Here is a 144,179-nt window from a genome sequence, read left to right on the forward strand (position 1 = left end):
TCATGTGTGTTGCCCATAGTCACCACGCTGGGCAGGCGGGTTGGTGACCGCAGTACTGGCTTTGTCGCACCGAAGACGCTGATGCCCGTCTTCGGCCTGTGTATTTCAAAGCCAGCAGTTGGATTTGGCAGCCAGCAGCAGTTACATTGGTGTTAATTTTTTTTTTGTTTTGTAATATTACAGGCAGATTAACCGGGATAATTTAAGTGCAAAAGAACTAGAATTTTATTGAAATTCATTAATATAAAATAGTTCTAGTACGGTAATATTCGATGCACAAATAAGAACTAAATTTTACGGAATTTATTTTTATTTTTTAATCTGATAAAAATAGCTTTCCCTATGTTATTTTATGTTGGTATATGTTTAAAAATATGTTTAAAATGTTCACATGCAGACTGCAAGTAGCAGGAAGACGAGGAAACGGAAGTTCACCCGCAGACAACATGGCCGCCGGCCACTTCCGCCCGCGGAATTTCCTGTTTCAGTGCCGTGGACAGTTTAAAAAGGCAAAGTGAATCTATTTCTGAACGGTCTATTTAGAACTATTTTCAACTACTTTTGTTATACTAAATATAGTACAAAGTAAAGGATAAGTATTTTATTAAAATTTAAGGAAAGGTTTTGTTTTTTTTTTTTTTTTTCGATATGCACATGTATAATTTTTAATTGCGTTAAAAATAATTGTAAAACAAATTCTAATTAAAATATAAATATTTACAATTCACAACTTAGAGTAGTTATGGTACAAGTCATGTCCGCGTAGAATGTTGCCAAGAAGCATTTCTCCGTTGAATCGCTATGCCGAATCTCTGGGCAAAAAATGCACCAGACCTGTCACCAGTGGAGGAAATAAGGGGAGGTGTTATATCTTTAAAAAAAATTAGTACTGCTACTCCAAGGTACAAGTGTTTCGACTGCAAATGGCACAAAGATAGAAAGACGTCAATAATTTGGAATTAGTGACGAATATTTGTGCCTTTTAGTCGTTTCAGCGTTTTCCGCTGCGGCTCCTGCTCTTAAGGCTGGGTCCCTAACATGAGACGAAGCAAGTCTGTCAACACAGGTTGCTTCCCACAAAAGAAAGGTATTATACAGGTATGTTTTTTCTAATAAAAAAATACACATAGTAACTTTTTTATATATAACTAAGTCGGCAAACAAGCGCACGGCGTAGCGGTTACCTAATGGTAAGCGGTTACCGTAGCCTTTGACGTCTAGACGTCTGCAACACCAGAAGCATCGCTAGCGCGTTGCAGACCCTATCCCCATTTCCCTCCAGTGGCTCTGGTCACCTTACTTACCAACAGGAACACAACACTGCTTGCAAACAGTATTATTTAGCTGTGATCTTCTGTAAGGTCGAGGTAATACTCCAGTCGGGCTGTTCCATATTTTGAGCTGGAAATTTCCTGCTATGCCCTACCTTAACTAACTTTAATATACTATTTAAAATCTCAGACAGTTTATCTGATGACGCCGACGCATAAAAACAGTAACGTTTCATAAATCTAAGTAAGAACAAGATAATAAATGTACCCCGGTACACTACACAGTCAGCTGAGCCAAATTTATGTGCATATTTTAGTACGCGAACTGCAAGGTAAACTTCAATGCATCATAACATGATGTAGAGGCGATTATTTATATTAACTACTTCTGATAATAAGAACGTTTGCATCGACTTTACGGTAAGCTGTTTGCAAATTTATAAGATAACTTAACTTTGTTGCTTTTATCGTAACTAAAATATACTGTAAATGTACTTTTTTTTGTCTTTTATGAAATTAAGTTAATTTTTGAGCTTCTGAAGTAATATTTTACTCTCCTGGACAACAAGGGTATAATCTTTTTGAACAATAAAGGGAATACTGAATCATTTATACCTATATTATACTTACATATTATTCAGAATTTTAACACCAAAGCTGACGTTAATAGTTACTTTTCCGGTACTATAAGTAGCTTAACAGTATCCAGAAAAAATCAATGTAACTTAATAGTTTGTTTACCAGCTAAAACTATTTTTAGATATTGTTTTATACAATGATAGGCTTGAGTTTGACCACTATTTCACCTGATTATAAGTAAAAATGCCGTCTAAGATGGAGCACGCTTACCTAGATGTAACCTATTCACTCGCGACTTAAAGATCCACACGTTATAGTTTTCCGGAAACACAGACGCTGGTAGAGAGTTCCATTCTTTGGCCGTACGCATTAAGAATGTACTAGCGATTAACTTATTATTATTATTTACTAGATTAACTTCATTAGTTTAAAGTTTACACACAAGTTCATCATGTATCATATTTGCTAATTGTAATATTAGTATAGTAATAGCATTGTAGCAGTAAACAACAATTCAATATCTAGAAACATGATTTCAATCGTATCGCAGCGCGAAGCGTAGTTCCGAAGGAAGCCAGTGGAACATGGCCAAACATCCGGCTTAGTTTCTGTCCATATGCTATGAATTATGTACAGTAAACGATCTCGTTTATAGTGATAACTGTTTATATAAAACATATTATAATTGATTATAACTGTACTTGTTTTGTATATACAGAAAATAACCTGTCAGTTGTGCAACTCGATTGTGATACTAATCTTTATTATTAAGCAAAACAATCAAATTTAATAACGAATTGTATAATAATATTGAATCGTTACTGAACTAGTCTCCTCAGTATCTTTGAGAACAAAAAAAGGAAACCCACAAAGTACATGTAAATTACAAGTAATATAAAAACAAGTTAAAAGAAACAAGAGCCTTACTGACATAAAATTCAGCTATGGCCTTTTAATTTTAAAAATGTATTGTGAAAACTACGGGTTACTTAATCTAATTAATCATATACTTACATCATCTGTCTATTTCGAATCTATTTCGAAATTTGTTACAGTTGTTATCGAATAAAAAATAAAACAAACTTTAATATCTAATGATAAATATTTTATTTCCATAACCCTTTACGTGGCGGCAACACAGCTTCTATGCTACAACATTAAATTCCATAAGTACATTACAGGTAACATTCACTACTATATTATATCACTTACCTAAGAAGCCTCTTAATCATAAATTTAAAAAATAAAATATTTTACAAAAAACGCCATCACTCACCGGAGTTTTGATATAAACAGTATTTTTATGGTATTCTAATATTTTATAAGATATTCATAAGCCTCTTTTGAGTATTCTACGCCTATATTTATCAATGCTTGTACAATTGACAGTATATATAAATGATGGAAAACTACATTATATATAATTCTTACGTATACTATCATTAATACTACCTTTTAAAGCCTATTAATGTTTGTTGTCTGAAATTTAAGCATTTTTTAATATATTTTTAAGGCTAAGTATATAATTATTTTGCGTTAAATACATTCCAATTTGTGGACGAATTACGATATTAATCATCTATATGTTACATTTATATACACTTCATATTATATTTATATCCAATTTTAGCGAAGGTTTCGTTACAAATACAATAAGCTTTTTATATATTAGGACAAAAGTTATCCTTTTTAAATCAAGGAATCAGTTAGCATATAAAGTATGTTCATACTATTGATGGTATTGTCTATACAATTGACTGTTTATGTCTACTCGAAGCGATCTACTGTTAGGTAATACAGTCCTTTCATATATATTTCTAAATCATTTTATTAACTACGATAATTTTTTAATTTACATTTAAATTAGTTTATAATATCTTCAATATGAACAAATATCTAAATATTTTAAGGTTGGTTACAAGTTAACCTAATTCGTTTTTTAACGTTTTATAAAGAAAGATAATTACTAAACTAAAGTATAGACTTGTTCTTACAATGTGTATTTTAGTTAACGAGACCAAGTTTCGAGTTAATTGTTTAGTTCAGCGAAAGCATAGCCAAGTCTTCAGCGCTTCTGTACCGCATACTATGTTCTCTCGGCCATTGAGTTGCTGTGGGTTTAAATATTAATTAAATTAACATATATCATTCCCACGATTGCTGATAACGTAAATATATTAATGCAACTAAAAGAAAATTAAAGCGTTTTCCAAGTCTTACTTATAATAAGGTCATACTATCCCTATCTTGTGTGAATTTTCCATAAGATCAGCAATGCAGCCTTAAAACTTGTATTGTTCACTTCATGTTAAGATAGTTTTTTTTTTTCAAATATTAATCAATTAGTTACATGTGAGAGATATTGACCTAAGTAGAAATTGACTTTGTAAAAATAATTATATCACTTATTTTTCTTTAATTAGATAGAACGCACTTTTGCAAAATTTAAGCAATTAATGAATATTTTTTATTTATATAAATTTTATATGTTAATATTTTAAAAGTTTTGATAGCAACATAAAAATAAAACAGATAGATGTTGTGGTGATGAACAAACTGCTACAGGAACTTACTGCTAGATTCATGTCTAATTTAGATTTTAAAATTAGTGGCAAGTTAGCAATTATAATATTATTCTTATTAATAACTTCAGGCGTAAATATCTAATTTTATAATGCATTAATTATATAAAAAAAAACAGTTTTTGTCTTTCTTCTTGAAATATTTTAATGTTTAATTTTAATTAATGTTAAAATACGTTTGTGTTATAAATTTCTATTAAAATGCTTACTTAAAATTTTATTTATATTCTTTTTTTTAAGTAAAGAATATTTAAGCCAAAGGAAGTTTAACATTTGAACCAAAAATGACATACTAATTGTACTCCATACATAATACCATACTCGTGGGTACATGTCATTAAATCTCTTCTTCACATCGACATGACAATCACAGTATCTGAAAATTTGTTTAAATAATATAATTACAAAATTTTCGAAACGTGTAAATAATCCAGGCTCACGGCGTGATTAATAATATTTTGACAGCCAAAACTAATTTGCGAAAACAACGACGTCCACGAACGATATTAAATTTTTAGATAATAATTTAACGGAAAATTATATAAAACAAAGCGATTGATTTTACAATAATTAACGATGGGAAATGTGGTATTAATTTTGCAGATATATAATAATATTTTTTAAATTAAGAAGCAGCTTTTATGAAACAAAAATTCGACATAAATATGAAATTTAACCACGTGGAATGAACTATTGAAGCAACAATCAGGTTCCACTACTGAGCAAAGGTCTCTTTTCATGTACAAGTACAGTATCGGAGCTCAATCTCCCATTTTGTTTCATTGCAAAGTGGTGGGTATTCATAGCGATAATTTAATTGAATATATTTCTTTATTTTTATATATACGTATATTAATTCCATATCCATGTAAAATGTCAGTTTCATTACAGCTAAATATATATATATATATATATATATATATATATATTAATTAATAAAACATTACGTAAGTAAATCGATACAAACAATAAAATACATTCAGTATTGGGAAACAAATGTGCTGTGGTCAAAAAAACGTCTAAACGAATATTTGATGCTATGATAGAAATTATATTAGAAAAAATACAAAAAAAATACTACGAAATATTGTAGTTACAAAAAATCTGTAACAAAATACCTGTTACCTTTTTATTGATATCATGGAATGATTTGTTCATAAATATCAGGGACTATAAAGACTTTGTAATTTACTTCACATTTATTACTGTTTCTATAGTATAATCCGTTTTGCGCAGTAAAACGTAAACTCGTGATAATTTTATAGTATTACCGCGCAAAATGGAAACTGCAAAGTACGCGCAAACGCGCTTCAATGAGCAAACGTCTAATAAAAAGGATGAATGTGTAGATGCTTATAAGGTACCTATTTTTTGTGACATGCTTTCTTTGGTGTGCCCTTTCGTTTGCATGCAAGGCTTTTTTTCGATCGTGCTTTGCGAGAATAACGTGCTGAAATTGAAAATTATATTTAACACATATTTATTCTACAAAATAATACGTTTAATAATGGTAACAATAAGCATGCAAATGTGAGTTAATTTTATATATTGTTACCATTACAACACATACCAACATAACATGGGCGAAACACATGAGTTCACGCCATTTTTGGCGCGAACTTGTTGTTGGTGGCCTATGTCCAGCAGTGGACTGCGATAGGCTGTGTGTGTGTGTGTGCTAATAAAATATTATGAAAAACTAGATTTTTTCAGTTTTTTCGTCTTAAAGAGGACCGGACCTGTCGATATTTTTAAAATTTAAAAAAAATATATCAAATGTGAAACCAATTTAATGATTCTTTTTAAGAAGAGTACTTACGAAAGGAGTCATATTTTTACTATATGTATATTCATGAAGCCAAAATAACTTATTGTGTAGGATTTAATGATAATTTTATACGTTACAAGAAATTATTTAAAAATTAGAAAGAAAAAGTTATTATTCACACTTGTAAAAGTTCATACAATTAAAAAAAAGAGTATTTATTATACTTTCATGCGACAAAAAAGTATTATAAATAAAGTGATAGTATAACTTTGAAACCGGCTAACGATGTGCTTTCCACATTCCATTATGCTATAACAATCAGATTTATATTCATGCTGAAATAAACGTGCATTTTAAAATAAGATATTTTTTTTGAATTAGTTTCAAAAACTACCTGTGTAGTGCATGTTGCGGTACATGTCGGGGCAATTGCTCGATACCTGCAACAAAAATGTGAAATCACATACTAGTAAAACATTATCTAATACTATTAAACGAGCAATTCTTGTATATATATATGTATATATATAATCTGAATCTCGGAAACGGCTCCAACGATTTTCATAATATTTAGTATACAGCAGGTTTCGGGGGAGATAAATCCATCTAGCTAGGATTCATTTTTAAAAAATGTCGTTTTATCCCTGTTTTTAGGGAGTGAAAAAAATATCGTTAGAATGCGAAAGTAAATTTCGCATTTGTCAACTTAGTTGCAATAGCTCGGTGGGAAATCGGTCGGTCGGGACCAACCGAGAAGATCATGGTTCAAATCCCCATGTCCCTGGTCAATTTTTTTTCTTTTTCTTTTTCTAATTGCACATTTTTTATTTAAATAGGCTGTTCCTACTTTTTTATTTATTATGTCGGTAAAATCGAAAAATATTATTCATATTTTATCATTATTATTTTTTAATTATTTTTCATTTTTGATTTTTTATATTTATTTATATTTGTTATTATTGTCGGTAAAAAAATATGATTCATATTTTATAAATATGTAATTCGTATTTAAATATGATTTTCAAAACAAACACGATTTGTTGGAGCGCCTATCAGTTTTGAGAAGCAATTACTCTCAATTTTGTAATTGTGTATTTTATATCAATTTTTAATTTATCGTTATTTTTTATTTTTATTTTGCTTTAATTCATTATTAATAATTGTGACGCGGCGTTGGCGCAACGGTTACAGACATGGATTGTACCTGTTGCGCTGGCGGTTGCGGGTTCGATCCCCGCACATGACAAACATTTGTATTGGCCATACAGGTGTTGTCGTGGTCTGGGTGTTTGTGCAGTCCTTGTGGGTCTCCCTACCGGAGAGCATTTTAAGCCGTCGGCCCCGGTTGTTATCATGTATACCTGATAGCGATCGTTACTCATAGTAGGGAATATATCCGCCAACCCGCATTGGAGCAGCGTGGTGGATTAAGCTCTGATCCTTCTCCTACATGGGGAAAGATGCCTATGCCCAGTAGTGGGATATTACAGGCTGAAGCGTAGACAAATATTTGCTTAGACATTATTAAATTGTGTTTGCAGGCAAACGAAAAAAAATCGACTTCAATTACATCGACAAGTAATACAATGTAGGTGCATGGAAAAATAGTCAAGAAATACGCATTATCAAAGATTACTCCAAAAGTTGTAATCAGATCTCGATGAAATATAACCACATGATAAATATCGGCTTTCGATTAAGTTAAAAATCATCAGAATCGGTACACCCAGCAAAACGTTATGCGGATTTTCCAGAGTTTCCCTCGATTTCTCTGGGACCCCATCATCAGATCCTGGTTTCCTTATCATATTACCACACCAGGGATATCTCCATTCCAACAAAAAAAGAATTATCAAAATCTTTTCATAAACGACGAAGTTATCCCCGAACATACATTTAAAAATATATATACATATATGTATATACTAGCTGTGCCCGCGGCTTCGCCCGCGTTGAAATCAGTTTGTCACAAAGTTTTCCCGGCAAACTTCCAGTGAAACTCTCATCAAAATCGGCTTTGCCGTTCCGTAAACCTTCCTCTTGAAGCCCTGTCTCCATTTGTGAAACCGCATGAAAATCCGTTAAGTTGATTTTGACGGAATCGATCACATACGCTTTTGGGAACGTTGTTTTATAATACACTAACTGTTGCCCGCGACTACGTCCGCGTGGTTATGAAGATATGCATTACTATTAAGATGCTTAACGCAAATTATTTTTTTATTTCAGTCACTTGAAATGCTTATCACTCTGAGTAACTTTTTCAAAGGCACAATTAAGTATAGTTTAATAGTTATTTTTATAAAACCTCTCTATATACCACATTTTTAGTTTTATTTTCAGGCTGCAGTATGAATAACCTATCAGGCGAACTTATTGCTGCTGTATATGTTTCATACAAACTATCAACCCCAATTAAACCCCCTTAGCGATGGAATATCGCAAAATCCGTTTTTAGCGTACGTCTACTAACTATAATCTACCTTCCTGCCAAATTTTATCTTTGTCCATCTTGGATGATGGACCATCCAGCGGTTTTTGAGTTCTCGTGATGTCAGTCAGTGAACTTTCTCTTTTATATATAGATTACGATGTATTATTTGGACACTTCCTCGCCATCTATAGAGCTTGCATTTGAAATGTCAAGTCTCTTACTTCAAAAACATAGGACTTTCATACAAACTTCCAACCCCCGTTTTACCCCTTTAGGGGTCGTTTTTCATAAAATCCGTTCTTAGCGGTTGCTTACGTCTTATAAGGAGCCTACCTACCAAATTTCAAGTTTTTAGGTGTTATAGTTTTGGAGATTATTACCGAGCGGAGCTCGGTCACCCAGGTACCTGGGTGACCGAGCTCCGCTCGGTATTTTTAGTAAATCGTGAAGAATTAGTAGTAGAAAAGAGTTAAAATGATTCGCTGCCAGTTTGGATGAAGTCTTTTTTAACCGACTTCAAAAAAAGGAGGAGGTTTCTCAATTCGGCTGAAGGAAACTCAATATATATATATCGCACCTTCGGTGCAACAAAGTCACAATTCAGGACACTTTTTTTGTTATGTCTTTTATTAGGACTTTTTGATAATTTAATATAAGATTTTTAAACTATAGCAAAGAAAGTAAACTATTAATTTTATAAAGATTTCAAACCTACCATAAATAATAATCCAGAAAAGAGGAAGTAAAAGCGAAAAAAAAAAATTAAAAGTCCTCTCCTGTAAAATTAAGAAATAAGCTGTTGTGTTGCACCGAAGTTGCGATATATATATCACTACATAGCATAAAACAAAGTCGCTTTGTCTGTCCCTATGTCCCTATGTATGCTTAAATCTTTAAAACTTCGCAACGAATTTTGATGAGGTTTTTTTTAATAGATAGAGTGATTGAAGAGGAAGGTTTATATCTATAATAACATCCATTAAATAGTGGAGATATACTGTTATTTTTGAGGTTTCTATTGTGATGTCGTAAATAATTACAATTTTACCGCTTACATTGCAAACGCAGCCTGAACCCTACGAGATTTATAAAAATAATGTACTAAGTATCATACACATTGAAAAGTTCTACAGAAAACTCCGCTATGGTATATATGTCTATCTCTTATGAATATCCCACAATAAAAATTTTTTGTCATTTACTTTTTACGACAAATAATGGCTAATTTTCAAAGCGATTTTAATCAATACAGCATTAATCCTTATCTAATTAAATACCTTAAATACATTGTTGATTTAATATAGATCTATATGGCCCTTTACAGTATATGATTTAAATAAATATTTTTGAAGATATTGTAGATTTAAAAATTGCGGTACGTAGCGTTTGCGGCAGCTCCTGCCGGCTTTTACTCTAAAGTTAACGCGTGCGGACCACAGGCAGTAATGAATAAATCAAAACTACTGGATCGATATTAATCGTTTTTTTTCAGTGAATGACATAGGCTATAATTATATTTTATACCCGTGCGAAGCCGGAGCGGGTCGCTAGTATATATATTAATGTACGTTCAGGGATAACTTCGTCGTTTATGAAAAGATTTTGATAATTCTTTTTTTGGTGGAAAGAAGATATCCCTGGTGTGGTAGCATGATAATGAAACCAGGATCTGATGATGGGCTCCTAGAGAAATCGAGGGAAACTCTCGAAAATCCACATAACTTTACATTAACTACATAATACTTAACATACTACTGGGTGTACTGAATTTGATGATTTTTAACTTAATCGAAAGCCGATATTTATCATGTGGTCATATTTCATCGAGATCTGATTACAACTTTTGGAGTAATCTTTGATAATGCGTATTTCTCGACTATTTTTCCGTGTACCTACATTGTATTACCTGTCGATGTAATTGAAGTCGATTTTTTTTTCGTTTGCCTGCAAACACAATTACTAATAATTAATTAACACAAAATAAAAATAAAAAATAACGATGAATTAAAAATTGATATAAAATACACAATTACAAGATTGAGAGTAATTGCTTCTCAAAACTGATAGGCGCTCCAACAAATCGTTTTTTTTTTGAAAATCATATTTACGAATTACATATTTATAAAATATGAATAATATTTTTTTTTACCGACAATAATAAAAACTATAAATAAAAATAAAAAATCAAAAGTCAAAAATAAAAAATAATTAAAAAATAATAATGATAAAATATGAATAATATTTTTCGATTTTACCGACATAATAAATAAATAAAAAGGAACAGCCTATTTAAATAAAAAATAACCAGTGCAATTAGAAAAAGAAAAAGAAAAAATAATTGACCAGGGACATGGGGATTTGAACCATGATCTTCTCGGTTGGTCCCGACCGACCGATTTCCCACCGAGCTATTGCAACTAAGTTGACAAATGCGAAATTTACTTTCGCATTCTAACGATATTTTTTTCGCTCCCTAAAAACAGGGATAAAACGACATTTTCTGAAAATGAATCCTAGCTAGATAGATTTATCTCCCCCGAAACCCCCTATATACTAAATTTTATGAAAATCGTTGGAGCCGTTTCCGAGATCCAGATTCTATATATATATATATATATACAAGAATTGCTCGTTTAATAGTATAAGAAATAGATATAGATATTTCTTGACGAGGCACTTTGTAAAATCGGTTTTATCATTCAAAATTGACAAGATGACTAGTAAAATGTACATTAAAACAAAAATGCTTTTAGCGTCTAAGTAAGTAAGTTTTAAGTCTAAATAAGGATCTAGGTCGTGACTCATAGAAAAATGTAAAATTTAAGGCTTGTGGAAATTATTACTATTAACTTTGCACGTCTCAAAATTTCTCTTCTTGAAGTTCAAAAAAGTAATTAAAATTAATGAATTTAAAATAATACCTATAGGTTGAAATCTTGTTTAATCACTAGTTTTTTTTATTGATAAAAAATGACATTAAATATGGAAATTTTATTAAGTTGGAACTGTTAATATTAGACCTAATTTAAATTAAATCATCGGTATTTTTATTTTGTTTATATTATGTAATTTAAATAAAGGTATATTAATATGTACATAATATTTTGACGTTAATAATTGTTTAAATTTAATTAATTGTAAATAATGACTTTATACATATAAGTTTGAAGGCTGTGGGTGACCAGGAATGCGCGTCCGCTTCATGCTGGTGGTCAGGATACCTATAGTAGCCGTAAATGCTGGCTGGCTGAAGCCGTAGATGCTGGATGCTACTCGCTGCTCGAAAGCTTGAGGAAGTGATGATGACGATGAAGGTTGCGCTGATGTTCATGCTCGGGGTCAAGTGATGATGACGTGGCTTGCGAAGGCTGCGCTGATGTTCATCTGCTGAGGATCCTCCACCAGACGGATGTTGTGTCTGGCGGGCTACTGCGCCCCGACGGTTGTTGTCGGGATCTTTTTTTTTTTTTTCTTTTTTTGTTTTTTTTTTTTTTTTTACTGTGATTTATCAGCGCTTTGGTGAGAAACTTTTTGAATGACGTTACGAATTGCGTATGCATGAGCGTACTATTTTAGTTTTTAAATAGAATTTTAAGTTCACTGTTTATAACATTTAGAAAGTTAGTAATTAAAAAGTTAATCTAAGTTTATGATAAATCAGTAATAGTATCAATTTTGCGCATCGAAGATATTTTTAAAATTTCTTTTGTATAACAATCTACAGTTGACTGAGGTTGGGTACAGTAGGTAATTTCCTGCTCTAAATCTGGAGCAGCCCGACTGGGGAAGTACCTTGACCTTACGGAAGTTACACAGTTAAATAGCACTGTTTTCTAGCAGTGTTGTGTTCCTGTTGGTGATTAAGGTGACCAGAGCTCCTGGGGGAACTGGGGATGAGGTCAGCAACACGCTTGTGATAATTTTGATGTGGCAGACGTCTTAAGCTACGGTAATCGCTTAGCATCAGTTGAACCGTACGCTTGTTTGCCGATCTAAACAAAGTTTCTTTTTTCTTGAGCAGGAAATTTTTTCACTGTGCCCTACCTCAGTTAAGTACCTAATTAAAGTAAGAACTGTATACGAAATTCAGGCTTTGGTATAAATGTCTTTATAAATAAACAAACAACCGTGTCTCTCACGACAGACGGTCGGAACCGCAGAGCGCCGTGTTAAATTAATTAATTGAGTCTCTTAAATTATATTTTGCGTCGCGTCTGAACGACAATACTAAGCCTCAAGCTGCCTGTGATTTACAACGAGAGAACGTCGGAGGCGATCAATTTGTTAAATTTTAAAGTTATTCATTAACAAAATACACCAGTTATTGTAATAATTATTAGCTATAGTAAAGATTTTTTTATCTTTTATCAGGATTTGATTGTATTTAAGGGATATATTCAATAGCCTTCAATGAAAATTCCTTTTAATGAAAATATGGCTTAGCCTGTAAAAATTACTTTTTCTTTCTCGTTTCTATTTATAGCGATTTAGTATATATTTTCTAGCGCTTCTTGAGAAATACAATAGTTTAGTATGTACCACAATATACTAGATAACGCTAATTAATGGATTATATAAAATACATTAGTAAATTAAATAAAGAAGAACAATTAAAAACAAAAACTTTAAAAATTGGGGTCTTAAATTTAACTAGCCACCTTACTAAACATTAGAACTGAACTGTACCATATTTAATATCCCATTACTAGACAAAAGCCTCTTCTACACATATGTATATCTATCAAACCTTAACAAATAAAACGTAACGTAATTCAGTGATAATACGTTATATATAAACTTGAACATTTAATAACAACGATAGCATTCCGTATCGTTTCATATAATTTCACAAAACCACGCTCTTATCTAGAACTAAATGAATGGGTGTTACTAAACACAAATACAATGCGGGGTTAGATCCAAACTCCTATTCAACTCACTGATAACAGGTTAGAAGTTTTTATGGTCCATCAATCTTATAAACAAGTGAAGGAACTAGTTGTTTTCTTTGGACATAATGGCCATAGAATTGGTGTTTATATTGGCTCCAATTTGGAACAAATGTGTTGTATGGTAAAAAAATCGATTTTGAAATATCTAATTGAATGTTAATATTTCTGATTGAAAGGATTCTGTTCTGTATTCACTTATTTCAGTCTAGGTAATTTTACAAAAGTGTTTGCTTAAATTAATGTAATAAAATTGGAAATGTTTTTTATCAATCATAGTAGATATTTAGTCCGAATTTTCACCAGAATTTTAAGCTTTAGCAAACTTATTGAGGAATAATAGAATCATCACGCTTTAGATTAGAAGTAGAGCAGCAATTATAAATAATCTGAAAATTAAAAAGATTTAATACAGGAAAAATATCTTAAAAATTAGATGTCAGTAGTTTGTTTATACTTTAAATAAGTTTCATCATTGAGTATTATTGTCATAGATACTATGAATACCAAAACAATAAATACACAAAACAATAACAAAACAACATTTTTTTTAAACACAAAATTTTAAAATACATTTAAAAATAACATATTTTATATTTTATAAGAAGTAAAACGGAAAACAATGTTACAATTATTTTCCTGTGTCTTGATACGTTTGTACTGGGTACGTTATGCCATTACCAATCCGCTTTCAGAATATTCGAATATAAAATACATGCGATTCCTAGCGTTTATCAAATATTTGCAAAGTATTTTCTGTATAAACTTCGGTTGCTATAATGTAGTTGTTACAATTATTGTCATATAAGTTTTTAAGCTTAGGATTACTAAAACTTGATTTATATGTAAAACGGGATATTAACAATGTTTTTTTGTTGGTAATTTTAAGTTCCCTATATTTTCATGCATTCGATGTGCCCCCATGCTCATAGCGCTTGCAGTAATATTTTGACTCTTATATATCTTACATAAAGACTGATAGATAAAAAAAATTACCACATTCAGCAATATACATAAATTAATTTCGATTCATATAAAGACAGTGTTTCATCTAACACATTGTAGGACGTCTCGCTGGATCGACGATTTACAAAAGATTACTTAAAAATTGCAGAGGATTTATAATTATTTGGCATGATCTTAGCCATATCCTGCAATGGACTTTGTTGGGCTGATATTGTTTCTATCGAAGTAGTAACCAAAATAAACTAAGATACAAACCGGCAATCCTTGTTTGCTGAAGTTGATGTTAGTACGAACAGTGCGATGGTGGAGCGGTTGGACTGGTCTCGCGTTGTTACCGAGCGGTGCCTTCGGGGTTAACTGGGATCCTTGCATCAGGCGACGTATTGCGTACATCTGGACCATATTTACGGAAGTGTTATAAAAAATTACGTTAAAATTTCAATTTTGGTACTATATTCCACTGTCATTTGACTTAGAATTAGAGGTCATAAGATATATACGTTTGCTTATGTTTTTTAAATGAAATATGTTAGCACTTGTAAATGTAATTGACTTGAGATTATTTTTTCATAGGACAAACATGTATTGAAAATGTTAGACAACTAAATATGAAAGTATATTTAAATGATCATTATTGTTACTTGAACAAAATTATGTATCTTTCAAACTTAATATTTTTGACTGATTCTGCGTTACTTTTTATTTGCTATTTAAATAATTTATTTGATAAAACTGACCTCTTGTTTGGATATGTAGATGGGCTTATTGAAAATGATCCAAACGGCTGTTTCCCAGCATCCAGGATGAGTAGTGGAACCCTCATATGTCAAGTATTGCATAGTATTGGGCAGTAAGGAACTAAGAGGAAGGTGCTTGATTGGGTATGAACTACCTGTAATCAATTAATGGTGTTATTTTTAAGTTCCAAATTAAATATCGCTGTCTTAATTGTAAAGTAATAAAAAATGTCTGTGTTACATATTTTATGATATAAAAATACACACAAATATTACCTCTATACGTAACTTTGCTGAAAGCACTTGTTATAAGCCTCAATTCTTTGTTTGTTGGTTCTCCGATCTGTAAGAAATCCACACAGGGGTTAAAGGCGGTAATATTTATATAAATAACTAGCTGTACACTGCGCGCGTTGCTATGCTTTTTTTTTGGTCGTACCAACTTAGAAACTTTGTGGGCTCATGCACAACACTTTGCTGAAGATCGTGACATGGTCAAATGCATATTTTACGATTCTATAAAGGGCATACAGATAAACATTCATTTTTAACCGACTTCAAAAAAAGGAGGAGGTTACTCAATTCGACCGTATATATATAGTTTTATGTATGTTCGGGGATAACTCCGTCGTTTATGAATCGATTTTGATATTTTCTTTTACGTTGAAAAGGAGATATCCATAATTTGGTACCATGATAAGGAAACCAGGATCTGATGATGGGTTCCCAGAGAAATCGAGGGAAACTCTCGAAAATTCGCATAACTTTTTACTGGGTGTACCAATTTTGATGATTTTTAATTTAATCGGAAGCCGATGTTTGTCATGTGGTCACATTTAAATTTCATCGATATCTGATTACAACTTTTGGAGTAATCTTTGATGATGTGTATTTACTTGACTATTTTTTCGTCTACCTAATTTCTATTACTTGTCGATATTTATACTAGATCGTTCAATAAGTCCCGAGACTAACCTGGAAATGGCGCATATATTAAAAACTCTTTTGATTTTTAAAAAGTACTGGCTATCAATACAAGAATATGTGTCAAATTTTTAAAAACGGAACAATAAAATTATTGATTTTGAAACATTTAAGTGACGCTACGGTTGTAATTTCGATACAATGGAAAAAAACGAGTTTCACGTGTTGATAAAACATTGTTTCTTAATGGGAAAAAATACCGTTGAAGCACAGCAATGGCTTATAAAATGTTATGCAGAATCAGTTCCCTCTAATGCAACCATTTGTCGGTGGTATGCCGACTTCAAACGCGGTCGCATGGACACCAATGATGGGGAACGCTCAGGTCGTCCAAATGAAGCAGTGACTCAACAAAATATTAACCAAGTCCTCAAAATCGTATTGGAAGATCGAAAGGTAAAAGTGCGAGAGATAGCCGAGATAGTGAAGATTTCAGCTGGTAGTGTTTTCACTATTTTACATAAAAATTTGGCCATGAAAAAGTTTTTTTCTAACTGGGTGCCGCGTTTGCTTACAACTAATCAAAAGGAACAACGTATCAATGATTCAGAGCGATGTTTGGCGCTGATGAATCATAATAAAAAGGATTTTTTACGTCGGTATGTAACAATGGATGAAACCTGGATATACCATTTCACTCCGGAATCCAATCGGCAGGCAGCGGAGTGGAGAGCGGCTGGCGAAAGCCGCCCGAAGCGTCCAAAGACTCAGAAATCGGCCGGTAAGGTTATGGCGTCTATATTTTGGGATGCGTATGGAATACTTTTCATCGACTACCTTGAAAAGGGGCAAAATATAAATAGTGACTATTACATGTGCTTATTGGAGCGATTGAAGTACGAAATTGCGGATAAACGGCCTCATATGAACAAAAAGAAAGTGGTGTTTCACCAGGACAACGCGCCTTGTCAGAAGTCCGTGAGAACGATGGCCAAAATTAACGAATTGGGCTTCGAATTGCTTCCTCATACCCCTTATTCGCCAGACTTGGCCCCCAGCGATTACTGGCTGTTTGCAGACCTCAAAAAAATGCTTCAGGGTAAGAAATTTGACTCAAATAGTGAAGTTATCGCAGCAACGGAGGCTTATTTCGAAGCCAAAGACAAATCGTTCTACACACATGGGATAGAAAAGTTAGAAAAGCGTTGGAGGGACTGTATCGCTCTTGGAGGAGACTATGTTGATGAATAAAAATTAATTTTATAAAAAATACCTTTTTTTAGTACTTAGTCTCGGGACTTATTGAACCACGTGTTATACTCGTATATAGATTAGAGGTGGATTGTATCTTTAAACCTACACCTTAGCAGTAACTTGTTTTTAATGTTGTAGGATTTTTTCACTGCTACCTAAAAGTGTCTCCTGGTAATTAGTAAAACTTTGGGTGATGTTAGATGTCCCTTTCACCATCGAGTACGGGACAATTTTTTAATCATAAAAGCACTTCAAAACTCTACGGTTCAAACCAGATTAACCAATAAACGTAGCCAAAATTTCATACGTTCATCGTGTCATAATGTGGGATCGATTACTATTAATATATAGAAACATATTTAGATATTCATGAACTTTTTTTATTTAACTTAGGTTTATTCTTTAAAGGTCGGTTTAAATACTCACTTGAACCATTAATGAAATGCCCACGACTCCTTGTGACTTGTGCTGTGCCTCCGACATGTTGTGGTACAGTTCTTTGTTGAAACCATAGAGTTGAATCTGCATCAAAAGTATGTTGTGTTGATAACGTTTTTGTTGTGTTTATATGTAAAGGCTAGACGTCTGCCTTTTTTTAAATTCTTAATAAATGATAATGTTACATTTTTGTAGTGTTTGTGTTGATTATTAAGTTATTAAATTAGTTAAATATTTATTATTTATTTCAAAGAATTATATTGTAATGATAGCATTACGATAAAAATAGTAAAATGACATTTAAAAACATTGTGCGGAGATATCTTCAGAAGTAAAACTTTTTAATTGTGGATGGTTAATATAAGCACACACAAGCACAATCTTAGATTTCATACATAGTTTTAAGAATAACATATGCATTATTCTGTAATTCTAGTCACGCATGTAGAAAGGTTTTACCCCAATCTGTTTAGTGGTGTTTGCGTTAAAGTATAACAAATATCTGTTTGTCCAGTCATTCATCCTGACGAACTTTTCCATTTATATTAGTTGGATTAGACTTCTCGAGAACAATCGTGTCGAAACAAGTTGGTTTAAATAGAGTTTAGTTAGCAAGTTTGTCTCTCCTGGGACCAATAACGACTGTAACGACAGCTACTTTGAAGTGGTAATTTGCGATGAAACTGATTCCGAAACTTGATATTAGCTTCATTTATAAAATAACGATGACTTTCTTTACAAAAATCGTTTAAAATTTTTAGCTTGGTTTTAGGAAAGTTTGTTTCAATTTAATATTGAAACTATTCACTTAATATTTTAACTTTTAATTATATTAATTGTAAAGACTCGTTCTATAATAGTTGTTATTGCTACGATTAGTCTCATTGAGATATTTTATAGCCTATTTCACTTCGATGTGACGTATGAACGAAAAAAAAAATCAAACTCACAAATAATGCACTCTCAAGATAATATTTAGTAATTATATAAACGTTTAAACGTTAAACGTCAATGTATAATAATAAAAATATTAAACATGTAAAATATTATTATACCATAAAATAATTACCTTTTACTGTCAATACAAATCCAAAATTAAATTTACGGTAACAAGTTACAAGTAAGCCAACAATTAACTAAGAAGTTATGTAACTTGTAGCGCTAAACAACAAGCTAACAAGCTTTTAATTTTATGATAAAATAATTATTCAAATATATAAATAATGTAAAAAGTTTTGGTCGTTCTCTACGAAATTTATACCTATTTTATCGCTTATTTAATTTACTTTGTGTGTAACAATAACAATCTCAAACGATATGTATTTATAAAAAAGAGAAAATGCATTATAAAAAAACCTATAAATGAACCTGCCTCTGTACGTACATCATAAACTACTAAAAAGCAGAAAAATTTTTCTACTTATGGTTGCTTGTCCGAATTCACTTTAAGTGATAAGACGCGATTTCACATTTGATGCAAATCTGGTAAGATGTTACTCGTATATTTCTAAATATATGTTTAAGTATATAATTAATAAATAACAATAAAAATCTGCACTCACTTCTCCAGGAAAGGTATGGTGATCGATCTGGTGTTCCGATCCTCTGTTATCATCCAAACCATAGTGAAAGTAAATCTCTTCGAACTGGTATCTGTAGGACAAAGGGCCTCCACTGATGTTGACCTGATGCTTGCTGTCCTTTTCGACCCTGAACACGAGGGACTGACCAGTGTTTTGAAGAACACCACTGACCTGTTTAGAAAGGTTAACAATTTATTATGATTGATATTAATTATGATTGAATATGATTGATATTAATTATGATTGAATATGATTGATATTAATTATGATTGAAAGTTATATTTAGAAACTAAGATTGCGGGAGTAAATGTTTTGGTGAAAAACATTTCTGACGACGCGTCAGCGCAACATTTTATAGTCCATACAGATGTTTGCCGTAGTCTGGGCGTTATGCTTGTGTAATGTGTGTGTTTCCGGACCCAAGACCGAATCCTAGTGAGTGTGAAAAGTTTGTTCGTTTATTAATTTACTTATTTCGAAGCAATAAGAGTCAGGAGGATTTTTAAATAAACTAACAATCGTCTTAAAAGAAGTGTCCTGTTAATTTATATATACGAGTATATAAAACGAAACAACGTCCATTTTTAAATTGATCGATCCATTTAGAAGCTTCATAACCACTTCCATAAGCATCATAAGCGTCCACAGATCAATTAATATTGTCCAGGAACAGCTCTTTAAGTATACATCGTAGCAAGATACAACACAATACAATATCACAATTTTTTATTTTGTATACGAAATTGTATATTTTCAGCAACACGAATTAGAATTGATATCGAGGGCGCGTTACAATGATCGCGGGGAAGGTGGCAGATCCTATCAATCAATGGGCACACCTTGATTAAAACCTAGTAACTTTTGCGCTTTGAGTCGAGATGACATATTGCTTGATAACACGCAAGCGTTGGCACAACTGATGTAAGTATTAGCTAGAAGTGGCATTTTACAAATAATGTGCTATTCATATTTAATGTATACATATGATGAAAACGACGACGCGTTGGTGCTACAACAGTACAGTCACAAACCAGTGCTGTGAACATTGCGCTGGCAATTGCGGGTTCGATCCCCGCACATGACAAATGTTTGCATTGGCCATATAGATATTTGCCGTGGTCTGGGTGTTTGTGCAGTCTTTGTGGGTCTCCCCACTGTGCCTTGGAGAGCACGTTAAGCCATCGGTCCCGGTTGTTATTATGTAGACCTGATAGCGATCGTTACTGATATTAGGGAATATATCCGCCAACCTGCATCGGAGCAGCGTGGTGGATTAAGCTTTGATCCTTCTCCTACATGGAGAAAGAGGTCTATATCCAGCCCTGAGGTATTAAAGGCTGAAGCGTGGATATGATGAAAAAATGTTAAGTTTGTAGAAAGATTGGTAATGAATCATAAGTAGTATACTTATGCTTTTTTGTATGTCATAGACATAGTTATTTCTTTTTTATTCGTATCGTACTAATCATATTCTAAAACGAAGTTTTAATTACGTTTTTAAATGAATGCTTTACTTTGTTAATTAAAAAATTTGAATTAATTCTGCAATTTTTCGTTAAATGCTTAAAAAACTGTAAAAAATCAAATATGAAGTATATTTTGATAACAAAGTAACCATAATAAAATTAAAGTATTATTGTTTATATAAAATTCGTACATTTTTTTTATACAACTAGGTCAGCAACAAGCGTACGGCTCACCTGGTGGTAAGCGATTACCGTAGCTTATAGATGCCTGCAATACCAGAAGCATCGCAAGCGCGTTGCCGAGCCTATCCTCAATCCACCCGAGCAGCTCTGATCACCTTACAGACACATACAGAAACATAATACTGCTTGAAAACAATATTATTTAGCTGTGGTCTTCTCGAGGTACTACCCTAGCTGGGCTACTCCATATTTTGAGCAGAAAAGTTTCTACTGTGCCCTACCTCAGAAAATAGATTCAATTATGTCCTAATCGTTTATAGTCTTAAAATATATATTGGATATTCTTTTATGATGAATATGTATTTTCGAATGCGATCGATACTCAAAGAAATAAAAAAGAAACGGCGAGAGAGGTATATGGACCCCGGTCGGAACGAATTTCCTTTCGCTTTTTGGTAGGCATTTGCTGTACAGTTATAATTTATAGGGTAATAAAATTTATTTATATATAAAAAGCACAAAGATTTACATGGAATATATATATACATATATATATATATATTTTGTATATATATGTTGTTTTAGTATATATATATATATATATATATATATATATACAAAAACAAAAAAAAAATATGTACGCTTACGCAAAAAGTATCAAGTAAATGTTTTCTTATGCTTTTTTCGATCTCGCACCCATCCCACTCAGTGCACGTACCACGTGATTAAAAACTTCTTTCCAAAAAAAATATATAAATATCAAAACATATTTAAATTTAACGTGCCACATCCATAATGCCGTTATATAGATGTTTGTAAGGGCGGAGTGCCCTTGTGTAATGTTGAATCTGTTTATGTTAGAAGTTGTTGATAAAATTATACGGTTGTATATTAACTAGATACAAATTGTTTTCTTCAGCTGCTTATTATAAAAACAGAATATGAAAAAGTGATTTTTTATCGGATCGAATTATAAAAAAAAAAAAATAATACAAACAAATATAAGCTTCTATTCGGCGCTTTATTATACTTTAACTTAAGTATTCGTCTAAATGATAATCAAATAACCTATAAAGATTTATTTATTAAATTTTTAGCGGTGATCGAATTTTATTTATATTAAATTATATAAGTGCAGATCTTTAGATATTTGTGTGGTGTTATTAATTAATTTTTTTTTTTTTGTAATTTAAAACTAATATTTTAAACGTGTTTATGTAACCTTCGTAATAAAAATAACTAATGAAATGATGTGATGATAAAACTTTAATCAACTGATAACAGATCTAGTTTAAAATAGAAAATAGGGTTGTAATTTTAACATTTTATGCTTGTAGCAGTAGTAAGTGAGTGTTTTGCTCTTTGTATAACATTTTTTATCAATACTTTTTGTGTATTGCTTAACTTTAGTAAAGGACCCTCTTCAGCCTCCTGTTCCTCCAAACTAGACAAGTTGAGCATGAGAAGAATATGAGTTTGTGAACTACCAGATATAAATTATTCTATTCATGTTGGCTAATGTTTGCATGTGTACGTGTATACGTAATTTGTAATTTCGTAAATATTAAATCGAGATTTGGGCAACATTAACACGACAGTCGTCAACGGAGCTACACGTGTTCTTATCTGTTTATCTTGTACAATATAGTTTAAAATCCATACTGATATTGATGTAGATGTTTTCGTTATTTTTTTTATTACTTTGAAAAACCAAGAAGAATATTATTAACATTAAAATTTTATACATAAAAATATTTTGACAATATGCTACTATCTTGAAAATAAGCTGTTTTTACACAAGTTTAACACTTATAAAACACTAGCATCCTGCCCCGGCGTCGCACGGGTATTTAACAAATATTTCAAAATAGTTTTTCTCTATTTTTTTTTTGAAAATATAATATAGCCTTTGTCACCAGCGTATAGAGTTGCTTCCCAACAGTCAAAGAATTTTTCAAATGCGCTCAGTAGTTTCGGAGCCTATTCAGTGCAAACAAACAATCAAATCTTTCCTCTTTATAATATTAGTACATTGCAACAATATTTATATCATATTAGATATAATAAAAATAGTAGATAATTACCCTCGATACTTGTATGAACATATATTCACATTAAAAAAAAAGATAGATTATCAATGTTTTGTCTTTCAACTGACGTTATTGTTTTATATGACATTATATTTCGCAAGCAAATTCATTAAGTCTGAAACGTCGAGCCACGCTAATATATTCCAGCGATAGCCTATCTGCGTCCGGTTAGTTTTTGCGGAGCGAGTAGCGTTTGCTGTGGACTTGCCATTTAGGTATATTTATTATCACACTAAATTTTAACGTTTAGCTGCGATTTTTTTAAAAATAGATTTGTAAATTTATTTACGTTGGTACACTTGATTTATATTTTTGATATTTAATTTCTTTAGTAAAGGTTTTTATTAAAAGCTATTTTTAAATTAGTGTAAATAGTAAAAGAATATAGCCACTCCCTTTCTTCCCGTGGGTGTCGTAAGGGGCGACTAAGGGATAACAAAGTTCCACTATCACCTTGGAACTTATAAATCCGAGTGGTGGGGGGATAACCAAGCAACTGCTGGCTTTGAAATACACAGGCCGAAGACGGGCAGCAGCGTCTTCGGTGCGAGAAAGCCAGCCCTGCGGTCACCAACCCGCCTGCCCAGCGTGGTGACTATAAGCAAAACCCATTAGTTCGCGCCATAATGTCTGGTGCGTACTTGTGGAGGCCTATGTCCAGCAGTGGACTGCAATAGGCTGAAATGATGAACGATGATGATGACTGGGTTTTGTGTAGAACTAATTATAATTGTGATATGTAACATTTCTAGTGCTTATATTATTTTCACCATACCAACTTAGCTAAATTTAAAATTAGATGAATTATATTTGACAATGTAACTAGTTTTTATGTGTATTGTATTTATGTCTCACTGCGGGCGTTTGGAAACAGCTAGTCGGTATAGCTTAAAAGGGCTTAGTGTGGATGCTGCTATGTTAATTAGCTCACTGATTACACGGCTTCGAGCATAACGAATTGACAAAATCGATGCGGATTTTGAGAAATAACTACATAATAGTCTGCATTAGTTAAAATAATTAGAAAATAGTCAAATGAAATAGCATAAAAAACGAGTGTGCTTTAGACCACACGACTGAAGTAAAACTTATTTAGCTCCATCTAACTAATATCTTCCTCTCAACTTCCGTTCGCTTCGCCCGGTCGTACTTTTCATAACGCTCTCGTCACGCATTCACCAGCTTACTCCCAGAGTCAAGCGTGCGTATAGAAGTTTTACTTCAAAATCTTAAATGGTTCTTAATTGGGTGTGATTTCTCTTGTAATGTTAGATATTTTGTACATAAATGACATGTATGTCTTTTAATTTATTAAAGAAGCTGCTTCGGAAAGCACTTTAAGCCGTTGGTCCCGGTTGTTATCATAAATACCTGATAGCGATTGTTACTTAGAAAAGAAGAAGTAATAGAATATATCCGCTAACCCACGGAGAAGCAGCGTGATGAATTAAGCTGCAATTGTTCTCTTACATGGATAACGAAACCTATGCCCAGCAGTGGAATATTACAAGCTGAATCGTAAGTAATTTTTACATTAAATCGTCGCTAATTTATCGTAAGTAATTTTAAAATTAAAGTTACCTCAATCATACAAGTTTCATAAATCTGGAGTTTTATATATTCGTTTGATCACTCAAAGCAAAGATCGATTAAAAAATTATATAAAAGACCTGTATTCAAATATAGTAATTATATGAATCATATTAATTTAATAGTACCTTATGTTTGTCAAACTGTATCTCTCTCAGCCAAGGATCAAATAGTAGCTTGTCAGGTTCGATATTGACTGGGCTCTGACGTCGACCCTTGTTGCACATGCTCCACTGGGGATTGATAAGACCCCAGAACCCGGGACCTAGAATAAATAATATAAAATTAATAAAAAAAATATATGTATTTACTACTATATTTAAGGCAGTACATTATTTTTAATTATAAATCTTAATAATATTGTAAATTTTACAACGCCAAACTGAAACAATTAATTGATTATACACTGAACAAAAAATGCACTAGCCATCTTATCACCAGTAGGGAAAAGTAAATTTTTCTCTACTAATTACAAATAAAAAACCGCTCTGGTGTAGTGGTTCGTTAAGTCGCATAAAACACCGACGGTTTGCGGGTTCGATTCCCGCTTGGGATAGATGTCACCGGTTTGCCGCCGCGAACCGGAAAACCCGCAGTGGAGCGGCGTAGTAGATTAAGCTCCACTTCTCCTACATGAAGAAAGAGGCCTATGCCCAGCAGTGGAATATTACAGGCTGAGTTGTACCAATTTATTAAAGGCAATACACATGAGTACTTCAATGTGTCTAGTACATAAATCAATCCAAGAAGTATTTATTCATTATTTTACCAGAGTTGTCGCATTATCATTTAACACAACATTGATATATTGTCACATGTACATTAGTATAATGACTGCGATAGTAACAAATGGTGTGTGAACCGACACTCGTTAGTCACCGACTGAATGATAATGACTGTTATAAAATCTTAACGTACGCTATCGTTAGCGTTATTATGTCAACTTGTCTTGATGACGCTTAAAAAGTACCTCTCTGTTTGACTATAAAATGTTGGGTACTGAGATGTTAACAAGTAATTAAAACTCCTCAAAAAATGATAGATTATTAAATGATAAAAAATGAAGCAAGTGTGCTTCTACGGTAGTCATAATTTGCTTAGTGTTTTGCGTGTTGTGGAAGTATAAGTAATTCGTTAAATTAATTAGTACTGTTTATTTTACCTGAAAATTTGAACGAAGATTATAATCTCGATCAATAAAACTGTTTATCGTTATAACAACCGCTCTGGTGTAGTGGTGCGTGTGCCATGTACGCGACTGTATTTCGGCGGTTTGCGGTTTCGATTCCCACTCAGGATGGATATTTCATTTGTTTTTTTTTATGTCACTAGGTCAGCAAACAAGCGTACGGCTCACCTGATGGTAAGCGATTACCATAGCTTATAGACACCTGCAACACCAGAAGCATCGCAAGCGCGTTGCCAACCCAATCCCCAATCCCCCTAGGAGCTCTGGTCACCTTACTCACCAACAGGAACACAATACTGCTTGAAAACAGTATTATTTAGCTGTGATCTTCTGTAAGGTCGAGGTACTACCCCAGTCGAGCTGCTCCATATTTTGAGCAGGAAATTCCTGCTGTGCCCTACCTCAGTTTAAAGTAGTACAAATATTTCTTTCCAGTGGCCGTTTGTTGGTAAGCACGTTAAGCTATCGGTTCCGGTTGATATCATATACACCTGATAACGATCGTTACTCATAGTAGGAAATATAATACTGTCTGAAACGTGAATCGTAATTTCGATCGCATAGATTGAACACCTTCGTGTACTTCATCTACGAGTTCGTGACACCAAAAAATTAATGAGTCCACATTTAACACCATTGAAAATTATAAAATTAAGGATATGGATTAACGAATATCCTTAATAATATCCTAGCGTATATGATTATTAGCGTTCCAAAATCTAAAGCCTATTAAGATTTTAATTCATTTATAGAAATTGTTATTGGTGGAATCGTCGGAGACAAGTCGGGGAAAATATGGTTCCATCTAATACATAAAATTCTCGTGTCACAGTTTTCGTTGCCATACTCCTCCGAAACGGCTTGACCGATTTTGATGAAATTTTTTGTGCTTATCCGGTATCTATGAGAATCGGCCAACATCTATTTTTCATCCCCCTAAATGTTAGGGGTAGTCCACCCCTAAATTTTTTTTATTTTTTAGACAATATTTTTAATTTCAATTTTTTTATGATACAACATTAAAAAATACATACAACCCTAAATTTTCACCCTTCTACCACCAACCCCTATTTTAAAATAGCGTTTAGCGGCAAGACAACGTTTGCCGGATCAGCTAGTAGTTTATAAAGAAGAAGAAAAGGAAAATCATTTAACGTTATATTACATAATTTTGTGGTTAAATTTTTATTTAAATTTTTGTTTTGTTAAATTTTTACTTACGAAAATAATCTAATTTAAATGTTTAGTGCGTGCGTGTAAATGTTAGTAGTTAATAAATTTAAAAAAAAATTAAAATACTTTGTTCTATAAAAGCGCTGCAAAAGTAATATTAATGCTATTCAATAATACCAAAGCTTAATTCTCTATTATCTAGTTTTTCAATCCGTTCAAAATCTATACTATAAGCTAATATAAATTTAATCGTGTTTGCTAACAAAAAAAACGACTTCAATTACATCGACAAGTAATACAACGTAAGTAGACGAAAAAAATTAACAAGCGCACTAGTCGACACTACGATTTTCGAGGATTCCTCTCGATTTCTCTGGGATTCTGTTATCAGATCTTGGTTTCCTTATCATGGTAGCACTCTTGAGATACCTTCTTTCCAACGAAAAAAGAATCATCAAAATCGGTTCATAAGCGACGAAGTTATCCCCGTTATAAAAAATATACATATATACAGTCGAATTGAGGAACCTCCTCCTCTTTTGAAGTCGCTTAATAAAGCTCCCAAGTTTTGTTTGTTTCTTTGTTCAACTGAGGTAGGGCACAGCAGGAATTTCCTGCTCAAAATATGGAGTAGCCCAACTAGGGTAGTACCTCGACCTTACAGAAGATCACAGCAAAATAATACTATTTTCAAGCAGTATTGTGTTCCTGTTGGTGAGTAAGGTGACCAGAGCTCCTGGGGGATTGGGGATTGGGTCGGTAACGCGCTTGCGATGCTTCTGGTGTTGCAGGTGTCTATAAGCTACGGTAATCGCTTACCATCAGGTGAGCCGTACGCTTGTTTGCCAACCTAGTGACATAAAAAAAAATTGAACGCGCTAATCTCAGGAGCTAGTAGTTCGAATTGAAGAAATATTTTTGTGTTGTCTTTTTACCGTGGAAAGAATATTTTAGTATGTTTTCTTTTCAAATCAACTCGGCTGAAACCGCGTGGCATAGCTAGTATAGTACAAAGTATATTTTATAATTCCACACTAACGTTATGAAACGACAAGTTGAGTTTGTACTTTATCACCCACTGGGATTTTGCATTTTCTAAGGTTATCCACGGCTATAAAAATCACGCTACAGCGCATAGAAGTGGAATGGTAGCAACAAAAATGCGACTAAACGTGAGATACCTAGAAAATAACATTTAAATGTATTTTAGGTATCATTATTTACTTATTTTATTGTATTTAACGCAGTTCGGTTCGAAGGTATGATGGTATTTTAAAGGACCAATATGTAAATATGAGTTCGCGAGTTTATTCTTCTGCGTTTTTAGCGTTTCCCGTTACCCGATACTGGATGGATATGATAGGGACGTTAAGTGCTATTATATAGCAATAAAAATACATTACACACAGAATCCAGAATGGAAAGCAGGGACCACTTTCCAATCCACGAACGTGTGAGACGAATTTTAACTTAGTTTAGAACTTTTAAAAGTAAATTTAGCTTTGAAAAATATTGAAGGACTTAAAAGTGCGTAGTTTATATGAATTATAATTAATAAGTCAATCACAACTGAACCGAAAAGAACAGAAATAATAATAATAATAGGATGGAGTGACATATAGTATAAACAGTATAATAATAATAACGCTTCACATTCAACGCCCCCCAGTAGAATTTCCAATGTGTCGGAAGTCTAGAAATATACAATACACAATCACAATCACTACCACGACAAATGTTTATATGGCCAATACAAATGTTTATCATGAGTGAGTATCGAACCGCGACTGCACGCGCAACGACCATTGCTATCGTCGGATAGCCTCAAGACGTCTCATTGTAGAACAAAAACCTTTCATATAGATGAGTTTACTAAAGATTTGTGTATATTTTTCCTTAGTAATAATCGTTATTAAGTGCTTTTGATGAGAAACCTGGTATGATTAAGCTTAACAAACTCTATTAGGTGGTGGCGAGACCATGAAGTCAAAAAAACCATCATCATCATCATCATCATTACAGCCTATACAGTTCACTGCTGGACATAGGCCTCCACAAGTTTACGCCAAAAATAACGTGAACTCATGTGTTTTGCCCATAGTCACCACGCTGGGCAGGCGGGTTGGTGACCGCAAAAAATCATGCCTGAAATAAATACTGTCTAAATACAAATGTCTAATCTAACAAGGAACCAAATTTATGACGATGTCAATAGGACCAATAAATCAGCGGTAAATATTCTATCGTCTATATATAGCTACTTTTATTCATAGTTTTAAAAGTAATAAACTTAATTTCATAAACCAATTAGCATATATAAATAACGTACCTATTAAGATCGAAATGGTTGCCAAATTAATAATCAAAAACTATAATATTATCCATTCAATCATTTACAATTTCCGGAATACAGTTATAAATATGTAATTATGGCGGCAGGATTCGCATCAAATTTCATAGCCGAATAACTTTGTGCCACTAGGATAGTTTTAAGCGATGACGAGTCGATATTCTCGTTACTCAAATATAAAAGCCTATTCAATACCGTTACACTGATATCGCATTCAATGGGAATTTGGGAAACCGCGAAATTTGCCCATCATAGCGCACTGAGTCGCGTGTAATGTAATGTTCGGGACTGTTCGCATTGCACATTTTAATTTAAATAATGATAAATAATTATCATATACTGGAAAATATTTCTTTAATTGTTGAGAATATTATTTGAATTTGATTTAATATAAGCAGTGAAGAAACGTCGAAACAAAAACTAGTAAAATTTGTCTTGATAATTACCAAGAACAAACGTAGAAGAATGAAAATCGTTTTAGTATAATATGATATCCACTCTATTTCCTCAAATTAATTTATTGTAATCTAAGATACAATTACTACTCGTACTCTTACTCGTCGTATATTATGACGATAAAAAATAGTCACAAACATGGATAAATAACCTTAAATAAAGTAATTTGCAATAATCGATCACGGTCAACTAATCCGTATTAACATCGATTGATCGCTTTATAATCGCTTGTCGATTGCCTACTTTTTAATTTCAAATATGCGCAGTTGTTCTGTACTATGTATCTAAAATATGACTCCCTCTTCTTGTAATTAAAATCGTGATGTTTTATAGCCTATTAAACAGGTTTTTTAAAGAAAACATAAATGTCAAAATCTATTAGCAGATTAACGGACACTAGAAGTATAATTTAAGTCCAGAAGCACTTTCAACAAACAAACTTTTCACTTCTATCTTAATTTGTGAAAACATGTTAAACGCTTGCATAATTTCAGAATTCTATGAAATGATCTTAGAGCTTCAAACATTTTATCTTGAAAAACAAAATTAGCAGTCGTTTACCGTCTTATAATGGAGACACGTACTTAATGTAATGTTAGGGTACCATTGGCGTACACTATCGGATATTCCCGGACCGCTATTACCGTTACATTAGCTGAATTTTTGTCATCTGACGGTAATGAGAATTGGATGTTGTAATATAAAGCTCAGAACTATTTTGATTAAACCCTGAAAATTACGAATAGCATTTAATTAATAAATAATTTAAATGCGATCCTGTATTTTTCTTTCAATACATCCTTAAATTATAATTAGATTTTCCAGAATATTGTATATCATTTTTTCATCATAAAAGTAAAAAAAAGTGTATAATTTAACAGGCTAAATAAAAATCAAATAATAATATGGAAAAAAGATCCAAAATATGAAGACTCGTATTCTAAAGGGTTGGTACAATCACTCACTTCAGCCTATCGCAGTCCACTGCTGGACATAGGCCTCCCCAAGTTCGCGCCCGTGACCGCAGGGCTAGTTTTGTCGCACCGAAGACGCTGCTGCCCATCTTCGGCCTGCGTATTTCAAAGCCAGCAGCTGCATGGTTATGCCATCATCGAGCGGTCGGCTTTACGAGTTCCAAGGTGGTAGTGGAACTAACTGTGTTATCCCTTAGTCGCATCTTACGACACCCACGGGAAGAGAGAGGGTGGCTATATTCTGTACTGCCGTAACCACACAGCTAACATAGGCACAACCAAGATGTATTAAATTAAACCACAGGTCCTTTACACCGATTTGATTTTGGCGCCTGTCAATTGTTTCATACTTCTAATTTTTCTTGATATTTTGTATGCAGATTAAATAATTACGATATGTATTAAATGTGGCTTAAATTAAATTATCTCGCTAGTGTTTCCCTGTCTAATTTTAATAAAATTACTTTCTATGAATTAAATTCAAAAATTCTTCTATCAAAAAATAAATATTCTATGAGCAAAACTGAATTTCATACTTTTTCATGGTAATAATTTTTTCGTTCATCAAACAACTATGTAAAACGTTTCACGAAAATAGATATCTAAGTGAGGTGGAATCATTTGAACAGTCTATTCGATATAATGATACGGGCGACCTATCATTAAGATGTTATCAAGATCACTGCGGCGTCATTACCCCGTTATTTCACGTGGCACGGTTTTTGAGTGTTTTCTTGGGTATACATTAAGGTGGTTAGTATAATACTAGGAGAGACGCGATATTTCACTTGCATTGCATTTTTATAAACTTAGGAGACTTTTTATAATAAAACGTCAATTTAAAAAGTTTTTAAACCATCCGATTATGTACTCCGTATAATTTTAATGAGATACTTAATGTAACACTTATTTCTAACTTCAAACCTATAATTATTCATTCACAATACACACTTTTAACTATGTTGAATAAGCTATCACGCCACGTATCGAGTAGCAACGCTAACTGCACAATAAATAGTAATAACTGCCTCTTCACTTACAAATTATCATATTTATAGGACATCAATCCCGCTAATTGATGATAAAGATGGCGACTGACCAATCAGAAAATTAGTGTTAACTATTGGAAAGGTAGTGTCTCCATAATTATGCTCTTCCGGTACTTCAACAAATAATAATAAATACAGTTAGTACAATACAATCTTATAAAATTAAAGGAGTTAGAAGTATAAATGAATACTGTTGTATTTATTGTGTAACTACCCTGCAAAACAGACAACAATTATAGCGACTGACTTATCGTAAATGAATATTAACCATTCAGGAGACGGTATTACCATCTTTGTACTATTCCGGTATTTAACGAATAAATAATAAGAGTATTATCAACAAAAAATCAAATATTTTAATAATTGTCATAATTACAAATTTAAATGCTAACTAACAAAAGAGACATGTCCAGATTAAAATTCAAATCAGACTGTGGTAGTGCCTTAAACTATGGAAGATCATGGCGAAATAGGCAGAAATATGACAGCGGAGAAAGGGTCGGCAACAGCGTCTTGTAAGCTACAGTTGCGTCTGCGGCATCCGCTTATCACCAGTCGGACTGTACCATGGATGTCCACACACAAAACTGATACAAATCTTAAAATATGATAAAAAAACTTGAACGTGAAAAGGTGGTTTAAATAAACGAAAAATTTCTGAATGTAACATCCGTAACTCTCATAATATAATTAAATGTTTGAAATCAGATTAGAGTCTCTTATTGCGATGACTGTTCTATTCAATATTTATTGCCTTGACTTTGACGTGATGTCGAGATATGTGTCTTTTGGCAGAACGGATAAAGATTTTAAATATATTATATTCATATTTTGTGTATACTTATTATTTTTTTATGTATTAATTGTTTTAATAAAATTATAGCTCAAGCATTTATTTGCTTAGTTATTTATTTATTTAAATTGGATATTACAGATATCACACGATATCACAGAGGCCATGGTCACGGGAAGATTAGCGGTAAGACCGCTTAAATAAAAAAAATGATCGAGAAACCTTGGGATTTTAGATTTTGGACCTTATCAAATCAGATTTAGTTTATTATACAATATATACACTTGATAACTGTATATTGTTAAAACTTAACGCTATAAACTTAATGTATTCAAATCCTAAGACGGCGTGGAACCAATCGTTATTGAAGAATAAGGTGTGATAATAAACTGTGCTATTTCTTTTCCCCTTACAATTTCATAGTACATAATGTGTCATAATAAACAATATAGGTATAATATATAATTAAATTTTAAATAGTTAAATTTTTCCATTTTATTTTTGTTGTCTTAAATGCGCGATAAATAAAATACGTTTTTAATTAAATTATTTATAATTTAATTTTTCATTCATACCTGAAATGCCATCGTAGGTCCACCATTCTTCCCAGCTACCTGTTATATCTGAAAAAAAAAACAAATAAACACTAATTATAATAGAAATATATAATAATAGATTATATTATAAATGTTATTACTCAATTAACTAAAAATACATTGTAATTTTTTTTTAAATCAAACTGTCTTTTACCTAATTGTTTTAGATATGAATTTCCTATTTCCTGTTTTCTTATCTAATTCAATATAAGCAAAATAAATAAATGCTTCGTTTAATATTTTATTATAGAGTGATAAAAAATAAAATAAAACACTACTCATTTAAAAATGGTATTAAGGATTAATTGTAAGCAAGTCGAAGTCAAACAAGCAAGTCCTAAATGAGGTCATTTGTTCAATTCGAAATCTCTATGTCCTGTCGTTAAAAACATAAAAAAAAATACAGTAGGTATTTAAAATTACACTCAAAAATTTCATCAGTCACTGAGATAAGTTATAATTTCAAAGCAATTGATGACTAACATACTTAAAAACCATAGGTACACCATATCTTAACGAGTAATCGTCAATTACGGGCTAAGTTCAGCCGTATCAGTAGTATCAATTAAATGGGGGTAATAATAGTGTCAGGTACACTTAAAAAATAGTCCCTCTCTCTCCTGATGACTTATCGCTCTATTTTCATAAATTATTCACATTGATGGATCAACTAATAAATTACCTGTTACTGAGATGCATAGCAGTGTGAGGGTGAACAAACACTGCCGCATCGTGAGGATGCTACCGTCACGCAGGTCCCCGCATTGGGAATATCACGCCTGGAACAAAGATAAACACAATTAACTCATGTTTTAAGTATAAATAATAAATTATTACATAGTATAAGACAAAGTCGCTTCCCGCTGCCTTTACGCTTAGATTTTTATAACCACGCAACGGATTTTGATGCGGTTTTCTTTGATAAATAGAGTAATTCCAGAGAAAGGTTTATATGTATTATATATGCATAATATAGTAGAGGAACACTGATAGTATTTGTAATCAGATGTGCCCATGCCAATTTTTTTTCGTTGCCTGACACAAATGTGTCTCTTACGAAATTTTAAAAATCAACATGAAAAACCCATGATTTATTTTTAATGCCAAAGTTTAAAAAAAGTTTATCTCAAACGATTTTCTCAAGAAATTATATAATAAAGAAACAGTAATTATCCAGTATCACAGCATCTTGCGGATAGCGGTCCCTAGATAAGAGGTTTCCTTCTTTCGGTGATCCTTGCTTTATGAGCCTTGTTGGGTGTAGTTAGCTTATCTTCTTTGTGATGTCCTTTAGGGTGAGTTCGTGATAAATTACAATTGTTATACATTGCGTAAATGACGTGACTAGGTTTTTATTTTAAAAGATATGTCCAGTAAGTATAAAATTGTCAACAAATATGATTTCTTAGAAGTGAATTAGCAAAACAATTGTTTTATTGTGCACCTCAAAATATGCCAAATCATAAATCGAATATAGACATTGATCGCTGATGTATGATTTCAATCCGTATATTCATATGAAATTTCTCTAAGGAAGTAGTGTTCATTTGGTAAAAAGTCATTGTGATCGTTACTTTGTGCTACCATCGCGTTGTATATGAAGACTGTATTAATTATGTACAGAGTTGATAATTTTAAAATATATTTTTTAAGAAAAAAAAAAAATGTAAATCGCGTAAAAGTTCAATTTTCTTATATTTTAAATATATTTAATAACGAAACGACTACTTTATACCATTTATAAAGTTAATCCTAGAATAGTCACGCCGTAAGCTTACTTTGTTCCCGCAGCAATGAATTTGTGTTATTTTACTAACAATGTATTACTGTCAAGGTCGAGCGTGTCCGTAGCTAGAAACTAACCTATTTTATTTCATTATACGTAATTAATTGTCCAGACGACAGCATAAAGAAAACATTTCTATTTGTGTGTAATTAGTGGCTGATGTCATAATAAACTTGTGCTTAATATATCAGGTCTTGGGTTTTATTATTAGATGTCTTATATAGGCGTATATAATACCTACTATAGGTTCTGCTACGTTTCTTTTAGTAAGTGGTTCGCTATACGCAAAATGTAAATTGTAGATATTTCTAGGATACTTATAACTTAAGGAAAGTTTTTTATTCAGGTTTTTGTATGGCTTTTGATTCTGCTGGTTTTGAAATACGTCGTCTTCGGTGCGACAAAGCCAGCCCTGCGGTTACCAACCCGCTTGCCCAGCGTGGTGACTATGGGCAAAACACTTGAGTTCGCGCTATAATGTCTGCGAACTTGTGAAAGCCTATGTCAAGAAGTGGACTAGGATAGGCTGAAGTGAAGATGATGATGATGGTGATGGAATTTGAATCTTGTTCACGATAAGCGGGTAAATGTCTTAGATTCTAAACATTTTTGAATATCGTATCAAAAATTGACCGCTCCAGCGGGATTCGAACCCGCGTCTCCGACTGACCGTGTCGGCGCTCTAGCCAATTAAGCTATGGAACGATGTACCCGCTAGAGCGATTTTTTTTTTGATATGATGATTTTTATTTTCGATTTAAGCGAACCGTGACGCCGTCTGTAGTGAGTTCTTTACAGAGACCCGTAACTATTCAAAGTTTCATATTACAATGAAAATCTTTGACAGGAGACGACACCATGCTATTTTTAATAAGTACAATTTTATTTTTGTGCTACCCTCACATTAGGAATTCTAAACATTTTTGAATATCATATCAAAAATTGACCGCTTCAGCGGGATTCGAACCCGCGTCTCCGACTGACCGTGTCGGCGCTCTAGCCAATTAAGCTATGGAACGATGTACCCGCTAGAGCGAAATTTTTTTTGATATGATGATTTTTATTTTCGATTTAAGCGAACCGTGACGCCGTCTATAGTGAGTTCTTTACAGAGACCCGTAACTATTCAAAGTTTCATATTACAATGAAAATCTTTGACAGGAGACGACACCATGCTATTTTTAATAAGTACAATTTTATTTTTGTGTTACCCTCACATTAGGAATTCTAAACATTTTTGAATATCATATCAAAAATTGACCGCTCCAGCGAGATTCGAACCCGCGTCTCCGACTGACCGTGTCGGCGCTCTAGCCAATTAAACTATGGAACGATGTACCCGCTAGAGCGAAATTTTTGATATGATGATTTTTATTTTCGGTTTAAGCGAACCGTGGCGCCGTCTATAGTGAGTTCTTTACAGAGACCCGTAACTATTCAAAGTTTCATATTACAATGAAAATCTTTGACAGGAGACGACACCATGCTATTTTTAATAAGTACAATTTTATTTTTGTGTTACCCTCACATTAGGAATTCTAAACATTTTTGAATATCATATCAAAAATTGACCGCTCCAGCGGGATTCGAACCCGCGTCTCCGACTGACCGTGTCGGCGCTCTAGCCAATTAAGCTATGGAACGATGTACCCGCTAGAGCGAAATTTTTGATATGATGATTTTTATTTTCGGTTTAAGCGAACCTTCTTAGATTCTTTTAGCTAGATTTAAATTTTGTTTTGTAATTCATCACACTGCTGACGATGAATTTGAAATAATACATACAAAATAATAGTTATTCCAATAAACTTGTGGCAAAAGTTTAATTTGTACTGGCAGATACAGGTAAGATTCTCGTTGCCGCTAGATTTTCAGAGAAATATTTGTCAATGTAAATAATTGTATTTAAATATTATCAAAACTCTGTTCTTCCTCTCTTACTCCTGTTCTGTGTTCATGTAGATTTGAACATCAAATTTTTTTCTGTGACTTTAAGTTAAGCGATTATTTTCAATAACTAAGCGTGATTATAACCAGTAACAGGCATTTACGATCTTGAGTCACCCTACGGGATGTTTTTTAAAAGGTAAGACATATTAACAATTGTGTCGCAGTATATTTATAACAATATTATGTATATTCACCAGAATATTCATTGTTTTGAAATAAATAGTAATAATCGCATTGTAAACACGAGAAGGAATAACAAAATTGTAACTCCAAGTTTCCGACTGCGCAAAGTAAACGTTTCCTTTCTGGATCATGGTATTCGCATGTATAATAAAATCCTACAAATAATTATTAAATTTGTATAATTTTCAGTTATCTAAGCTTAAATAAACAAAGTTGATTTCGACAATAAAAAAAAAATTAAAAATTACTTAACTTTGAAAATTTAAATAGAAAACGTGAATTAAGAAGTAATAAAACGTGCACTGTTCAGTATTATTAAGACGTATAAAGCATTCGATTCACCCCTACGTTCGGCTTGTCGCCAAAATGTCGAGCCAGGGTGTCTGCGACTATTGCAACTTGTGTTCAGTTCTCCTTTGCTCACTACCAATAAATATATTTTATGTCTGTCATCTACAGGGTTTTAGGATTAATAAAACGGTTGCTTATTGTTTTAAACCTATTGTTAAACCTTGTTTTCCGTTGAGGAGGGGTAAAGGTTTTTTATTTCACTCGCAAACTTTATTAACAACCGGTATATTGTTTTCGTGAATACATCATATTTTGGTTTTTTTATTTTAATTTTCTTTTAAAAGAGTTTAGTCGAACAATAAAAACCATAAAACTGATTCAGTTCAGTCGTACTGCAGTTATAATTGCCAATATCCATTTATAATTACAAAAAATGGCATTTAATTTTTATTTATATAGATCTATAAAAAATATTCAAATATATATTTTTGTTATCTGTTGATTAAAAAAAAAAAAACAATTATTATTATAAATTGAGTCCTAATTCCATGTTTAAATGTTTAGAGTATTTAATACGATTCCATATGATTTAGTAAATTCATATTTAGTTCAAAAACATTAATATGTACAAATCGCGAACATCCCTTATGCACCCCTAGGCGTCAGAGCGGCGGGCGCCGGGGAGTCTGCAACTCTGCGTTTCGATAAACACATATACCAACTGCGATATTTTATTACACAAATTGTAGTTTCTCAATTTTATATCCAGTAATTTTTGCTTATATTACTTGGAGTATAAATTAACTTTTATATCAATTCATTGATTACAATTAATAGCTTTCACTAGTGCTAAGATGACAGGTGATTTCGCCAATATCTCTATATCAATCAATACGTGAAGCAAAAACTTTGTAACTCTTTTTACAAAAATTGCGCGGACGAAGGAGTATGAAATTTCGGATACTTATCTTTGTTAATATTATAAAGAAGTTAAGTTTATAACTTTGTTTGTATGTAGGGGGTAATCTTCGCAAATACTGATCCGATCATGAAAATTCTTTTACTAACAGAAAGCTACACTATTCAGGAGTGACATAGGCTATATTTTATTGTAATTGAAGAAAAAAAATTAAAATATAATATCAAAATGGTAAATAAACCAACGCCATCTATCACTTTTAGAAAAAAAATTATTAGTCTTTCGACGTTATTAATTTAGTCTTATTTTAGTCTATCGACGACGTTTTCTCGATTTTTGATAGATGGCGTTGGAGCAACATATTATTTAACTATTTATGTGCTATAAAATTTGTTCTTTAAAGTATGTTATTTGGTTCTGTAATTTAAAATAATAAATACACGGGAGCAACATATTATTTATTTAAGTGCTATAAAATTTGTTCTTTTAAGTATGTTATTTGGTTAATATAGTAATAATTAACGCCCAACGAAGTGAACACGGGTCGGCTAGTAGTTTATATAGAGAAGGAGTGCAGAATGCTAATATTTTTTTAATTAGGCCTAAAAAGTACATTAAATGAATTAAAAACATTATACACACTACCATGTATTTGACAGACACACGCATATAAGTATACTCTTTTGTTTATTATTATAGAAGTATAGTCTTTAACAACAGAACCTAAATAATGTTTAAGCTAATAATTTTAATTAATTATGGTCGAATTTCATTTTATGATTTACAAAACGGATTTAGAATTTTTTTTTGCTATAAAGCTTCATTCTTAAGGAAGTTTACAAGCTATAAATTATCACATTACGATTAAACGTTTTAAAATTGAAAACTCGTAAAGAGTGCAATTTAGTCTAAAAACTACTAAAACACAACACTACCCAAAAATTGATACTTTTTCTCGCGAAATTCAAGTAAACCAACGTAGCGTAGCTATTTAAGAAATAAATTCAAAAACGTCTTATAAAGAAAAAAGATTACAATGTTTTTTTCCGTGCGTAATACTAACCATGGCATCGTAACAAAGTAACAAATGACTCATTAATTCGTTTTTTCCATAACAGAGGTATTATGAAACATTTGTAACGGCATAAATCTTAATACGCTTATTTATGCGATTTTGATTTCTATAAGCTTAGGTCTAAAGTTGAAAATTCTTTGATATGCTTAATCGTTAAAAGCGTACCCATTCAAACAGGAAGTTAACAGCGGTTCGTAGACAAAGCTCGTTCTTTGCCGGAAGTGGGTGTATCTACGTACAAACTGATAAGGTAGTTGTTATTTTCAGACTATTAATGATATTTTATTTTTGTTTTCTTTTTTTGCTCATAGACACTATTTTACTAGTGAAATTATTCTTTATTCCTTTCACCCACAACCCGCAGTGGAGCAGCGTGGTGGATTAAGCTTCGACCGTTCTTCTACGTCGAGAAAGAGGCCTATGCCCAGTATATTAAATACATATATTATATGGCTGGCTCAGTCAGTCAATCAATTTTACAGTCTAAATCAATACTGGTACTAGACTTTTGTTTGTTTTATATAAATAATAATAAATAAACACTTCACACTCAACGGCCCCCAGTAGGATTTTCTCCTGTGTCGGAGGTCCGGAAACACACACACTACACAAGCACAAACGCCCAGACCACGACAAACATCTATATGACCAATACAAATGTCTGTCGTGAGCGGGAATCGAACCCGCGACCGCCAGCAAAACAGCCAGTGCTGTGACCGCTACGCTAACGCGTGAACGCGGGCCATTGCGTGTAAAGCCTATTGTTATTGTTTTTAATATTTATTACATGAGTAACATATAAGTCTTGTGCTATTCAATATCTACAAAGAAAAAATATACCTTCAAGGCCTCAAGGGAAGGCTTGTCTTGACAATACTACAAAAAAATCATATCATTCAAAAGAAGTACAAACAGACTGTGTATACAGAGAATGCGTAAACATTCCCAAATGCTGTCTTATTTAATAGATACAAGGGCGTCGTCTGAGACGGTTCGTCGCGACGACGTGGCGCCGAACTGGGAACTAGGAAACTTCGCGAATTGAGTTACACACTGCCTTAAAATTTGGAGATTAATGACGTATTTTAAGTTTTAGAAAAATATTATTTTTAATAACTTAAAAAGAGTTAAAATATATATGGGTATATATTTTTGTACAAGCATGTTTGCTTTTAATTTGATAATCTAGTAAGGAAAAAGTATGCGTATAAATATAAATATCTGATACGAGTGGGAATGAAACACTCGATCGCGGAATGATAATGGAAATCCAAACTAATGTTAAATAACAAAGGAACATGAAATGTAATATTCAAAAGAAAAAAAGAAAAAAAGAAAAAAGAAATGTATAAATAAAAAAAAGGAATATATAAATAAGTAAAAAACTTGGAAATCAACTATGCATGTAACTACGATTTATTGGAGTAAAGCTTCTTTATGCACACTTGGCTTGGGGAGTAAGCTGGTGAATGCGTGACGAGAGTGTTACGGAAAGTGCGATCGAACGAGGCGGAACGGAAGTTAAGAGGGAGATATAAGTTAGTGAAGATAGACGGAGAGAGAGTTACGGTTCCTATATTACTAAGGGCAACTAAAGAAGCTTCACTTCAGTCGTGTGGTCTAAAGCACAATAGTTTTTTAACCGACTTCAAAAAAGGAAGACGTTACTCAATTTGACCGTATAGATATATATTTTTTTAATGTAGGTTCTGGGATAACTTGGACGTTTATAAACCGGTTTTTTATAATTCTTTTTTTGTTGGAAATAAGATATCCTAAGTGTGGTACCATGATAAGGAAACCAGGATCTAATGATGTGATCCCAAAGAAATCGAGGGAAACCCTCGAAAGTAGTGACGACTAGTCACAACACAATTATTATTATAGACTCTACAAATCAGAAAGTCTCTCTTCAATGTTTATGGAAGATATAATTTTGAACAATTATTTAAGTACTTGCAAATTATTGTATTTGAAATTTTGAAAGGGTTGACATAATGTTTGTAGGTTTTTTATTCGTTAAATAATTGAAATAGAATATAATACATGGTCAGTCATAAACTATTAACAATATAATTACTTGATCTTTCTAGGTTCTTTCAAATCTATATAAATAAAAACCTCGTGTCAGGATGTTAGTCCTGGATAATCTCCGAAACTACTGGACCGATTTTAATGAAATTATGCTCCTATATAGTTGTTTAGCTTAAAATATAGGCTATATTTTATTTCGTCAGCTAGTATACATATGAAAAATATTTTAAAACAGACAGACTTCTTTCTGTCAAAAGTCAGTACATATAAAAATTTATTTTTCTTTAATTTATTAAAAAAAATGTATTAAAACTTTCCGTGGGCCTTAAGGAACGTAAAAAAGAAATTAGCCGAATCGAGCCATTCTCGAGTTATGCGCTTAGCAATATTCATTTTAATTTATATAGATAACATAATACCAGTATACTAAATTCCATGCTAGCATTTGTATTGTTGTTTTAATCTTGTAAATTAATTCTATTTTTAAATTCAATACATAATATCGATTCAGTCATTAAGAAACGAGTAATAGAAATGGTATGTGTTTATTGTAATGATTCTATCGTTTCAAATGGACTGATTTAACTGTACACGACTTTTTTGTCGAATAAATTGATTATAGCTTAGAGATTTTAATTTTTATATTTGTAGAACCAAATTTCCCTCTTTTATACTACAATCATGTCATGGTTTTCGTCCTGTTTTTATGTGGTTGCTGAAGCCTGTGGAAGACTGTATAATCAGAAACGGCCCAAGCATGTTGTCAATCGTTTAGTGGGTTTGCTTACTCTAGGTAATTACTCTGCGACACTAATCCTTTACTTGTATTGGAAAACGTCAATCCTTTTTGAATAGGAGTACAAGTACGATTTGATATAAAAGTTTTAGTAGAACCAGACTTGTAGTACTTTTAGGGAACATTTCACTTGACAATACAGATTAAAAGTAATATGAAACAAGAACCAAATATGTTGATGAATCATTTTTTACTTGGAAGTTGGTTTAAATATAATCAATAAAATATAATATAAGCCAAGCAATGCAACAAAAACAATGTACAGTTTAACAGTGTTGTGTTAAAATCTAATAGAGAATAAAAATTTATAAATACAACAAATATTCGAAGATTCAGATATATATACATCGTATAGCATTTCCAATAACCTCCAAATCTGAGGATCCAATACATTTGTCGGTTGACACTAAAGAACCGTATCGGATTCCCCCATACGGAATACAAATAAAACATGTGAACTTTTGTGACACCGTACGACTTTCATAGATAAAGTGGACGGATTATTATATTTCACGTACATGTCTTATAAATGTTGACTCATTTGTCATTATCATCATAATTATGTTATTAAATTTTACACACATAAAATATCATAAAGCAGAATTGTTTTTTTTTATGTTTAAATGCACCATTCTCAGGTTTGATTGGTTTAAAGGAAAAATTCTCTTTCTGTTCGATAGCCCATTTATTTTTTTCTCAAATTAACTTGCTGCTTAACTAAGTGTCTTGTAATTAATATGTTATTCTACTACAGATATTGATAAAAAAAAGGTTGTGGAACATAATTATATTCTCGTGGGAGACGTTTGCGTCAGCGTATGCGTTGTGTGTTCAGGATATGCGTGGGCTCTATTGTGAATTATGACATTGGATTGCAGTTACTTTGAGTTTGATGACTTTTATTCAGGTTTGTTGTCTGAGATCAACATTATTTTGAGTATATAATTTACAAGACAATATTTTGATACGTAATTTAGTAGAAATAATCTTTTGGAAAATCTACTGAAATAACGTACATTTTAATTCCGTGAATTTCCTTAAAAATAAACCTTCTAAACTTGAAAAATATTTCAATAAACTCTGAAAACAGATTGCTTTTTGAGGTCCACGGTTTTGTCGAATTTCGAGATAAATAAGTCGAGTTTTATCCAAGAAGCTAAACATTAATTTCGTTAACTTTTTGCGGATAAATCAAAGAATGAGAAGTTACGAAACACGCTAAAATAGCCCCAGCTGTTATCTCTAATTATCAAAATACGTATAAAAATAAGCATGCAACAACGAACATTCTTTTTTTTCTTTCTCTATCTAGTTACGCGTCATTGTAAAGGACGGCCTAATGCAGTAGCAAGTATGTGAGTTAATTTAGTTGAGTGGATTTGTCCTGCACTGTCATCGCTTGTTTATCGTTACACAAGCATTGAGTTAATGGTATTAAAGCTTGGATTATTGTATTCAGTATGTTCACTGTTTGAGGAATATTTTTCATGAAAGCTTCGCAGTTCTATTCGGGTTGAGATTGTTCGATATTGATATACAATTTGTAACTACCCTCTGAAAGCGAATTATTTTTTTGTCTACTCCTAAAGTCGTAAACTTTTGTCGTTTGAAGATGCATGTAGTTGTGTATATTATCTGACATTAAATAATCTGGTGCACCCATGAATATACAAAAAAAAAAATGATAAGAAAAATGATAGAGAATTGGTCAATATAGAAGATTGGCTTCTGGCACTCTCGTTCATCGTAATAAACACAGCTAAATTAACCATTCAAATTAAATTCAAATTAACTACGTAAATTATTTTAAAAATTTAATTGGAACGAAGTTCCTTACGGCAGGCTTGACATTTGGCTGGGCGACCGAACTAGAAAAAATGTGATACTAGAACCGTAAGAAAAATATATAACGGAAGTGACGTAATATCAGTCACACGACTATATAATATGACGTTTGTAAACCTAAAATATTTTCAGTAAACTTTTTTTTAAATTATTTATGTAAAACTGTCGACAAAATTAAATAAAGCCACATGTTTTTTTATTTCACTTAATAGTTTGAATTATTATTATTGTTATTTTGTTTGATTTATTTTATTTTACGGTATTTGTTATTTTCAAAAATACTAAATTTCCTAAATACTTTTATGTACTTAATTAAAAACCAATCAACAAAATAAAAAAAAAAATCAAGAACTAGAAAATATATATAAAATTCAACTTTTTTTTTCAAATTGTGTTGCTTTTATCCTATCCGAAGGAACTTCGTTCCTACCTGGTGTCCCATGACACCACATTTTTTTATTCTTTTCTTTTTTTAGGAACTTTTGTCTATACAGACATGCCATCATACCCTAATTCCCACTATATCTAAGAAATAGAGAAAGAATTATTGATGATGTAATATTATATTAACTAATAAATTTGCTGCATCAGACATAGGTTTTGTTAACATAGATAAAAGTGATGCCATATCAAATTTATTCATACTAAAACGTTTCATCAATGATTCTCTCTCCGTTTCATATTTATCACATTCAAAATTTAATATTAAAAATACAATGGTACATAAATTAAAATTATAAACAATCGAAAAAAAAAATTTTAAAAGTGTTACTTCCGAATTCATATTGTCAGAAAAATTTTCATTTTAGAATTGTTTATAAATGTAAAGTGTTATCAGTTATTTATTCAAACGCATATTTCATAAAAATCGGTCACAGGGGTCATTTTACTCTCATAATACGTCTACATACATACGTTTGCTTACTCTTTCATATTGCAGTGAATTTATCTAGTGCAAGTACATACTAGTTTTAATCATAACCATCTGGTGGTGCGAGAAGACCTTAACATTGGCAGTCCTGGGTTCGGTTCCGCTCAAGGCAGATTTTTTTGTCCGTTCGGTTATATCAATATTTTCAAATTAATCAAGTATTTTTTTAAATTCTTTCTTATTTATCTTTTATACGATTTACAATACATAAACAACAATATAAAAGCAACATAAAATCACTACGTTTTGAACTTGTGCTATCGTAGTCTAATTATATATACAAATTATTTTTGATTACTGGCGACAGACAATATCTACGCGACTTCTCTTTTTAATACTTAATTTAGTTTTAATATTTTATTTCAAATATTTTTATACAATCTGTAAGACACATAAAGCCCTTAATGCCAGTTGTTGTCATAAAAACTTGATAGCGATCCTAACTCAAACTAAGAAAGGTAACCTTCAATTCGTAATGAATTAGCATCTTAGAATCGGCTTAACCTTTCTCCCATGTACCGTAGAAACGTACTAACGTGGGTAGTAGGAAATAGATAGGGTTTTTTATTTGTTTAATTAGTATTTAATACATATTTTACGTTACTTTCAAACTAAGAATATTAAAAAAAAATCAGAATTTAAATCGTTTTTGTTTCGTATGTTTTGGTCGGCTTTTGCGTAATGCGTCATCCGGTCGACGCCATTTAATTTCCTTTATTGTTGTAAAACAGTCATTTCGGTAAACTTTTTTTTTTTTATAATGACACAATTTAATGAACCGTTTCCTTTTACGTAATGTTTAGATTAGGAAACGTTAGTATTTTTATTTAATTTTTTCGTAACTCAATATTGTATAAAGGTTAAATGTATGTGAACATAGTTATAATGTGTTGTATAACTATCAGTTACTATTAACTTTACCCTGCGATTTTGTTCGTACTTTCATTACGCTTATTGATTAAATTTTCTGTATATTCTGAGGTTTTCATTATTTATACCTGTTATTGAGATTCGGAGTTAACGAAACAAAGACCTTGAAATATTTACGAGACTATAATTTAAAGTATTTTATTTGTGACAAAAAGGGATTAAATGAATTGTAAGTCGGACTCTTCTACTACGAATTATAGCTACTAACATTTTATCTCTTGTCCTTATTATCTTTGGAACAGTGTTTTTTGGTATGTATAATTACAAAAGAAATATTTGTTAACAAATTTCTTTCTTATTCATTAAATACTTTTTGGGTTTGCTTAACAGATTACATTTAGGCATATAGAACAAATTAAAAAAAAAAAAACATTTTTCTTTTCAGTATTTATTACAGAGCGTCTATAAAATCTTTAAACTTTCGTCAGTGTACAGAATTATTTGACCTGTTACTGTTGTTTGACCTGTACTTGTGTACTTATTACGACTATAGATTGAGAGGTGAACTTGCTGGGATTATGATTATGAGTTAACATTTCATTTTGAAAATTCATCTTTGTGTTGGTAATATGTTTACTCAGAATTATATCGGCTATAAAACGCGTTACGACCAAAAGTAGTGGGAGATCCGAACTAGAGAGGAACATTATCCATCTGCCTAAGGGATGAAAATAATTTTATATCTGTTTTTGTATATTAAAATATAAATCGCAAAAGGTTTGACTGAAAAATTCTTGTCCAGGCTATAATTAGTTAAAGTTAAAAAAAATTACAAAAACTGATACTAGTTATTTTGTTCACACATGTTTAATAAATTAACATCAAAATGAGCGCTGTTTTATTGCAAATACGATGACATAGAGTTGTCTGCTAAAAACCTGGTTTTAATGGCTGTTGACATATAATATATAGCATGGCCAGAAATCCAACATTCCTTTTGCAATTTATTTTTAACATACTAAAGTAGGTACAAAATATTTTTTTCCATTAAACAGATCTATGAAAATCGTGTCTAGTTCGGATCTTAGACTAAAAGGAAAACTGTCAACGGTATTAAAATTCAAAGGACAGAATCGTATAGGATATCTGGCATTATTTATTTATAAGTATTTTTATAGCATCATATGTTGGCGTCCAATAATAATGGCATGTAATCTCATCCAAGTACAAGACGCCGCCACCGACCTCTATCTAATCCCGTATAATTAAGGTATAAAATATTAACTTCAGTGGAGTAGTTTATTATTCAATACGCCTTCGAGATTACACTACATGCATAGAAATCTTTCCACTACATGTTGATATCATTGTTTTCTATATATGTAAACACGAGAAGGAATAACAAAATTGTAACTCCAAGTTTCCGACTGCGCAAACTAAACGTGTCCTTTCTGGGTTATGGTATAGTAAATTCCCACAAACGATTTTTCAACTGTCTCAAAAATATTGGTTGTCTGTAAAGTTGGTTTACGGACGATAGTTTAACGCGACAACGTCATAACAAATCATCTCTTCGGACGCATAGGCCAATCGAGTGGAAGAAGTTGTTAAAAAGTTGTGTATTGTGATCGATTTTTATACAGGTTTCCAAGTCTTTTACTGGAGTTCTTAGCCCTTTTGTACTCTTTTTAGTATTTTTTAAAATAAAAGTATGCTATTATATATAGTAGACAGTCAAACCTTATTGTTATAATCTGTGGTGAGTTTTAATCTTTAACTGTCTTCTACTTAAAAAAACTGTCATGGCGTTAAGTTTGGAAGTTTCTAGATGTTGAACAAATAAAGAATAAATTTATTGAATATAACCTAAAAAAAAGTAACCTAATTTGTTAATTAAAACTGTCATCTCGGCAGACGTCACCTCAACTGTTATAAAATAGCAGTTGTTTTGAAATAATTTAATAAATAAATTAATTGAAATAATTAGATAAATAACATTAAACTAAAAAACCTTAAGTATATATATACATAATATAATAATTAAAAAATATTATTAAAAGGAGTCCCTTTAGGCAAGGTTCCGAAGATACTGGCAGCATTCCCCCTTTGAATAGCTAGACTAATTCTTTGTCCGAAGTAGCTGCCAGCTCTTCGGTCTCCTGTGACGTCGAATAACCTTTTAGATATTTCCTTAAAAAGGGTTATAGCACTAGGACCCCACGGACCAAGGGACTCGACACCGAATGGGACAAAATCATATTCGGAGCCTAGACCCCTGTATTTGTCTGCTTTTGTTTTTTCCGCCGCTTCACAAGCCGCACCAGCTCTGTTGTTGGTTCCATGTAGATGGGAAGGGGCCAGCGTGTCTGAATTATTTAATGTTATTTATCTAATTATTTCAATTAATTTATTATATATAATAATTTAAAAATATTAATAATCTTATATAAATCGTTAAATTAATATTTGTTATATTAAGGTTGCATTAGAAGACTATTTAATAAATAAAAATATAAAAGTACGAAATTATAATAACACATTGATAAATACAAAACTTAACATTATACACACCCAACGAATTTAATACAAACGCAAGCACGTTTCTAATGATTATGTTATAACAACAAAATGAAACACAACTTCTCAACAAACCAACTGAAATCGAAATGGAAAAGTTTTCGTAAAGCATTTCCGCGTAATTTTTAGTACGATGATACTGAATAATATATTTACCACATTAAAGAAACAAAACAAACAAACTTTAATATTAACATGAGAGATTCACTGAAGTTAGTTTTAGAAATTTATACCTATACATAACTCGCTTTACCGACGTTGAAGTTAAAGGTTACTGCTTCCCTCTTGTCAGTCATAGCACAATGCTTTGACCTAAACATATAATCTTCTACATCTACAGGGCGAAGCCCTATTTTTCTATTAAAATTTTTGAAAAAAGAATTAATTCAATACATTAGGATTGTAGTCGGTTATTACATTAACCACAGACATAGAGTTTTTTACATTAGGAATAGAACGTGTGCGTCTGTTGAATAATAATAAAAAAAAAGAAATACAAAAAAAAATACGATGAAAGAGTTTGAATAATAAATTTACAACTTAACACATCGCGGTGTTAGATTCATTCATGTTGATCAAAAAATTTAAAGCGAACACTTGTTCATAAGCAATATCATCTAACAAATGTTCAGAACGCTCATAAACCAAAGAGCATGAAAACATCAGTGTTAAATAAACAACGAAACAATCCGGCTGCAATGGCTGTCGCTTTAATAATAAATATAATTGTGTCCCGCGGCTCGACACGCCTCACCCTGAGTAATTATAATATATCATACGTACGAGTACCTTGTGTAGTTTAGTTTTAGGATGAAACTAGATCGTGTGTAGGAGTTCGTCCGAAGAAGTATAACAGTTTTGTTAACCTTACCGTTTAAATATGAAATGGCTCTGCTATTCCTTTATTCCTAAAAGGTGGAAAATTTATTTTGTGTCTTTTAGAATTGAATTTTTTTATAATGTTTATGGGTTTACACAAAAAGTAGATGGTGTCTGTATAATGCCTATTATTCCTACTTGAAAACTAAATATTACTGGTTCTAATATAAACCGTGTGTTTTGATGCACATCTTTCCACTGTCTTATATCACCCAAATAATGTCCTTTTAAATGATCGTGTTATGTAATGAAACATACAACGGCGCCGTTGTCACAGCACCATGGATTTGTATAGTCATGTATTCGATATCCGCTTATAACAAAAGTTGTAAAGTCTGTGAAGATATTTGTAGATATTTAGTGTTTGTGTTATATGTATCCCATCACAGGACCCATTAGGGCCCGCGATTCATATATTCATTATTATAACGCACATTAAATAGCCATTTTGATTAAGTTTATCTTTTAAAGATAACAAATTGTTTACACGAGTCATGCTTTCCAGTTAACCGCATTGTCCGAGTTAATAAGAATTAATTATGACGGCTAATTAATGCCTTTATGCGTAACAAGTCGGATTTGCTACCTCATTGCACAGTAATCAATTTTACTTGTTAATGTATTTCCGTTACTTGTAATATAATATGTATGATCAAAAAAGGTTTTAGTTGTATAATTTTTATTTTTTGTACTGTGGTGTAGTCTTTGTGATAAGTCGGCTTTTTATGTTCCAAGGTGGTAGTGGAACTGTGTTATCCCTTAGTCACCTATTGCGACACCCACGGGAAGAAAGGGGTTAATTACTGCCGTAACCACACAGCATTTTTCATCTTGGATTGGATTAGTGGTGGACTGTTATTTTAATTGGAAACCTAATATAAGTGCTATATGTAACAAAATCAGAGCCTTTTTGGCTAATGTAGTTATAGTTAAGAAGAAAATACCATTTAAAATTCTACTTATGCTTTACAATGCATTGGCTGATTCGATCATGGCTATAATGTACATAACCGGTGATTAATTTATGGGAGATTAAATTTTTGTTATTTCTGACTCTACCTTAACTCCGGTACTGCGGGAAGTCCACTCATGCTCCATTGACTTTGATACGTTATTTTCGAACAAATTTTCGTAAAAACGATCTCTACTGCAAGATCAACATACGAATTGACCAAATTAAAAGATATCTACTTACTTAAGTTTTGTAGAACTACCCACCTTATTTTTAATTGCCTAAATAAACTGTATTCTACCTTAACACTCCGGACAAAACTCTGTGATTTTTGGAGTGTATTACTGTAACTAAACTTTTTTTTAGATATAAAAAAAAGTTTAAATAAAAAAAATGTGTTTTAGGCTATATCTGTGCCAGATTCAAACTGATTGGAAAAGTATTTGTCACGAGCACGACTCATATCTAGGTTAGTTTTCCATATTGTTACGAACACACAAAGAAACTAGCGCCATCTAGCGGCAACCATTGAAACCACACAAAGACAGCGATAGCATGAAACTCTCTACTCAATACTAGATTGCGTTAGAGGAACTACTGTGGAACTATATAGAAGTATGGTCTCAAAAACCGGGTACATGCGCGAACTTTCCAGAATAATCTGGGCCTCGTCTCGGCCGATATAAATAGCCGCAGGGAGGCGAGCGAGTTCAGTTCAGTTTGAGCGATCTTCGAGGCGACTTCAAGAGTGAAAACTAGTGATCAAGAGTGGTACCAGCGAAACCTACGACATTGGCTACGACTTAGGACATCGTTAGTGCTTAGCATTTGAACCTAGTGCTTTGTGTTGGACCAAGTGCTAGTAAATAAAGTCTTAAAAAGAGTCAGCAGGTCTTTCTCTCCAAATCCTTCGAACCCTAACACGTAACAACTGGTGTCGGAAGTGAGATTTGGAGATGCCATTGACTCCGATAGAAGACTTCAAGGGCGTCAGGACAAGAGCACAACGAGCTGCGGAGGCCACACCCGCCGGGGACCAAGGTCCGCCCATCGTGGGCCAAGCCCCGCCCACTGACCCCGCCTATCATGCCCCGCCCACCAGTGATGTACAAGATATAGTTCGCGTCATGTAAAAAGAACGCTGGCCTTGAAGCTGCGCAGAAGCGATTTATCGGTCTATTTGGTGGTACGGGGTAGGGGGACGGGAGTGTTTATCACTGTCGCATGCTTGCCGGTGTGCTATTGGTTGACAGCGGTTGACAGTTCGACGTCGACTCAAATTATTATCGCGCACAAAAGTTTTAAATTACAAAATTCTCCATTTACTATTTATTTCACTAAAAAACAATTATCAGTTTATCATTTTAAACACATAAAAACTATTAAGATACGAATATCGAGAGTACAGATAATTATTATTTTTGAATACGACATTTCAATAACTAAAAAATTTGTTATTGCTTTTGTTTAAAAAAAAATTGTGATTTTGTAAAGTGATAATTATTATACTTATTTAGTCCGAATTATTCGCACTTGTATTTCTAGTATTTTTTAATGTACCTACCAATAACCATTATACGAAGCCGCGAGTGAAAGCCTAATTAAAAAATAAAACAGTAGTACTTGTGCGCGAGTATACCCATGCGCAAACGCACCCCCTCCAGTTTCTTTCAGCGTTCTTTTTACATGACGCGAACTATACCTCAAATAAAGTATCTCGAATACCAAATACAAAATACTTTTAAAATAAGTATTTCAGATACCAGATACAAATAACTTTCTGTAATGGTATCTGAAATACTAGATATAAAATACGTATCTTTCAAATACTTTTTATAGATAAAATACTTTTGTAAAATAATTATGTTTCCTCGCAAACGAAAAAAAAAACCGACTTCAATTACATCGACGAGTAATACAACGTAGATCGACGAAAAAATAGTCAAGTAACTACGCGTTATCAAAGATTACTCCAAAAGTAGTTATCAGATCTCAATAAAATTTATATGTGACCACATGACAAACATCAGCTTTCGATTAAATTAAAAATTATTAAAATCAGTACACCCAGTAAAAAGTTGTTGCGGATTTTCAAGAGTTTCCCTCGATTTCTCTGAGATCCCATCATCAGATCCTGGTTTCCTTATCATGGTACTAAACTAGGGATATCTCCTTTCCAACAAAAAAAGAATTATAAAAAGCGGTACATCCAGTAGAAAGTTATGCGGTATAATACAACGTAGGTCGACGAAAAAAGCGTCAAGTAAAAACGCATTATTAGATATAACTCGAAAAGTAGTTGTTAGATCTCAAATAAATTTAAATGGGACCAATTGACACACACCACCTTTCGATTAAAAAAAAATTGTCCAAATCGGTCCACACGGTCAAAAATTCTGATGTAACATACATAAAAAAAAAATACAGTCGAATTGAGAACCTCCTCCTTTTTTGGAAGTCGGTAAAAACAACATTATTTTTAATGAAAGTTTAATTTTTTACATATAAATCGCGTTGATTGCGCATCCGGGAAACAACACAATATTACATTTTATGGTTTTAATTGGAACTTAAGGAAAACTAGTTCTTCAAAGTTTATCACTCATTTTCCTTCGATGAGGCCACATGATCATGCCTCCAAATGAGAAGAGTCGCTCCATAGGGGTAGAACTTGGCAAACAGGTGTTGTATTTCAAAAATATTTTTTTTATTGTAGGAAAAGCATTTAAACTCTTTTTATGTTCGTATCTTTATTATTTAAATATTGCAATGTTTCTAAGTCAGCGGTGCTGCCTAATCCTGTGTTTTCGGCACTTGCAACAGAGGAATCTGAATCCTCTCATCATCATCATCATCATCATTCCAGCCTATTGCAGTCCACTGCTGGACATAGGCCTCCAAAAGTTCGCGCCAAAAATTCGCGAACTTATGTGTTTTGCCCATAGTCACCACGCTGGGCAGGCGGGTTGGTGACCCTGAATCCTCTAAAAACATGTAATAGGATAAAAAAAGACAATTCTTTTTTTCTATAAAATGTTGCCACGCCACCTATCAATTTGATCCTAAAAGACTAAAACACGGGACTAAAGATTCAATAGCGCGTTCAATTTCTGCGACAAACTTAATATTTAAAATTAATGTCACCTACGATCACGTATACGATACGTCACAATAGAATCAGTTATCTGTTAATAAAAGTATCTTAGCAAACATAGTATCTACAAAATACTAAGATACCAAACAAAAGGTATTTAAATACAAGATACAAAATGAATTTTTTAAAAAGGTATTTAGTTACAAGATGAAAATACGTATTTTGTATCTTGTATCTGTATTTCTGATACTTTTATCTTAGATAAGTTACATCTCTGCCGCCCACTGACCACGCCCCCCAGGCCTCGCCCACTCGGGCTCAGGCCCCGCCCACTCGGGCGCAGGCCCCGCCCACTCGGACTCAGGCCCCGCCTACTCAGGCTCAGGCACCGACCACTTTGTCTCAAGCCCCGCCCACCGGACCCGCCCACCTTACCACGCCCACCAGTGACACCGTAGCTACTACAGACTCTCAAGTGGCTCTTCAATTAGGAAGTTTAATTAAATTAATGGAGCAAACAAGTTTAAAATTGCAAGAATCACAAGAGCAGCAATGGGGTGAAATTCGTAGTGCTTTGCAAAAATCACAAAAGCAAACAAGTTTCAAATTGCAAGAATTACAAGAGCAAACAAGTTTCAAATTGCAAGAATTACAGAAGCAAACAAATTTCAAATTGCAAGAATCACAAGAGCAACAAAAAGAGCTCCATGAAAAAACGCTTTGGGCTATAAAAGATGTTAGTGACGCGGTGACTAAGCTTCGAAAAGATGTCGACGTAGTGGAAGAACGAGTTACCAGGTTAGGATTAGATGTGGAAAATGTGAAAACTGTCCACGCTGAACTACAAAAGAAAGTAGTGCGCCTTGAAACCACGGGAGTCGCGATGTCTAGTGGAAGTACCGGAGTGGCACAAGGACCAAGAGTGAAAGTGCCTCCCAACGACGGCACTAGTTCGTGGAACGCTTATCGTCGACAATTCCAGACTGTTGCTACTGCCAATGGATGGACGGAAGAGCAATGCCTGACCGCTCTTACTGTTGCGCTCAGAGGGCAAGCTTTATCGGTTCTGGAAGCACTGCCACATACAGAAAACGGGTTCCAAGACTTGATGGAGGCACTTGAATTCCGATAAGGGGAGCGACACCTGGAGCACGTGTTCCGTGCCCAACTGCGTGACAGAGTCCAACGCTCAGGAGAAGGACTACGACAATGGGCGTTGGAAATTGAGAAACTCGTCAGGAAGGCACACCCAGGAGCAGACACCAAGATGGTTGACACGAATATTGTTCAAGCATTTGTCGACGGAATCAAAGACCTGGAGGTCAGAGCTGTAGTGAGGCTTCGTCACCATACATCGTTAAAGGAAGCATTGGCGCATGCTTTGGAGGTCGAGGCTGTTCGCCATGACATGCGGCAGACCCATAAGATCCGCGAGGTCTCTGAGGAAGGCAAGGTAGTTAAGGCTCCGACGAAGAAAAGCTCTGGAGTAATGTGCTACAAGTGCGGCAAAAGGGGCGATCTTCAGCTCAACTGTCCGCAGAAGGAGACCCAGATAGCAAGGATGGAAAGGATCGAGAAACAAATAGAGGAGCTGTCTTCAGCTTTGCTTCTTAGCAAGGGGCTTCGCCCCCTGCCCGGAATCAGGAATATGATTTCAAGACCAATCACCGCAGTGGAAAGATGCATGGGAATGCCGACGCACTCTCACGAAAGCCGTGTTCGGAAGACTGCAAACATTGTGTTAAGCAAGAATCTAACGAAGTAACATTAAAGCTAACAAGAACAAGTCCTTTGGGTCTCTGGGAGAATGATGCTATGAGGGAAGCTCAAGAAAGAGATGACGACCTTCGGCACATCATCACATGGAAGAAACGGGGTGACGTAAAACCAATCTGGAGTGAGATTGCACCCACTGGCGCTGTCACTAAGGCGTATTGGGCTCAATGGGACAGTCTGATACTTCAAAACGGAATACTCTACCGGAAATGGGAGAAGACTAACGGCAGAGAGTTCCACCTTCAGATAATTGTCCCAAAAACGAGAGTACCAGATGTTCTCCGTGAAATACATGATGGCGTATCAGGAGGTCATCTAGGTGTCAAGAGGACGTTAACGAAAGTGCGAGAACGATTCTACTGGTTGCATTGTCGAGATGATGTACAGGATTGGTGCCGCAAATGTACTACTTGCGCTGCTGTAAAAGGACCACAGACCAGGAGCCGTGGGAATCTGTGGTTGTATAACGTCGGTACACCGTGGGAACGAATTGCAGTTGACGTAGCGGGGCCATTTCCTGTAACGGAATCGGGAAACAAGTATTTTATGGTCGTCATGGACTAATTCACCAAATGGCCCGAAGTGTTCGCCATACCAAACCAAGAAGCTACAACAGTCGCTTCTAAGTTAGTCGAAGAAGTGATATGTCGCTTGGCGCGTGTTCGCGTGCCTCTAAAAATCCATTCCGATCAGAGCAGGAACTTCGAATCGAGTATTCCAGGAAGTGTGCAGAATTTTGGACATGCATAAGACGAGGACCACCGCGTACCACCCACAGTCTGATGGAATGGTTGAGAGATTTAACCAGACCCTTGAGAGGCATTTGGCGAAATTGGTAGACGACAAACAAAAAGATTGGGACAAGTATATACCACTCTTCCTTCTGTCGTACCGAACCGCCGAGCATGAGAGCATAAAAGCTACCCCGGCGTATGTCAATTACGGTAGAGAATTATGAATACCAGTAGACCTATTGACTGGAGGGGCACCGGAGGGACCAAATACCGTACAAGACTATGTCAGCGATTTAAGGGAAAAAAATGCGCTATATACACGCTGTGGTTCGGGAAAATGGGTTACGGTCAAGCGAGAACATGAAAACCAGATACGACCGGAAGTCAAACACGAGCGGCTTCAAGGAAGGGTCACTGGTGTGGCTGCATAACCCAACCCGCCGGAAAGGGAAATCTCCAAAGTTGCAGACCAAGTGGGACGGTCCATACAAAGTGGTTACCCGACTGAATGATGTGACTTACAGGATTCAAAAGCAACCAAGAGGGACATTCAAAGTGGTACACATAGACCGTCTGACGCGTTACCATGGCAGTAACAACGATGCTCGGGTCGAGCATCTCTAAGAGGGAAGTAGTGTTACGAACGCACAAAGAAACTAGCGCCATCTAGCGGCAACCATTGAAACAACACAAAGACAGCGATAGCATGAAACTCTTTACTCAATACTAGATAGCGTTAGAGGAACTACTGTGGAACTATATAGAAGTATGGTCTCGAAAACCAGGTACATGCGCGAACTTTCCAGAATAATCTGGGCCTCGTCTCGGCCGATATAAATAGCCGCAGGGAGGCGAGCGAGTTCAGTTCAGTTTGAGCGATCTTCGAGGCGACTTCAAGAGTGAAAACTAGTGATCAAGAGTGGTACCAGCGAAACCTACGACATTGGCTACGACTTAGGACATCGTTAGTGCTTAGCATTTGAACCTAGTGCTTTGTGTTGGACCAAGTGCTAGTAAATAAAGTCTTAAAAAGAGTCAGCAGGTCTTTCTCTCCAAATCCTTCGAACCCTAACACGTAACAATATAAATTAATTTTACTATATTAATAAGTTTTAAATAATATTTAACTACTACTAGTAAAGGATTAAGGACTATTCCAATAATTCGCTTTATAATTTAAGAGGATATAGAGACATCTAATTATTTATTAACTATCCAAAAATACATAATTATGTACTTATAACACAATTAATTTTACTTAATACAGAATTTATCAAAGTATAGTCTATTCATTTAGATTTTTAACCGACTTCCAAAAAAGGAAGAGGTTCTCAATTCGACCGTATTTTTTTTTTTATGTATGTTACATCAGAACTTTTGACCGTGTGGACCGATTTCGACAAATTTTATTTTAATCGAAAGGTGGTGTGTGCCAATTGGTCCGATTTAAATTTATTTGAGATCTAACAACTACTTTTCGAGTTATATCTAATAATGCGTTTTTACTTGACGCTTTTTCGTCGACCTACGTTGTATTATACCGCATAACTTTCTACTGGGTGTACCGATTTTGATAATTCTTTTTTATTGGAAAGAAGATATCGCGTTTGCGAGCAAACACAATTATTTAAAATTAAACTGTAGACATATATTGCACTATAACTTTTTATAAATGAGGTCAGCGATAATGAAAAATTATAACTTCCGTTGATATCTAATAAATTATATTATTTATTATTTGACGATGTTAATCTACTATGAAGTTTATAAAACTACATGTTTTTTTGTTTTTTATGTATTAAATTATATTTTTTTGTGGTATTATATCTATTTAAGTTTAGACTATACTCAAAAAAAAAAAAAAAACTGGAAAACGTACAGATGAAAAAAAAACATTGTAACAGGAAAATACTGTCAGCGTCGGACCACGTCCTAGCTTTTGGGTAGTCACGGACTATTGATCGTTAGTCTTAATATAAATAGCATAAGTATATATATGTTAACATGAGGATATGCATGATGTTTAATAATAATTGTCTTTGCTGGCAAACGAAAAAAAAATCGACTTCAATTACATCGACAAGTATAGTATCGACAAGACGAAAAATTAGTCAAGTGAATACGCATTATCAAAGATTACCTATAAGAAAATTAAATGTGACCACATGATAAACATCGGCTTAATTCTCGTCTAGTTTCCTCATTACTCAGCCCTCTCGCCAGGTGACGTTGTAAAGGCCAACGCGCCATATCCTTTCAAAGAAGAAGAAGGAATAAAATTAAAAAATGATAAATGCAATTGTAAGCATTTGCTAAATATAGTATTAAGTTGACTATTTGTAGACCCTACATGTAATGATTTATCTAGAATAAGTAAGCGAAATGAATTGATACATTTTTAAAATTCTGATATTAGGTCAAACTCACCTTGTTCATTAATTTTTTTTTAATTTTACATATAATCATTTTTAATCATCTTTTTAAATTCAAATTCATATTTAAAACTTGTAGTAGAGCTAATAATATTAACACAGTTTTTTTTTTGTTGAAAATATTGATTTATGAATCACTTCAGTTCAGACTATTTTAGTCCACTGCTGGACATAGGCCTTCCAATGTTCGCGCCAGACATCCCGGTTTTCTTCAATCCAGCCCACACCGGCAATCTTACGTAGATCGTCGGTTAATAGATGGATTAACTCATCTTGATTTATGAATCAAGTTAATCCATCAATTAAACATAATATATAAACGAGACGACGACACGTTTTATACTGTAATAGTACACAATTAATTAATTAGGTGTTGAGTAAAAAATGTTTTAAAAGAAATTGACTTTAATTTTTTTTTTTTATGTTACTCACAACATTCACAACATTCTTTATACATTCTCAGTCTTATCTTTAGCTGGTTTTAATGTCGGTAACGACAAAGCTACTCCCCTATATTAACGTTTGTTTTTATTGTTTTTCCAAGGCGTCCGTGTAATAAAAAGCGTTAAAGGGTCGACCGGAAGACTTTTAAATCTTTTTAATTTTTCCGTTCGGTTTTCATTAGAAGGTGTTTCCTTGAAAAGTAACCCTTTTTATTATGAGTAAAATTAGTTAAGTGAACGAACTTGCTATTAATTTTTAGAATTATTTAGGTTATTTTAAATAAAAAGACTTTATTATGAATTTATTTTCGTCTTAGACAAAATATTAACTAGATTTTTATTTCTAATTATTAGACTAGGTATAGTTTGGCAAAATACAAACAAATAAATAAATGCATATTCGACAAATACTCAACGTCTCCTAGTAGGAATATAATGTCTGAAATCCTGAAATACAATCAACGCAAACATAAACACTTAGAAAAACTTCCGTTTAGTCAATAGAAACGTTTCTCATGTGCTGAATTCTAACTAGCGACCGCTAATACAACATCTTGTTGGTGCGACCACCACCCAAACTCGTCTAAACTACATTAACATGCCTAAAACTATATTACTATACACATTACGATCGATCACGATTCAGCCTGTAACATCCCATTGCTGGGCATATGTCTCTTTCTCCGTGTAGGAGAACGATCGGAGCTTAATCCACCGGCTCCTCCACTGCGGGTATATTTCCCTACTGTGAGTAATTATTAATCTATAGCTATCAAGTGTATATGATAAAAGACGGCACGAGGCGCGTTTGGGACACCCACAAGGACATACATTCAAACTGAAAAGAAATATTTTTACAAATACAAATATCCATCCCGAGCGGAAATCGAATCCGCAAACCACCGGTTGTTAAGCATGTACATTGTTTTCGAACCAGTACACCAGAGTGGTTGTTACATATATATATATATATATATATATATATATATATATATATATATATATATATATATATATATATATATATATATATATATATATATATATATATATATATATATATATATATATATATATATATATATATATATATATATATATATATATATATATATATATATATATATATATATATATATATATATAGAAATAGAAATAAGTCAAATATACATACAAGTAGCAAACAGGTTTTTTGTTCTATTTAAAGTTACGGACGTCGAATGAATGTCTGTCAGTCGGTCTGTCTGTGACAGCGAATTTGTTCCGAAACTACACACTCGATATGTAAGCATGGACGTGTAACGTTAATAAAGTTGTGAATTTTGTACGATAAATGAACTGATACAAGAAAAATAACAAATAAAAAAAATATCCAAATACCACATGTGTTAAAATTATAAATAAGCCTATCATTTTCTTCCCACTTTCAGGATTCATGTTTAAAATTTAATTCTGAATATAAATTTAAATTTTCTTTCTACTCTGTTATCCAAATATATGTAAAAATTTAAAAAAGGAAAAATATTAGTAGAAAATATTTTTTATAGTTTTTTTTTTTTTTACTCACAAATTAAAGTAATTTACAATCACAAATATAAAATTAGGAATATCTGTTATATTTATTTCTTTAGAATGATTAAGAAACAGCAAAATAATAATTTTTTTACTCGACATCTTATAGAAAAGTATATGTCGTTCGGTCGGTCGCCATTCAGATGTTTAACATTCAAAAACTTTAAATATGTTTCTTACTTTATCTGTTGTTCTAATTTTGTCTTTTTTCTTTTTTAATATTATTATTTATCTGTATAAAAAGTCATAAAGAAACATCTAATCCTTCTAACATTAAAAAAAAGTAAATTTAGTAATAAAAAAAGAAATCGTAAAGAAAAAGTTTATAAGAAATCGTCGCATAAAGATCAAATAACTGAAGTTTGTTTGTTTGTACCCTTCAATAAAGTTACCTCGCGATGAAGTGGTGTTAAAGAAAAGCGTATTTAATTCAGAAGCCATAACTTTGTAAAAAGAGCACTCTTATACAAAGAGCCTCTTTACCATGACTGAGTCAAAAACTTCTTCTATCTAAACATTGATGTTAGCGAATTGGATGCGCTATGTTTTATGCAGTAAACTACAGAACCAAACAGTTATTTATTTCTTGACAGTTGTCGTATTTTACACAAATAATAATTAGCATACAACTAATACACAAATTCAATCTACGTAAGATTGCCGGTGTAAGCTGGATGAAGATTGCGGAAGACCGGGATGTCTGGCGCGAACTTGGGGAGGCCTATGTCCAGCAGTGGACTGCGATAGGCTGAAGTGTGTGTGTGTGTGTGTGTGTGTGTGTGTGTGTGTGTAATACACAAATTATGAATCAATTAATTTTACTATAACTACATATCTAATATACATTGAACATATTATACAAATATAATTATATACAAACGCTTGCCATAAGTGGATATCGACAACGCCACCACCAGCATAACAGCTAGTTGTATGACCACTAAATATTCATATTTTATACGTCTAAGGTAGTAAACAAGTGTACGGCCCACCTCATAAGCGGTTACAGTGGTCTATGGGACGCAATACCTATATATGCATATAAGCATCGCATCGCAAGCACGCTGTATTCCATATAGTCTTCAATTTTTATACAATTGCTTGTATATGAAAACACACCTACATATAACTCAGAGGATTAATAAAAAAATTAAAATTTTTTTTTAATCCTGTACACACATAGCATATTTCTGTAAAAAATACCATGTCCAAATAAAATCCTCTTTATTTGTCACTTAAGTTTTTTTTTCATGAAATTGACTGCGGCGCCCCGCAGTTTAATATAACGACCCATCCATTCCCAACAATATGGCGAACTTTCACACATCAACTTTTTACATTTTGGATAGATCATTTTTTATTGCCACCTTTTGTAACGGTGTTTGTATTTTACTGCGGGATCGTAAAACCTTTAAAGGCGCGAAAGGCATTTCTTTAAGAAAGTTTTGTAAATTTGCAATATATTGATATTAGTATTTTCTTTGTCTACGTTGACGTAGAAAATAAGTTTTTATATTTAAAAAGTATGTATTTTTTTTTAACAATACTCACTGATACCTCCTCCTCTTTTATTTTCTTTTAAGTCGGCTTCGTATTTGTGGTTCCAATTCTGGTAAAATTTTTCCATTGTGGCGACAATCATTTGTTTTCGTTACTTGCGTATCTTTTAAAACTATTTTTATGTTAGCAATTTAGCATTCATTCCCATTTAAGACAGATAGAGAGATAATTTTATACATACGTAAAACGATATAAAATGCTCTAAGATATTAGACTAAGACTTTTATTTACATCTATATATAAAGATCAAATATTTATATTCACTTTATTAAATTAATATTCCTACTTAACTAACTAAGCATCTAAACGAAGGATTAGAATTATTCGACTTATAAACACCTCGTGGGAACTTTAAGGGAATGTCACGTGCGTTTAAAATATGCTAATCTGAGACGTCCCTCGAGAACAAGCTGTTGCAGATTTTGTGATAATCTGTGGAAAACTTCGGCCTAATTTTATTTAATATTAGGTAACACCCGTAACGTTGTCTGATTTGCTTATTATATTTAGATCTATATTAATATTATAAAGCTAAACAATTTGTTTATTTGTTTGTTTAAAATCTCTAATCTCAGGAATTCCTAGTTCAAATTGAAAAAATATTTTTTATATTGGATAGTGCATTGACCAAAGAATGCCGTATTGTATATAATATTTTATTAAGATTTTTTCTCAAGTGAATGATGGCAAAACAGCAGGGTACAGCTAGTAAACCTATATACATGAAAATGAATCTTTAAATGTTTTATGCGCAAAATTCGAGAACTGATTGACCAAATCGGGTAATATTTTTTTAAGTATTCCTAATACTATGTAGAAGGTTCTTAAGGTATAATAAACTAAGAAAAACGGTCAGAAAGTTGGAAAATTTCAGAAAACGTAACGATCGTTAAATAGCTTGACAGTTCGCAAGGCAGGACAACTAGTAAATAAAGAAATATATGTAACATACACACATACAATTAGTAAGTTGAAGTGGCTGGTCATCTGTGTCGCAGGACCGATGACCTTTGGAGCAGACGTGTCCTGTAGTGGAGACCGCGTCTTGGCAAACGCAGTATGGGACGCCCTTCGGCCCGCTGGACCGACGATCTACGTAAGATTGCCGGTGTAGGCTGGATGAGAGTTGCGGAAAACCGGGATGTCTGTAACTTGGGGAGGACTATGTCCAGCAGTGGACTTCAATAGGCTGAACTGACTGACTGACTGACAAACACGGTCATCTGTTCCAACGGTAGACAACACAATGCCTGTGTTTTAAGTAGCAGTCGATATAGATAAGTACATATTTTTTGAATAAACTTACATTTTATACTCATACTCGGGGTAGGAATCGAACGTCGTCGAACGAGTCGTCATAATAACAAATTATGATCAGCCTATAACAATGTGTTGAATGCGTGATTAAAGAAAAATGGGAAACATAAAATATAATTCGTTTACGTTTTTTAAATACTTTTTCTTACAAAATTATGATTTATTTAATGATATCTAAATAAATCACTAAATATTATTTTAATTTTCTCGTATGCAATCCTTGTCATGACAATAACGACACACAAAAAATATTTTCCAATTTTTTTATATATAAAAAGGTCGGCAAACAAAGGTTCGGCTCACCTGATGGTAAACGATTGCCGTGGGTTATAGACGCCTATATCACCAGAAGCAACGCAAGCCCGATGCCGACCCTACCCCTCATATGCTACCCCCCAGGAGCTCTGGTCACCTTACTCATAAACATAACACTGCTTGAAAGCAGTATTATTTAGCTATTATCTATGTCCGGTAGCTCCAGATTTTGAGCAGAATATTTTCCATTGCCCCATACCTCAATTTAACTTGGGTAGAGCGCACCTTTCGGAAATTATGCGTTAGTGATTAATTTTCATTTGTTAATATACGACACGAGGTAGAAATAGAACTACAACCCTGGAGCTGGGAGCACTGTCAACCGTGCCAACCGGGTCGAACTGACCAGTTTAGTTTTATTATGTTTAGTGAGGTTACCTTAAAAGGTCACTCAGGAGAATTATATAGAAGTATCGAGGGTAATAAACACAAAGGCTTAAATGTGTTAATTGAATCTATTATTAAACCTTGATCTCAAATTTGTGTGCGTTAGGTTAACAATGATTAAGTGTTGAATAAAAGGATAAGCCACGCCCATGTTTACATACTTTATGTTTTTTTATCACAATCTATACATATAATAAAATGGTAGGAAAGACAAAACTGTACATTGAATATTTTTTTAAAAGAATACTTGGGGTGTGATCTACATTCGTACCGAGGCCAAAATATAGTTTTTAGAATTTTTGTCTGTTTGTCTGTATGTATGTCCGAGATAAACTCAAAAAGTACGTAAGTATAATAATTTTAAATTTGCTAAAATAATAATGTCCCAGTAAAATCTTACGTTTGGTAAATCTAGCTTAAACCCAAACAATGTGTTAGGCATGAAATCACTATGCATACAAACGCGTGTCAGATTAGAACTAACAATGCGATTAATTGTTATTACATACGTTTACAATATACAGGGGCTTTCTTAAAATACAACTTGTTTATTAATGTTTATTTATTACTTATAGTATTATAATATATATATTTTCTTCAATGGTTTTATATGTAAAAAAAAAAATTCACAACTTCACCAGAGACATATTTACATTATTTATACAAAAAAGATGCAAGCAATTTATAACGTTTTTTGCACGAAAGTCATAATTATCCACTGATTTATTTCTAAAACTTTTTTTGTCATATCATCGTATTTAAAATGATGATAATAAAGTAATGTATATGTATAAGTATTTTCAAATTTTAAATTTTAAATAAAGGTAAAAACGCGGACAAAATCTAGTCTTATCAGTTAAAATAACCAACCTATATACATTTTATCTATTTCATGTTTTCGTAGAATATTTTTATTGATGAACCAAAAACTGATCACGCGATAACTCATATACAATATAAGTATTGTAACTAAACCAATGAAGCGTAATTTGTTACTCGTTCTAACCGACTGCGGTCAAAATGAGTAAGGTTGTGTTGTTAGCGCTTCTGTTCGTTCAGTGTTCGTGCAGCAATTCTAAAAATGATTTGAGGATACCTGATGGTAATTTTTTTATAGCGAATGTTACTTTTTTTTGTGACTATTGAAAATATATTTATGAACGGATTGAACTGGTTTGAACTGGATATTTGCAGCTATGCTATTATGTTATTATGGTTATTTTGCTTGTGTGCGATTTTATGTAATTTAGTTAAACGTTAATGTTAGTGTCTTGGTGTATTAGGCATTGAAAGACAAAGTACTTACCGCAATTAGTGTAGTTTTTAACCGACTTCCAAAAAAGGAGGAGGTTCTCAATTCGACTGTATTTTTTTTTTTTTTTTACATAACCTTTTAATTTTTTCTAGATAATATGCCAAGTGTCACGGTCAGTGTATGTGTTTGTTTTGTGTTATGTGCATATCTGTATGTATGCGCGTTAAATCTATAAAATTAAAATTTAATGTTTAAAGATAAGATACGATATAATATCTGTAAATGTTAGAAAAAAAAATAATACTGTAAATAATAACATGGTAACTGTTTGATATCAGAATTTGATCTTTAACAAACTTCATAATTACATGAAATCAAATATCCCTTTGTAAATATATTTTATTTAGCAATAAAATAATTTTAATCTTATAATTATGATGTCATTTACAAATAACTATTAATTAATTAATTATTTTATAAAACACAACTCTTAGTTGTGGTTATTAAATGTTATTATTCTTATAATTATATAATTCTATTACGTAAAATATAACGTTTGATCTCCATGTATGTGTTTCAGTGCTGTAATATTTGTGTTGTATGTGTTGTTTATATTTTTATTGTTAATATTAGTACTATTTTTGAATCTTGTCGTATAATTGCGTCACAATTTTAAACATTGTGTTTTTTACAGTTTCAGAACTTGACACTTTAAATGGATCAGTTGGTAACGTTGGTAAGTTGAATTCTGGTTTAACAAAAGTTTAGTTGGAATAGGATTATTAAAAACAGATACAAAATTTGATTTTACTTCGCTTCAGCCTGTAACATCCTACTGTTGGGCATAAGCCTCTTTCCCCATTTAGGAGAAGGATCAGAGCTTAATCCACCACTCTGCTCATGTTAGAATCGAGTATTAATCAATTATTAGAATCAAGTATTACTATTGTTATAATCAAGTAATAATATCAATTTTAAAACTAGAACAATTGTTAGTATCAATTATTTATATGTAGCAATGTTTAAATTGAATTATGTTTGTAGCGTAGATTAAAATAAGAGGTTAGATGTAGGAATAATCACTTTGTAATGTCAGTCTTAGAGAAAATTTCAATGTGAACCGATCAAGCAGTGAAATAAATCGCTGAATATTTTTGTGATCCGAGTTTATTTAATTGAAAACCGAACTAAACCTACAGTTAAATGCGGGTAGGCGGATACATTCCCTACTATGAGTAACCATCGCTATCAGGTGTACATGATAACAACGCGGATCGGCGACTTAACGTGCTCTCCAAGGCACGGCGGTGAGACCACATGGACTGCACAAACATTCAGACCACGGCAATAATCTGTATGGCCAATACAAATGTTTGTCATGTTGGGGGATCGAACCTACAACCGCCAGCGCAACAGCCACAAACCAGGGCTGTGACCGTTGCGTCAACGCGTCTTGGTTAATTCTTCATTTGATTTGAAATAATACTATTCCAAACCCTAAACTTACCTATTGAATTACATTTTTCCTAATAAGAATTTATAAAGTTGTTTAGTCATAACAATTTGGTAATTAGAAGTAATACAGCAACATTTTTAATCTATTTTTATAAATTTAACCGAATAACATCGCTTGGTTACTTGGTAACCTTTGATAATGCAATGTCAGTTAAATTAGTTAATTTTATGAGAAAATCATAAACTTTTTACGGGAAAAATAATAATAATTAAGTACATTGATATAATAAATTTTAGGTGTCGCTGGTATTTCACTCGGCAATATCGCTAGCATAGCGCAAAGCAGTAAGTATTATTTTTAAGTATGCATTTATAAAATAGTATGCTATAATATAATAATCAATAATTTATTATTAAAAAAATTAATAATTGTCTAGTTTGCAAGTTATATAAAAAATATTATAACGAATTATGTTTAAAAAAAAAACTGACCATCAAACTTTTTTTCAGACATCGGACCCTTACCTGGTAACATTGGAAATTTGGGCAACAATGGTCTTGGAGGTGGGTGGGAACTTTATTTTATTTAATCAATGATCTTAGTTTTCGTAATACATTTGAACTAGCATAATATTGGATGCCTTTAAAGGTAGAATGCAAGATATATCATGAAAAAAATTTTTGCGACATAAAATCCATATAAAAATATGAAAAATTGTTTTGACTTTTATTGTTATTTTATTTCTCTCATAAGAACTTCTACAACTGGGAGTAGATAGAGAACACTAATTTGCGTAGGAACATCGAATTATATTTGAATAACTGTAGTTGTATTTCACGTACCGATATCGAACGGTTATTTTTTATTTATTTTATTTTATTTGGAACACAACAGCACATAAGACATTAAGTGAGTACAAATTGTACATTTCGACTAAGCCATTTACAGGTATTCGCATATGGTTATTTAAATGATGAGACCATCAAACAATGACAATAAATCTACAAACAAAACAAAAATCCCTGAAGATGAGGAATGCTTCAGTATTTAAGGATTTGTTGCACCCCCCACATAACTATAATAATTATTATAATTACTATAGTTATGTCCAGATGAGAATAATATATTAGAAGTTTACATTTTTAAAAATTGTAACAAAAAAGAGTTTATTAATAGTTACTATGAGAATGTTGTAAAGAATGTTTAATAAATTAGGTTTTTTCTTTTACTTAAATTTAAATGTTTATTTTTTTAGGTGTATGGATTCCTTTGGGGAATATCGGCAATAATGATTTTGGAAGTAAGTCTTTAATATTGTTTCTTGTGCTGTGTGGCTACGGCACTAAAGAATTTAGCCACCCCCTCTCTTCCCGTGGGTGTCGTAAGAGGCGACTAAGGGATAACAAGGTTCCACAACCACCTTGGAACTTAAAAAGCCGACCGATGGCGGGATAACCATCCAACTGCTGGCTTTGAAATACTCAGGCCGAAGACGGGCAGCAGCGTCTTCGGTGCGACAAAGCCAGTACTGCGGTCACCAACCCGCCTGCCCAGCGTGGTGACTATGGGCAAAACACATGAGTTCACGTTATTTTTGGCGTAAACTTGTGGAGGCCTATGTCCAGCAGTGGACTGTATAGGCTGTAATGATTGTTTCTTACCATATATATTTAGACTACGAGAATATTGTCTTTAAAACTAAAGAACAATAATGGCCGTCGTATATGTATGTGTGCTACTGCGCCTACTGCGTGCCTTTAAAAGACATTTGAGTGTAAATAAGCCGTGAGTGCTGAGTCAAAATTTATTAAATCTTGTAAATATATCGTTATCCGCAAAATACTTATTATCTAGCAAAAAATAACACAATATTATTTAATTCAAATCAATCTTTATTATTTGATACTTATACAAATATTTTAACAGATAACCAGCAAGGACAACAAGGTGGAATTGGAATTGGAAACATTGCTGGCATACTTCAAACTAGTGAGTGTTATAAGAGTTATTTAACTAACATTTATAAAAAAATACAGCTACGAAATAGATATATTTTTAAGCTTTTAAAATTAATTAATCCAAACATTATTTTTTGATGAATTTCAAGTAACATACTGTTTAATAAATGGTTAAATTGAATTATTAACGTTATTACTACAACGTTGCAGATGTAGGAGGATCGCAAGGCACCTCTGGCGGCTTACTTAGTAACAACGCCGGTGTCGCGCAAAGCAGTAAGTAATGTTTGATTATTTATTTATTTATAGAACACGTTTGTTATAAGCACGAAAAAAAGGCTTCAAAAGCACTTTCGAATCGTTACTTTACAAATTAAAATTTTAAAAGTGAGTATTATTTTTCAAAAGTGAAGCTACCACCGATCGGGAGTGAAGCCTGTACCGAGAAGAATCGCAAAGAAACTCCGCGGTCACTCTTTTAAAAATAATATATAAACTGTCTATTTCATAATACAGCGTCACTAAGTCCACACTTCTTTATCATCTATGTAAGCCTGCACCGAATAATAAGCTTTATCTATTAATTTCTTTTGATTAAACATATATATAATATTCTGTATTTCTTATTTTATTGTTAATTATCTTAATCAATTTAAATTATATGACACAGACTTTATTAACTTATCAGATAACCAGCAAGGACAACAGGGTGGAAACGGAATTGGAAACATTGGTGTCATAGCTCAAAATAGTAAGTTATTTAACAAATGACAACTGACGTAAAGTCGTCATTATTTCATTTTTTTTTTTGTTATGTATCAAAATTTTAGTGTACATTCAAAACCCCCCTTAAAAATCCTTCTTTATGTTCTCTTATAAAAATCTATGTTAAATAATTAAATTATAAAAAAATACAAAAGTAATCAAATTGTAGAATATCAAAATCGGGTAAAAATAACAATATTTACAGACGTAGGAGGATCGCAAGGCAACTCTGGTAGTTCTCTTGGTAACGTCGCTGGTATCGCACAAAGCAGTAAGTAAAGTTATAATTTATAATTATCTTATTTTTTTCTTCCTTTATTAATAACATAAATTCATTTGCTTTATATAATAAAATTAATATTTTTTTCAGATAACCAGCAGGGACAACAGGGTGGAAACGGAATTGGAAACATTGCTGGCATAGTTCAAACTAGTAAGTAAATATATGACTAAATATCTATTCTTGTTATATGAATTTTTATTTTTCAATATATACAACAACCAATACATATATCCCCCGTCTCTTTCCGTGGGTGTTGTAAGAGGCGACTAAGGGACAACACAGTTCCACTACTACGTTGGAACTTAAAAGCCGACCGATCGCGATGGCGGGATAATAATCCAACTGCTGGCTTGCCTGCCCAGCGTGGTGACTATGGGCAAAACACACGAGTTCATGCCATTTTTGGCGTTAACTTGTGGAGGCCTATGTCCAGTGACTATGACTGTGAAAGGCTGCTGTGATGAAAACATACATTATTGAATAATACTATAATTGATAATACTATAATTTTATTTGTTTCATTTTAGTTTAAATAAAATAAATTTGACTAGCCTGTTGGCGTGGTATGTTGCTGGTTTCGATTTTTATTCAGTAGTTTGTAGTGTAATATATGTATTTATATAGTTGTATGTATTTATCAAAAAACACTTACGTATCTGTATCGGCTTACTGTCATTAACTATAATACAAATTGTTAAGTACTTTAAGCTTCATTTTAATTGTTAAGTGACTTGCGTCGCTATTACTAAATCAATGTATACATTACAGATGTAGACACGTCTGGCTCTGAAGGTTCATCAGGAAATAGCAACAACAACAATAACAACAACAATAACAACAACAACAACAATAGCAACAACAACAACAACAACAACAACAATGGCAACAATAATAATAATGGCAACAATGGCAGTAATAATAATAACGGACAAAATGGTGATTAGTTTTATCTCGGGTTTTTTTCGGGTAACTGTGGCGCTAAAATCATTGTTTTGATAATGATAAATTATGATTTTTAGTATTCTTATAATATTTTCAAGGTCATCGATATGTTGAAAAGTCAGAATAAATATGTCTTCTGTAATGAGATAATAATTAGGTATCTCATTTGTTAGGATAAAAATATTAAATAAATTTATATTATTATATTTATATATTTAATAGTTTTCCTATCATCGTAGACACCATTAAAATAGTGTCAAACTATTACGAGCTCAAAATAATATGTATGTATTTGTAACGCAAACTTCGCAATAGAAATACGGTCCGGTCTATTTTAAAAAAATTCTAAAATATTTGTTACCATACGTCAATAACTAGTTAAATGGTTACAATTATATTTCTTACAGACTAAACATAACTAAATATAAAGCTTCTAAAAGCTATTTTTTTCGTGTATATATAATTTTATTTATCTAGTCGTCAATTGTGAGGTGTATAGATATAAATAATTTAATAATTTTTTGATTAAAATTTCTAGGAAACAATGGCGTTAACCTCGGTAACATCGCTACCATAGCGCAAAGTAGTAAGTAACAATATGAATAAGAAACCATTTCTTTAAGCCCATTTCAATTGTTTGATACTTAATTCAATTATTTTACAGATAACCAGCAGGGTCAACAGGGTGGAATTGAAATTGGAGACATTGCTGGCATTGTTCAGTCTAGTAAGTAATAATTGTATTATTTGGTTACCAGTGAAATTTTTTTGAGTTGTCATTTTTTATGGTAGTAAAGTATACAATAATAGCATACTCTATCATATATATCATATCATAGTCATATAATTAAGTACGATTGGCGACTGTTTCAGAATAAAGATAAATATGTATTAAATAATTTCAAAAGCCTAAAAGAAAAAAATATAATAATATATGTATTAATATTAATTAATATATTTTATTTTATTTAATAATAAGAAATAATATTTATTTATAATTTTGAGTTAAAATTAAATGTATACCTGTTAGAAAATTATTGCGAACTTTTGATTATGATTAATTGAAAGTATCATTATATTTACAGACCTAGGAGGATCCCAAGGAAATTCTGATAACTCACTTGGAAACAACGCCGGTATCGCACAGAGCAGTAAGCAACGTATAATTTATTAATGACTAGCTGTGCCCGCGACTTTGTCCGCGTGGAATTTAACGTTAAAGTTAAAAGTTATTGTTCAGTTCGCAGAGTTATATATACAAATAAATTTCTAAAATAAAAGTAGGGTAAGTTACTCCTTACCATCAGCTATCTGCTAGTGAATGTCCCGCTAAAATCGGTCCAGGCGTTTCAGAGATTTGCCAGAATAAACAGATAGACAGACAGACAAAAATTATAAAAATTGTTATTTTGGTATATGTAACGTTTATATATCCATATGCATTTAGTAAAAGGCGGTTATTTCAGTATCACAAATAGACACTCCAATTTTATTTATTTGTAAAGATTATGAGTTTTTACTAATAATAATATATGTAATAATGACTAGTATTTGTGGAAACATGTTTCGTCAACTAAAAACTTTTTTTACCTTCTGGAAAGAGCTTTACTTTATTATAAAAGAGTATCCCTTCCTCTATAATTATAAAGTATTCCTCCTATTTATCTATTACAAGATATACTAGAACGTATAATTTACTATCTCACTAAATAATATATGTATAACTTGTATAAAAAATTCTAACATAATTATTAAAATGAGATGTGAAACACTATGTTATACTGATTTATTATTTTAACAGATAACCAGCAGGGACAGCAAGGTGGAGTGGGAATCGGAAACATCGGTCTCATAGCTCAAAATAGTTAATAAATCAGTTATTTAAATATAATACATAAAGTATTTAAAAAAAAACGTACTATTAAATTATAATTTTTTTATGTTAATTTAATGAAAATATTCTTAGAATAACCTATGAATATTTTCATACTTATTCATATTTTATTTTCTAATCAAAAACCTAATTACACATTCAAAAACTTTATTTTAACTATATTTTTATTATAAACATTCATTAACTATAATTAATTTTAACGTCGTGTAACTATAAAAATAATATTTCGATTATAACAATCAATTAAAAGTAGAAACATTTACAGACATAGGAGGACTTCAAGATAACTCTGGAAATTCACTGAGTAACGTCGCTGGTATCGCACAAAGCAGTAAGTAACGTTTTATTCATTAATTACTTATTTAATCTAACATATATATACACATAATTATGTTGTAATACGCATATTACTTGTTATGATTAATATATTATTTATTATTATTTTATTATTACAATGCTTATGAAATCAAAATCGATAACGAATCTTTCACGTATGTGATGAAAAAACTAATGTATGTAAAAAAAAGCAAATTGTATCGTAGTTATGGCGCGTACAAAGGAAATGAAGAAATTAAAAGTTGATGACTATATGATGATATGATATGAATTTAAGATCTTTTTTTTTTAAATTTGGGTACATATTTTAATAACTGAAATCAGTCTACATTACTAATTTTAAAACTATTACAGATAACCAGCAAGGAGGTCAGCAAAATATACTTGGAAATATCGCACTTGTAGCTCAAACCAGTAAGTAAAAAAGTTACCTTATAATTATGAATTTCTTTGTAGTTGATTGTAGTTAAGTAAATTTATTTTATTTATCCTTTTATATAAGTTATATTTTCTAACTAAGAGCGTAAAATATATTATTATTGCATAAAATCAATTAAAAATTATTGTATTTATTACGACGCAACGGTCACAGCACTGGTATGTACCTGTTGCGCTGGCTGGCGGTTGCGGGTTTGATCCCCGCACACGACAAACATTTGTATTGGCCATACAGGTGTTTGCTGTGGTCTGGGTGTTTGTGCTGTCCTTGTGGGTTTCCCACCGTGCCTCGGAGAGCACGTTAAGCGTCGGTCCCGGTTGTTATCATGTACACCTGATAGTGATCGTTACTCATAGTAGGGAATATATCCGCCAACCCGCATTGAAGCAGCGTGATGGATTAAGCTCTGATTCTTCTCTTACATGGGAAAATATATAATACATATAAATATATGGATATTACAGGCTGAAGCTTATTTATTACACAAAAATAAGTAATCGATAAAATGTTACAATAAACTAAAGGTACATAATATTATTACATTTATAGACGTCGGAGGGTCACAAGACAATTCTGGTGGTACTCTTGGTAACGTTGTCAGTGTGGCACAAAGCAGTAAGTAATGTTTTGTTTATTAACTATTAATTTTTTAACGTTGCTTTGACCATTTGCTTCATATTACTGCTTATATTGGTATCTTTACCTTACGATGTAAAAACTAAATATTGTCATAGATGGAATTACATTTAAGGAAACGTAAATTGATTTTTTTTAAGCTCATTAAGTTCGCTAAAAACGTTTGTGAGAAACGATGAATTGGAGTTTAGTGAATATTAAATACCAATACCATAAAGATAACAGTTTCATTATTAGTGTAAATATCTTATACTATTAAACGAGCAATTCTTGTGATCAATATATAGAATCTGAATCTCGGAAACGGCTTCAACAATTTTCATGAAATTTAGTATGCAGGGGATTTCGGGGGAGATAAATAGATCTAGCTAGGATTCATTTTAAAAAATGTCGTTTTATCCCTGTTTCTGGCAATGAAAAATTGGCTACAATAGCGTTAGAAAAAGAAGGTAAATTTCGCACTTGTCTTTAAAGCTGTAATAGCTTAGGTGGGAAATCAGCCAGTCGCGATCAACCGTAAAGATCACGGTTCAAATCCTCATGTTTCCAGATCGATTATTATTTTTTCTTTTTTTTTCTAATTGCACTCGTTATTTTTTTTTATTAAATAACCAGCTCATATTTTTTATTATTATCTCGGTAAAATCGAAAAATATTATTCATATTTTATTCCCAAAACACACGATTAACAACTACGCTCGGTCACCCAGGTACTAAATATTAAATTATTTCTTCCAGATAACCAGCAGGGACAACAGGGTGGAATTGGAATCGGAAACATTGCTGGCTTACTCCAAAATAGTAAGTAACAAAAAAAAGCAAATTAAATAATATTAACTTATAAATTATCCCTCTTTAGCTTACTTTTACTCTACTTACATTACTCTAGTTGTTGTATGTTCAATTTTTTTATTAGTTAAGTGTGTTATTTAAATTATTATTCAATTATTTAAGAATCATATCCACCTAGCATTAAATGTTATTAACTGCACTAAAGTTAAAGTTTTTTGATGCAAAAAACTGTTATAATATTAACAGATCTAGGAGGATCGCAAGGAGGTTCATCTGGTGGTTTACTTAGTAACGTCGCTGGTGTCGCACAAAGCAGTAAGTACTCTTTACTAAATGAGACCGTCTATGAATGATTTATAACTATTATATAAAATAGATAACCCCATATTTTCTGTGAGTAAAGAAGTACCCTATACAGCTTATAAGTTGTTTTTTTTTCTGTAAAGAGGTATGTATATAATTATATGTGTGGCAGGCATGGCTCTATTTTATTTCTAATGCTCCTAGAAACTAGAATATGACAGAAATCTGAATTATGAATTTTCATATTTTATCATAAATTTTTATAGTAAATTTAAAATTTAATAATATAATTTTCATACTTATTTAAATTTTAACAGACAACCAGCAGGGACAACAAGGACTACTGGGTGGATTAGGATTTGGAAACATCGCTGGCATACTTCAAAATAGTAAGGATTATACATCTATCTCCTCTTCACAACAAAACAGATATGCAATTTTATTCAAATTTTAAATTATAATTTGCTCTACCTTGTTTTGTCTCTCCCACGAAAATGTTGTTAGGCTGGTAAAAGCTATTAGATTATTTCTAATTAAATAAATACAAAATGTACTTTCTATCTTAGGACCTGATGAAATCTTGTACAATTTTAGTTACGACTTATCCAGTCTATATAAATCAAAATGAATGTTGCTAAGCGCATAACTCGAAAATGGCCCGACCAATTCAGCTAATTTATTTTTTGTATATTCCTTAAGGCCCATAGAAGGAAGAAAGAATAAAAAATAATATAATTTTACTATCAGCTTTGACAGAACTAAGTTTATCCCAGCAGCTAGTACTGAATATAGTTCACTATGGATTGCAAAGATAATTAATTGTTGAAATATAAGTAACAGTAATAGTTATGTAATGACAATTAGAGATCTAGGAGGATAGCAAGGAAATTCCGGTAATTCAATCAGTGACGTAGCTGGTATCGCACAAAGCAGTAAATAATCTTTGAATAACTACAATTTATAATTTATAATACTGCGTTATATGATATAGTACTGCGGTTACCAACCCGCCTGCCCAGCGTGGTGACTATGGGCAAAACACATGAGTTCACGTTAGTTTTGGCGTAAACTTATGGAGGCCTATGTCCAGCAGTGGATTGTATAGGCTGTAATGATGATGAATGATGATAATTTATAATTAGGCTATTGTGTGTTTTCTTTCGCTGTGAGCTTCGATATGTTTAATTAAAAACACTTTTAATAAAAAAAAATAATAAAAACTTCGGGAACATGTGACGTAACCTATAATTATATCCTTATCCTAAAATATTAATAATTTAACATATTCTTGTAACGAGAAATAATAAAATGAATAAAAGAAATGGTCAACTTTAAAAGATTGTGGATCTTAAAATACATACATAAGCGATTTATCAATGTACATACTTTTTCTAAAAGTAAAACTTTATATTTTAACAGATAACCAGCAAGGTCAACAGGGCTTACTTGGAAACGTTGCTGGAATAGTTCAAACTAGTACGTAAAGTAACTTTCTAAATAATAACCATTAAAATTAAATTTATGTTTTATTGGTAAAGACAATTTTATAAAATATATTTAATATTATAAAACTTAAAAAATCTCATTTAATATTTATAATAATTTGAACTAATAACTATCAATATTTACAGACTTAGGAGGGTCACAAAGCGGTTCTGGTAATTTACTTAATAACGTAGCTGGCATCGCACAAAGCAGTAAGTAACGTCTTATTATTAAGTTCCTTAACATAATATAAATGAAAAAGTTTTTAAGTTGGGTTTAATGAACTACTAACTTGTTACTTTATCACACAAGCTTGTAAAGTGTTAGTAATGAAACATGATTTACAGATTGTTCGACTACTAACTACGTTCCTTCAAATGGGGTGTTCTGTAGGTGTTATAAATTATGTTCCGCGTAAAAACATGAAAAAAGAATAAGAAGAAGTTTATAGACGTTTTTACTTCAGTTCAGTTCAGTTAATTAAAACTTATATGAAAATTCCATAGTATTGTAGTACATCCAAATATATATTATTTAACTAAAGGAAGAAATATTTACAGACTTAGGAGGCGGGCAGCAAGGTAGTTCTGATACACTTAACAATGTCGCTGGTATTGCGCAAAGCAGTAAGTAATTTATTTATTTTATTTATTTAACAATTTTTTATACGTACAAGATTATACACAATATTTTGTCATGGAGACTCACGTATAATGGGTGTGCTTATCCCTGTAAGAGATTTAAGATTAAGTAAGTAACGTTACATTTATAAAAAAAAATTTTTTAAATAATTAGTTTGCATATTTTATTTTAAAAAAACTTAAGAATCATTTTTCATTAAAATCAATCTATATCGTTATGTACTAATACTAATAATTTTACAGATATTCAGCAGGGACAACAGGGTGGAATTGGATTAGGAAACATTGCTGGCATTCTACAAACTAGTAAGTAGTATTACTTAATCATAAATTTGAATTTTCCTAGTTAAAAACGTTCTAAATTTGGTTTACATAATTTAGGTATCTGCTCATATTTGTTCAGAATTATTTATCAGTTCGCAATTGTAATAAAATATAGTCTCATACTAACTACATATATATTTAAAACGACTAACTCTATTATACTATTAAAGTGATTTTGTTAGTCAAAAAATAATGATTATTAAAATATCACAATGAAAATAAAATGACAATATTTACAGACATAGGAGGACAAGGCAACTCTGGCAATTCACTCAGTAATGTCGCCGGTATCGCGCAAAGCAGTAAGTAATTTTTTTCTTTTATTTTGGAATGAAAACTGGTATACACGGTATTATAATAATATACAGAATGATATACAAAATAGTTATACACACTCAATCAAAAACAGTTTTAGAGATTACAACAGATCATATAAAGTTTGATTAATTAAAAAGCATAATTATGTGTTTATAAACGCGAACCCCTGTAGTGTCCTTCTTTATGATTTTTTAAATTGTCTATTTGATTAAATCTATTTATATTGTATGATAGGAATAGTAATAATAATTTAACAGATAACCAGCAAGGACAGCAAGGTGGAATTGGAGTTGGAAACGTTGTTGGCATACTTCAAAACAGTAAGTGAATATATTATTTAATAATCATTAAAACTCTACTAAATATAAAAATAAAAAATCCTCTTGTTTTTAAGTTTAAAACAATGACGAGAGAAAATAAATGAGAAAGACATACGATTTTGTGTAATGATTGCTAACTGTAAAAATAATCAATATTACAGATCTAGGAGGATCGCAAGGCAACTCTGGTAGTTCACAAAGTAACGTCGCTAGTATCGCACAAAGCAGTAAGCAGCTCTTTACTGATTTTTAAGAAATTTTTGACACAGGTCGTAGTAAATGAGAATTAATTCGTCTACATAATTTAGGATTCAGTATATTTTTGTTGATAGTGGTGTGCGTAGGCGCTTAAACACCGTTGCTTAATATTTATATTTACACAAATACTTGACTCTCTGGCTCTCTTGTCATATGGGTTTTGCCTCAGAGAGCACGCAAAGCTATCAGTCCCTGTTGTTATCATAGACACCTAATAGCGATCTTGGCGTTAAGTAAAGTATATATCCGCCAACCCACAGTGTGTCTGTCAAGAGTACTGTAGTTGTAAGGTCTTAGCCAACATGGACGTAATATTTTGACACTCTAGCAATTAATAGTTTTTATGTATATTTTTTGGGATGTAAACTTAATACGACCCCGATTTTTACATTTTAACAGATAACCAGCAGGGTCAACAGGGAGGAATTGGAATTGGAAACATTGCTGGCATTGTTCAAACTAGTGAGTAAATTTTTAGAAATTAGCCTTTTTTTACGTGACTAAGTCGGTAAACAAGCATACCTGATGGTGAGCGATAACCGTAGCTTATTGACGTCTGCAACACCAGAAGCATCGCAAGCACGTTGCAGACCCTACCCCCAATTCCCGCTAAGAGATCTGGTCACCGTACTCACCATAGGAACACAACACTGCTTGAAAGCAGTATTATTTAGCTGTGATCTTCTGTAAGGTCGAGGTACTTCCAAGTCGGGCTGTTCCATATTTTGAGCAGGAAATTTCCTACTGTGCCCTACCTCCGTTAAATTTTATTGTACTAGCTTTGATTTTATTGCAAACTAAAAAAATATTTCACCGAATTTAGTTATTGATATGTCCGTTTTAGAAACGTTAATGAAATAATTAACATCTGCTATCGGTATGTCAATCCGCACACTAGATCAGACTGTGAGATCAATCTTTGAATGTCTTTAAGTCTCTGGATTAAAATGGATTTGGTATTAAGATAACATAGACTTCTGGATAAATATATTTGACTAATCTATTGGCGTAGTTTGCAGTAACCCTTATTTCTGCTCTGGGGGTTGTGTGTTTGATTCCCGCCCCGAATCATAGCGCATATTTTTTTAGTTCTCTCCTCAAAAGTAACTACGTAATTATTAAAAATTCACTTTGTATTTATATTCCATTATTAAAATTAATACGAACCAAAATTGCCATTAAGTAAAATTGAGGCAAACGAATTTTGAAAAAAGAACGTACCGATAAAGTTAGGGTTTAATTAATCAAGTACGTTTAGCATCTGGTTCATTTGTACAGATACCACAAAAATGTTTTATTGCATTTTTTTTATAAATATTTAACTACAGATGTAGAAGGATCGCACGGTAACATCGATAAATTATACATTTATATAACTAAAATTTCATTAAAGGTAAAATTGTTACAGATATCAACGGCTTACAAGGCATTGGTAATATTGGACAAAATAGTAAGTAACAGTATTATAGCACATTAAAAATTATTGTAACATTATTATATATTCTACGCCATTTTAAAATGAAAAACATGGCGATTCAAATGACAAACTTCTTGCATATTTCACCAATTTTCCACCATATCAATCAAATCAAAACAATCAAAAAATCTACTCTAGACAACAGCGAAAGATCGCTCGTTATTTGTTCGTGTTTTGGCAATTAATTTTTTTCTTATAAATGTTATAGATATATTAAAACTAATATTTGATTACAGATGTCGGTGGAATCCAAGGTATAAGTAATGTTGCAAATATTGGACAAAGCAGTAAGTATTAATATAGCCTTGTTTGATATGTTTACTGTTTCAATTTTTTTTAACAACACTATGATCCTGATAGAATAAAATATAGCGCATATTTTTAATTTATTTGTTTATTATTTGCAGATATCGCGGGCTATCTTGCTTATTTGACAAACAATGGAATTTGTAAATATATTTTAATTTATTTTGTTATAATAAGTGAGATAAACTTTACATTTTCACTTAAAATATTTCAACTTAATTCATATCGAAAAACTATGTATTTCAGATTACCCATATGACCAAGGAATAAACGGACAAGGTTATAATAATAACCAAAACTTTTACTACAATTACAACAATTTCCTTAGAAATAATCTTAACAACAATAACAACAATAATGCGTTTGGTAAGTAATTATATATTTTTTAATCTTTTGTATAAATTTAAAGATAAATAAATAATCGTGTTTGCTTGGAAATGATAAAAAATTAACTTCAATTACGTCGACAAGCAATACAACGTAGGAAGACGGAAAAAATGTCAAGTAACTACGTGTCATTAAGTCAAAAAGTGTTCGTCAAATCTCGATCAAATTTAAACGGGACCACGTGACAAGTACCAACATTCCATTAAAAAAAGAATCATCAATATTGGACTATCCACTGAAAAGTTGTGGCATTAAAAAAAAGTCTAAATGAGAACCTCCTCGGTCAAACCGGCGATTCGTCAGCGATGTTTACCGACCTACTTGTATAAATAAATACAAAAAAGTTACAAAATTTCGGTAGTGTAAGTTAAAAACAGTAATTGCTCAGTTACGTTTGCTACAATTTTTTATGATACCCAGTGGCAGAAACTAGAAAGCTGTGACATAATAATGTCTAAATATAGTAATTAAATGAAAAAAAAAATCACCGTTATACAATAAAATTGTACAACTTTGAAATAATTTTCCGGACAGACATTTGATTCATCAAAGTTATGTTTAAATTACGAATTATAATCAAAGTCACGGAATCACACGGTTTTCACTATTAAGGTCACAAAATAAGTAGTAAAACTTTCGATGCGAATCTTTAACAATACTTTTATCGGAATATTAGATATGTTTGTAAAGACAGTATAAGATGAACACACTTTTAACACTCCACACGCAAAAAGACAAGATAATGTTTTATTTTGTCTTTTTTGGCACGAACACTTCTTTTGGAATTCGCAAATGATGTGACATGACATAAATACTTATTTGTTAACTCGTTATATGAGGGTATGTGTTAACGCGTTTATGTTTCAATGTTCTAGATAACGAAAGAAACATCGAAAGGCCCTGTCAAGTCTTCGATACCTATTGTATTAGAAAATACTTTGCGGATCACTCGAAATGCAGAGAATCCCAAGGCCCTGTTCCTGACCCGATGTACAGACCTCAGACCACCTTGTACTTGCCTAGAGTCAACCTTACTGTTACAGTGCATGATGCACTGTACAGTGGTCTCAATGGACGAATTGAGGAATTTTAGTAAGTTCTAGAATTTTTTTTTAAATGTTATCTTTGTTGTTTCGTACAAAGTTTTCAAATATTGTAATATAAAAGCTTGTTTATGACCCCCTAAACAGACAGTAGTGCCTTCTAGTAGTGAATATTAAAATCGGAACTCATTTTTTCACTTCATTTTGGCTGGAATACGTGCCTCCAAATTTCTCTCAATACGATTGTCATTGATTTATCAAAAGTTGGCGAATTTAGCCAATACAGCTGGGTCTCCCTCTACCTCGACGAGCACGAAAAGCCGTCGGTCCCGATTTATAATTGTCTATGATTATCCCTAGAACGATAGTTTCTTCTGGTACTATAAGAAATTTTCCATCTACTTGCAATAGAAATGCGTAACGTTGCGTGACGTTTCCTGTCTGATTTAGGTATTACGACATTTAAATGTTATTGTAACTTAAGAAACAAATAAATTTAACTTATATTGTTTTTCAGTGTTAATAAAGAAACTGACAAACTCGTTTTGACGATTGAATTCCGTAACGTAACTTTCTATTCGAAAGACGCCTACTACCGCTTCCATCGGCGTGCGAGAGAACCCATCGTGAACGTTGACTACATCTACGTCAATTTCCGTAATTATTTTTATATTCATTATTTTATTTTCTTTACAGAAGTCACCAGCTAAAGAAAAATAGTAGTTTATGGACGAAATTAACTTAATTTAGACCTTAAGATACATTAACAACTGAACTTCAACTGTTGTTTCTTTATGACTATTTTTTTACCTTTTTTTTGCTTGAATTTTTAGCATTTGGGGTTTATTTAAATTCCTCTTACTTGTACCTATACTCTGCATATCTTAATCTTCTCGAATTGAAGTAAAAAAAAATACATTTATATCAATAAAAAAAAAATACATGAAAATAACAAAATTCCGACAAAAAATGTTAAGCTGGTCAAATTAATCACCAATTTTTTTACGATAGACATTTCTTATGAAAGTCATCGTTATATATTTCCAGTATTTAATTCGAAGTACTTATGTGTAGCACTGCCTCAACTAACTATTTGTTTATTTTTTGTCTAACAGTTAATTATTTTTTCAAACTTTATTCAAGTAGTATCCAATCCTATCATTAGTCTCGTCTTGTATGTATTCTACTAAATTTCTTTCTTCCTTATTTTTTCTACAGAATCGGTGGTATCTACGATTATCATCCCCCAAAGAAATGACCTCCAGCTGGAGAAGAGTGAAAGTGTTTCGTTTATTTCAATCCCTACCGTCAGATTAGGTCCAAATGCATTCAATAGTCAAGGTAGGTGTTATAAGGGTATCACGATCGCGGTTCAGCTTGCAACATCCCACTGCTGGGCATAGAGCTCTGTCTCTATGTAGAAGGATCGTAGCTTAATCCGCCATGCTGCTCCATTGCGGGTAGCCGGATTTATACTCTACTGTGAGTTACGATCGCTATCAGGTGTATATGATAACAACTAGGACCGACAGCTTAACGTGCTCTCCGATTGGGAGACCCAAACCGGAAACAAATATTTCTACAAATACAAATACCCATCCTGAGCAGGAAACGAATCCACAAGCAGTGTTTAGGCGCCTACAAGCCTTTTAGAAAAAAAAGACGATAAATACGATGAATATGTCACATATTAAAAGAATACTCTTTAAAATTTTATGTATCTGCTTTAGATCCAGTAGTACAGCTATCCAGAAATATGATACTGGCCGATGCTGCGACAGATGCGCAAGAGGCGCAACTGACTGAAAGTCCGTATTATACATCCACGTTCATACAATACAGCCTTTGTGATTTCGGTCTTAAAGTCTTGTAAATACTACGAGATGTGTGAATAAATAATAATTTCGATACGAAGTTTTGTTTCATTTTAAAACTTTTTACGTTTAGCCTTTTTGGATAAAAAAATATATTTTTTCACGGGCTCAAAATGCCCATGCCTTTTGTTAATCATGCATGCATTATTATAATACCACAGGCGATTTTTCATTATAACTAAATAGATTAGATATTGGAATGTTCCATGGTATAACGCGCTCGTTCAACTTTTAATGAGGCCATAATACTATTCAGGCTCATAAGCTTCATCTGATTGTATAGTTAGTATAGGGTTACGATGAGACTGACATGTACTAGTGCATAAAAGTCCCTAAATAAATAATAGAAAAAAAATGGTTGTCTGTAAAGTTGGTTTACGGACGATAGTTTAATGTGACAACGTCATAATAAAACATCTCCTCCTCGGGCGCATATGCCAATCGAGTGGAAGAGAGACATATGCGGCACAAGCATACAATGAGCGTAACGGAACAATGAACGAAACGCTACAATGAGAGTAACGATACAATGAGTCATCATTTTTCGCGCATGCAGCCGGCGTTCATCGATTTATTAGACGTTGTATGTTAAAAAAAACTTAGTACAAGCACATTTATCGTGAAGGTATAATGTTTCTTTGCAATAATTTTGTTTATGAACGAAATTTCGGAAAACCCGTTGTCTTTTATAAACGATTGGTATTTTTAATAATAAATACTTATCGCTGTCATATTAACTTGTAAAATTGTAATTTTTATGTAAATGTTAGTTTTACCATATTTAGTAACGAATTCATTGGTTTTAGCTTGTATAACTTATAATGAAAATCAATAATACACACGACAAACAATCAATTACATAATGACAATTTGTCGTTATTTCAGTAACAGTTTTTTATATTAGACGTAGAAACTCGTATACAATCAACCTAACACTTAATATACTTGTATATACTGATTTTCATTTCGTCTACTTGTTAATGTATTTATTGATTTTAGAGTTTATTGACCTTCATCGATTTCTAGGATAAACTTGTCACTTTTCAACTATCCTTTACCTAGAAATACTTAGTGGTAACTAGAAGTAAAAGAGAATCTGTTTAATGAAATATTGAAATATATTTTTTTATCATATAAATATTAAAAAAATTGAGATTTTAAATATATAATTATATTCCTTATTGCACTTTAAAATCATAATTACACATCATGTTTATAAAAGGTGTTTGCAAGGGCGCACTTATCTATAAGAGATCTACCAGTCTACCCATGGTGATTAGAAAACGATGTTACCGTGGGACACAGTAGTGCAAGAGTGATAAAGCCACGAAAGGTTAATAATAATAATAAACTTATTCTGTAACATTTACATTTAAAATTACATATATTATTTTCTAGTGTTTAAGCGAATTTCACTAATTATAATGAAACAACTTTTATCGGATTTTATCGTGGTTTATTAAGTTTTTTGATGCACGACGTATCGGAGACTTTACGGAAAAAATGGTCACGGAAGAACTCAGGTCCTTCGCGATACAATCCGAAAAAGTTGTTTCATTATAATCTAATATATAAAATCCTCGTGTCGCGGTGTTTGTAGTTAAATTCTTCCGAAACGGCTTGACCGATTCTCATGAAATTTTGTGTGCATATTGGGTAGGTATGAGAATCGAACAACATCTATTTTTCATCCCCATAAGGGTAGTCCACCCCTAATTTTTTTTTAATTTTTTGATAAATTATTTATTCTTTATATAGCGTTATATATCTTTAAATAGTGTTTAGCGGTAAGACAACGTTTGCTAAGTCAGCTAGTAAATATATTATTTTCATAGAAACAAACTAAAGTAATAATAAATTATTCAGCGTCGGTAGTCAGAATAACGAAAAAGGTAAAATGACACTCCTATGATCGATATCACATTTAATAATTGTCGACGCGTTGGCGCAGCGATCATAGCACTGGCTGTTACGCTAGCGGTCCGGGTTCGATTCCCGCTCACGACAGACATTTGTATCGACCATATAGATGTTAGTCGTGGTCTGGGTTGTGTTTGTGTATTGTGTGTGTTTCCGGACCCAACACAGGAGAAAATCCTACTAGGAGATCCGTTAAGTGTGTAGTCTTTATTTATTAATTATAACATCAAATAACAAGTACGACCAATGTACACATGTCGTTAGGACACGCGAGTGTCCAATTAAATATTTCGGAACACATTCAGTAAAACTAGCATCCCCTCGCGGTTTGACGCTTATTAAGATACAATATACTCAATTTATATATATATATATATATATATATATATATATATATATATATATATATATATATATGTTGCTTCTAACTAACATATATTAATAAATATATTTATTTTTAATTTCTGCACTTTGCATTTAACTGTAGGTTAAATTAATAGACATCGTTGCACAAATTTTTGTAATTTCTTGTGAATTTATGAACTTGTTTTGATTTTTTTTTTTAGTAAAAAATAAAGAGAAGAAATTTAAAATTTTTTAATTTTAAAATGATGTGGATTAATAACGATATTAAAAATTTATTTCCGATAAAAATATGTAGACACAATAAAATTGTACTGTTTAAGAATAAAAATCTGTTAGTCATATGAACATTTTAAAGTACTTATATTTATAAATGTTTAATCATTGCTGTCGTTTTCGTTTTAATTTATTGCGTTTTTAATAGTTTAGTAAAAACCTTGGACTGTTATCACTTGTATTTCAAAAATATACATATCTATATAAATTTTTAAAATACAAATTTAATATACTTATTAAATTATTTAATTGTGTAAGTTCATTCAATGAAATTATTGGCAGAATCGTAAACTATGTATTTGATAATGTCATGATGATCTTATGCCAAGTGTTGTGCATGAGCCCACAAAGGTAAATAAAAGAGCAGGGTAGAGCTAGTAAGATATAAAATTTTAATTAATTCTACAAGAATATTGTCTATTAATTTTAATAATGAGTAATTGCCGCTATTTAATTAATTCATTTTATTATTTAAAATTCAGTAAAATATTTGAAAAAAACCGGTAACAATATAACCCTTAAAACACGTATATTTAGTATATGCTTTTTAAATAAATTAACAACTTACCGGCTAAATATATTCAGGTACCCTATATTCGCTGCCTTCCAACCTGACCCGCACAGAATTAAACAAAAATTAACGAAAACAAATTATCACACTAACATTCGTCAAACGAAAAGTTTTACGCGAATATTTACGTGTGACAAATACGTATCTAACAAAACGACCTCTCTCGCGAAACCTCGCGGTCAACTGACTGAATTTCACGACATTCTGTCTGCTTTCATGAAATGAACTGATAACTTTCACATCCAAAACGACTTAAGTGACAATTGTCTACTTTAGAAAATTCAATCTTATTGCAAAACAATTAAGTTTATACCAGTGTAACAGGAAATTTGTTTTTAAAGTACTCGACTGTTTGTTTGGGAGGGCCTCAGAGGCGGGAATGAGTGTCGAAAAAAAAATAAGCCAACCACGTCTCAGTGATCCAAGGCTCATGGGGCGGGTTTTAGGAAAATATCTTTAATTAAACCAGAAATTAAGTTTGTAAAATGAATTAACGTATCAAAAAAATGTAATGAAATCATGTGAAAAGATACAAAACAGCCATGTTTCGGGTGTAATTAATTAACTGAGGTTTCAGTGTATACTGAGGACTCTTGCTGGCTAATTTAATAACGTTGGTTATTATGCGTCGAACTATGCATGTTGTGTTTGAGATAAGTATGCAACACAGGCGATTATAATAACGTCCTGCTTTATGAATTTTACGATAATACTCGACCTATTATATAAGAGTGATCTAATTATAAATTATAATGTTATGATATATAAGAATATATCTTTCAAATTTGTTACTAATAGTTAATGAATAATACAAAAAAATATATATAAATTTTATTTTAAGTTTTAGAAATAAATAAATCCCAGCTAATATATATTTATATAAATTTATAAAAAGTTTATTAATTTTAGGTTACACATTGACTAAAAATGTCAGATTTATCCCACAGGATAGTTCTTTTCGATTAAACATTTTTACTAACGTATTAATTAGTGAAAGCGTGTACTTTTTGATTAAACAAAAATAATAAAAAAAAAAGTTAAATAAATCATATTTCAGTGGAAATAAGAGATAAACTGTCATCTCCCTCGGATAAAGGCGTGGCTTTATCTGCGCATGCGTGAACAACATCTTAAGAATAAGATCTGAGGGTCACTCAAAGTTACACTAGATTGTGTATGAGAATACATATGTTAGTATCGTAAAGACGGTCAGACTTATATCATGAGATTGACTGAACAGAAGGAAAAAGTATTATTAATATACAATTTACATTTTTTAAAATATTTTGTAAAATATCAGGGGAAGAGTTAATTAACCCTAGCCTACAAATGTTTTTTCTTATTATACTAATTATCAAACTCAACTTATGAAAAATTAATTTAAACATTTTAAATTTAATGAAAAACAAATGGTCACATGTGATAACATTACACGAAGGTTCTATTCGAACATATTGAAAACTCTAACGTTTTTTAGTGAACATAGTATGTTGAAATACTTTTTTTAATAAGGAGCCCCTTTTTTATTATTGATGAAGTTGTACATAATAGATATTTGTAATCTATACAAATAAATAAAAGTGGAGTGTCTGTTTATAATATTAAAATAACCACACATTTAAATTTAATCGAGTCGTCAATTACTTGACTATTTTTCGTCTACTTACGTTGTATTACTTGTCGATGTAATTGAAGTCGGTTTTTTTCGTTTGCGAGCAAACAATTAATACTAAATGCATACAGACGTATACACGGTACATATACCAAAATAACATTTTTTACAATTTTTGTCCGTCTGTCTGTCTGTCTATTCCGGCTAATCTCTGAAACGGCTGGACTAATTTTGACGGAACTTTCGCTAGCAGAGCGAGCAGAGAGAGTCAGTTGATGTAATAAGGAGTAACTTAGGCTACTCTTATTTTAGAAATTTATTTATTTTATAACTCAGCAAACTGAAAAATAACTTTATTGTTAAATACCACGCGGACGAAGTCGCGAGCACAGCTAGTTGGTAATATAAAGTATTTCGTTCAAGCAATTGGAAACACAAACTTTATTTTCATAATAGAGGTACGTTAGTTTCTATGACTATCCCCTCTGGAAACTTTATAAGAATCTTTGATATCAGTTGAATTTTTTGAGATGACAAAACGACGTGGTCCAGTTCAAGCTAGAGTCGACAAGTTTCCTTTGGTCAAAATTAGCTTAAAATTCATGAACAATGAAGAGACCTCAAGAGACGCCTCAAACTAAAATCTGATGCATGTGTGCATCCAGTCCACATTCGTACAGGTCTGTTGATTAGGATAAGCAGATTGATAAAAACGAATTCAGTTAAATTGAGTTTAGTTTAAGTTACTATAGAAGATATATAATATTGGATACCAAATTGTGAGTCTCAGAATTTTGTGTATGAAAGTTAAAGGTTATTGGCCAAGTAACTCAAATAAATTATAATGTAATAGCATGTGATAAACGAACATATTAGGAGACGGGTGGCCACACAAGAGCTCTATTTATTTTTCTAATCCTTAGTAAAAAAATAGTTTTTGTTCTAGACTAAAAAGAATATTTATAACAAAAAAAGGAAATCTTATCAGATAAATATGTAATATCCTGTAGTCATGTTGGCGGGTTTTATTGTAGCTATTTCAACAAAATAATCAAGTACATAATAATTTATAACGTTTCTTTTTTACATTGTAATCAGACAATAGAAATACTAATTAAGACTTAACTGAAGTGAACCAAAGAAGCTTGTAATCCTTCCGCTTCTGGGCATTGTTCTCTTATTCTCAAACCCTTCTCCTATGGACCTTGAACGTGCAAGTTCCTCATAACACTCAACGGCCCCCACTAGGATTTACTTCTGTGTCGGGGGTCCAGAAACACGCACAATACATAAGAATAAACGTCCAGACCACGGCAAATAAAGTATGGCCAATACAAATGTGTGCCATGTGCGGGGATCTAAACCGCGAACGCCAGCGTAATAGCCACAATCCAGTGTTGTGATCTTTACGCTAACGCATCGTCAAAATTGCATATTATCAAATTGTACTAAGACAGAAAACACTATATCAACTGTGATTTATAGCTAATCTATATGTCGAATTCAGTCTCAGAGTACTCGGTCTACTGTGGGCTTCGGTGGTCAGTGTTGGCACAAATAAACACAATTTATGATATCGCCAATTTATTATGACACAGGAATCACTTAACAGAGGGGTAATACAGCACCGAACGCGGGATAGTTATTAGTTAACGGGGGAAAGACGAACTTGCATTCGATTGTTTCACCATGCGGGTGCCGAGTCCATCGTGTGGCAGAGGGAGTAACTTAGAACAGTGCCTAGGACTTGCAACCTAGGTGTAGGTTTAAAGTGGCCCCCTTTGAGATGCGCATCACCTTCACTGCTCGAGTTGTCCGCCCTGCCTAGCCAAATTATAGATCGTTATGTGACAATTTTTTGATGCCGCATTGGTGCAACAGTTACAGCCATGGATTTTACCTTTTGCGCTGGCGGTTGCGGGTTCGATCCCCGTACATGACACACATTTGTATTGGCCATACAGGTGTTTGCCGTGGTCTGGGTGTTTTTGCAGTCCTTGTGGGTCTCTCCACCGTGCCTCGGAGAGCACGTTAAGCCGTCGGTCCCGGTTGTTATCATGTACACCTGATAGCGATCGTTATTCATATTAGGGAATATATCCGCCAACCCGCATTGGAGCAGCGTGGTGGATGAAGCTCTGATCGTTCTCCTAAATGGGGAAAGAGGCCTATGCCCTGTAAAGGGATATTATAGGCTTAAGCGAAGCGTAATGTGACAATTAATTCGTTTGCACAAATTAATTATTGAAAGAGAGAGAGAGAGAGAGAGTAGGTTAAGCTACTAGCAAGATACAACAAGTGCGCCGTGCCAAGCCAGAGCCAAAACTGCCTTAGCCGCGGTTGGTCCGGACGTTTTATACACGTCAGAATAACTCGAGTAATAGAATGAGTGAGGGTAGGTGACTATCGAACGATGTGCTAGGTGGCGTGCTCGGTGCATCTGTTGTTTATAAATTCCTTGCTGATTGCGTACGAAAACGCAAGCGCCGACACATATATCTTTAAATTATCTATTATATATTATAGAGGTTTTAAGGGATCTAGAATATTTCAAAGTATTAGGTTTGCGCCTGGAACTAATTACCGTATAAGTTTTGGTTTATAAGTATTGAAGGGTTAAATTTTGTGTATAAGTATTTTTTATTATCTTTCGCTGAATTATCGTTTAAAAATGATTTTTTTCTCTATTCTTTTTTACATAACATCCACCATAATATTTTTCGTTTTTATTTTTTATTTTAAAGAAACCGCACATTTTTAAACTACCATGAAATATAAGTTACAAGCTAATATTTCAGAAAGTATTAATAGTTACAATAATAAAAATCTACCATTTGTGTTGATCTAATTTATAGAATAAGCATCAAAATAGATTTAGCGTCTACGAAATTCTCTAAGAATATTCGTAACGAATTGTTAATGTATTTCGTTGTAAGCGCGCACGTCCGCTCATCATGGAGTTCAGTCACGAACTATCGCTCTGTTGCACAATTCGCAAGCGCGACACGAGATGGCGCTGTCAATTTGTACCTCACGGATATTTTGGCTCCCAACGTGGGACCGAAAATTTCTCGGAATATATGTGGCTTTTGCAAAGGGTTTTGTTAAAGTGATAATGTTTATCAAAGTGATTTATTTAAATACGGTGTTAAGTTTGCGATAATCATTTTGTGTGTAAATACGTTAAGCGTAAGACTTCGTAACTTTGAAATATGTCTTCTGATCTTCTTTGTACCCCATAGTTCTTTTATATAATATTGATATTTTAAGCTTAAGTTATGGATAGTAAATAATAAAAATAAACCATTTACTTGTGATTGTTTATGATTTTCCTGGTTTTTGTTTTATTCAAATTGAAGCTTTTTATAATCTCAATCGCATAGATCAATTTCCATCTTGTATTTTTCGTTTTACGTAACATTAGCGAAATTATCTGTGTTAAATCTGTAATATCGTATAAATAAGCCATGAAATTAAAATTTGAATAAATAATTTTCCGAAGATCTATGACGCGTGTTTAGACCTACCAAATCAAATAAAAAAGGTACTCTTAATGGAATTTATTAAAGGTAAGACATAATACAGATAATATTTGTGAGCTTTCAAAATATCAAAAACTAAAATGGAATATCTTTTCACGTTTCAGGTATATTCAGTACAGCCGTAGAAGTTCAAAGGTATATCCGAGATCCCCCGGGAACTCCGGTTTTGCAGCGATTAAGGCTTCAGCGTTTGATGTATTCATCTCGCCTTGAAGAAACTAAAAAGATATAATGTTAGATTTAAAATAAATTTAAATATCAATTTACTTTTCCGATTCCAAGTTTTGAGTTCTTAAATTACACTGTAAAAAACAAAGGTTCGATTATAAATGATATGTTACATATTTTGTAACTAGCGCTAAAATTTTTACACTGGTGACAGGTGACTGGTTTGACAGATGCTTCATCTTGATGTTCTCATCGTACTGATCCAAAAATTGACAATTATGTGAAGGGTATTTCTTAATCTGACTTATAATAACCAAATAAAAAATAACTAATACTAATAAAATGCTAATGTAAACTGAATGTTATTGCATTATTACTCGAATTTAAAACAAAAACATTTAATAAAACAAGTTGTTTTAAATAAAACATACTAATTTACTGGGATCGCAAGACCAAGTTTCTCGCTAATTGAATTGGTGAAACTTTTCTAAAGGTGGAAGCGACGTCGCCCACGGACGCGGCAACTTTGAAAAATTCCCCACTAGTTTGTTTCACTGTAACTTAATAAAAACTGAGTAAGAACTGTGAGAGTTAGGAATCAAGTTGAGACAGTGCCTTGTGGAATTTTAATCAAATAAAAAGCTTATCTTTCTGTTCGAAAATAAATCTATACATTAAATAGTCTAACATGTCCCATTAAGTAAATTTAAAATATTTTCAATAAAATATTAGTAGGGTTATCTATCATTTATCACTGAAGCTAAAATTATATTTTTTATTTTAGTTAGACTGTCTGTAGTGTAGTACTGAATAGACTTTGATTAAACTTAGTATAATTTGAGTCAATACAATGACGAACAGGACAACATATATTATTTTATCCTAAAATGTAATGAAACATAAGTACTAGTTGTAAGTAATGAACATTTTAGATGGAATGAAAATCAATATATATAATAGTGAACGGAGTCGCCAACACAACTTGTTAGTAATTCTAAAAGGTGAATCTTAAACCGCTTGCTCGGAAAATCGGCATAGAAGAGTTTTCATTTTTATAAAAAATCACACAAAGTGATAAAACTTACTTCTGTTAAAATGATACTTAAATTTTACTTATTTTTAGTCATCCCGAATCTAAAATGTTATGCTTTTAAATCTGTTTATGACTTTTTTTATAAAATCTAATTAAAAGGAGACGAGAGAGGATTCATGTACACCTGATTTGTTACAATATATTTTATAAGTCAACTAAAGGTTATCTGGAAGAAGTCGCTCGTTAGCGATAAGATGCCTTTCATCTTGTATTAAATCTTTATTTATATGTGTCTGTATTAAAATAAACAAGTCCAATGTCAATAGCCACTAAAATACAAATAACCACTCCGAGCGAGTATCGAAATCGCGACCAGTTTTGTTTTTTCACCTCGTTTCTTCAATTTTCGTCACCTCAGAATCAGAAAGATCTTCAAACAATTTGGTTTTTAAATCTATATTAATATTATAAAGCTTAAAAGTTGCTTTGTTTGTTCAAATGCGCTAATCTCAGGAACCACTGGTTCGAATTTAATTGAATTAAAATTCGAAAAATTATTTTCGTGTTGGATAGCCCATTTACCGAGAAAGGCTATAGGCTAATTTTACCCTCAAATTAACACGTGTGAAAGCGCGGGACACAGGTAGTTAGATATAGAGCTTTTAATTTCAATGAATAATGTTACCAAACTAATCATGGAAGTCAACTAATCCAAAGGTTATTGAACTGCACATGAGTAAAACAGACAAACACATTAGCAAATACATGAACTTTTCCATTCTATAAGCTGATAACGGGTCTAAGCAACCAAATAGCAACAAGAAAATGCACCATTAAATCCTCGTTACTTTTTAGCTTCAGGGCCATACAAAAATATATTTTAAGCCGTTTTTTTAAAGTTGAAAATTACTTGGAGATTGTTTTTATTTTTTGCTTTAATTTTGTAAAGTCACAGCATTAGCCTTGCCCTGACTTAATCCGCTTTGCATCTCTAAGTAAACAAACAAGTAAGGTTTCTCAGAGTTTCCGAATTTTTATTGATTCATACTTCGTTTGACAATGTTTTTGAGATAGAAATAAGGGAATAAAAAAATATTTTTGTTTTGTTTCGATTTTGGGTGGATTTAACAACTGTTACAGATTTTAAAAATATAAGTTATAAAGTACTTGGCTGGGCCGATGTCATATTTTTTTTTAAATTTTAAATCATTTTGATATTAGTTATTATTAATTTTGAACATTTCCTCCTTTTACTATGTGTGTGTGTGTTTTGTGTGTGTGTGTGTGTGTATGTGTGACAATAGCATTGTCTTGATCATAGTTCGTTTCAATTTCAATACAAATGCAGTCACATTTGATAACTTACTAAATGAAACAGTACTTTTATTTTTATTTTATATAAATTAATATATTTTTTAACGGTTCTCACTCAACTGCCCCCAGTAGAATTTTTTCCTGTCCAGACCACGACAAATATCTATATGGCCAATACAAAATTCTGTCGTGAGTGGGGATCGAACCCGCGACCGCTAGCGCAATAGTCAGTGCTGTGACCGCTGCAACCGACCGCAATAACGCGTCTGTCCAAAATATTTTCAACAAAGATTTTCTTAAGATATAAATTATAAAAGGAGTTTATTTAGTAAGAAGTTTTAAATTTGGAAACCATAATAATAAATTGGGAATAGTTATTTTTTTTTTACTAAACTTAAAAATAGAGGGTGATAGTGTGAACTTATTCATGTTATTGACTGCTAATATATTTAGAATCATTGTAACACAAATTGTGAGAATACAGTAACTAATAATTTCATGAGTAGGGCGCAAAACCAAAAAAGGGGCCGCGTCAATAACTTTATTTTATTACAACTCAATTCCAAATGCTAAATATATTATGGAAAATGAGATATCGTGTGCGTTTGCACAATCTCTGAGTCGAATGCTGAGTAGCTTTGATTGTCATTTAATTATTATAACGATTTGTAAACATAACATGTATGTGTTATGGCGTAATTAAATTCCACAGTGCAGATATTATAAATATTTTGAGTAGCTAAGTTAGTTATATGTTTGATTACCGTTTCTCATTGGGTTATGTAACGTTTGTATATTATTGTTTTTTACGTGAATGAACGAATCACAAATGAGCCTGTGATATACCAGTGCTGAGTATATGCCTCTTTCTCCATATAGCAGAACGAATATAGCCTAATCGCCCACGCTACTCCACTGCGGGTTGCCGGATATATCTATCCCGAGTGGGATCGAACCCGTAAAACGCCAGTTTGTAGGCGCTGACATACGCACCACTGCAACAGAGCGGTTATTATACTACTATAAAACCCAACATTATTTCAGAAGTAGACCAAACTACGTTATGTTTTTAATAACATAAAATACATGCTTGAACGTTTCAAATGATGCACATAACTAGCTTACCCTCGTTAACCTCCTACATGTAATGTAATTTGCTTTCAAAATGTACAAGATTTCTTAAAAGATTCACCGAAATATCTTGACCTATCTCTTTCATGTAACTCTCATTCCTAAAGAAGGAGCTCCCGCATCTCTGGAGCTCTTTATAGATGGTAATATTATAAATAATGATGGTGTACCATTTCGGGGACAATTCGTCATGTCGTAAACGCTACGCTCGTTAGTAGCTCGGTCAGTATAATGTTGAGCTAATTTAAGTTGCATTATATTTTGTTATTGTAAATTTTATAACTAAAATAAAGCTTATATACCAGTAAAGTAAATACAAACAATGTATTTTATAAACGGAATATAAATATTACCATTTGTGACATTATTTTTGAAGTAAAACTTCTTTACGCTTGACTTAGAATAAGTTGGTGAATGTGTGACGAGAGCGTTACAAAAAGTGTTATCGGACGAGACGAAAGGAAGTTGAGAGGGAGATATAAGTTAATGAAGATAGAAAGAGAGTTACGTTTCGTAAGTTTTACTTCAGTCGTGTGGTCTAAAGCACACTCGTTTTTTTAGCCGTATATAGTAGTACAGTATATCGTATTAATTTATAACAAGCATCGAATTTATTTATGGTTAACAAAAATTGTAACAAAAAAAAAAACAGTACAATTATTAATTTATTCAAGAAGGCTTCAAAAGCTCAGATTACTTGTCTCTACATCTATAAAATCATTTAGTTTTTGATTATTTGTAGTTTATATGAAACTTGTACCGCTTTGTAGTGCGTTTTTTTTCAAACCGTTATAAATTCAGTCATATGTACCACAAAGTTAGTCGCTTTAGTACCTGGGTGACCGAGCTAGGCTCGGTATTTTTAGTAAATCGTGTTTTTTGGAAATCATCAATTACATATTGATAAAATATGAATTATATTTTCCGATTTACTGACATAATAATAATGAAAAATTTTAACTGGTTATTTAAATAAAAACCATGAATGCAATAGCAAAAAAAAAAGGAAAAAAAATATCAATTTGGAGAGACGCGGGGATTTTAACCGTGGTCTTCTCGGTCGATCCCAACCGGCCGATTTCCCGCCTGAGCTGTTACAAGTTTATTGAAGAACCGCGAAAATTTACCATCGTATTCTAACGATATTGTAGAAATTTTTAACCGACTTCAAAAAAAGGAGGAGGTTACTCAATTCGACCGTATATATATTTTTTTTATGTATGTTCGGAGATAACTTCTTCGTTTATGAACCGATTTTGATAATTCTTTTTTTGTTAGAAAGGAGACATCCATAGTTTGGTACCACGATAAGGAAACCAGGATCTGATGATGGGATCCCAGAGAAATCGAGGGAAACTTTCAAAAATCGTAAGGGTGACTAGTAAATTTAATCGTGTTTTCATTAAGTACTATAAAGCACTACTATTTAATAAAGGTCTGGAGTCGATGGCGCCGACTTCAAAATTATAAAATATTTATTTAATTATTTCTGATTAACTAAATCAAAATACGAATTACTTTGTACTAAGTAAATTTATTTTTCACTTTTTAGTTTCCTGTTTGAAGCCGGTTTTTTTTTTTTGTTAAAAATTATTCTATTTCATTCTCTAAATACAGGGATAAAACAACATTTTCTAAAAATGAACCTTAGTAATACCGATTTATCACCCCCGAAATCCTTGCATACTAAATTTCATGAAAATCTTTGGAGCCATTTCCGAAATTCAGATTATATATATATATTTTTTTTTTTATGAATGTACGTATAAAAAATATATATGGCAAAAGCTGGATAGTTGCCTTGATAGGACAAGCCGCAGTTTCGAACGCACTATGTTAGGCTTGTTTATAGAGTTAATGCTTGATCATAATCAAGAACATTTTTATACCCTTTTTTAAGAGGTCAAATAAAATGGGATGTAATAAATACCAATATTATTTATATTAATAAAAACGGGATTTTTTTTTTTCACCTGAAACGTGATCTTTATATGTGTATTACATTTACTGAACCTTTGTTTGAAGGAACGCGGTTAAGAGTCGAACGCCCTGTTTATTGAAAATAATTACAGCTGAAATACATAACTGAATACACAGTAGTCAATCACGTTTGTTCTTCTGGTTCATCGAATCGAGAACAAGTGTCAATGACTGTTCCATCAATTACTGCCAAGAGACTTCTCGCCTCTTTCACTGTCTTATCGTTATCAGTTTAATGTATTTCGTGATTTTACATTTATTTTGAATTTTTTGTTTGAGAAAAAGTACAAGATGTAAAAATGTACACTTTGTTTAAATACAATAAATAAATACTTTTTAAAATACACACGCGGTCCTCTGTTCCTCCGGTAAGCACCTAAATGATTTTAATTAAATATTACACCCATACTCAGGTGGGAATCGAACACACTTCCCCCGGAGCAAAAAGCAAGGCCACTACAAAGTGCGCCAACGAGCTAGTCAAAAAACTATAAACTATGACTAGCCCGTTGGCGCAGTTTGTAGTGGTAGTTCGTAGTTTGTCCTGGTCGGTTTTTGGTTGGTACGTACATTTGTCATCATATAATTACTATATGAAACCTTGTAGTTATTTATTTAAGGTTTTTTCACACTGCATTTGAAGAAATGATAACGTTTAATTTTTAACAGACTGCAAAAAGGAGGTTTCTCAATTCGACCATATATATATATATATATACTAGTTAGTACCAGCGACTTCGTCTGCGCAGGATTAGTAAATTACTTCAAGTAGCTTATTATCTTCTCAATATCTATCTTTATACTTATATATAAAATTGGTTTTGCGACATAAAAATCAATTTGTTACTACCAAATGTGCATTAGAAATATTTTTGCGATAATGGCTTACTCATAAAAGATAGATATATGCTGTCGCAGACTTTTTTGTAGGACTAATTAAGATAAGCATTTCTCTTGTCTATACTAATATTATAAAGAGGTAAAGTTTATAACTTTGTTTGTATGTAGTGGGTAATCTTCGTAAATACTGATCCGATCATGAAAATTCTTTCACTAACAGACTGCTACACTATTCAGGAGTGACATAGGCTATATTTTATTGTAATTGAAGAAAAAATTCAGTAAATAAGAAAAAGATTAAAATATAATATCAAAATGGTAAATAAACTAGCGCCATCTATCGCTATTAGAAAACAATTTATTAGTCTTTCGACGACGTTTTCTCGATTTTTGATAGATGGCGTTGGAGCAACATATTATTTATTTAAGTGCTATAAAATTTGTTCTTTATAGTATGTTATTTGGTTAATATAATAATAATTAACGCTCAACGAAGTGGGCACGGGTCGGCTAGTACATTATATACGTGTAAACTCTACAGTTTTTGCAGCGTACGCCAGAATGGCTCGCAGTTGGCAGATTTTTTTTTCGACTTTCTTAACAATTACCGTTATATTGTGGAAAATTCACACACTATCTTTTAAAATTATAGCTTATATGTTATTCGAATGTATAAGCAATATTTTTGTAAACTTTCATTAAAATCCATTCGGTAGCTTTTGCCTGAAAGAGGATCCAACATCCATACATACAAACTTTCGCGTTTATAATATTAGTAGGATACATATTAGCTGAGCCCGCATACCTTGTTTTGTCATATATGTTATTAACCCCCTTAACCCCCCTCTCCCCTTATATGTTAGGTATATGAAAAATGGATTCTTAGGTCTGAGAAAAGATTCTCAGACCTACCCGATATGCACACAAAATTTTATATAAATCGGTCTAGCCGTTTCGGAGGAATACTTTAATTAACATTGTGACACGAGAATTTTATATATAAGATATATATGTTCGGGGATAACTTCGTCGTTTATGAACCGATTTTGATGGAATCCCAGAGAAATCGAGGGATATCCTCAAAAATCGTAGTGCGTTTGTAAATTTTTTTCGTCTACTTAACTTGTACTACTTAAGTTGTATTAGTTGTCGATGCATTTGAAGTTGGTTTTTTTCGTTTGCGAGCAAACACAATTATAACGAAAATAATTGTTCAATTTGGGATACTTACTGCTATACATCAAAATATGTAATACAGTATGTTATTACAGAATTAGCTGACTGAACCGATTTTGAGATGTCTTTCCAACTGTCAAACGCGTGAACTTTACATACAGATTTCTAAAATTTACTAATGTTTTGAGCAATATTCTTAATTTTTATCCCCTAAGCACTTTCAACAAAGTATTAGGAGACTTATAAAATCAAAATCAACCGAACTGATCCTACTGTTGTCGAGATTTACGCTTAGCAACACATTTAGCGATTTATTATAATTTATATAAAGACACAAAACATTAAAAAAAAACACAATCATATTTTTAGAACGCAATCGGATCCTCTGGTTCCATTCTAATTCTGATCTGCAATTTGAATTGTTTCACAATTGGCACGGAATGGTACGTGCAAACTTCTGTCACATGTCTTCCCGAGTTTAGCAAATTTGTATTAAACTTGTTTCGACCAGGTCTCTTCTTGGCATATGTAATAGTGGATAGAGGTTATACGGAACTGTTTACAAAGAGTATTTAGCTTTTTAATTTATTGCGATGGAGTAAGTGAAAAAACGACGACGTAGACGTTTTCGAACACGGGATCTCACTGTGATGTGACTGAAACATGATGTTACTCCAGGATTAGTCTGCTTCTGTGACCAACATAACCAGGACTTCCAGATTTTAGGCACGTTCTTTAGTTCGTTGGATGACTTTCAATTATAAGAATTAAAAAACCATAACTCTTCTTATCTAGAAAGTTAAGATTGTATGTATTAATACAGCTGAATAGCTATTACATATTTTTAAATTAAAATAACTTAGATTAAAATAAAATAAAAATTTAAAATAGACTACAATACTTTCTAATTACTATTTAGATTATGCTGTAATCACAAAAGTGATATTTTGAATGTTCGTACGTCACTTCTAGAACATTTAAAAAAAAACATTGTAAACGGTACTACGAAATACAATAAGTTCGCTTTAGTACTTGGTCTAGTATCTATATAAGACGCTATTGGGAGTAGATGGACTGTTGGACACATTAAACACAGCTCCGTCTATTGTCTGTCTTTGTATATACCTTTGTGCTTTGAAACTTCTAGAGAATTCTAGTTTAAGTTCGACAGATACAAGACCCTAGTTTCAGCCGATATAACGTTCTAAAGCTTCACTTCTATTACAATTAAAATGATTTTATCATCTGTATTTTATATTGTAAAAAAAATCATCTTTGTCATTAAATCATCATCATAATACAATGCTTTATTTTAAAAGGGTCCTAACGTTATATAGAAAGAGTATGTATCAGCTCGACACGCCACTTAAGTTTACTCATCACCGTGATATTTAAAAATGTTCTAATAAAAATATAATTAACTAACATCCCGCCCTGGTTTCACACGGGTATTTAACAAAAATTCCAAAATAATTTTTAACCTATTTTTTTTTAAATATAATATAACCTATGTCACCCGCGGATAGTGTAGCTTGCCAACAGTGAAAGAATTTTTCAAATCGGTTCAGTAGTTTCGGAGCCTATTCAATGCAAACAAACAAACAATCAAATCTTTCCTCTTTATGATATTAGTAAAGATTATAGTATCTGTACAAATAAATAAAATTAGAGTATCTTTTTGTAATATTAAAATAACTGAAACCACCGAAAAACGACAAACACCGAAAAATACCTTACTCCTTTTTTGTTAAATTCCACGTGGAGTCGCGAGCACAACTAGTAAAATATAGAAAGTCTAAAATTAACATAAATTGACATTTGCTTTTCGTACCGGTACAGTAAATGCTGTCAAATTATTATACCTATCTTTTACACAAACAGCTAAAAGCGCTCTAAAACGTCGTCATCAGCATTCCTTAGCGGCAGCGTCAGTTGTTTTACACGATTTCACTCTCCATATTTTTCCATACTACGGGGCCTTATATCGTTTATTAAATAGTAAACTCCAAAAAAAGAGAGATTTTTATAGCAAAAGTAATTTTGTTTCTATATTTATACGCAGTTTACGCATGCTTAGCTTGTTTAATTGAAAAAGACAGTGAAAAACTAAGTTTATATAAGTTCAATATTATGCCATATTTTGGTGTGTGTTTTTTAAACGGCTAGGTCGGGGACTACCTGGTGGTAAGTGGTTATTGTTGCCTACATATGCCTGCATGATTCCCAAGAGCTCTGGCTACCTTACTCACAACAGAAACACAAAAAGCAAGCAACAAAGCAGTATTATTTATCTGTGAACTTCTGTAATGTCGAAGTACTTCCCCAGTCGGGCTGCTCAGAATTTTGAGTATGATAATTCTCGCTGTGCCCTACATCATTGAAACGTTTTGAGTAATGGCTAATATAATTGTCACAGTAACTTATTTAACAGTTATACACAACAACATAAATGCATACATATAAATATAAATAAAATATCTTATAAAATACACACACGGCCGTCTGTTCCAATGATAAGCAACTTAATGCTTGTGTTACAGGTAACAGCCGACTGTTAGAACTATTATTTTTTATATATAAATACAAAAATTACACCCAGACTCAGGCGGGAATCGAACCTGCAACCCGCGGAACAGAAAGCAGGGCCACTACAACTGCGCCAACGGGCTAGTCAAATTATTATATATTACATTATACATATTACATATTTACATGTCATATGTTGTCAAAAGTTCTGTCATCAACAACTGTCAACTAGCAGCTAGAACAAATATTAATAGCAGTAGGACAGGTATCCCAATAACGTAGACAAGGTTTGAAATGCATAATTAAATTTCGTATTCAAACTCCCTTTGAGACAAAGAGCTGCAACGCGGTTGTACTAAATATTCTACAGAATCATCTACAGATTTCTACCTCTCATAGTTTTGTTGACGTAATTTCTCTTATTCGTAAATAATATTTATCATGCTTATTTAATTAATTATTAAAGGATAACAAACTTTTTTTTAAATATTAGCTTGTAAAATTTCGTTTTATATACATAAGTATACATATACAGTTAATTATGTGTTATTTTGCTGATTTTATATTTTCACAATATTTCTGTATATGATTAAATTTATTATCAATACTTATAAAGAGGATAGATTTGATTCTCTGTTTGTTTACAATGGTTAAACTCTATCAATACTTCAGCAGGAAAATTCTACGTTATTACCGAACGGACGGAAGAGTCAAAATCGTGTAATACACGCGGGCGAAGCCGCGAACGGAATGCTAGTTGTTAATATTTTATACATTACATACTATGTAACATTTTTATATGATAACAATATTATAAAGAGGAAATATTTGATTGTTTGTTTGTTTGAATTGGCTCCGAAGCTACTGAACCGATTTGAAAAAATCTTTCACTGTTGAGAAGCTACGCTATCGGCGGCATACATAGGCTATATTATAATTTAAAAAAATAGGCAAAAATGTTTTGAAATTTTTGTTATATACCCGTGCGAAGCCGAGGAGGGATGCTAGTATGGTAAACGACAGCAGACCAGCTATTTAAAATATCATATTATTAAAAACTAACCTTACAAGCATTGAAACTAGATGCAGTTAAATATACAAGGCATCAAGGCATTGTATACAAAACGTTCATTTGCAACAATGTTTTAAATAATATTTCATACACATTAATGTACCTAATTTACATTGCAAAATATCCAATGTTAATATTTTTAAACACATACAATAATTTAAATAACTCGTATTCAGATAATTTTGGCTTTTCAATGAGCATTATAATTATTATATTATAAGCAGAGATTGACATGTAATAAGGTATAGTCTGAACATAAGCGACAAAATTATTTCATGAAATAATATAAGCGCATATTATTCTATAACTATAAAACAGTGTGTGTATGTGTGTGTGAATGAATAAATAAAAAAATAAACGATTATTCGTATAAAAAGATTTTATAAAATTGTGGTAAGAAATAAATTAAATTAAATATTTTAAATCCATTGGTAACGTAATATATCTTTACCGGTCGCTCAAAAAGCATGGAATTTTGTACAAGGATTCCTAGGCTGTGCATTAATAATAGTATAAACACGGCGTGCCACGAATCAACACCGCCTTTCTAGTGCGGTGGCCACAACAAGTTTTTATACGACGTTTAATTAAAATACAATTAAATTTGATAATATCTTTCATATAAATAAAAGTGACTCAAGAATCAATTCTGGTTGATTATTTTAAACTTTCCTAATAACTTTTCTTAATGCTCTTACGAATATATATAGAACATTACTCTTAATTTTTTTTTAATATATTCCTATTATTTTTAAGCTCGCGTCTCTGACAGTTTGCCCATCAGGATGCCTGTCCGATCAGCAGTATAAATATTATATGATATACTGTTATATCGTAACGTTAACACATTATTAAAATCAGTATCAAGAAACTTTACTATAATTATAAAACATTACAAATCGCTGCTAATCACTCCAAATCCCTTATCCGAGTTAACACGTTAATGGGTTTTATTATCCCGAATCACTCATATTGTTCCGTTGACCATCGACGCGTGAGATTTATACAAATTTGAAAAGCAATCGAAACCGCAACGCACGTGCGGATCTATTGGACAGGGTTTTTGGTCCGCATTACACTTTGTATGAGAAATTAATTTACATTTTTAAAACGTGTATATTTTAATATCCCTTTGACTGTAAAAAACTGTATTTTATATTTTCGGATGTGTTTGTAGAAATTGATAAATGAGAACTTATAGCATTATTTATTTATTTATTTATTTATTCTTAATGTACACCAAAATACAGACACATATAAAGAAAGATACAATACAAGATGTACAAAGGCGATCTTATCGCTAAATAGCGATTTCTTTCAGATAACCTTTGGGAACTGGACACGATACAGTAGCAGCGGTTAGAAGTGTGCACAAATTAAGGAGGAAAAATCAATAATAAATAGATAAAAACTACGATATGATAGACTTACATAATTATTAAAGAAAAAAAAACATATAAATAAGTAAATATTTTAGTGTATACTATATAATATACATATACACACACATAAACATACATACACACATGCATACATACACATATAAAAATATATACATATATACACACACACACACACATAAATATATACATATATGTACACTTAAAGTAAACTACAAATCGCGACAGTTATGACTTAATGAGCGACAAATAATGCTATGTTAAGGCGTTGCTTGAAGCAAGCTTGTGTTGGAGCTTGTTTTATTGAAAGCGGAAGAGAGTTTCACAGACGGGCAGCATTAACAGTAAATGAATTGGAGTAGAAGGAGGTAGAATGGGGAGGAATTTTCAGAAGCAAATTGGATTCAGATCTAAGGGACCGCTCATGGGAATCGCAAAGAAACGTAAACCGTTCTTTAAGGTAATCAGGGGCATTAGGATTAAAAAGAACACAGTAGAGTAGAGTAAGTACATGGGTATTCCTGCGAAGGCGAATTGGGAGCCACTTGAGTTTACTGCGAAAATCGGAGACGTGGTCATATTTGCGAAGACCAAATATGAACCTTATACAGAGATTTTGAAGGCACTCAAGCTTATTTAGTTGCTCCTCTTTAAGATCCAGAAAACACGTATCTGCATAGTCAAGGATTGGTAAAAGTAGTGATTGTGCCATCGCAATTTTGGTAGGCAAGGGAAGAAAGTACTGGAGTCGACGGAGTGAACCGACGGCAGCAAACAATTTCCGGCTTAGCTCAGTTAATTGAGGTGACCAAGAGAGATGACGATCGAAAGTTATTCCTAGATTTTTCACTTTATCACTGACGTTCAAAACAACTTTGTTGAAGAGTACAGGAGGTAAAAGTAACCAATCAATGCTACTGACTAGTTTTGGACTACCCACGATAATCACTTGAGACTTAGCAGGATTAACTTTTAACCCGTACGCGTTACTCCATTTAAAAATAAGATCCAAGTCATTATTTAGTTGCTGGATACTCGTGGGTAGATCAACCAGCTTAGAGTGAGTGTATATTTGAAGATCGTCTGCATACAGGTGATAGAGAGAAGATAAGTTGGTAGTTACTGAATTTATAAATAAAGAAAAAAGAAGAGGAGACAACACGCCACCTTGCGGTACGCCAGCAAATACGTTAGCCCAGTCAGAGAAAGTATCTTGAACTTGCAAACGCTGCCGACGCCCATACAAGTAACTTTGAAACCAGTCAATTACTGGTGGAGATATGTTAAAGGAACCTAACACAGACAACAGTATATCGAAGTCCACAGTATTAAAGGCATTACTAAAATCAAGTAAAGCCAGAACCGTAAGTTTTCGATCGTCCATTGCGTGTCTGATGTCGTCAGAGATTTTGACAAGTGCTGTTACCGTGCTATGACCCCTCTGGAAGCCGGATTGAAATGGATTTAGAAGATTGTTTAAGGAAAGAAATGATGTTAACTGTTGGTGAACAAGACGCTCTAGAACCTTGGACAAGAAAGGTAGGATAGATATTGGGCGGAAATCGGAGAAGTCAGATGGATTGGATTTCTTAGGTAAAGGAATAATATGGGCGTTTTTCCAACAGGAGGGAAAAGTACTAGATGCGAAGGAATAGTTGAAGATATGAGTTAAGGCAGGAACGATATAGTCAATGATAGGAAGGATCATTTTTCGGCTAATGGAGTCACAGCCCACAGCATTGGAGCTGACAGCAAGTACATGCTCTTTAACACCACACTCAGATAATTGACTAAAGTTAAAAGATGAAAACTCAAAAGGAGTACGTAAGGCTGAAAGTTTGGTAATAGTATTAGATTTAGTGGTACTATCGATAGTACATGAGTTAGTAAAGTAACTGTTAAGGCCATTAATGTCAATAGAATTTGTAGGAATGAATTGCTTGAATTTGCCAACTCCGAGTGACTTGAGGAATTTCCATACCTTGGCACAGTCTGCTTCCTCGAGGACAGATTTATGGATATGGCGTCGTTGTGCGTCTCTACAAGCCTTGTTGCAGCGATTTCGAACCTTCTTATACCTCTCCAAATTTTGTGAGTTCGGATCGGACTTGTACCTCGCTTTGGCCCTGTTTCTCTGCTCCTGCAAAGCTTTGATATCGTCGGTCAGCCAAGGAGCAGGAAGATGCTTGATACGAACAGGGCGTATAGGGGCGTGAATATCGAATAATTTGATGAGAAGGGAATTGAAATTTGATATTTTTTCATCAACCCCAGACGCGTTAAATACCGTCGACCAATCAATCCCGGCAGCATCCTCACGAAGTCTGTCCAAATCCATGCCACCAAAATTACGCTGCAGAAGGATCCTTGACTTTGCTCTAGGGGGTCTTAATTTATATGAAAAATATATGAGATCATGGTAGGAGAATGCGTTGGCTGAGGATTGACCATGCTTTTCAACATGGTCAGGTGAAGAAACAAGAATAAGGTCTAGGAGGGATGGAGCATAATTAGGAAGGTAGTGGGTAGCTTGCAAGGGTAGAATATGCATATTGACGGAATTAACAAGGGAGTAAAGACGTGAAGATCTCCCGTCGCGTTTAAGGAGGCAGGTATTTAAAGAGGCGTATACATTTCCAGAAGGTTTTCAAATGAAGCAAAATAATCGACAGTGAGTGATGGGTTATAATATACGCCCAAAAGCAACTTGGTATGTGAAAGAGTGATTTCGACAAAGAGATGATCAGGTCCATGTCCGTCACAGGATATTGAATTACTAATGATTGTATAAGGAATATAAGGACGAAGGTAAATGGCAACGCTGGCAACCCTGGCCGACCTATACGATCACTTCGTATGAGATGAAATCCAGGGAGGGAGTAGGAAGTAGAATGTAAGCAAGGTTTATTTTTTAAGGCAAGCATTATTTTTTTTATTAATTAAAACGATCTTGTAATATAATTCAGAGAAATCACTAAGAAGATATCAAAATTATTAGAACATAAATATTTAACTTTGTACTGTGTGGCTACGGTACTACTAAAGAATATAGCCACCCCCTCTCTTCCCGTGGGTGTCGTAAGAGGCGACTAAGGGATAACACAGTTCCGCTACCACCTTGGAACTTAAAAAGCCGACCGGTGGCGGGATAACCATCCAACTGCTGGCTTTGAAATACACAGGCAGAAGACGGGCAGCAGCGTCTTCGGTGCGACAAAGCCAGTACTGCGGTCACCAACCAGCCTGCCCAGCGTGGTGACTATGGGCAAAACACATGAGTTCACGTTATTTTTGGCGTAAACTTATGGAGGCCTATGTCCAACAGTGGACTGTATAGGCTGTAATGATGATGATGATGATGATGAAATATTTAACATTCTAAGAATTGAACATTTTATCTTTGCGACATCAGTAATATTCCGTTCCATCTGGTGTCTTTTACCATATATCCATTAAAGGCTGTTATGCTTCAATTGTCACCATGATATCTTGTATATACGGATTTTTATAGAGCATTTAATAAATTTAATTATGACCTTCTCTCACTAACTCAGCGATATTGGTAAACACGTCAATTTGAAACGGATTTACTTAACACCTATAATCGTGATAAAGATTCTTTTAAAGAATTTTTTCAGTAGCTTAACTCTATTGAGGGTTCCTCAAGACTTGCATCTTGACTCTGTTCTTTTCCATACTAACATAGTGCCTAATGATGTTGACTTTTAATATTACACTAATGAAACAAAATGACATTACATGAATATTAGTTTCTCAAGAAATCTCAAGAGTTCCTTATTTTGAAAAGCTACTCGAAAAGAATAAAATTTTAAGTTTGAAAGTAAACCGTTTAATAGTTTAAAAGAAAAAACTTATAAAAAATATATTATATGTGGATTATTTTGTAAACTATTGTTTTTGTTACTTATCCTATGCAATAACTACAGTAATTTAAAATAGGTCATGAAAGTAACTTAAACTTATATTTTATAAAAATTTCCAATTTCATATCCTTTAGGTCTCTAAAGACTACTTTACTTTCACCTACCCAAATAAATCTTGAGTGAGCGTAATATATTTTGGAATACCCACAAAAAATGTCCTTGCCGAGGAGAGAAAAAACAGCCACGAAATGAAAAAGTATCACCTTAGGGCGGAGTACACTTGCGTCTAATGTCGTAAAGGATTTTTGTAAAGAATTTTCAATAAATAAAAAGACATGTTGCCGCAGCGGTCACAGCACAGGTTTCTGTGCTCATTTTGGCAATATAGATGTATGTCGTGGTCTGGGCGTTTTTGCTTGTGTATTGTACATGTAGCTTTATTTTTCCGGAGCCTCGACACGAGAAAATACTACTGATGGCCGTTGAGTGTGAAATGTTTATTTAAATTGATTAAAAAAGATTATTATTGTTGGAGAAAAAAAAATTGAAAAGCATTCAATATTCACCAGCAAAATAGTTATTAAATTTTAATATATATTTATATCAGTATTTTAAGTTAAAACTTTTCTGCGATTTTTATGTTTACGATATTAGATTCTCGTCTTTATAATTACTATGTGAATGAGTGATATGATAAACCTTGGTCGTGCTTTTAAAATTACTTCAAATTCCTCTATTTTAAAACTTTAAATTTAAATAGCATTTGGTTTAAGTCACAAATAAAGTTAGTTTTACCGATGCTACAATATTGTAGTCGTATCAAAAGGTATTTCATATAATTTGTGGATATTATAGCTAGATCTAGATTAGAACGTATGGATAACTCATAACTATAAACGCTAGTTATTATATGTTCTAAATTTTCAAGATTATCTTACTAATTACCTTAAGAAAGAAGTTTATTTCGAACCAATTTGATGTACTAAAATAAACATTGCATTAAATTTATTAGTCGAAAGTCTGTGTCAACCCGCAAATATCGTGACTCTCATACAAAAATCTTACAAATTCGCGACGTCGACGATGGATGTCGCGCACTCGGCCGCCGGACTGTTCTATTTATCAAAGCTGAATTTTTTATGTATCTACAATCTGTAAATTGTGGTAAACTCTGGCTTAGATGGTCCATACTTTAACTTCGATCTTGTAAATGATTTAAATTATTTAATCCACATACCCATATTAATGACCTAATCAACCTAACCTTGCTTAATGATCTTTTATATTTACAGGAGTAATTAGAGTTGAAATAATATAAAAAAAAAATTACCTAATTCTTATTTTTGACAGCTTTTGGCAGATTTGATAGCAGATTAGCTTTGACAGTGTTTGCAATATTGACTGAATTCATTGATATTACCACAAGATTATTGATAGTTATCAAATTTTTTTGTTTCTTTTGAAAAAATTAAGCCAAGGAAATTAAAACAACTTGAACGTACATTTTTTGAGAAAAATTAGCCTTTTGTTAAATTTTTTTATAGAAATAAATTCTAACATCGTTAATACGAAATCACCGTGAAATAGATGCAATGTTCGCGTGCACTTCCTCGTTAACAAGATGTTATCGGAGTTCAGAATAGATAGTGTTTTCACCTCCTAATACATTAAACACTTCATTTAGACTCTTATTCATTTACCCGCAAGGTTACTGACTTTGCGTACTTTGTGCAATCTTTTTTTAATTGCAAATTAATTGCTTATTTTTGTAATTGAAAATTTTGAATCTCAAATTAAGTTGATTATTATTACAATAAACGCCCTAAATTAATTGGTACTCAGTAAGATGAGAATTCTGTGTTGTGGCTTTGGTTATGCACCCAACAAAAGATCAAAGACGGAAATTAAATATGGCCTTTACAAAAATAACTAAGGAGTGGGAACCGATTCCGCGACTGTTTGCGCAAATGTCGCCTATTGTGATCACTACGCTGATCCTTAATAATTTATTTACGATAACCTATCTCACAGCAGTAAAGAATACACGGCAGTATAGCCACCCCCTCTCTTCCCGTGGGTGTCGTAAGAGGCGATTAAGGGATAACACAGTTCCACTATCACCTTTGAACTTATAAAGCCGACCGATGATAAGCCGACCGATGGTGGGATAAACATCCAACTGCTGGCAACATGCCGAAGACGGGCAGCAGCATCTCCGGCGCGACAAAGCCAGCCCTACGGTCACCAACCCGCCTGCCCAGCGTGGTGACTATGGGCAAAACACATGAGTTCGCGCTATTTTCGGCGCGAACTTGTGGAGGCCTATGTCCAGCAGTGGACTGCGGTAGGCTGAAGTGATGAACCTATCTCTAAGCACTAGGCAAATCGATTGCCAAAAAGTAGTTTAACAGTTTCAGATTTTCTGATTATCGATCAAAGAAACAAACTTTAAATATTATATTATATGAATATCTCTCTAGGTATAACAGGAATGTTGGTAAATATTCAGGTTTATTTAAATTAATTCTAAGCAATGAATCAAGTTCAAAAAGCGTAGAGAATGTTTAAAAAAATTGCGTTAGACAGACGTCATACTCGCTAGACTGCTTCCAAACCTATCAATCCTTTTTACGAGAAAATATATATAAAAGCCAATCGTTTTACAAACAATAAAAATTTATTCACATTTTTTATCAAACATATTGCCCTTACATTTTTATCTTTTAATATTTCTCGTATAGTTTAATTACAATAGATTTATAGTTAATGTTTTATTCTGTTTTGTAATAATTTAATTTTAGTTATATTACCTTTTTTTTTTTACACAATAATGTGTTTTCTACCTAGCTTCAGTAAAATCATTTTTTAAACATAACTTAGGAAATTGATAATATCAATGATTTATATTAATGACTTAATGTGCCCCGCGGTTTCAAACTTCTGAGATTAGCGCGTTCAAACAAGCAAACTCTTACGCTTTATAATATTAGTATAGATTTAGCATTTACGATACCTCAACTCTGTAATAAATTTTCAAATACCTCTACTTATACGGTCTTACTAACTATATACAATAGGCGTACTACATGTTTATTAATTTTCACTTTTTCATAAATAAAATATAAGATAAATATTATTTCTCATTCTTATAGACAATTCTTATATTTTGATTGAGAATCATACAAACATATTTTCAAATTCGATTTCTAAAATATTTACCAAGGAAGTTTCTATATGATTTGAAAGGTAAGCTATACGTGTGCTTTCATTTATTTTTATGGATCGCATCAATGAGTGGTAACGCAAAATTTTTAAGCGTCTTGACCTAGTTTTTTTTTAAATCTCAAAATGTATTTATTTATCTTAGCATTAGGTGCCATTGTTATTGTGCTCTAACATATAATCTTTTTTATATAAAAAACTAAAATATTTAAGACTTTTTAAATATCATACGTTATGACATACAATGCAAGTTAATACATATGTGTATACTATCCTGCATATTGTATTTCGTTATCGACCTCAACTGCTGGATAAATGCAAGTGGAGGCTTTTAGCGAGCTTCCGGTGGGAGTGCATCCCGTGACGTCACTTCCGGCGACGGAAGGTTTCGCTCGTCGACCGATAGTATCTAGTTTTTCGCTTCTGGCGGTGAACTAGCGGTGTTTGTTGTCGGTTTCGTTCGATGTTTTTAGTCTTTGTTTAAGACTGAAAAAGAATAATCTTATGTCTAAATAGAAAATAATTCCTAAACGTATTTTAAAGTCGTATAAAGATTATTTTTATTTAATTTTGTTACGTAAAAAGATGTGAATAGTTCAATAATTATAGCTACTTTGTAAATAATAGGAAATTACGAGTATAATAACCTATTATTTTACTTCAAAATTTACTTTATAGACCCCCAGCTCTTGTCTATTATTTATTATTATATTTCATCTAAGCACAAAGATCTTAAGTGGCAGAAACAATGAATCAAAATATCATAATACAAAATTATTATATTCAAACGGACACTCGTTAAAAAAATTATCGGTTCATTTATCTATACAAATAAATAAAATTGGAGTGTCTGTTTGTAATATTAAAATAACCGCTTTTTACTAAATGCGTATGGATGTATACACGATACATATACCAAAATAACATTTTTTACAATTTCTATCTATCTGTCTGTTTATCTGTTTGTTCCGGCAAGTCTTTGAAACGGTTGGATCGATTTTGACGGGATTTTCACTGGCAGATAGCTGATATAGTAAGGTGTAACTTAAGCTACTCTCATTTTAGAAATTTATTTATTTTATGACTCTGCGAACAGAATAATAACTTTTTGTTAATTTACACCCGAACGAAGTCGCGGGCACAGCTAGTATTTCAATATAAAGCATGATTACATCTTTGATAACCGCTCTGCGGGTGCTGTGTCGGCGCTTACACACCGGCGGTTTGCGGGTTTGATCCCGCTCGGGATGGATATGTGTATTTGTTCAAATATTTCTTTCCGATTTGAATGACTATCCTTATGTGTCTCCTCGCCGTGCTCCGAAGAGCACGTTAACCTGTCTCAGCTGTGGGATGTTACAGGCTGAATTTAATCGTTCGTCTTGACAATTAATAAACTTATATTAAGTTAGTAATTAATAAACTTATATTAAGTAATCTCGATTTTTTTTTGTCATTTTTATTATGTTGTTTTTTATACGTCTTAAGTTTGACTGGTAAACTAAGTTCCATGACTTTAAGTTCGCTTTTTGCGTAACCTTTTTTGTATAGTACTGTACTAACGTAATACACATAAGTTCTATTAAAAACAAGATGTTTTTGATAATATTACGATAGCGATTAATTATATTTTGTGTATACGCGGAATTATTAGGAAAAAATGATTAAATTTACCTTTGACTGATAGCCACCAACCCTACCACCGAAATATCAACTAATATCACAACACAAGTGTACTATAATTAGTCATTAACTGTACTGTACCCATTATCAGTACACATTCAAACAGCCGTACTATTATTTTAGTTAATGACGAAATCCGTCGCTCGATGCAACGAACATTTCTCGACATGAGACGCTCACCCATTTGGGAATAGTCATTAGGGTGTTGTCGAGAAATATAAAACCTCACCGAATCGCCTTCATTTCGGGAAATGTATAAAATATCGAATCACCGAAGTTCTTTGACGTCATTATAACGAATTCGTTTGAAATGTTATAGGTTTGAGTTTTTCGGTAAATTGTCTTGTTTTAAAAACGATCTTTGAGTTGTCGTTGTATAAAAAGAAAGAGATCATAGGCCTTTGTAAAAAAAACTCCATGAATATCGTACCATTTTTAAGGATTTTGTAACTCAAAACATATAACATAGTCCTTTAATTATAATGATTTTTCAAAATGATTTATTGAAAATGTTCTTTTTAGTATTGATATATCGTTTGTAGGTAAAAAAAAGACAAAGTCAAGGGAACCAAAAATTACTAAGACTACTAAGAGCCTATTTCTCCGGATGTGGATAACGCTATTTGACGGATGACAGTATCCGATGGTAAATTTTTTTTTGATTCATTATTATTTTTTACCATCGAATTCTACTATATCTATTTATGAGATATTTCTATTCGCGTATATTAATCTTAAAGTTACTGTTTATTAATTGATGAGAAATAGGTCCTACTGGCCTATTCTACCTCCCACTATAAAAGTCTATTTGTATCGCCATCCGTCAAATAGCGTTATCAACAACTGGTGTAACTGGCCCTAACAGTCACTTAGTAAAATATTAAATAATAGTAATACCTAAATAGCATTCTTATAAGAATTTAACTACATTAATGTAATATTAACTCAATATTATTGAGCATTTTGAATAACATAAATACTCAAATAAAATATTAAAATAATTATATAAACAACCGTACACATTTTAAACAACAGAATTCAAATAAGTTTGTTAAATGAAACATCGTCGTCACAAGACCATAATTCAAACAACGAATAACAATAAACAATATATTTGAGACAGCTTTATTACTAAATTACAAATCCTTTACCAGTTTATAAAGTCTCGAACGACCAATTAGTAACTGAGATACCGTTCTCGGATTCCATAGAACAAAAGGAGTAGGTACAAATAAGGGAAAAACATCTATAAGTACAGCTTACAGTTCCGATGCCCTGTAATTGCTCAGCCTCGGGCGGTTTTATCAGAGAATATTTCTTACGTTCAGACATTCCTTCTTAAAATACTTACTATATTTGTGTATTTACAGATAATATGAATTTGAGTGAATCTTTATAAAAACAAAATCCAACCGAGAAAAAAATTGTCTGAATGAAAATGAGAATGCTTTCTCTTTTTATAAGTGATTGAAGCATATAAAAATAATAATTTGTGTTTCACAGCTGAGCGAAGGCTCTTCCATAAGGTCTATAAATTGTTTGTAAAGTATGACTTTTTATTAACAAAATGTAACTATCGTAGTTTCAAATATATATTAATTCGGAATGCAATTAAAATGTAAAAAAATATACTCTTCGTCTTGTTTCCTCCGCTGATGACAAGAGGGCTAGTGCATTTTTTGCCCAGAGAATCGGAATAGCGATTGCAGCAGAGAAATGCCACCATCATTGTTGGCACTTTTCCACTCGGACATGGTGTACCGCAACTGTCTATAAATAATTGGTTCTACTCTTTCTTAATTTTTAAATAAAATAGAGTGATCTAATTTCAATATTAATGACAAAAATTTGATGCGAACTTGGAGCTACCCGAGTACAAAGTTTTTCGTCTTCCTTAGAAGGACCGGACCAGGCATGCCGGATAAGGCATGTAACGCAGATGATTGGTCTGGACCTAATCAGGATGAGATGAGATTTCCTGATCGGGTCCAGATCAGGAAATCTCATCTCATCCTGATCAGCCGGTTCGGTCCGGTCCTTTTAAAAAACACGATTCTTGCAAAAATTGTTTAACAAACAAAAAAAAAATAAAGCGAATTGATATTATAAATGTGTTACTTAACATAATTATTATGATATTTATGTCCGTTTTTTTATTGTATTATTTATTTATGTTTTTACTTTAAATATTAATTCTTTTTATTTATTTTTATGTTATTAATTAATTATTATTATTAATTAAATTTTATTTATTATCTTCTAATAATTAACTACTAATTAACTATTTCCTATTACTTACGACTGCTCCACTGTGTAGAAATAGACTCCGTGCTAGAATGTCCTGATAACTGTATATATACTAAGTGCGCTTAAAAACATTAATAGCGCGATTCAGGCTCAGTTCGCGTAATTTCTTTCAGGCTATCCTGATCTGGACCGGACCGGGTCCTGATCCAGTATGCCTTACCATACTTGATTATATTTTACATCAGGCTATCCTGATCTGGACCAGACCTGGTCCTGATAGAGCTTGCCGGATCTGGTATGCCTCATTCTATCCTGATCTGGTCGGATACATGATCTGGTTAAACCTGACCTTTTTTCTAGTCGGGTACGTCCAGAAGTGGACTGTAATAGGCCAAAACGAAGAAGCGTCACTGACAACAGAATGACACAAAAAAAGGTTATTATTATTATTATTATTCTTGAAATGGCTCCCTTGCGGATTTACCAATATCAGAGTATTTAAACTTTGCTTTATTTGGAGTTATATTCAAAAACAGGTTAACCACTTCTTTCCTAAAAGTCAAAACAGTGAATACAATTTTTAAAAACTTTAAAAGTAACCTGTATATTCTATGACAAGTGAAAAGTCCGAAAGGCTTTACTGAAGCCGCCTTTAACAATCAATCAAAGTAAACCTCAATGGGAGAGAGTTCTTTTAACTCCACTGTAAGAACTACTTTAATTAATTGTACTTATATAATTGGTATTGTTTCATTTCTGACAATGCGGGTCTCTGTTTGCGACATACATCCTAAGGATAGCTTTGTGGAGTTATTACATATGTACTCGTTTTATTGTCATTTTATACATTTTTATTATATTCTCGAACGTCTTCAAAAAAATGGTTCTCAAGTCGACTGATCACACCTTTTTTAAAATTAAAAACTGGTGCTTTTCATGTTGTCTCATTTAAATTGAGATTTTTGATTTGATTGATTATTAGAGATTTGATTAAGATTATTAGAGATTTGATTGAGATTATTAGAGATTTTTGATTGAGATCTGATGTGGTTTTTTTTAGTTATCCATAATAATGTATATATTAGATAATTATCTTTGTGACTGCTGAGGTTGTAGGTATTACTTGTCGTTGTAAATCCGATTATTTTTTTCGTTTGCTAGCAAACAAAATAAATATAATTTTTAAAATAATTTATACATTTAATTTTTTTGTTCATTTTATATATGATTACAAATATGGGGTTTTCAAATTTAGGAATTAAAGGTAGTCTGGAATGTTTAAATTTAAACAGACTACTTATTTTTATTTTATACTTTATTGTACACCACAAATATCTTACAAACAAAGCATAAAGATAGTTACAGACAGTGAAGTACGTGGGCGGACTTATGGCTAATTAGCCATTTCTTCCGACAGCCCAGACATAAAAAGGAAACTTATTATCAAAATTGGGTAGGTGGTATAGATGTATAATAAACTTACCTAGAAATGGCTACATTCTAATACTTATAATAAAATAAGGAATTTATTATTATAATTATTATTACAGGAAATACATAAATTAATAAAAAGAAGAATAAAAATATAATATATATTCTATCATAAACTAATAAACTATGTCAGCAATCATATATAAGTCTCCATCTTAAGATAATAATCCTTAACTTGTTTTTTAAGAGTCAACAGTAATTTGGCCTCCCTTATGTGTAAGGGCAGACTATTCCATAATTTAATAGCCTTAACAGTAAAAGACTGACTAAAGTACTTGGACTTATGTACGGGTAGCTCCAGCATAAGTCTTCGAGATGTTCTTAATTCTGAAGCTTCGTCGAGATATATAAATTTTTAGCCTAAAAAGCCTCTATTTCTTTCAATTTATAATTCTAAGGGAATATTGATATAGTCTGGGATAGCCTACCGTCACTTGATATGCGAGACAAACTACAACTTTTGATTAAGATATCGAAAAAATATCTGGCTGATAAAATAAAGTTTGGTAGTGAAAAGATACTACTATGTATCAAGTAAATTATTTAACTATCAGTACGAGTATTGTTTAAACTGTAGACAAAAAACATTAAATCAAAAGCTCTAACCAAAAATGTTATCTACAAAATAATTATTCTCATAAAACATTTTCCCCTTAAAACTTTCATCAAAATCAATTTATCCAACGATAATTTCTATAAATTAAACGTTAAAATTTTAAACTACTGGTAAGTTAATGCGATTTCCTCGGTAGTTTATTTCCTATCGCGTGAAAACTCGGTTTGAACTTTCTTAATACATCTCGCTAGATTACTTCAAACATTAACTGGATTTTAATTTTTATCTTAACAGTTTTATACCGGACTATTATGTATGTATGAAACAATTTTTGAAGTGATACTTCTTTGGCGCGCGCACACCGTCACGAAAAACCCGACACCCTAAAGTTAGCTAGTTAACGAAGAAGAAGTTAGCAACGTGAAGTCAGCCAATGAAGTATACTTTCTTACGTGTGTACATAAGTATACACACACTTTTTTTGATCTTCGAAAATTATATAGATGTTAACAACTGTTTAACTGTTAACCAGATTATATAACCATAATTAGCGCTGTCTTTCTAAAAAAAATCAACTTAACATAATGTTGCATAGTGCAAATATAATTCGTGTATTCATTTTCCCCGCTATAAGCTAGGCACAGTTGATTTTTAGTAATTCCGTATTAAATTGTGCTATAATTAAAAAAATAATTTACTAAATAATCAGCGATTAGATTACCGTTTAATATTATACTGTGTACATCACAAAATTATATCCAATATTAACATTTATATTTCCGATAAAATGATATAATATAGTCATTAGTAAACCTATTCTAGGCAAATAGGAGTACTAATCACTGAGCGTGTCTATTCAAAGCGAATACGTCGGAACTATTTCAAACTAATCCTTCTATTGATCATTGTAGGTATTAGAGGAGACTTAGCTACATATACATACATAGATACTATACACATGAATCTATCATTGAAATCATAGACTATTCTAGTGCTGTGGTAAATATCTCTTTCATCTACACCAGTTGGATTATCTTGTGTTTATAAAAAATGAGGGTAGTTACACATATAATACTTTCAAAGTTATATCTGAAAATGTGAGCCCTATTAGTTAGATCTTCTATCTCTCATTTTTTTGCCTCGTTTTTTATTATACGATTTTGTGTTTGGAAGCATCAAACATAATTATTTAAATTACAGAAAGGAAAGAGGTTACATACAGCCTATTAGGCTCGATCGAATTGTTTCAAAATTCGAACAATTTTTTTATCATAGTTTTCAATATATAAATAAGCTAATAATAAATAAGCCGACCGATGGCGGGGTAACCATCCAACTGCTGGCTTTGAAATACACAGGCCGAAGACGGGCAGCAGCGTCTTTGGTGCGACAAAGCCAGTACTGCGGTCACCAACCCGCCTGCCCAGCGTGGTGACTATGGGCAAAACACATGAGTTCACGTTATTTTTGACGTAAACTTGTGGAGGCCTATGTCCAGCAGTGGACTGTATAGGCTGTAATGATGATGATGATGATGAAATAAGCTAAGAAGTAGCAGTGTATTAAATTTTCAAATCTGCAATCATACGACAGTAAAAAATCAGCAAGTTTGGATTAGCTTGAACTTGTTTTGTTTAATGGCTTTCAGTGGAGCAAAAGAGCGAAAATAACTTCGCTAATGTCACATAATATTAATAAACACATAAAAAAAAATTATTGATACGCTCGTCATTAAATCTAAAAAAAAAACGGTAATAATGAACAATAAATTTCAAATATTAAACCTTTCAAAAGCTATTCTAGTTATGAAACAACGTAGACATAAACAAGACCCTAATGGATAGCATAGTTGACAAGAACAACATGAAGGAACTTTAACTCATTTTGCCGCTAAGAGGGCAAGGGTCCGGCTAACTGCTCCAGACTTGCTGATATATAATATGGTTACATAAATGGATGTATACTTGTTTATGCAATCAGTTTCACTTGTCTGAATTTTGAAATTGGTTTTCTGACTTGTATGTAAATCGGTACGGTAGAATCAACTGCTTTGTATACTGGCTTTATGTTATTTGTTTTGATTCTGTTTTTTTTTTGTCAATATTTACCATCCTAGTCGTATGAAATAATAAAGATAATTTTTTTTGAAAATCAAATAGAGTGAAATAAAAAAAAATAAGAAATTTTAAACACCAAGTAAAAAAGCTTAAGAATTAGCCGAACAAACACACAAAATATTTGATACACTAGACATAAGCCTATAACATACTAAATCTATTTAAAACTTTATTTGGTAAGCTTGAAAGTATTTTCATTATAATATAAAACTAAAACAGTACATCATTTTCAGGAAACACTTCGGTAACATAAACATTTTGCTTCGTTCAACAAATAAAAAAAATCTTTTCAAAATAAATACACATTTCTACACACAGAGCGCTATTTATTCAAAACTCATAGATAACATTTGCCCTCACAACGGTATGGCGCCGACACTGGAAAAACTGCAAGTGACGTTATCTTAGTTTCATAAAAAGCCTGTGTTTTAAACATAAATAAAAAAAAAAAAAACGAGAAGAAAATCTCTAACATTTCATATGCAAGTCGGTTCATTGAAAGCCAGTCACAAGAGGTTCATTGTGTATTTACTTTTATTATCATATGCATTTAAATAAAAATTGTTTAGAGAATGCGCTGCAATTATTATCACAATATATCTGAAGGAAAACTTCATTTGAAACCCCTAATGGGGTCTCCGTCAAGCATTCGTGGCATTTAGAGTTCTAAAATGCGAAAGACTCCTGCAACCAAACTGCCACCACACGTATCGACTCGTCGTTCCTGTGGGCCTAGCCAGTGAGGTCAAGAAGGCGGCGCAGAGCTTAGGCAACTCTGTGTTTTTCTGAAGAGTGTCCTAGACGACACAGTGTCTGCCTGACACTGTCTAAATCGTCTGCAATAGACGGACTAAGGCCAATGATGATGATGGTGATGATATCTGTTAGTAAATAATAATATAAACTGTAAAACAATTAGATCATAGTCTTTTTTTATGCAGTTTCATGTTGGTTTTTAAAGACTGCGCTCTCTCACTGTAAGATTAAAATATGTAATTGATAATTCGAAAGTGAAATTTGATGCGTTAAAAATTAAAAAGAAAATTTGTATTAAGTATAAATTCACATATAACGGGAATTTTTTTATACTTAAAAAGTAAGGATTTAAACTTATGAAAAAGGACATATTATATATATAGCTTACAAAAAAATAACACAATATTTTTCTCCCCACTTCCTCCTACTGTCTTTGCCTGAAAACAAGATATTCGTATGTTATTTTTTCTAATATATTATAGCCTATAACCTACATAAGGCAGGCTACCAAAAATTCTGTTAGATTGTTCAAGCAGCTAAACTTCTCAGTCCTGTTAATGTAGATACATCCACCTTAATTCACTATCCAATAACATCGTAAGTTCACTAGTGTACATAAACGTTATTCTCAAGCTATCAACTGTTCAATCGGTCTTAGTCGACTGACCATGTTTAATCAGTGACTTAATTTAAGAGCCATTTTCAAACCGCTGGTTCAATTTTCCTCCAACACAGCTATATTTCACTCGCTAACAAGCGAGAGGGATTGGGTAAAAATTGCACATCGTGTATGCTATTAATCTAACAGTTCGGGATACCAAAATCTGGTTATTTTAATTGAAGTAAAAAAAAAAATGTGCAAAATACTTAAACTCAAGGCTGTAGATTTATAGTTCAAGTTTTTCATGTAATACCATATTGTATGGTTTCGTTAAAAAACTTTGTTTCTTAAGATAGCGTTAGTACTGGTACATGTGTTAAGTTTAATTAAGATTAATAAATTAAACAACACAACAATAATAAATAAATAATCTTAACAATAATTATCACATTTATGATGTTCCCGCCGAAGATCTGATAGCATCTTTCAGATAGCATTATTATTACATTGATAATGCTATCTGAAAATTTCGATTGAATTTCAGCTCTAATCCTAATTAAAAATAAAAAAGTTGTTCTCGTGCTAAGAAAGGGTGCTCGTAGTCATGTAGTAAAATTTTTGCGCTGCTGCTTCAAAGTTCAAGGGTACAAACCAACCTAAGATATTAAATAAAAAATTATTTAAGAAATTTTTGGCCACGGAAGAATATTTGTGGCATTTTGGACGTTTTTGTCTTTTCCAGAGTCGTACTACTTTCCTCTGCCCCTTGGTTATTTTTCGGCCAAGATGTTTCAGCAGATGTGATGTATCCCAAATAGGACAATTCTTTATTCACTTTACAGGGAATCAACAGCAGTTTATCAGGTTATTACTCTAAAACTGAATCTATTAGTAGTGGCTTATCGTGAATAGCATCCGGGGCTCACCAAAAATTTGCCGCCCGGGGCCCACCGAAAACTTGCTGCCCCTACTGATTCATTTTTTTTACCAAATAAATTTAAGATACTCATTTCAAGCACAATTTTCATTACGTTCATTAACCAATTTCACAAATGGACAAGGTTCACAATTGTACTGCAATTTTTCTGTGTGTATATATATACACAGAAATATTATATATATATATATATATATATATATATATAAACTGCGGATACGATTTGAATTTTTTTAAGGAAATGCAAAAATGTCATAGTAATTTTGGCCGCTCCCCTTTCGCCTGCCAACCGACCTACTACGCCACTGTCCATCAGACTTAGTAAAGAGAAATGTGTCGATGACGGCAAGAGCTTTAAAATTAATGAATTTATTTTATATTTATAATTCCATTTAGTATAATAAGCTAATTAAGTTTCAAATTATGTTTATAAAAGAAAGTTATATTATTTATTAGTCGCTATGTTTATCTAATTATCTTAATTCAATAATAATAAAACTATGAAGCATTTCAATATTAGAAAAAAGCCAATTAATGCCTCAATATATAACAATAAGTTTTTTTTTGTATTTGTCAAGTGCAATTAAAACGAAAGTACTTTTAATATAATTACGTCTAGAAAAAGGAATAGAAAATACATCCCAAGAAAAAGCACCAAAAAGAGGACATTATAATAAAATTTCACTTTAAAGGTGACTTTAAAGTTGAAAAACTGACTAAATTATTTAAAACTTGTCATAGAAAACTTTTTTGCACTCTCTCAGATTTTCAAGAGGCAAATATACAAGAAAAACAAAAATTAAACCTAGTTTACAACAAATTGACAAATTTTCTTGTTTTCTTACAGTATTTCGATATTTTTCAAGATTCCATTTACGGATAAAATATGTTGAGAAGGCATTGACGCGATGGTTACAGCAAATTAAATATTTTTAGAAGCCATAAAAACTTTTATTGTGGTCTTCGCGTCTGTACTTTTATGTTGTGTAGATTTCCCGATCCCCGACGTAGCATTAATATCCTAATGTTGGCAATTGAGTGTAAGTCGTTTGTTAATATTAAAATTTATCTTATACTATTTATTGAAGTAAAACTTCTTTAAGGCACGCTTGACTAAGGGAATGAGCTGGTGAAAGCTTGACAAGAGATTAAGAGATTAGTGAAGATAGAAAGAGAGGGAGTTACGTTTCGTATATAATAGGGGCAACTAAAAAAGTTTTACTTCAGTCGTGAGGTCTAAAGCACACTCGTTTCTTTCTTTCTTTTCGTTTCTATCTCTTTTAATAAATCAAAATAGATAGAGAAAATATCTTATACACGAATACTAATGGCATCATGTTTATACCACAAAGGTGACAAAAAAGAGACCAACCCACCTGATGGTAAGCGGTTACCGAAGCGTAAAGATTGCAGTACCAAGTTACCCATACCTCTGTCCCTCCCCATAAGCTTGAACTACATTACTCATTAAAGAAACGTCTCCTGTAAAATTGATGCTCCTCTTCAGTCTAATTAACATTTTGAACAAGATATTTCCTACAGCACCTAACTCAAATATATGATACTATTTTACAAGAATAACGAGATAATGCACTCAAATAGAATGTCTAATATCCTGCACTGACCAATAATTGTATTAAACGATTCAATAGTTCACATTGTAGGTAATATAGATATCGTTTTCATTTCCGAGCGGCACTGCACATGTAATGTACAATACGTTCTCATACGCTTAACTTATCCGATTACATAAGTTGGATTAACACATTATGTACCGCTTTTCATTAGATTTGTTTAATCGATTATAACATATTTATGTTAAGCAAGTAAAGTTTAAAAGTTTGTGTTTAACTAATCCGTTTATGCATAAAGTTGTTTTGTTGTATATATTTTGTGTTGTGTTAAAGCTATGTAGATAACATGCAAATTTTTACATTTTACCAACTGTACGTGGCTAGTTTGGACGTTAATAACTGAAAGCAGAAAATTGATCTACCACGCTATCGATCGCTCGGATATCGTTTGGTGGATAATTATCTAAAAGATATGTTTGTTGAGACATAGAAAAACCCACAAGAATTATCACTCAGAGTCTAAGTCTTATACCAAGAACAAATAACCGCATCGAACAACAATCTAAATTGCTACCACCAGCTTTATTAGAACTCTCGTCATCAATACACCAGAAAGGCACTTTTCTATTCAATCGTTATTCTATCAATTCGATAAAAAAATGTTTAGCAAGAAGGCCGGTTTCATTTCCGGCGCACGGCATTATCGAGGCAGATAAATATTTTGCGGCACTCCATAAATAACTTAAAATGGATTCTCATTCCGTCCTGGCTTATGGTGAGACGACGAGGATATAATTTAGCTGGATATGAATGTATTTTTTTTTTATATCACTAGGTCGGCAAACAAGCGTACGGCGCACCTGATGGTAAGAGATTACCATAGCTTATAGACTCCTGCAACATCAGAAGCATCACAAGCGCGTTGCCGAAACTAATCCCCAATCCCCCCCCCCCCCCAGGAGCTCCGGTCACCTTACTCACCAGTAGGAACACAAAACTGCTTGAAAACAGTATTATTTAGCTGTGATCTTCTGTAAGGTCGAGGTACTACCCCAGTCTGCTCCAGATTTTGAGCAGGAAATACCTGCTGTGCCCTACCTACCTCAGTTAAAATTTATTATTGTTTCGTTAAAATTTATTATTGATGTGAAATTTCATTTATAGGCGAGGGTAAAACTGATTGTTAACGTTGCGATACAGACCGTAGCGACACATCGATACGCATGAAACATCTATAGGCGAGGGTAAATCTGATCGTTGACGTGGCGATACAGGCCGTGGGGATGCATCGTCACGCTATGTGATGGAATATATGTACTATACTATATAGTAATTGAGTTGTCGGGGTTTAAAAAAAATTGAATTAAAAAAAATTATACAAAGAAATGAAACGTTTATTACATGTTTCACATCTGCCAGCCGTCACGTAAAGGCTCACATTTTTTATTTTAATCAGAGTTCATACAATCTAAGTATTAGCTTAAATTAATGAGAACGCATTGGACCAATATACGAGTCAGTCATTGCCAGGATATTAATTAAATATATTACATACATATTTAATTTTGAATAAATAATCTGGATGTTCGAACTCTTTAATGGAGTTTGGTATTTAGATAACTGGAAATCTAGGATAACACATAGGCTTTTTTATCCCGATATTCTCACCGAATCAGAAAGTACGAGTAAAGTCGTAAGACGCAGCTACTTATAATATAAGACCATTTATAAAGTACCGAACATTTCCAATAACTCTTCATCTATGTCGTTACGTATAAAATGATTCCAGTCCCGCGCCCGGTCAGCTATTGTTATTTAAATGTGTATTGAAAAGTTGAGAATCTTCGCCATTCGAATATCTGTCATAGATATTTATGAGAATTTAAAATATATTTTTAAATTATTTTATCCTTCTTATACAAAATGAAAATTATTTATCAACGATAAAAAAAAATATATTAAAAAAGCAATGTACTTAAAATATAGTTATATATATATATATATATATATATATATATATATATATATATATATATATAGTATATATTTGTAGATTCTAAAACCTAATACAATATTTAGTTTTATATTCATATACTTTAATATAAAAATTAAATTAATAAATACTGGCCACTAATAAAATTTATTAATACTATAATTGACTTCAATGTCTTTAGATCTCATGTGTGGCTCTCGTGCAACGGATACATTTTTATACAGATACAAGCTGTGCCCGCGGCTTCGCCCGCGTTTAAATCAGTGAGTCACAAAGTTTTCCCGGCAAACTTGCCACGATGTCCTTAGATGGCGAAGTGGCTTCTTCCGGACCTGGACAGATATAATATCATATATAACGGTTCGTTATTAAACAGGTTTGTTATTTTTGTTGGCGTCCTGTCGTGTTGGCGCATTGGCGCGTTGGCATGTTGGCGCATTGGCGTGTTGGCGTGTTGGCGTGTTGGCGTGTTGGCGTGTTGGCGTGTTGGCGTGTTGGCGTGTTGGCGTGTTGGCGTGTTGGCGTGTTGGCGTGTTGGCGTGTTGGCACATTGGCGTGTTGGCGTGTTGGATTGTTGGCGTGTTGGCGCATTGGTGTATTGGCGTGTTGGCTTATTGGCACATTGGCGTGTTAGCGTGATGGCGCATTGGCGTATTGGCGTGTTGGCGTGTTGGCGTGTTGGCGTGTTGGCGTACTGGCACATTGGCGTGTTGGCGTACTGGCACACTGGCGTGTTGGCGTGTTGGTGCATTGGCGTATTGGCGTGTTGGCGTGTTGGCATGTTGGCGTGTTGACGTGTTGGCGTGTTGGGGTTTTAGCATGTTGGGGTGTTAGCGTATTGGCGTGTTGGAGTGTTGACGTATTGGCGTGTTGGATAGTTGGCACATTGGCGTGTTGGAGCGTTGGCATGTTGGCGTGTTGGCGTGTTGGCGTATTGGTGTGTTGGCGTGTTGGACTGTTGGCGTGTTAGTGTATTAGCACATTGGCGTGTTGGCGTGTTGGCGCATTGACGTATTGGCGTGTTGACGTGTTGGCATGTTGGAGTGTTGGCGTGTTGACGTGTTGGAGTTTTGGCATGTTGGCGTGTTGGCGTATTGGCGTGTTTAAGTTAAGCGGACAATAAAAAAAATGTCAATGTTTCCGATTTTAGTAATTTTCCGATATGCAATGAAACAAAACTAATAAATGATAACTATTGCTAACGGGCGTCAGATGTAGCTCGGACGACGACCACTGACTACTGCGCTCAGTCAAGCGTTATACACATTATATAATTTATATGTAGAAAGCCGGTAGAGATAACTCTAGAAGAAGTCTCTTCCAGCTAACCTGCTGTAGTTGTTTTATTTATTTTTTATTTTTTATTTTATTACTGGACTTTCATTTGGACAAAATATCTTTGTTGTTACGGCAATAAAATATATAGCCGCCCCCTATCTTCCCGTGGGTGTCGTAAGAGGCGACTAAGAGATAACATAGTTCCACTACCACCTTGGAACTTAAAAAGCCGACCGGTGGCGGGATAACCATCCAACTGCTGGATTTGAAATACACAGGCTGAAGACGGACAGCAGCGACTTCGGTGCGACAAAGCCAGGCCTGCGGTCACCAATCCGCCTGCCCACCGTGGTGACTATGGCAAACACATATGAGGAGCTTGAACTTGCGGAGGTGACTTGTCCAGCAGTAGACTGTATCAAGCTAAAGTGAAGATGATGATGATGATGAACACGGAATCGACTATCTGTTTAAGCGTTATATCAAGTCAGTCAGTCAGTCCACTGCTGGACAAAGGCCTCACTGAGTTCGCGCAAGACATCCCGGTTTTCCGCAATATAACAATATATTTATATATAATTACTAGCTGTGCCCACGGCTTCGCCCGCGTTTAAATCAGTGAGTCACAAAGTTTTCCCGGCAAACTTCCAGTGAAACTCAAAATGTCATCAAAATCGGCTTAGTCGTTGCGTAAACCTTCCTCTTGAAGCCCTCTCTCCATTGGTAAAAACGCATGAAAAGCCGTTCAGTAAATTTTGAGGGAATCGATCACAATTTTGGGGAACTTATTGTTATAAAACACTAACTGTTGCCCGCGACTACGTTCGCGTGGTTATGAAGATATGCATTACTATCAAGATGTTTAAGCAAATTATTTTTTATTTCAGTCACTTGAAATGCTTATCACGCTGAGTAATTTTTTAAAAGGTACAATTTAGTATAATTTATTAGTTATTTTTATAAAACCTCTCTATGCACCACATTTTTAGTTTTATTTTCAGGCTGCAGTATAAATAACCTAGCAGGCGAACTTATAGCTGCTGTATATGTTTCATACAAACTATCAACCCCAATCAAACGCCCTTAGCAGTGGAATATCAAAAAATCCGTTCTTAGCGGACGTTTACTAACTATAATCTACCTCCCTGCTAAATTTCATCTTTGTCCGTCCTGGATGGATGGACCATCCAGCGGTTTTTGAGTTCTCGTGATGTCTCGTGATGAGTCAGTGACCTTTCTCTTTTATATATATAGATTACGATGCATTATTTGGACTCCTTTTCACCATCTATAGAGCATACATTTTAAATTTCAAGTCTTTTACTTCAAAAACATAGGATTTTCATACAAACTTCCAACCCCCGTTTCACCCCTTTAGGGGTCGAGTTTCGTAAAATCCATTCTTAGCGGATGTCTACGTCCTATAAGGAGCCTACCTGCCAAATTTTAAGTTTGTAGGTGTTATAGTTTTGGAGATTTCGTGATAGATTATCGGAAAGAATGTTAATAAAATCAAATAAAACTATGTTTAATAATATTATCATATAACAGTAACAGTAACTGTAATTTTTTTAAAAAAACTCAACATTTCTGTTGATAATAGAAAACACAGCATTTAAAAGTAAATTTAAAATAGGTAATTAAACGAATTTCATTATAAATAACATACAAATGGGATGATCGGCAACTAGGCAAGTAAAATTTTCCAATAGTAACACTTTTTTATTTGATTTTTGACATGGAAAGAACTATAATCGTCTCCTAAATTTTTATCTCTTATTAACTAACTGACTTATGTTTCTGCTGCCATTACGAAAAACAAATTCAAGTAGTGTAGGAACCAGTAACAAAATGGACCAAATATAAATTTTAAAACAACATTAAAACTAATTTGAAATACTGCACCACATATATTTTAATCATAAGTATGTGCAATATTAACAATTAATTTTAGAACATTGCAATTCAATAACCCAGTCGTTAATCAGCGAAACGCCGGAACGAATCCTTAAATCATTTATAAAGACGTCGCTGTAGACGCGCGGGAGCGAATTTTTCTTGTCTTAAGTAAATAAAAATCCAATCAGAGGCAAATCCAATTTTCATTCCCGCCCGTTGGATTCACTCGGGATTCGAGGCTCATTTTTTTGCCTTTTTTACATTTTCACACTATCTCCCCGTTCGTTCCTTGCGACACTCTTGTCTTGTTTTAAAATATCACGTCCGACATTTAATAGAACACACGATTTAGTTATTAATTGTCTTGAAAGCATAATGAGTTGTATGTACATAATGATTATGTATAAGTCACCAAACCTATAATTATGCATATCAGAGAATTCCATCATAAATTTATATGAAAAGTATCAAAATATTATTTCTAATGACAAACACTAGATACAATTCCTGTGTCAAAAATTGTAAATTTACCATTCAATGTGCCCAAATTTTTTACATCAAAATCATCATTCTGCTTGTTTAAATGAGTGATATCTTGACTTTGTCAACTATTTATTCATTTATAATTTGACTACAGACACTACGTCTCAACCTCTGAAGTCAAATTATATCCATTTGGTCTCCGTAAAATACTAAAATTCACCACTGCCAATTGAAATAAAATAATTTTCAGGAGAAAATGTAACATTTTATCCAATTTTAGTATCTTTTTGTCAACCTTAATCTTATAAATCGCGCTCCACTCAGCTTCCGAGAGAGATAAAAGTAAGAGAAGCACGGTCTTAAGTTTGGAGAGTATTACATGAGATTTTAAAGTATTAATTTTACACACTTTAAAATAAAGGTATTCAAGTCCTCAACGGCTAGAGATTCGCAAAGGTACGGGATTATTCTGGACTGTTTAATTGAAAGAAGTATTTGGATTGACGTGTAAAGATGGTGATGTTTATAACATGTTTCCTTAAGCTAGTTACAAACATTTTTCAAGTTACATATACTTTTTGGAGCGTTAGGGAAAAATGATGAGAGTAAATTTTTACGATGCGCACGCTCACCGTCACTAACCGACACCCTGAAGTTAGCTAGTCAACGAAGAAGGAGTTAGCAACGTGAAGTTAGCAAGCCAAAAATGTATAACTTCTTACGTGCGTACATAAGAAGTACACACACACCTTTTCTTTTAAATTTAAGTAAGTGAATTTTTTTACCGACTTCAAAAAAGGAGGAGGTTACTCAATTCGACCGAATATATATATTTTTATGTATGTTCGGGGATAACTCCGTCGTTTGTGAACCGATTCTGATTATACGTTTTTTTTTTTTGTTGGAAAGGAGATATCCCTAGTTTGGTACCACAAGGAAACCAGGATCTGATGATGGGATTGATTCCAGAGAAATCGAGGTAAACTCTCGAAAACCCGCATAACTTTTTACTGGGTGTACCGATTTTGATGATTTTTAATTTAATCGAAAGCCGATGTTTATCATGTGTTGTGACCACTTTAAATTTCATCGAGATCTGATTACAACTTTTGGAGTAATCTTTGATAATGCGTATCTACTTGATTATTTTTTCGTCTACCTACGTTGTATTACTTGTCGATATAATTGAAGTCGGTTTTTCTTCGTTTGCCTGCAAACTCAATAATGTTAGTTTACGTATATAGATTAGGTTTTCATTTCTAGTTATTATTTTACAAATTACCTGTTTAGATACTATAAATACAAAAAAAAAAAAAATACTGTCTCCAATAAATAATTCACTAAACACATTTCATTAATGTGTTTTTACAAAGATATCAGTAGCATTTAGTTTTCTAACATACAAACAGATTTGTATTTTCATATATAGTTTTGGCATATTGTTGCTAAAGTACCGGCCCGCGGGACGTACTTCCCCGAGCTGGTAAATTCAATAATTCAAACAGTTCAAACTTGTTCCGCCACGCTGCGAACTACCGCGGCCTGGGACTGCACTACATGCACCGCTATTTGCAAGTGTATAATTATTTCTGGGAATTATTCAGTGATCATATATTAAAATTTGTTACTGTATTCTAACATCAAGGCGACTTTGTTACAACAATAGCCTTAATACGTTAATCGCCTATCGACAGTATTGGTAATCTACCGATTCAAGGACATTATAACAGAAGCATTGAATTTACTGAAGACTATGAAACTAGCTAATTCGGTGTTGATGAAAGACCATATACGATTATGATATGACTGTAAAAGCACACTAGAATCAAGATAATATATACTATAAAGAGTTTAGCAATTTTATTGTAAATTTATGAATTATCATTAAAAATCGTAAAATAATAATTGTGTTTGCAGGCAAACGAAGAAAAACCGACTTCAATTATATCGACAAGTACGTACTTAGAGCATTATCAAAGATTACTCCAAAAGTTGTAATCAGATCTCGATGAAATTTAAATGTGACCACATGATAAACATCGGCTTTCGATTAAATTAAAAATCATTAAAATCGGTACACCCAGTTATGCGGATTTTCTAGAGTTTCCCTCGATTTATCTAGGATTCCATCATTATATCCTGGTTTCCTTGACATTTTCACTATTTAATAATTTTGGATTATATATCGATACTAGCTATACCCGTGCAAATAATTCGCACTAAATAAGTATAATAATTATCACTTTACAAAAACAAAAGCAATAATAATTTTTTTAGTTGTTGATACCGGTAGAGCAATCAATTATCTATAAAATGATGTAATTATAATTTATGTTTAGTAATTATGAGGTTTTTCCTAAAAAGGGAGGCAAATATCTTAACCTTAGCGTATTAATATATAATTATGATGATACTAGTAGGCTTAAAGCATTACGTTTGTTAATGTCAAAGAGGCGTCAATATCAACAGATTAAACGCGACTGTATCTGCGGCGTTTCGTGTTAAAAGAGCAGAAATACTAAGGATGAGGAAATAGTTACTAGCGGAAGCGGACTTAATATGTACCTTGAGTGACTAAGTATGTACCTTGTGAATGAATAAAGGGATACTAATTTATAATTCTCATAAACACAATTGTTAATGCTTTAACAAAATAAATAAGAATTTAAAAATAATCTAAATAAGACAACATGCGACATTTTTGTATGTTTGCTAAATGCATATGGTTGTTAATTTATCACTTCACTTCACTTCACATAGTCCACTGCTGGACATAGGCCTCCACAAGTTCGCGCCAAAATTGGCGTGAACTCATGTGTTTTGCCCAGAGTCACCACGCTGGGCAAGCTAGCTGGCAGGCTGGGCTGGGTTGGTGAGCGCAGGGCTGGCTTTGTCGCATCGAAGACGCCGCTACCAGTCTTCGGCCTGTGTATTTCAAAGCTAGCAGCTGGATGGCTATCCCGCCATCGATCGACTTTTTGAGTTCCAAGGTGGTAGTGGAACTGTGTTATCCCTTAGTCGCCTCTTACGACACCCACGGGAAGAGAGGGGGTGGCTATATTCCTCATTGCCGTAACCACAATGTTAATTCATAAACACTATTAATTTACTGCTTCGACTTATTATCCAGGGCAAGATCCAGGGCAAGCGCAGTGTGGGTCGTAGAAGAACATCTTGGCTAAAAAATCTACGCCAATGGTTTGGGAAAAGCACCCGTTCGTTATTCAGGGCTGCGGTATCAAGGATACAAGTTGCCAGAATGATCGCCGAACTTCGTGAGAAGATGGCACTTTAAGAAGAAGAATTAATTTACGTTTAAGCCGGTATATTTTACTATTAGTTGTAGTTCAAATTTTCTTATATTTTGACACTATTACAAGGGCTCGCAACATATACAAATATATTTTCAAAATGATTAACAGCATACATGATATATATGTAATATATTCAACATTATTGTTGTTCATTCTGAGTACCATATAGGTCCATGAGTAAATAATTCTCACTTCACAATGAAAATTATTAAATACCCAACCCTGCCGCTTATGTAAAGTATCGTAAGCATTTTTCCAAGTGAAATTGTTGAAAAATTTTCAACGGAGCTTCGAAGGGAACTCTATGAATACATTCGGCAAGCGTCGGTATGAATATAGAATGAATAAAAATGAATAAAAACGAAACGGGAAGCGCGGTTAATCATCAGGCCTGAAATATATTTTGTCGGCTTTCAAGATTAAAGGCGTTTGTTTTATAACTCGTTACGTACTTAATAACACGAATTTTTTTGTGCTATAATCTAAAGAATTTCGAATTTAATGATGTGGCTATATGTCTGAGTTTAACGATGTATGGTTATGAGCTTTGGTTGAGCTTCTTTTGAATGGGATTTTGATGTACATAATCAATTTTTTATCAAACGGGTACTTTCTATATATCTTTCTTTTGATTAATTTTTAGCAATTCATTATTAATTTATATATTTTATATATTTTTGTGACAAATCAATAAATAACATTAATAAATTTCACTTGGATTTGAATTCTCTATTGTGGGTCCGAAACGTAGAGGCATTAACGATCAGGTCACGACAAAACATCTATGTGCCTTATACTGGTCTGAGCGTTTGTGCTTGTCTATTACATGTGTACCGAGCCCCGAAACAAGAATAAATCTTACTGTGTGCCGTTGAGAGTGACGCGTTCATTTTATTTATTTATTTTATACAAATAAACACACAACTAACATGATTGTATTAATATTCAATAAATGTAAAGCTTATAATAACAACATTTTAGTTCCAACGAGCATTACACGGAGATTTACGACGAAATCAGAAATATTTCCGATCATAATATTTATAAATCAATTCAGACGATACATCATTTTCGATCATTCGATCTTATGCGCGCCCGAGATTCCGATCCATCATATTAACACCACAATACACAGTTTTCGCATTAATGCAGAGCAAAAATAATATTTTACTATCTCTGGCGGGCAACGATAAGAATTTCATTACGCTATCGATATTCCCGAGTTCCAATAAAGTATTTTTCGTAATATAATATTTGAAAGTATTTAAAGATGCGGTCAAGAGCGATCCGTATCTCAAAAGAAGAATTCAATATAGAACACGTACTGTTGCTACTATCGAACTAATCTGTATAATAAGGGTTGACGCAGACTCATGGGGGTTTTTGGTCATAGTCACCACACTGGGCAGGCGGGTTGGTGACTGCAGGGCTGACTTTGTCGCACCAAAGATGGCGCGAACTTGAGGAGGCCTATGTCCACCAGTGGACTGCAGTAGGCTGAACTGACTGACTGATAAAAAGGATTTAGTTTTTCTCTTAACTTTTGATTACGAAATCACAATAAATAAATATAGTATGTAATATTAAATAAAAATAGTATGTAATATTTTTACCAAACTTTAGTCAGAAATATATAAGAAATCGTTTTCTTGACACATTTGACAGTTTACCATATATGATTGCTTTATTACGCTTCAAAATATTTGATATGTTTCTATCTCCGGAACTGTCAACAGTGATAATAATAGTATATATTAGTGATAATCTCCGACAAAATTAAATGAATAAATATTATTCGAGCACTTTTTGTATACTTGCTTTGATCAAATGATCACCAGAAACACTGCAAAGTACGTACAAAATGATAAATTTAATGCTCTTATTGAAATTCGTCCCTTAGAATACAATATAATACAATATACAATACACATACAATATACAATACAAGTTTACCAATATTATATATATCAATATTATTTTTTGAGGGTAGAACTTAAAATAGGCATAGTGAGTTGATTGACAGCAATACAAACAACAACGTCAACATAACTGACAACTGATGTCAGTGTTGCCATTAATAGGCAGAAAGTCTCTAGACTTCTTGTCTTTGAGAACTGTTATAAATACACTGAAATGTCAATTCAATTAGATGTGTCTAGCTCTTTATTTGAGGAACGTCGTAAATTAAAACGCCTAAACGTTGATTTGTCCAAACGTGACCAAAATCCTGAAATCGTTTAGCTGGTTGTAAGAAAATAATAATAATTCTTACATTTTTGTAAAGCTAATCACCTATTTTTTTTTTCAATAATAAAAAATATTGTACAGAAGAATGTAAATTATCAGACAAAAAACAAATATCAGGTTAATATTAGTATTTTCAGTTAGAAATTCTGGACTCCAATAGCAGATTTCTGTCATAAAATGTCAAAGATAATAAGTTTATTGTTATGGTAAGCTATTCCATGTAAAACTGACTACAATTACCGATTATTTTGTTTCCCTCAGTCGCCGATAACAGCCTATGCGTAGCAGCTCCCAGCCGCTCATCCGTAGTTATGTTTTCATTACAAATAAAAAATCGACCCAAATAAAATTATGAGTACATATTTTTTTTCTAACACTGAAAAGAAACAAACAAAAAAAGGTTCTATATTTGTAATGTTAGCAAAAACTGATTTCCGAAACCAAAACAGAAATGTTACCTTACGCCTAAAGTCACGTTCGTCGAAAACAAAAACACTTACTCGTAATTCACGTCACAGAATAATATAATAATAATAAATGAAAATTTTACATTTTTCTTGTATACACACCTCATGAATACATTTGGTTAATGCAGCGCTGAATGAGAGAATTAATTCAAAGCGAACAAATTGAATCGGAAAAATTACAGCTGTATAAATTTTTTTTTTCTTTTTTCAAGGAATCAATTTTTTGTATTCAACTCGGAACTTTTAAAGCGTGTTTAATGAATTGAACAATTAAAATAGAAAATTAGTCCGAATGTTGAATTTTAAATTTAAATACTAATTAGTATACGTTACAATTATTATATTTGTAATTGTTACAGATATGATTAAATAAAAAACAAAATATTCATAGAAGAAAGGTTTAGGTAGGAAGAAAGTTTAGTTCAAATACTAACTGTTACCTACAGTTATATTTACAAGTGCTGGAAAGCTAATTACCAAAATTAAACTTCTGTTTTCTTTTAAGCATACCGTAGCTGTAATTTTAAATACTCTCTATATTGACTCAAATATTGAAAAATACATTTAAAATATTTAATTTAGTTTTTAAAAATGAAACTTTAGAAGACGCTTTATTAAAAGAAATATTGTATATTCATGTATTCATTATAAAGACAGTAAGAAACATTCCACATTTCCTTACACAAGATAACATGTGAACAAATGGCGCTAAACATTTTTTTCCTTTATTTTGGCGGTAGATTGCAATTTTACGCGGGTTGAGCGCGAATATTAAAAATTAAACTTAATAAGCGAGGCGCTTTGTGCTTACGAAAGGGAAATAAATTATTTTGAATTCGTCGTGTTTTACAAACTAGAACATTCGGAACTGCGAATAGAATTGCATTGTTTTTGTTGAGTGCGAGATTTCGTACGAGTTTATTTATAGTTCTGACCATTGTTCAGTTAAGGGTTTTTAATATATATATGTAAAATGATTAACAGCTTTTTAAGTGTTTTTACCTTTTAAAAGTGGTGGTAGATTTAAAATCAAAATATTTACAAGGTTCTTTAAGGAATAAAAATTCTATTTAATAACATATTTTGTTGAGGTTTTACTGGAGGTCTTACCGTTCTCCTCTACGTAGAAGAGGATTTTACTAGCCGTAGGTGGGTCACTCAGGGTCTTCCAGTTTTGTTAAATTAGTATCATGTCTTAAATTAGTATACGCGTTTTTATTTTCTACTGTCTACTATTTTTTTTTTCGCTTTTTTAAGGTTAAATTGGAATTTATCATGTTTTTTATTGCAGCTGTTTAGATAATGACATGAGTTGCAATTGTTATTTTTTCATCTTAAAAATATTTTATACAGTATTCGGTACGTAGATTAAGACCCGTCGAATAACAAAAAATTAACCATACCTATCTAACCTCAAAATTTGACCGTTTATCGGCATAATTTCGTTACAAAATTATTTCGACGGGCTTAATCTAAAGACTAGCTCAGTATTCTTCATAATAATCCAAACTCCAAATGTATATTCCAAATGTATCTTTTAGAAAAAGTTATTTACTTCTCCTAATGGGCTATAGCTGATATAGAATATGAAGTTGTGAATATAAAATATGTGTGTCAAGAATCGTATTCCAAATTTCTGTAATAAATACTCAAATATCTAATTCATTTAAAACATTACAGTTCACCTAGTTGAAGTTGTAAATATTTGATATAAAACTAGATGAAATGTAACGTAAATTAATTGAATATGTCTTTAAAATAGAGTCTTGTTCTCGAGTCTAGAGGCTATATATTTTCATTTTCAAGTGTCCACGCCGCATGCGGCTGACTGGAGTTATTGCTCTCGAGACGAGTAGCCAATGTCAGGTTTATTACGGAAAAATCCGGTTTCTCTGACCGTTAGTGATAAAATAGAATTATTTTGATCGTTTCAAACTAAATGTAGAGAGAGAATTGTACGAACTATACCCATTTTCACCAGTTTTATTTGATGGGACTTTAGTTCGATAGTAATTGAAGTTAAATGGACATTTTCGCTTTCTTAATTTATTTTTTGTTGGTTACGAGTCGTAATATTATCTGTTATAACGGTATGAGGTTTTAAATAAATACATATAATTAATGTAATTAGCGCCTGTGTTGTATTTCAGATTAAACATATGGAATAATTTGCTATTAATATTGCATCAGAAGCAAACACATTTGCATATTATATGTAGGTATAATTTATTTAAATTATTAATATTACAATAGCAAATGAAATTTAAACAGAAAAGTAAATAATTAAAAATCAATTTGCAGATATATCGTTTAATTTTAACTAATGATTGGTTATACTTTAATTTATTTACGTTGTAAATAGTATACTTATCACATTTTATTATATACTAGTTTTAGTTCCCGGCTCTGTCCTCATGAATTAGAAGATTTTGGATATTATTCCATTATATCCCGTTTAAATATAGCCTATGTCAGTTAATGTTAAGGTAAGTGTAGAATTTTTTGAGTTTACCCAACATTACAGGAATGAAAAACTACAAATATTCAAATAATTATAATATTATTATAGGTTCGAGATCTTTCGGTACTATACATAAATGGCCTTTTTATTAAATACCTAAAAAAATACGGTTTTTCAAATGTCGAACGTATGTGGCTGACTGGAGTTATAGCACTTGAGACGGGTAACCTATGGTTTATTGCAGATATATCCAGTTTTGAGTATGACGGGTGGCAATAAAACAGAAATATAGTGGACATTTAGGTGAGATATATATGCTTACACATTGCACTTTAATGTTGCTTTAAAATTATTTGAAATGTTGTAAAAATTGAATGTTTTTATATATCAGAATATTGATATAGATATAAAATAATACAGTTACCTTTTTTTGACGTGTAGTGTGCATTACGGTACAGCAGGAAATAATCTGGCTAAAATCTGGAGCAGCCCGTTTGCCGAAGTAATAATAATAATAATAATAATATTCTTTATTGCACAACATTAAAAATACGAACAAAAGTAGTATAATTAGAGGAAGATGTACAAAGGCGGTCTTATTGCTAAAAGAGCGATTTCTTCCAGACAACCTTTGGGTATTATAGGACAGCGCATAGAAAAGCGGTTAGGAAGTGTACAAATAATTGTTATAGAAATTAGAAAGAAGTACCTCGATCTTACAGAAAATCACAGCTAAGTAACGTTGCTCACAAGCAATGATGTGTTGGAGGAATTGGGGGTAGGGTCGGCAACGCGCTTGCGATACTTATGGTGTTGTAAGCGTCTATACGCTACGGTAATTACTTAGCATCAGGTGAGACATACGCATGATTGCCGACCTAGTTGTATAAAAAAATTTAGTTAAGAAGGTCAACTTTGGTAGCACCTAATCACATAATATGTTTTATATAATGTTACGGTCAATACAACAGTCAATACAACCTTTAAAACTCCCAATATTCCGGAGATGTTCCAAATGCCATGGTCACAACCGGAGGTGATTCAAAAAAATAAAGTTCATAATAAAAATAGTAAAATTGTTTGTTTTTGATACAGTTTATATGGGAAAAAAACCTAAAAATTTGATTGCCTAGGTTTATAAAAACCCAACACAGTCAAGAATGTCCAATACATGTCACAATTAGGTCTTTACGACCTATACAAAATTAATCATATGTAACGAACAAATTCGAGATTTCTAGAACAACAGGCAGTTACTACTCGTATGCCCACTGTCTCAACCTTTCATCATACATACATACTTACATACATATGACTAGATACTCGTAAGGCTGCACGAAATCAAAATCTAAAATACTTTTTTAAGTACAGTTTAAAATCATTTTCAAGTTATCAATTAGTTATTATCAAAATTGTATTCATTTTTAATAAAAATAATCATAATTAATAGAAGCTACACAGATTCGAATCTATGTATATATTAATACACTAATGAGTAAGTATATCTACAATATAAAGAAAAGCGAAAATGACATGAAAAAAATAATGACTTGAAAATGATAATTTACCAGTCATGAAAACAACATTTGTCACGGTACGTCCACAATTCGATGACATTTGAAAGAGAATTTCTTTGATACTAAGAAGTAAAATACTTCTTTATAAATGAACTGTAAACGTGGTCGCGAAAGCTCTTAAGGCTTGGGTTTGAATCGAGAGCAATAACAGTACTATAAATATACATAAACTCGACTCGAAAAAACCATAGCCGTATACTGAAAATACTCAAATAGGTAAAAATTAACTGTGATCACTTTAAATTTATTAATAAATTTTTTACAGTATTTGCTTTTGATTATAACAAAAAAAAAAACTGGGTTATTAATTTTCTAAAGCGCCACAAAAAGCGTTTTAATGAGTTTTTTTCTTACCTATGTAAATATATATTTTTAAATGCTACAAATGAAATTTATAATAATTATTGAATTTAAATCTCTACGGCATTCAATTGGAATGATACTTTACAAAATATCATGTAAATCCATTGTCATGGCATTGTCATATTATGTGATTTATAAATACTGTTTTTAAAGTGCAATAAAGAATATAATTTTTTTTTTTTTTTTACCCTAATAATAAGATAACAGAAAACTATGAAAACCAAAAAAAATTGAATTCAAATTGCTCTGACATTAAAACGGTAACTAAACGGTAGTTTAAGTTTATGTATATTATAAGGGACAAGTGATATACTTTCGAGTCATTTTTATACCTAATTACACCCGCTCCTCCCCAAGTGGTGAGTCGTGTAATAAAAAAGTCGTCTGTGATTTTTCATCTCGCCGCGCGGACCGCCTACGTTAGGCATATCAGTCGAATGTAGAGCAAATAAATATCTTGATATTTTAAATTTTTATTAGTTATAAAACTATAATCATTCAGTCAATCAGTCAGTCAAAACTATAATAATATTAAAAAACAATATCTGATATTTTTGACTGTTTCTTATTTTTAGGTTTTTAGGTAGTAAACTCATGAATTGGAGCTGACACATTTTTTCTATTCCGTTGGTATTTTTATTGATTTATTTTCTAGACACTTAAATTTTTATACCAAAATTCACTATGGCTTCGCGGAGGGAGACGATTATTGTCAAAACGTGTATTTACGATTGAATTGCGGGTAAAGCTCATATATTAAATAAATTTGTAATATTCGTAAGAAATCACGCCCATATACAAAAATAAATATTTTTGTTCTACTATACCCGTTATACTCAAACTGCGGCCCGCGGGCTGCATGCGGCCCGCCGGGCTCTTGTTGTTGGCCCACCTGAAGTTACCAATTTATTGTAAACCAATTTAAATTTTGTGTCCACTAGAAAACGGGCGTTCGGGTCAAAAATTTGAGACGATACAAATTGTAATTACTCTGAGTTGTTCGATGAGTTCATTGATTTTAAAAACGACACTAATCTTGAAGTTTTGTTTAAAGAAAAAAAGGGAAAAATAGAGAATATGTAGAATTTTTGAGTACCAAAAGTATAAAAACGTCCAAAGATGTACCCAAATCCTACTAACATTTTTTGGATCTACGTATGTGTGCGAATCGTCTTTTTCAAAAATGAAATACACAGGAAGACGTTTATAGACACAAACTTACAGACTCTCATCAGGAAGATGTAATAAGGGTAGCATGTAGCGCTAAACCAGACGTTAAAAAAGTTTTAAAAAGAGTTCATAAATACAAAAATGGCATTAAAATACGTAAAAATCTATATAATCGTATAATCTCTTTTCATTAATAAACTAACTACATTATTAACTTGGATTTTCGTTTAAATTGAAACCTAAATAGTTTTTGCCTGCGGCCCGCGACACCATAACTGAAACGTTTTTGTGGCCCCTTTAAAAAAAATGGTTAAGTTCGACTGTAATTATTATCGCCATGCAACGCAATCGTTATTGCCATTAAATGAAAGAATTAAAATATATAAATAATATATGATATAGTGTTGAATAAAAAAGATGAAATAAAAGTAAGATTAGAACATCTTATTGTTTCCTAAAATATTTTAGTTGATTCAAAACTTAACGTACCAAATCAACTATTTATTATTATATATTGTTATTCAGTTGATAATAATAAAAACTAGACATTTGCACGCCTCATAAGCGAAGTGCATGAGGTAGTGCTCCACTCTCGCTCTACAAAACTCAAAAATCAAGTGATTTTTTGAACTAAAATTGCCTTTATTTTCTATCGTACTTGTAGAATAACATTTATACATAAATGTGATAGAAAAACACAATTTTCAAGTCTTATGACATTTTGCTTTTTAAATAAATAAATAAAATATTTAAAAATAAATATTCCTTGGACATCTGTGTGTCTGTATACTCGTATATGAAAATCGGGCGTGGTCACGATAACTACCGAAAAACTTAACTGATCAAGTCAATTTTTTTATTTATAAATTTTTTATTTTTATTTTATTTATGTATTATCCAAAACTAAGTTTCGAAGATCACGGTCTATTTCAGTGTAGTTTTATTATAATTGACAGTAATAAACTAAAATCCACCTATACTTAGTAAAAAATGGTGCGAATTTTTTTTTTCAAAAAATAATAATATTTATTTTCTAGAACTAAAAATTTAGTTTTAAGTTACATTAAGAGGCATGGACTTTTGGATTTTCCAAACTTTTTAAAATTGTTATCGTACTTAAAGTGACTTTTTATCAAACGTCAAAATAATTCTACAGTGTATGAATTTGATTCAAACATTATGATAAATTGTATCTATACTTATTATAGTGTACGTAATTTAACTGATTTCTCCAAATATAAATAATAAATTTGTAAAGTATCAAAAATTTCATTCCAATGTTATTGGGCGGGAAGTCACTGCTCGTAAATTATTCTTGCTTCTATTTTATAAAATATAGCCATGTGCGGATATACCACGCTCGAAACAAATATATAATACGGCCTAATATACAATAGTTATTTAAACTTTAATTCAAACTTTTACATATAAAAGTGAAAACTTTTAGTAAGTAATCAGTGAAAGTTAATGTGGAGAAATGTGGCCATGGCCTTATAAAAATTACGTTTCAAATGGCTTTTACTAATGACTTTTTATTTACGAATCTTAGTTTCGAAATACCATACAAGTCTTTTATTCTTTATTTAGTAACTGTTAAAATTAATATTTGCGGGATAACTATCCAACTGCTGGCTTTGAAATACACAGGTCGAAGACGGGCGGCAGCGTCTTCGGTGAGACAAAGACAGCCCTGCGGTCACCAACCCGCCTGCCAAGCGTGGTGACTATGGACAAAACACATGAGTTCATGCCATTTTTGGCACGAACTTATGGAGGCCTATGTCCAGCAGTGGACTGCAATAGGCTGAAATGATGATGATGATGATAAATGATAAACGACAAAGAAGATTTTAATTAGACTTATTAGTTTCGTAGAAACATCTCCATAATTTTTATTAAAACAGAATATTTACCATACTTGTCGTTAGTCATTAAAGTTACTGATATTGAATCACTGTTAGAAGCACCGTGGTTTCGTCTGTAAAAATATAAAATATATTAAAAAAAAAACTGAGTGGATATTTTTGGGTCTTACATATTTTATACAAAGTAATTTTTTTATCCATACATCCATACTATTAAACAAATACTTGAAAAATAATATCTAGATAGCTTTTATTGATTACGCGAAAGTCTTTGACAGCTTGAGCCACAACTACATACGGGACACACTAGAACGCCAAGAGATACCCGCTATCTACACTAACATCATTAAAATATCTATACAGCTCGAAACAGTGGGAAAGAATTTCTTAATCAGAAGAGGCTTCCGACAAGGAGACCCTTTATCACCAAAACTGTTCTCAGCAGTCCTTGAAAACATCTTCCGTGAGTTGAACTGGGGAGGCTTTGGTCTGAATATAAACGGATCTAGGCTGAGCCATCTTAGATTTGCGAATGACTTAGTTCTTTTTGAGGAAAAGCCAGAAATCCTAGAGCAAATGATACAAAGCCTTAACAGGGAAAGTGAGAACGTTGGACTGAGAATGAATCTTACTAAGACCAAAGTAATGACTAATTCAACAAAGGTGGACATAACCGGGAACGGGACCTTAGAATTTGTTGATGAATATACCTACCTGGACCAGCTTATCTCTCCAAAAGACCGAATAGCAAAGAAAATAAATACAAGGATCGTCAAAGGTTGGAAGAAGTTCTGGTCACTTAAGGAAATCATGAAGTCACAGGACCTGGGCATGGCATTAAAAAGAAAAACTTTCAACACATGTATCCTTCCATGCTTAACTTACGGATGTGAAACATGGGCACTCACCAAATCTCTAAGAGACAAACTTGCCAAATGTCAAAGAGCAATGGAGCGTAGTATATAGTAGGGACAAAACTTCGAGATAGAGTCACAAATACCGACATCAGGATGAAAACTAAGTTAACTGATATCCTACTACGCATTGACCAACAAAAGTGGAGGTGGACCGGACATATGATGCGCGACAAAAAAGGAAAATGGTGTAAGGCAGTTTCAGAGTCGTACCCAAGAGATGGGGAGAGAAGCCGTGGAAGACAGTGCTTAAGATGGAAGGATGACCTCAAAATGACAGCTGGCTCAAGGTGGAGACGGGTAACTCAGGACAAACCACAGTGGAGATTATTAGAGGAGGCCTATGCCAAGAGGCACACTGTGATTAGAGACATTATATAAGTTATAGCTGATGCAAACGCGTACATTATCTTTAATCTCAGAATAAAGGGCCTAAATTTATTATTACAGTATTTTTTTTTAATTGAAATTGTTATTAAACCAGTAATAGAAGTAATTTCTTCGCTTGATTGGTTATACAGATAGTTAGTTATATTTATCTAGTTCTTCTTG

At 32.5% G+C, this 144,179-nt stretch overlaps 2 protein-coding genes and 1 long non-coding RNA gene across 3 annotated transcripts; 2 read left to right on the plus strand and 1 right to left on the minus strand.

The window, feature by feature from the left end:
* Nucleotides 1-5,752: 5,752 nt before the first annotated feature.
* On the minus strand, nucleotides 5,753-86,913 carry LOC123662627 (carbonic anhydrase-related protein 10-like). Its single transcript, XM_045597443.1, has 11 exons — nucleotides 86,732-86,913; nucleotides 34,077-34,173; nucleotides 33,374-33,421; nucleotides 24,943-25,079; nucleotides 19,465-19,656; nucleotides 17,891-17,986; nucleotides 15,563-15,629; nucleotides 15,287-15,441; nucleotides 14,805-14,942; nucleotides 6,595-6,640; nucleotides 5,753-5,882 (listed from the first exon to the last, which is right to left on the minus strand). The coding sequence occupies exons 2-11, from the start codon at nucleotides 34,123-34,125 to the stop codon at nucleotides 5,797-5,799; spliced, it is 1,014 nt and encodes a 337-aa protein (XP_045453399.1). The 5' UTR covers nucleotides 34,126-34,173; nucleotides 86,732-86,913; the 3' UTR covers nucleotides 5,753-5,796.
* LOC123662628 lies at nucleotides 69,963-77,571 on the plus strand. The gene is made up of 3 exons (XR_006744528.1): nucleotides 69,963-69,979; nucleotides 76,803-76,868; nucleotides 77,541-77,571. It is a non-coding gene; the product is annotated as an uncharacterized LOC123662628 (long non-coding RNA).
* Nucleotides 77,845-83,644, plus strand: LOC123662741 (uncharacterized protein DDB_G0280315-like). The gene is made up of 11 exons (XM_045597540.1): nucleotides 77,845-77,923; nucleotides 78,197-78,259; nucleotides 78,421-78,486; nucleotides 78,917-78,979; nucleotides 79,911-79,967; nucleotides 80,231-80,281; nucleotides 80,547-80,666; nucleotides 81,563-81,779; nucleotides 82,248-82,387; nucleotides 82,949-83,071; nucleotides 83,461-83,644. Exons 1-11 carry the CDS (start codon nucleotides 77,845-77,847, stop codon nucleotides 83,601-83,603), a joined length of 1,122 nt encoding a protein of 373 aa, XP_045453496.1. The 3' UTR covers nucleotides 83,604-83,644.
* Nucleotides 86,914-144,179: the final 57,266 nt, after the last annotated feature.

Source organism: Melitaea cinxia, chromosome 19 (genome assembly GCF_905220565.1).
Source record: "Melitaea cinxia chromosome 19, ilMelCinx1.1, whole genome shotgun sequence".
Lineage (NCBI taxonomy): Eukaryota > Metazoa > Arthropoda > Insecta > Lepidoptera > Nymphalidae > Melitaea > Melitaea cinxia.

Excerpts from the sequence above, each read along its gene's own strand:
- LOC123662741 (XM_045597540.1), top strand. The coding sequence starts at position 77,845 with ATGACAATATTTACAGACATAGGAGGACAAGGCAACTCTGGCAATTCA. Across the intron at positions 82,388-82,948 it reads CTACATCTACGTCAATTTCC|AATCGGTGGTATCTACGATT; the intron begins GTAATTATTTTT and ends TTTTTTCTACAG. Across the intron at positions 83,072-83,460 it reads AAATGCATTCAATAGTCAAG|ATCCAGTAGTACAGCTATCC; the intron begins GTAGGTGTTATA and ends TATCTGCTTTAG.
- LOC123662627 (XM_045597443.1), bottom strand. The coding sequence starts at position 34,125 with ATGCGGCAGTGTTTGTTCACCCTCACACTGCTATGCATCTCAGTAACA. Across the intron at positions 17,987-19,464 it reads ACCATACCTTTCCTGGAGAA|ATTCAACTCTATGGTTTCAA; the intron begins GTGAGTGCAGAT and ends CTTTTGATGCAG. Across the intron at positions 15,630-17,890 it reads GCATTTCATTAATGGTTCAA|ATCGGAGAACCAACAAACAA; the intron begins GTGAGTATTTAA and ends GATTTCTTACAG.